A 144,179-nucleotide genomic window follows, 5' to 3' on the forward strand; every position below is an offset into this window, starting at 1 on the left:
GTCCTGGGCCCATTTTCTGTCCTGGGCTCATCGTTCAACATCTTTATAAATGACTCGGATGAAGAAATTGAGGGGATGCTCATCCAATTTGCAGATGACACCAAACTGGTAGGGGTAGCTAATGCTGCAGAAGACAAAACTGGGATTCAAGATGACCTTAACAGATTGGAGAACTGAGCCCAAAGTAATAACATGAATTTCAATAGGGACATGAACAATCTGAAACCAAAGGGACACATTGGTTGCCAGATGTGAAATATATTGCATTATTTTCAGCTCTCCTACCCCACTAGTAAATTTAGTTTATGAACCAGAATTTGCATGCTGGGAAAATCTATTTGTATGTTCCATCTAGTGCTGTGATGGACCCAGAATCATGTTTTCCTCTGGACAAATGTCTAGGTCCTCAGGCCACTGGTGGGTGGGGACAGAAGCAAAAGTGGCTGGAGCAGCATGTGTAACTTCTAACTTTCCACAGGAAAGGTTAGAAGCTTCTACATACACCCACATGCTCTAAACATGTCTCCATCCTCCATTCTGTAGTAGTAGTAGTAGTAATAATAATAATAATAATAATAATAATAATAATAATTTATTTATACCCACCCATCTGGCTGGGCTTCCCCAGCCACTCTGGGTGGCTCCAAATAGAATATTAAAAACATGATAAATACATCAAACATTAAAAACTTCCCTAAACAGGGCTGCCTTCAGATGTTTTCTAAAAGTCAGGTAGTTTATTTCCTTGACATCTGAAGGGAGGGCATTCCACAGGGCAGGTGCCACTACCAAGAAGGCCCTCTGCCTGGTTCCCTGTAACCTCACAATGAGGGAACTGCCAGAAGGCCCTCGGCGCTGGACCTCAGTGTCTGGGCAGAACGATGGGGGTGGAGATGCTCCTTCAGGTATAATGGGCTGAGGTTATTTAGAACTTTAAAGGTCAGCACCAACACTTTGAATTGTGCTCGGAAACATACTGGAAGCCAATGTAGGTCTTTCAAGACCAGTGTTATGTGGTCTTGGTGGCCGCTCCCAGTCACTAGTCTAGCTGCTGCATTCTGGGTTAGTTGTAGTTTCCTAGTCACCTTTAAAGTTAGCCCCATGTAGAGCGCATTGCAGTAGTCCAAGTGGGAGATAACTAGAGCATGCACCACTCTGGCGAGACAGTCCGTGGGCAGGTAGGGCCTCAGCCTGCATACCAGATGGAGCTGGCCCTGGACACAGAATTGACCTGCGCCTCCATGGACAGCTGTGGGTCCAAAATGGCTCCCAGGCTGTGCACCTGGTCCACAGTTACCCCATTCAGGACCAGGGAGTCCTCCACACCCACCCGCCCCCTGTCCCCCCAAAACAAGTACTTCTGTCTTGTCAGGATTCAACCTCAATCTGTTAGCCGCCATCCATCCTCCAACTGCCTCCAGACACTTACACAGGACCTGTACATGGTATGCATGATCACAATTCAAGGACAGATTCCAGCCAGGCAAAAGTACACAAGGAGGGTGCAGAGAAGGGCTACTGAGGGGTATAGCCTGGGAAGGGTCCTGAGCATCACATAGAGAGTCCTGGTTGAGTGGGGTCTCATTTGGCTTCTGGACCTGACATCCCCTATGATCTATCCAAGAACTAGAAGGAAAATATCAGATCTTAAAACAAGAATAGCTACAAATCCCACAATAAACCTTCAACCCTTGGTTAGAGGCTAGTACCTCACTTCAAGTATATTTCCTATGAACTGCATCTCCGTGTTTTACTGTTCTTCCTGTACTTAAGGGAATATGTTATCTCTTTGGCTCAAACAATGCAAAAACACATTTGTTCTTTAGTGCTGACTATAATGCAGAGCAAACAGTTTTTTAAAAAGTCCAGGCGAAGTAAACATTAAAAGGCCAACAGCCAGTAAGGCTCATTAAGGATTCAGGAGCCAAGTTCTTATTTATTTTAAATGAAAAACAAACAAAAAACTTTTTGTAGTGTGTCTCTGCACCAAGAAAAAAAAAGGGGGGGGACCTCAAAGTAGCAATGCCTCTGAGCGCACAGCAAATGAAAGAATGGAGATTGGCGTAAACATCATTTTGGACTTTTGGGCTGCCATTTTCTGTAAAACTAGAGGGAATGTGTGTGAGTGGTAAGAGTCTCACCAATAGATTTTTTGGTCAGTTCTTTGAAATATATAAGATTAGCTTGCATCATTGAGTTCTCGAACAACAAAACTGTGCTGCAGTAGAGCAGTGGCGTCCTGCTAGTATGTAAGGGAAATGGTGGAGACAACCACTCAGAGTGGAGGCATCCATGTAGCTAAGCCATTGAGCAGGGGCACCAACTCCTAGGGGCTGAGGTGACTTCAGCGCCCCCCCTCAAATGTATTTGATGGGTCTGAGCCCCTCCCAAAGTTGATGGCCAGCAGCTTCTGCTGCTACTGCTGCTGCTGCAAGGCGTGCCAGTCCACTGCCAGTGGCATGAGGCCTGCTAGGCCACCATTTTTGTACTTCTGGAAGCTGGCGCAGGAAGTGTGTTTCCAGAAGTACATCAGCAGCTTCCAGAAGTGTGGCCACAGAGACTTGTGGCAGTCACATGAGCCAGGAACACGGTGGCTCCTCCTCCTTCTGCCACAGAGGGGATGTAGCCTATGGTCCATGGTGGCAGCAGCAGCAGGAGCCGACCATGGAAGCTGAGCTGCCGCACGATGCCCAGACATCGCGTGTGACAGTGTTGCAGCCAGGCATCTGTCAGGAGTTAATCCTACTCTCAAGTAGGACCCTGATAGAGACACATGCCCAACTGGCATGTTCCCTCCCTCCTGGTTGATCGTTCGGGAGCTTCAAAAGCTTTCTTCTGCCCAAACATCACAGCAACCAATGCCAACAGACATCGGCACACTTAGGGATCCGCAGAGTCTTCGCAGTTCATGTAACAGACCTCAGCAACTCAGCATTTTGGCTAATCTACTTTATTTACATATAAACACACACGGAGCACTGCAACATGGCTCCCTCTCTCTCTAGCATCAGACAGCAAAGAGAAAGAACAAAGAACAATAGTCCCACTTCAGGGAACACAGTAACACAAACATCCTGTCTCCGTCACTTCCCACTCTGTGGAGTCAAAACATGCACCGTCATGTGATAGACAATAATCCCATGACATCAGTCACGGAGCAGGAATCTCAACAGCATCATGGCTGACGTCCAGGCATTGCACATGACATTGTGATGTCACACATAACACCCAGACACGGCATCGTGACATTGTGCACAATGTCAGCCCCTCAGTCTTTTCCCTGGGTTGGCACACCTGCCATTAGGCAAACTGATGCAGAAATGGCACTGGTATCAGCTGAAATCATGTCGCAAATTGCATAAGATGTTGCGAGCGCACAAGGTCTCATGTTTTCAGCAGGATCTTGCCCAAATCAAATTGACCCCAATTTCTTCACCAGTGGCAGAGGCGGCAGGGTGGGTGGAGAAGCAGCACCCATGGCAACAGGTATGGCAGCAGCAGAAGTGGCAGGGCAGGTCACATCCACACCAGCCATTTAAACCACTCATACCACTTAAAAAGTTATGGCTCCCCCCACCCTAGATTTTGGGAACTGTAGTTTGTTGAGGTTGCTAAGAATGTTGGGCAATTCCTCAGAGAGCTACAGTTCCCAACACTGTTAACAAACTATATGCGGTGGGTGTGACCAACCAAGTGCTTTCCTCTTCCTTGGCCTGAATGAGGAAAGTATCTTCTCAAGCATATGTATCACTAGCAGTGAGTTTGTGCTCTGCTAGGAAATATGTTTTCTGATTACAGATGTATATTGTACCTCCAGCTTTGGTTCCACAAGCCCAGACTGGGACAAATTAATTTCATACATCCATAGATGGCAGTTTCATGGATGGCTGAACAAGGACACGAAGCATAGCTTGCAAAAAGCTCCTCTTCATTGGGCTCTTGTATGTTAAAAATGATACTGGTCTTATTTTATTTTTATGAAAAATATGGAAATCTCCCTCTATCAAGCGACAGACAAACCTCCTGAGCATTTTCTGGAAAAATGGGCTGAAATTTGTAATCTTTCAGTTTAAAAAATGCATTTTGCCAGTGGGAAAAATAAAATTTCATGCTGAATCAAAGCCTATGCAGCCCATTTGATTTTGGGAATTAAATTCCCCTGAAGCATAGAATAGTGGTTTCACATCGCCCAGCTCCCCTTGACAGTTTGCAATAATTTAGGATATGTTCCATTTACTTGTTAGCAGGCAAAATGCCATGGAACATTTGCGGTTTTAAATGCATTTTGAAAATCCCTGCTCGGTATGTTTATTCTCCTTTATTAATGATATTTTCTCCAGACTTCTGCTTCTCCATTCTACAGTTTATGTTCCTCTCCCCCCTTCTACCCCACCATCATTATTATGATTTCTGCACAGAAAGAAGAAAAAAGCTTTTCTAGTGTTAATGGATGCTGGAATTGCATTAGAAGGAGACGGCGTAACCTCAGTTTCCGCTCGCTCATGTCAACTCGCGTATGAGAACCAGGTGCTCAAAGTGAAAAAATAATATCTAAATAAATAAATCTGAGGACTAGAGGGACCCTTGAAAACCACATGAAGGGAAACATAGTTCAAATTCTTGAGGAGGAGAAAGGTGTGTTAGGCCTCCAGTCATCCTGAATTTGGAGTTTACAGAATCAGCTGTGCTGCTTAAAAGCCCTTCTCTGCAGCTAGCAGGTTTGCAAGGACAGGGTCATTTTGCCAGCTGAGGCAAAGGACAAGTTATCCCCAACCCCAACCCCAAATGCATGCAAAACTGACTCTTACTTGGACATGGCCAGTGTCCTCCAGCACAACAAAGGTTAGCAGGTTGGTCTAAGGAGAATCATTCCCTACCCAACAACACCTGCTGCCTTAAATAGGCACCTCACTGTCCTGAATTATAAGAGTGGTATGAGCAAGAATGGTGCTGAAGGAAAACTGAGCAGGATGGCATTCATGCAGTTAGAAACTTCAAATGCATGGTGTAATGTGTATGGGTTGCTCGTGCGTAAGTTTCCGCCTCTCCAGGCTTTGTTGCCTTGCTAAAGCTTTCAGTCTGGGCAGCCCTTCACTTCATGGCTGCCTCAGTCGCTAGCAGAATCCGTCAGTGGGCATTTCTTGAATCTTTTCCAACATAAAAGTTGTTTGACACCCAGTCTCCTCCTACTCTCTCTGCGCGGAAGTCTTCTGTGCAGGGTGGGCGTGGGTAGCGGAGGACCCGTGCTCTCCCCGCTGGTGTCCGGTGAAGAGTCCTGGAGCCCTCTCGCTGATTCCCCCATCAGCCCCTCTATATCCCTGGTGTTGCGCTGATTTGCTCCCCCATCTGCGGAGCTGCCTCTCTCCCTGCTGGGCCCTTCTCCAGCATCATTTGAGAGCCTTCTCTCCGCCTCTAGCTCCGATGTCAGTTCCCTGACATCCGGCATTCAAAAAGTAAACACAAAATTCAGGAGCCATATGGCAAGAGACCTGGAAGGAGACTGTGGTTTTTTGTCTGCTGCTGAGAACCTGTTTGCATTGGAGATAAAGCCCTCGTTTGTACCAATGGGCACTTTCCTTCCAATACAAGCTGCAAGTGTAAGAGCCTGAACTAGATTAGAACCACAGTGAGGGGCAAAGTATTAAAGCTCCTCTAGCCGTATAAGGTCCAAATTAATATTGCCCCCCCCCGACACTCACTATTCCCCTTTTAAAAATTGACAATTGTGAGAATGTTGTTGTCAATGCTTCAAGAGAATCCTATCCCTCCCATGTGGGGTGCCAAGAAGCAGAAAAAACAAGAAGAGTTCTTATCAAGGAGTTTATTCAATATTCACACACACACAGAGAGAGAGAGAGAGAGAGAGAGAGAGAGAGAGAGAGAGAGAGAGAGAGACGCAGACTTGTGTTCTGTCTTAGATACAGTAATGGTGTTACTCCAAGTAAAGTCCGACCCCCGCAGTCCCTCCTAATCTACATCACCCCAGCGCCAGCTGGTCAGTGCTTCTGCCTCTGATATTTCTGCTCTGCTACTCTCATGGCACACCTGGTTCTGGGAGAGGGGGGATCAGGAATGCTTTCATGAGACACTGAGTCTGTTAATTGTCTCTCCCCCAGTGCTTCTCCTTCCTGCTGCTCCCCCAATATTTCCCAGCTTTCCCCCTCAGCAACCTCTGAACTATGCCCTTCTGCAAACCACGGTTCTAAATCAATACTGTCCTCCTCCTCTTCTCCGGAAGGTGCAGAGGCGGCGGCGGGGGGGGGGGGCTCCCACCATTCCTCCTCAGTCCAGCACCACTGCAAAAGCACCTTCAGGGCCCAGAAACAAGTCCACATGGTTCAAGAGATGCATGCTACACATTGCAGAGTCAACAACAGGGCTTTCTCTGCCATGGTGTAGTTAGATAATTTTGGCCACCAGACTTGATGACCTTAGATGCTCATCAGTTCAAAATGTGGGAAGCCTGCCCTGCTGCTCATTCAGGTGGACATCTGCCCCCAAATCTAGCCCTGGTGCCACCGTGGTTTTTCATAATATTTCTCAAAATAAATAAGCCAATTAAACCCAAAGGCAGGAGCATCATTAGGCTGGTGCAAGCAGTTCTCTTGCCCTGGGGTACAACTGAAAGTGAAGAGCAGTCTCATGCAGATCTCCTATTTTCCTCTGGTTGTATTGGAGAAATGGGAGCAGAGGATGAGGTTTAGTGACATCATCGACCCCTTAATGTGTTGCGCTGCAGAGCTTGGAATGGGTGCTGGGAAGCCTAGTGAAGACAGGCATCACACCTGCTTCTTAGTTCAGACCCAGAATCCATCAGAAGTGGATGGATCCCAGTCCTGCCAACCAGAACTGATGTGGAATTTACTTGTGTGTGTGTGTGTTCTGGAATATTGCAAAGAGATTCTTCCTTTGACTTCAGCGGGATTTAAGAGTTGCCAATAAAAAACCAAGGCTTGGAAGTGAGAGCTGGACCATAAAGAAGGCTGATCGCCGAAGAATTGATGCTTTTGAATTATGGTGCTGGAGGAGACTCTTGAGAGTCCCATGGACTGCAAGAAGATCAAACCTCTCCATTCTGACGGAAATCAGCCCTGAGTGCTCACTGGAAGGACAGATTGTGAAGCTGAGGCTCCAATACTTTGGCCACCTCATGAGAAGAGAAGACTCCCTGGAAAAGACCCTGATGTTGGGAAAGACGACAGAGGACGAGATGGTTGGACAGTGTTCTTGAAGCTACCAGTATGAGTTTGACCAAAGTGCGGGAGGCAGTGGAAGACAGGAGTGCCTGGCGTGCTCTGGTCCATGGGGTCACAAAGAGTCAGACACGACTAAACAACAACAACAACAATAAAAAACCCACCACACTGAATGACAGTGAAAGTTGCTTCCTCGTGTATTTCGATACACTTGTCCTCGGGAGAAGCTCATCTAATACAGCGGCAGCTCTTTAGAAAAGAGTTCAGGTTAAGAAAAATACATTTCTTTGCATAAATCAAGGTACATAGCTCAAAGCCTCCCTCTAGTGGAGAAAAGGGGGGACGTGATGCCTACAGGCTCCCCAACGCTGCTGCTTTGCTTGGTTTATGCTAGCTACTAGGTCAAAGAGTACCACTGCAAGAATAAATCTGGTCAAATTTCAACTCCGCTCATTTATATGCTTGAAATTACGAAGTGCTTAGGTTGTGTATCTGCATAAAATACAAGGCTCTTCCACATGACCTGTTCATTGAGCATTCATTGAAGCTCCTGCAGCCAATCGGAAGCTTCGGAAGCCCCGTCTGATATTTGTTTCCCAAAGAACGCTAGAAAACCTGAACACTCACTTCCGGTTTTCAATTGTTCGGGAGCTAGAACATTCAACTCCAAGGTGTTCGGGAGCCGAAGTACGACTGCACTTTTTAAAAGTGGATTTGTTCCACTAGGACGACAGAACCCTTTCATCCGCATTAATTGCATAAAGTTCCAGAATATTCTGGAATCCCTCCTGTGCAATAGTGACAGTCTGGAGGTGCCCAAAAGAGGGCTGCAATGCAAGGGAAAGGGAAAGAGCTTTGCCTCCACCTTAGCAGTCTTCATAAATGGAGCCTTATAAAGCTTTTTCCCTACCAAGGTACATGGAAATAGGGAGCGGTGCCTGGGGCACACCTGAGTTGTCCTCTGTGTCAGAACTGACCCTTAAATCAGAAGAGGGAATAATAAGTTCACCACCACCACCTCAGAAGTCTTCCCAGTTGCAACAGAGGAACATAGGAAGCTGCCTTATATGTGTCCATTTAGCTCAGTATTGCCTAATCCTGGCAGTGGCTGTCCTGGATTTTCAGACAGGGGTTTCTTGCCGCCCACCCTGGAGATGTTGAGGACTGAACCTCTGCATGCCACACCATCGCTCTACCACTGAGCTACAGCTCCTTCCTAAAACCTCATTCACAAAAGTCAACAGCCCGGTTAGTTGGCAAAGCAATAGCATGCTCTAATAATTCTTTATAATAGCAAGATTTTATTTCCTGCTGAAGTTAAGCAGCATAGGTCTGGCTGGGGTGTGCATGGATATATCTCCTAGAGCTCTCTGCAGAAGAGGCGAGCTAACATTATAATAAAATCAATGAAGCATACTATTAAAATCTCAAAAAAAAAATTAAAAATGATTTACTCACTTTTTTACACACACAAATATGCAAGAGCATGTACCAAGGGTAGCAGAGCTGTGGACTTCCAAATGTTGTCAGACTACAGCTCCCATGATCCCTTGCTATTGGCCACACTGGCTGGTGCTGATGTGAGTTGGAGTCCAACAACATCCAGAGGACCACAGGTTCCCTACGACTGACAAAGACCTTCAGGCTTCAGCTTCATCCATCATTTAGCAACTTTCCCGAAAATTCAGCATTTTTCTGGGTTGTTTTGACTATTTCTCCCCATAACACGCCCTCAGTTAGAAAACTCACGGTGGTGAGCTTAGATTATATATTACTAATTAACTTCTTCATTTCGACAAACAGACCATCATTTTAAAAGTGATTGCTGATGCTCACTTTTTAAATGACCCCCCCCCACTGAATCCAGCCCTATATCAATCAATTAACACATTAATAATCAAAATAACATTTTGGCATAAAATGTTCTGTCCGTACACGGCCCCCATATATGTGAATTATGGGGTATTAATTCATAACTGGTTTTCTTAATGGGCCTTGGCCTTTGGCCTCACTCTTAGCAACAGTGAGGTGTGAATTGATTTCCCCCCCCCGTCCATTTCGTCCATTTCACGCACGGTCACTCCTTCTCATTTAAATATTGTGCAGCTTTGGAAAGGTCATAAAGAGATGCAAAGAGGGGGGGGGGATGAAGGGGACAGTCTGGGTGCAAAGATAGCAGCTTATTCCATTACTCTATTCCTTGCCTCTTCCTCTAAAACATCTGGTCCTGGCTAGTGTCACAGATCAGTCACGAAGGATTTGCTGGCTTTCATTTCATTGTGGCAGGCGCCCACTAGACTTGGCGACTACAATCACTCCCTTGCCAAACCTTCACTGCAAAGTCCTGCCATGGACATCTCAGCTGTGCACACCATTGACAAATGCAGCATCACTCTCAGTGAGAGCCTGTGGAAGAGACGACCAGTGGCAGAGACGAGATGCACACCAACAGTTTGCCATGCCAGGGCTGCTGTGACCACTAAACAGAAGGAGCCGACTGCCCCCCAAGCAAGTGGGTGATGTGGGGGCTACCCTCAGCCATTCCCATCCACTGGTGGCCCAGTGGTGGGGATGCTTGTTTGGCAGAACCATGAGTGAGCAGCAGCTAAGAACTGAGGGGCAAAGCTCCCTAAACCAGCCTGCTGTCCTCAAGTATATAATAATAATAATAATTTATTATTTATACCCCGCCCATCTGGCTGAGTTTCCCCAGCCACTCTGGGCAGCTCCCAATCGAGTGTTAAAAACAAGACAGCATTAAATATTTAAAACTTCCCTAAACAGGGCTGCCTTCAGATGTCTTTTAAAAACAAGATAACTGCTTATTTCCTTGACATCTGCTGGGAGGGCGCTCCACAGGGCAGTCACCACTACCGAGAAGGCCCTCTGTCTAGTTCCCTGTAACCTCACTTCTCGCAATGAGGGAACCGCCAGAAGGCCCTCGGCGCTGGACCTCAGCGTCCGGGCAGAGCGATGGAGGTGGAGACGCTCCTTCAGGTATACAGGACCGAGGCCATTTAGGGCTTTAAAGGTCAGCACCAACACTTTGTGTGATGGAGGGTGCTGTGGCATCACTAGTGCATACTCCCCAAGTGCCCCATTTTAAGCGGGAAATCCCAGATCACAGAAGCCAATCTTGGCTTCTGTTTGGATTCCAGAATGTTCCTAATTTTTTACTCCAGTGCTCTGACATGAGTCCTCATGCCAGAGTCCTGGGCCAGAAGCCACTCTGGTGCAACCCTGTGGACGATCGCCAGAGTGTCAGACCAGTAGGCACACCCCTCCTGACACCCCAATTTGGGGGATGAAAATATTGGAGGGTATGCTAGTGTTGAAGTAAACTTCAACTGCCAATCCAGTCGGCATCTGTGTGTGGAAGGGGAAGCATCTTGTTTTTCACCTCAGGCGACAAAATGTGTTGACCTGTTCCAGAGCTATTGTCTTTTAACAAATGATAGCAAAGCTTCAGTCACAAGCTAAAGATGGATGGTGCAAGAATCCCCCATTTCCCTGACAAAAACAATAATCAGGCAAAAAGATGCCAAAGAGATGCCTTCCTGTTTTGCATTAGCCCATTCATATATCAAGGAGTGCCCTTCTGACGTCTGTTATATTTCCTCTGGCCTGTTTCCCCATTCTTTCAAAGGTTAACCTTCCTTGATTCTTGATTATAAGCTAGCACCCACATGCACATTTGGAAATCTAAGTACCCATTTCATAGAAGAGAAACTGATGATGCTCAAAACCTGCCTCTTACATACATACAAGCAAGCAAGCAAGCAAACAAACAAACAAACAAACAAACAGGCAAAGCACCTACACACACCCCAAAACAGAAGACAGGCCTAAAAAGCAGGCAAGCCCCACCGAACAAACAAAAAAAAGCCCAAACATCTCAATTAAAGTTACAAATCGAGATGGACAGGGAGCCTTGGGTAGTGCCACAGTCACCTCATCCAAGACCTCAGGTATAAGCAGTGAGCTTGCTGCATTGCCATTGGTGCATGCCCTCTGAGCGCTCACAGATGAAAGGAGAAGAGGGACACCGCCTGCAACACGTGAACTCACATCAAGCTCCCCTACCGCAATCTTCTTTATGCATTAGATTCTTCTTTTTTTAGAAGATATTTATTAACATTTTCAAGATATTACAAAATGAAAAAAGAAAAAAGAAAGAAAAATAGAAAATAAAAAAACAGTTAAAAACAACTCAATCTTTCCATTACTTATTTTTCATTAGCTTGTTTCCCGGACCTCCTCACGCCTCCCTTTTTTGTATTCCAATTCAATTTGTTAGTTCGGCAAATCCTTCCCCTCTTTATTTATCCTAGTCTTTAATCTTAAAATATTGTAACATTAAATTTTTACCTATTAGTAATCCATTTTTCATATTCCCTTATAGTATTACAGCTAAAAACCACTTAATTTCTATCCAACATCATTCTAACATTCATTGATTTTACAATATTTCCTTAAATAGTCTTTAAACTTTTTCCAGTCTTCTTCCACCGACTCTTCTCCCTGGTCTCGGATTCTGCCAGTCATTTCCGCCAATTCCATATAGTCCATCACCTTCATCTGCCATTCCTTTATGCATTAGATTCATTCATAATAACCTGTTCTGCGCAGGTGTGCTAGCAAAGGGACTGCAGGAGTTTCCCCTTCAAAGCAATTTATGGATGTTTTGGTGGATGTTATTTCTTTATTATTAATTATTATTATTATTATTATTATTATTATTATTATTATTATTATTTGGAATCTCATAGTCTTCCCTAAGTAAATAATAGCTGCAGCTCAAAGACATCCAGCAACGTTTACTTTCTGCACAAGGCGAGGGGAGGGATGACGGGGAAGCACCACAGTCACATTTTGTTTAAGAAGATAAGAACATAAAAAGAGCCTGCTGGATCAAACCAATGGCCCATTTAGTCCAGCATCCTGCTCTCACAGTGGCCAAGCAGATGCCTGAGTGGGAATCCAAGGAACAGAATGTGACCACAAGGTTACTCACCCTTCCCTTGGTTTCCAGCAACTGGTATTTGGAAACATTATTGCCTCCAGCTGTGGAGAGAGAGCCCAGCTGTCATTCCAGGTGAGATTCAGTTGCATATCAGAAAATTCAAGGGGAACACATTTTAGAGAGTGGGGGGCAACCTTGGCTTGATGCAACATCATCTACCCACCTTGCAAACAAAGAAGAGAAAATGTTTGATAAATAGCTGAGTTTCTTAATCTCCCTGCAAAGTATTCAGGATGAATACTCAATAAACAGGTCATCTGGAAGCAACCAGGGTCCCCTTCCATGGGTCAAACAACAGAGGCTGGGGGACCTGGAAGTGGTCCACTCATTGCCCTCAGTAATGTTGCCTAATGGAGTCCAGTGTTTGTTATTCATCCATCCAGGATGCTCTCATTTAAATCCAGCCTGGGCAAGGCCCACTGGCCTGTGTTCACTATGCTGCAAACTGAGCTTTAATTAAGAGGTAAAATTATTAAAGCCACAAATTATTATAGCCTCGGGATGCTCCAGGCCTGGTGATACCAAGCAGATGGTCCGGGGCAAGCAGGAGCCCTTTATAAAGAAGTCTTTGCAATTCATGAGCATTAATTATGTCCACTCCTCTCATTTTCAAGTGTTATGGTTGTCAGGACTGGCATTGTGTGGCAAGGAAGCATGATGAATGAGGCAAACCCCTTCTGGTTCAGGACATAGCCTTTGTGTAGCAAAAATTAAAAGTATTATCTCCCAGAAGAAATAGAGACTGGAATGTTTAGGCCTTTGGCTTTTCCTTCTTCTCTCCCTTAATTTTATTTTTTTTATAATCCAATTCTCTACCTGGCTTATGGTCGTTTCTTTTAGCCTGTGTATATTCATTTTCATTTTACTTTTATTTATTTTTCCTGGATCCAAAGACTTGTTTCTCTATTTCTTTATACTTCAGGGTTTCTTTGGGGTGTGTGAAATAGCAAGACTTAAAAAAATAAAATGAAGTACCCAACAAAAACATCACATCCCCAGTTGACCCCACGTAGTCCTCACTCATTGATTCAGGTTGGTGATGTCTGGTCAGCCACGGGAACAGCAGGAGAGCCCGGCTGGATCAGGCCAGAGCCCAGCATCCACAATGGTCAACCAGATGCCTATGGGGAGCTCATGGGCAGGACTTGAGTACCAGAGCATTCTCCCCATTTGTGATTCCAGGCTACTGGTATTCAGAGGCAAGCTGCTCACAATGGGGAAGGTAGAACATAGCCTAGTTAGGAGGGGATTTCATGCTTTTAGAATGTAAGGGTTCTATCCAACTGAATGCTACACAGTGTAGACTCATTCAAATTCCTGACCCAAAACAAGGCAAGGCCATCAATTGCACTGGATCCATACATGTGCATCTCCTCTGCTAGGTAAAGGTAAAGGGACCCCAGACCATTAGGCCCAGTCATGGCCGACTTTGGGGCTCCGGCACTCATCTCGCTTTATCGGCCGAGGGAACCGGCGTACAGCTTCCGGGTCATGTGGCCAGGATAACTGGTGAACCAGAGCAGCGCATGGAAACACCGTTTACCTTCCCGCCGGAGCGGTACCTATTTATCTACTTGCACTTTTGACGTGCTTTCAAACTGCTAGGTTGGCAGGAGCAGGGACTGAGCAACAGGAGCTCACCCCATCACGGGGATTTGAACCACCGACCTTCTGATCGGCAAGTTCTAGGCTCTGTGGTTTAACCCACAGCGCCACCCACGTCCCTGCTACACAGCGTAGACTCAATCAAATTCCTGACCCTAAACAAGGCAAGGCCATCAATTGCACTGGATCCCCTCTGCCGCTCTCTTGCAAATAGATGACTCCAATGACAATGGCATATTTTGGGACATTCCACTTTGTAGGGGGGAAATCAAGTTCCTTAAGGGGATGATCCTAAATTCCCTTACACCTCTTGGGTGTTGTTCCAGTGAGATCTGCGGCTGGCTCGGAGGGCAGTAGCCGGAAGTCTTAAGAAAGGGTTAACAAACAACCAAACACAACAAGCAAACTCTCCTCTCCCCTATTGTAAATATTAGTTAAGCTGCTTGCTAATCCCCCTAACCTGTTCCCCTACAATTGTATCAGGGAACACGCTGCCCCAGACCTCAAATTGACTTTTATTTCCTATTCACGCTCCCTCCCTTAGGCTCCCAGGTGGCTTCGTTGCACACAAAAGCCCATCGAGTAGCCTGCCCATTGGGGAAATGTAACCTACGGAGCATTAATGATCATCTGCTGATCTGATCTGTATGAAATCCCCAGCCTGTCCCACCTGCTTCTGTGTGGCTGAAGGGTCAGGTGCTGCTCCAGGCCTGCCCTGTGCAGTCAGAGGCACCAGCGCTTGAGGCGTGGGTCATGGCAGGACTCAGGGGGTCTCTCATTAAAGGAGGGGAAGGGCAAGTGTGCACATGCAAAAAAGAAAAAAGATTAGACACAGCATAGCAAACGGAAAGTAATTCATTATCCCGGCTCATTCTCTGGCCCATTAAAGGCTCCCCTCTCCTTGGCAGGGGAATAGGTGTTGTGCCAGGGCAGATGGGATCACGTCCAAATCACCCCCCAGGTGCTTCGCGGTGCATTAGTAGCAATGGCGAAAGGGAGCAAGGTTGTGGATTCCTCAAAGGGCCTGGCTTGGCCACAGCAGGAGGCCCTGAAGTTCATCTGTATCACAGGCACTAATTTAGTTTAATTTACTTCAAAGGCCTCCCTGAATGCTGAGGCTGAATGGATCGCCTCTTTTCTCTTTGGATGAAGGGGCCAGAGGGGCAGGGAGAGAAAGAAGCCCTGTCTCCGAAACTGGAGGAGGATACCGTTCTCTGAACGAAGACTGCTGGGAAAATAACCAGGATTGGAAGCATAATTCCAACATCGTGAGGTCAGTGGTTTCCACAGTAGGTGTTTCAAGAAAAGACGGTGTGAGATCAGGACAGAGATTCCAAGAGGTTTGGAACAGGACAACCGAGAATGATTTTTCCCCTCACCTGACAGTGAATGGCAAATGTTGTCTACCTAAAACCAGAGGTTTTCAACCTTTTTGAGTCCACGGCTCCCTTGACCAACTACATTCTTTCTGCGGCAGCCCTGTGGGGCTCAGGAGCCCAGTTATGTCACCCATTTTCCTGCAGAGCTGGCACCCTCTCACCCCTTTTCAGACATCCTCCTTTGTGAATTGTTCCCTCAGCCTCCTCTCCCATCTCCTAATTCCTCCGGGCAGCCGCCCCTGGTTTCTGAGCCACCCCCACCCCACCCAAAAGATGTGCTTCCTCACACTGCCCCCCCAGGGGCCTGGGAAGAGGATGCCCCCCCGACAGAGCACAAGAAAATTCTGCTGAAAAAATTAGGTTTCTGTGAACTATCCAGCACTTCATCCCAAAACTTAATAAGTACACTTTTCTCAGACCCTGAAACTTTTCCCAAGCCACTGTATAAGGGTTTATACATGCAGGGAGAAGGATAAGAAAGGGTTAGTTTCAGTGTGCTGTCTAATTTGGGTGTGTTTTGTCCTTCACCTGTAGCTAGTTAGGCATGTGAGAATGAGTCAGCAAGCATGTGAGAATGACTCAGCACAATCTACAGTATAAATGTTGTGTTTAAGGCAAGTTTGTCCCTGGTTTCTGCCCTTGGCCAGAGTGTGGTCAGTATCCTGTAAGGAAAGACTGTATCTACAAGTGGCTCTTCCTATAACTGTTTGGTGTTTCTGTGTTCTTTTGGCACACTCTGCTGGCATGAGGAATGGGCACTCTGCACGAGCCCCAAGTATTTTGTGTGGCTGGAAGATGCCCTTGAACTCTGGTAATGCCTCTTGTTTGTTTGGATGGAGGATAGAGATGAGTTTGTGTGTTGAAAACAGCCTACCATAGAAAGGTGAAACCTGCATTTATTGCTCCACCTACTTTTGACTCTAGCATGTGGTGCTTGGAGGATTGCCCAGCAGAGAAGGTGGCCCTTGGGTTGGAAAGGGCTCCCCACTGCTGTCTTAGGAGCTGTTGTATCGTGAGTCAAATCATTGATCCATGTAGCTCATGTAACTGTCAACGCTGACTCGCCAGCTCCAAGCAGGTGTCTTTCCCAGTGCTTTTGGCTTGGAATATCCATCAAAACTGATACCCTTGCAGGGTATTGTTTCCAATAAAGAAGAAAAGAAGTTCATCCCCCCCCCCATACCTCTTTTGAGATTTCTGGTGAAAAATGGGGATATGCATGCAGACAGAGAGTGATAAACTTAATTAGCGTGAACCTCAAAGGAGATGTTTATAAAATAATATATAGCAGGTATTATAGTCCAGATAAATGAAAGTGTATGGAACGGTATCAGATATTTGCTGCAGATGTAGGAAGGTTAGTTAAAGGTACTTTCCTCCCCCCATGTATGATGGGATGGTTGCTTAATTAAATATTCAGCGGGGGTGGATTGAAGAAACAACTGGCTGTCAACTGCAGCTGAATCCAGCAACAATATTTTGGGATATCTAAAACTTCAAGGACAGAGTAACGTCTTTTGATTAGTCACATAACAGTGATGCATATTGATTGCATGGGAAATGGATAGGACACCTTTAATAAAGCAACGGAAGAAGAAAATCTGGGACATAATGCGAAACAAAAAACTACGGGTGGATGCTGTGTTACTAAGTCCTAGTCCTTCCTTGCAGGAGACAATCTGCTAATTCGTAAGCAGCAGGTTGAACACCTTTTATCCTAGGGCTGCTGCTGCAGCAGCATTTGCTCCAAACATTATGCATTTCTCTATGACGTTGCAAAAGATTCTGGGGTGCACCTTCTAGACCATGTGCTTTTTCATTGGTACCATGGGCATGGCCAGGATTTTTGTCAAAGGAGGCAGGCTTTTGTTGGGGGTGGCAGAACATCAGATTTGTATTGATTTTGATTGATTGGGGGGCAGCTACCCCCCTGCCCTCCCTTGGCTCCGCCCATGATTGGCACCCCTAAGCAGTATCGTTGCTCTTCCCCACCACCCCACCCTAAAAGACTGCTTTAGTTTTTTGTTCACCTGGGCCAGACTTGGATAAGTTTCCCTAGATTCTCTGCAGTACAAATATTTTAAAAACAATGTCAATGGACATCCCTTTGCACTTTTGAGAATCAAGACAGGCGTCTGGATTAGGGTGATCGATTACACTCCTAGAAAAGCAACCCCAATTCAACTCTTTTCAGCACCTAGAATAGATTCTGCCGAAAGTGGCTGAGCTATTTCTGATTTATTTTTTAAAAAAGTTTTCCTAAAGACAGCAGTTTTTGATGGGAGAGTTAAAGAAGCAAACAGCACACCAGCAGCAGCAACTGGGGGTGTTGTGTTTTGGGGTGGTCCGAAATCCTATTAAGCTCCCTGAGTTTGTCCCCCCCCCTTTCTCTTTTAACACTGTTTCTAAAGATGAAAAGTCTTCTTTGATGGATGAAGCTGTGAAAATGAGTGAATTTCAAACAGAGGCCATTGGAGGGATGGGAGGTGGGGAGTGGCAGGCAGGGCCTATATGCAACCGAGTTTTCTTCAGATATTATATACCCATGGGATGCTGTAATTAAGCCATCTTTAGGGGCAGGGATTGTCTCCTTTCTTCCACCTGGCCTCCACTCAGCCACTTCTCTGAAATACTGGAATCAGGTCTTTATAGATAAGGTGGGGGGGAATGGAAAAGGGAAAGGGCAAAGGCAGTTATAGATAGCAAGTGACATTGATGGATGCAAAATGGGAAGCAGAGATCAAAGCCAAGAGGGCTGTATGACCTCCTGCTGGTGGGATGCAACAGCTAAAGCAGTGTGGCCTCAGCTCGCTCGCTCTCCCTCCCTCCCTAAGCGATGGCATCCAATCAAATCTCTCTTCATCAGCACTGCAAGCAGAGCTTGTATGGATACCCTGAGCTCCAGCACTTTGGGCTAGACTCAGGGTAGGACACACGACCCCTTTCTATCCCCCACAGTGCATATAGGATATGTGCTCCTCAAAATTTGTTCCCCTCCTGATTACAGCAAGAATGGCTTCTTCCAAGTCCCCCGCTATAATAAATATTAGTGCAGGTCACACAGCACCACGGCCAACCACCTACTAACTAACTTTGCTGTCAGCATGTATCAGGCATCTGGGCTGGGATTGCTGGGTTTTATCTTGCCATCAGCTTTGAAGTGCTGCAATTCCCATGCAGATCAGCGACCAAGAAAATTGTAGGAGGATGAGCAGTGAAGGCAGAAGAGTTAAGGAAATCTGGGTGGGAAAATCCTGACTTGCTGATGACTGTTTTTCTGGCAGCAAGCCACATGATACATGGCTTTTATATCCCAACATTACTACAGGGGAACCTTGGTTCTCAAATGCCTTGGCTCCCAAACTTATTGGCTCCCGATTGCCGCAAACCTGGAAGTAAGTGTTCCGGTTTGCAAACGTTTTTTGGAAGCCGAACATCCGACTCGGCTTCCGCTTGAGTGCAGGAAGCTCCTGCAGCCAATCAGAAGCTGCACCTTGGTTTTAGAACAGTTTCGGGAGTCGAACGTTTAAGTTTGAGAACCAAGGTGCCACTGTATTGTCTTTTTCAACTGCTGTCATTGCTCCCAGTTTCATTTCTCCTATTTATTGCTTTTATTGTTTTGCTTTCCTGTGTTTGACGAATGGTGTAAGCCACCTTGCTTGATTCTTATCAGACAGTGAGGGGTAGACACTATATGAATGCATGCATACTTACACATATAACCATTGCTTTCAAAGCGATTTCAGTGCCAACATTCCCACTCCACCACCCCCCCAAACCCTGGAAATTGTAGTTTGATATCATGCAGAAAATCAAAGCCAGATATAGAGGCCTGTGATTCAAGTAATAATAATAATAATAAATAATAATAATAATAATAATAATAATAATAATAATAATAATAATAACTTTTATTTATACCCCGCCCTCCCCGGCCAGAGCCAGGCTCAGGGCGGCTAACACCAGTAAAATGACAGTAAAAACATTATGGGGGGGACAGGTTAAAATACAGGTTAAAATGCAATTTAAAATGCAGCCTCATTTTAAAAGGAGCCCATAGATGAAAACCATAAGGGGAGGGAAACATAAGGGTCAGACTGAGTCCAAACCAAAGGCCAGGTGGAACAGTTCTGTCTTGCAGGCCCTGCGGCAAGATGTGAAGTCCTGCAGGCTTTAGTCTCTTGTGATAGTGTTCCACCAAGTCAGGGCCAGTACTGAAAAGGCCCTGGCCCTAGTTGTAACCACCTTGGATGATGAGTTTGCTGGCTTGTTTCTTGTACTTGTTAGACCCCTTCCTTTCTCCTACTGGTGCTCAGGGTAGCTAGCAGGATGGCATATTCACTTGTAACGCTGGCAGCAGTGACCTGCCTGACCAGTTGCTTTAACAGTCATGGTTTTATTTAAATGTGAGAAAAATGTGTGCAACAGCAGTGCTGCTTCAAAAAACTGTGTGCACATGAGTGTTCATGATCAGATCTATGTGTGTGCAAATTTATTGTTTTATATGACAGAAATAAACCATGGCATGCAAATCATGTACCAGTGTTGTGAAATTGGTTTCAAATGGTACCCGAAAAAGAAAGCTGAAACAAAATGGCAGAGGGTGCAAAAGATACTTTTCATATAGGGCACCAAATAGTCTAAGGCTGGACCCACTGAGAATTATTTTGCACATCCTGATCCCAACTGCCAGAACTACAGTTCACATGAATATCTAATGAGAGGGAATGATGGTGAAGCCTTAAGGCTGCTGTGTAGATTTTACTTTAGGCATCCTCTAGGAAGAGGATGCTAGCCAATCAGGGCCTGGAAAAGAAACCTATTAAAGGTGTTAAGGAAAGATGTCAAAGCTCTGCTGTTTGGGGGAGCACATTAACAGGCACCTACCTCTGGTGCCCTGGGGTGTGATATTGCAAAACAAGGGTGCCTGGGGAACTTTTTATGAAAACTGAATGCATTCAGCCACTCCATTCCCCCATTTCCCTTTAATTGTCTTTCCTTTATTGATCCTTCATGTAGCTGTTTATTTTTATTTTTATTTTTATTATTTTGAGAAGCCACTTAGATCAAGCCATTGGCCAGAGAAGCAAAATGTTTTCTTACCGAAGGAACGCTATGCTTCCTGCAACGTGGTTGATTTTCAGGGGCAATAAACCCTATTGGTGAGAGTGCCACCATAAAATTTTATGCCACATGAAACAACAAGGGTGAGAAAAACATCCTGCTAAAAGATAGCGATAAAAGCGTGTGTTGTTGTAAGCTCATTTTATTTGCCTAATAAAAACTTGAGTAAGCTTTAACCAACGGAGTCAAGGAATTGCACTGAGTGGTATGCAAGGTGCCGGTGTGGAAAGTGGGGCACTTCGTCTCTCCTGATTTTGTTTGGCTAATTAATTACGTGTGGCTAACAAACTTCGTTGCTTTGCTAATTGAATGCAATAAATCTTGTGCAGTGACTCATTGGCAGCATAAGCTGTGGCAAGGTGTATGCAGAGGACTTTGGACGGTGTACAGAGCAGCCATTGCTGGAGGTGTTTGTCAGGAGTAATGGAGAAATGGCGGCAAGGGCTCCTGAGTGGGCAAGTCAAGCTGAATATGATCAAGGGTCTGGAAAGCAAGCCTTATGTGAAAATGGTTGGATGAAGTAGGGTTTGTTAAGCCTGGGGAAGATAAGACTGAGAGGTCATATGATCACCATCTTTAAATATCCCAAAGGATGTCATGATCACATAGAAGATGGATCAAGCTTGTTTTCTGCTGCTCCAGGGGGTAGGACTCAAACCAATGGCTTCCAGGTACAAGAAAAGGAGATGAAAGTTCTGGTGGTAAAAGCTGTTTGTCAGTGGAATGGGCTACCTCGAAAGCTGGTGGACTCTGCTCTGAAAACAATGTATGTACTTTTGTAACCCAAGAAAATCTTTAATGAAAGCAATTTTTTTAAAAACCAGAGGTTGGATAGCTATCTTTCAGGGATTTAGCTGTGATTCCTGCATTGCAGGATGTTGGAATAGATTATCCTTGGGGACCGTTCCAGCTCTACAGTTCTGTGATCTTATGAAGAACCTTGTCCAGGGAACTGAAAAATGTGTCGGATTCTTAAGCCTTATCAGAGGAAACTGGCCACTCTCCAGGCACTCGGCTTAAGCTCCTTGTTGACCTCCCTGTCTGCGACTCCCGGCAGGATACAGGCTAGGTCACTATCGGCGATCCTCCTCAAGCGTGAGAAGAACACACCACTCTCCCCTCCTCCCTGCCTCCCCCAGGGAGGGGAAAGAGACAGACAGAAATGTATTTACATGTCTTTATTTCTGTCCTTGCAGCAGTACAGAGAAACACGTCTGCACTGTTCAAACTCCAACAGCAGAGAGATAAACTCCACCCCTGTACTTCCAGTACAGGTCAGATGACACTCTGAGCTAACATCCGGTGCTCAGTACAGTGAATAGACTGCCCCTTTGTTCCCATGGTACAGTCCCAAACATCAACATCCTGTTTTGCTTTCCAGCCACCTGCAGCTCGCTCCCGCATTGCTGCTTTTCCGTAACAAAATGCCCATAGGACCAGGATAGGGTGCAAGGAGGGAATTCATGAACATTGTTATTTATATATTATTTTATGGATTCGTTCTGACTCCGAAAAACACTAAAAGACTTGCTACCAAACATTTAACAGTGTGTGTATAGTATTGATAATGAAAACAAGAAATGATTTTCGTCCTCAGTTTGAGGACCTATCTTCCACAGGAGTGTCAGGTTTGGGAAGTGGGCTGTCAGTTTTCTGCACTAAGCCTCCCTCTCCCTCTTCCTCTGCCCCACCAAGATATCAGGAAAAGACTATCTAAGGAAGGAGGACTTTCAATGGAATGAGGCCGTCTGAGCGTAAGACAGGTGGGATCATTAACCTAGAGTTGAGAGGAAGAAAAATGAAAAGGTGAAACTGTGTGCAGATGACAAATTATACTATGCCTAGAAATCAAGGTGCCTTGGCATGTTTGTCAGTGGTCCTCTATGTCAGATTTGGGAAGCGGCTATTGTCAAATTCTGCTTGCACAAAAGCTTTCTTGTGATGGTCCTCCACAATGGACAATGCTTCATCTGCTCACCCAACTTCCTTCTTTGTTCTCAATTGCATGGGAGCCTCTTTATGTACATTTGGGCAACAGGCACACACCTCACTTCTCTGTGCACTGTGAGAGATCCCAGGGGATGTTCCTGTGTTGGTGTGTGATGTTGCCCCCCCCCCCCAAGCACCCTCTTAAGCTGGTGCCTCTGATCCCTGGCATCTCCAGGTAAGGCTGGAAACAGCTGCTATCTGGAATTCTAGAAAGCCACTGCCAGTCAAGGTAGCCAGTGATGAACTGGATGAACCAATCGTTTGATTCAGTACAGGCAGCTTCCTATGTTCCTATCCAATGAAATGATGGGCAACAGAAAGAAGGTGGGGCCACACAAGAAAACCAACAAGACTAACCCAAGGGGAACGCTGGAGCTTCAGTGTACTGCTGAAAATTTGTCCATATAACTCACCTGATACATTTTGGAAATACTGTGATGCACACCAGTTGTTAGAGAGACAGACTCAGACCAGAGTTCATATCCCTCTTCAGCCATGAAACTCATTGGGTGACCTTGGACCTGCCACTGTATCTCCTCCTAACTTACCTCACAACGTATGAGGATAAAAGGGTCTATGTGATAGACAGAGTTGTGTAACCCATCCTGAACTTCCTGAAAGAAGACAGGGATACAAAGGCAATAAATTATACAGCTGATGTTCAGCCACCTTCCTCGGGGACAGTGCAAATGAATAACGTATATGAAATAGACATTAAAATGAAAGCAACATCTTAAAGCAAATCAATGAATGTCCAACTTCAAAAGGAAGATAAATACAAATGTGGTGTGTCGTGTTATATATGTATATTTCACATGTGTTGTTCATTTATACTGTCCCATAGGAAGACGGTTACTGAATGCTTTGGACAATTAACATGCAATAATAAATTACTGTTTTAGAGCACAAGTTTGAGGTTTCACTTCTCCTCATGCGCTTTTTTTGCTTTCTAGCACCACACAGTCTTTTCTTACCCAAGGTGGATGTTGGGAGGAGGTGGCAAATCGGACTGCATAAAAGGAAGTTAAAGAATGGGTTACCTACCACTGGAATACTGTTGCACAAAATGGGTTCTGAGAGATCTTCAAACACATAAGGTACAAGCAATTGTGAGTTTTGATTTTAAAATGCTATTTTATGTAAATGGGTTTACATATCTAATGATATTTATTACCAGTACTTCTAAGGCAACTCACGAGACTTGTGGCTCCTTAAAGACTAAGAAATCAGAAAGTGGACTCTCCTTCCTTGGAGGTTTTTAAACAGATGTTGGGTGGCCAGATGGTCTGGGAATTAGCATGTTTTTACATGAGTAAAATGCATCTCAGGGTTATTTGTGGGGCCTGCCTGGTGTTTTTACATGAGTAGAATGTGTGCTTTTATTTAAAATGCATCTCTGGGTTATTTGCGGGGCATAGGAATTTGTTCATTTTTATTTTATTTTTTCAAAATATAGTCTGGCCCTCCACAAGGTCTGAGGGACAGTGCTGAAAAAGTTTGCTGACCCCTGGTCTAGATAACCTTGGGGCTCCTTCCACCTGTGCAATTCTATGTTTCTGTGAAATGTATTGTGGCATAAAACACCCATGGACTCAAACCCATGACACCAGGTGTGTGAAGGGAAATTGTAGTTGGCAAGCACATAATGGAGAAAATAGTACGGTGGGAGTTGAATGGCAGTGAGGCAAAAAAAAAAATGCAGCCAGTGATTATTAGAGTTGAATGATATGTTAATAATAATAATAATAATAATAATAATAATAATAATAAATAAATAAATAAATAAATAAATTTATTATTTGTACCCCGCCCATCTGGCTGGGTTTCCCCAGCCACTCTGGGCAGCTTCCAACAAAGACAAAAAATACTGTAAAATATCACAGATTAAAAACTACCCTGAACAGGGCTGCCTTAAGATGTCTTCTAAATGTCAGGTAGTTATTTATCGCTTTGACATCTGATGGGAGGGCGTTCCACAGGGTGGGCGCCACTACCGAGAAGGCCCTCTGCCTGGTTCCCTGTAGCTTTGCTTCTCGCAATGAGGGAACCGCCAGAAGGCCCTCGGCGCTGGACCTCAGCGTCCGGGCAGAACGATGGGGGTGGAGACGCTCCTTCAGGTATACTGGGCCGAGGCCGTTTAGGGCTTTAAAGGTCAACACCAGCACTTTGAATTGTGCTCGGAAACGTAGGTGTTTCAAGACCGCTGTTATGTCGTCTCGGCGGCCACCCCCAGTCACCAGTCTAGCTGCCGCATTCTGGATTAGTTGTAGTTTCCGAGTCACCTTCAAAGGTAGCCCCACGTAGAGCACATTGCAGTAGTCCAAGCGGGAGATAACTAGACCATGCACCACTCTGGCGAGACAGTACGCGGGCAGGTAGGGTCTCAGCCTGCGTACCAGGTGGAGTTGGTAGACAGCTGCCCTGGATACAGAATTGACCTGTGCCTCCATGGACAGCTGTGAGTCCAAAATGACTCCCAGGCTGCGCACCTGGTCCTTCAGGGGCACAGTTACCCTATTCAGGACCAGGGAGTCCTCCACACCAGCCCGCCCCCTGTCCCCCAAAAACAGTACTTCTGTCTTGTCAGGATTCAACTTCAATCCATTAGCCGCCATCCATCCTCCAACCGCCTCCAGGCACTAACACAAGACCTTCACCGCCTTCACTGTGTCTGATTTGAAAGAGAGGTAGAGCTGGGTATCATCTGCATATTGATGGACACCCAGTCCAAACCCCCTGATGATCTCTCCCAGCGGCTTCATATAGATGTTAAATAGCATGGGGGAGAGGACGGAACCCTGAGGCACCCCACAAGTGAGGGCCCAGGGGTCTGAACACTCATCCCCCACCACCACTTTCTGGACACGGCCCAGGAGGAAGGAGCGAAACCACTGTATAACAGTGCCCCCAGCTCCCAGCCCCTCTAGACAGTCCAGAAGGATGTTATGGTCAATTGTATCAAAGGCCGCTGAGAGATCCAGCAGAACCAGGAAACAACTCTCACCTTTGTCCCTAGCTCGCCAGAGATCATCAACCAGTGCGACCAAGGCAGTTTCAGTCCCATGGTGAGGCCTGAATACCGATTGGAAGGGATCCAAATGGTCCGCATCCTCCAGGCGTGCCTGGAGTTGTTCAGCGACCACGCGCTCAATCACCTTGCCCAAGAATGGAAAATTTGAGACTGGGCGATAGTTGGCCATACTGGCCGGGTCTAAAGATGGTTTTTTAAGAAGCGGTTTAATGACCGCCTCTTTCAGTGGATCTGGGAATGTTCCCTCACAGAGGGAAGCATTCACCATCCCACAGAGCCCATCGCCCAGCCCTTCCCGGCTTGCTTTTATTAGCCAGGATGGGCAAGGATCAAGGAAACAGGTGGTTGGTTTCACGCGTCCAAGCAGCCTGTCCACATCCTCGGGGGTAATGGTTTGAAATTGATTCCATGCAACTTGACCAGACAGAGCTCTAGCACTCTCCCGTCCCGGCCCTGCTCCCACGGTGGTGTCTAGCTCCTTCCGAATATGAGTGATTTTATCTGCAAAAAACTTAGCAAAATCATTGCAGGAGATCTTGGGGTCTTTACAAGGCCCCGGTGGTAAAGGTGGTTCCGTTAAATTGCGAACCACCTGAAAGAGTCTCCTGCTACTATTTTCTGCAGATGCAATAGAGGCGGTGAAGAAAGTCTTCTTCGCCGTCACTATCACCACTTGGTAGGCTCGACGTTGAGCTCTAACCTGTGTCCGGTCAGATTCGGAGTGAGTTTTCTGCCACCGACGCTCTAGCCGTCTCAGCGATTGTTTCATCGCCCTCAGCTCCGAAGAAAACCACGGGGCTGTCCGGGCTCCATGCAATTGGAGAGGGCGCTGCGGAGCCAGACAGTCGATAGTCCTGGTTAACTCCGCATTCCAGCGGGCCACCAGGGAATCAGCTGAAAGGCCATCAACATGGGCTAAAGCATCCCCTACCACTCTCTGGAAACCATTTGGATCCATTAAGTGGCAGGGGCGGACCATCCGAATTGGTCCCACCTCCCTGCAGAGGGGAAGGGTCATGGAGAAGTCCAGTTGCACCAGGAAGTGATCTGACCATGGCACTTCGTTTGTTTCACTTTTACTTGGTGTCAGATCACCCACGTCACTAGAGGTGAACACCAGGTCTAAGGTTGACTATGAGTTGGGCCAGTTGGAAAAGGCCCTAGAAGGGAGCAGGCCCTGCAGTCCTCACCCAGCCGATGACAAGCCACATGTTAGTATCTTACAACAGTGGATCAGTGATCATTTCTGAGATGATTGTATTAATACCTGGGAGCAGCCAGCATGGTGCCATGGAGTAGGGGCAGACTTTGGTCATCTTTGGTAATATGGTAATATGAGTGAGGCCAACATTTGGCACCCCCAAATGGATCTTCTCAGAGCCAGAGTGGTGTAGTGGTTAAGAGCGGTGGACTCGTAATCTGGTGAATCGGGTTCGATTCCCTGCTCCTCCACATGCAGCTGCTGGGTGACCTTGGGCTAGTCACACTTCTCTGAAGTCTCTCAGCCCCACTTACCTCACAGAGTGTTTGTTGTGGGAGAGGAAGGGAAAGGAGAATGTTAGCCGCTTTGAGACTCCTTCGGGTAGTGATAAAGCGGGATATCAAATCCAAACTCCTCCTCCTCCTCCTCTTCTTCTTCTTCTTCTTCTTCTTCTTCTTCTTCTTCTTCTTCCCTCTTCCATGTGACAGCCCTTGAGATATTTGAAGATGGCCATCATATCTCCTCTCAGTCTCCTCTTTTCCAGGCTAAACATACCCACTGAGTTAGATTGGCCAATGGTTCCACTCTAGATAAGGCTTTTCCCATGTTAAGAACGCAAGAACAACAAAGCCTGATAGTGGGGATCATCTTATAATCTGAGAACTATTCCTAAACACATTTGCTTCTGGATACACTGCTGACAGAAACAGGCCTTCTGTTGCCTCGTTCAGGCTTTTGCTCACCTTATTTCTTTGTGACAGTGTAGTGGAAATGTGGAAGACAATTGTATTTCGAGGAGTTAGGTGGCATGTTGCTTTCCCTTTAACATCCCCAGTTTGAGGTCTGCTGGATTCTTGTGTTTCACACACACCTGTCTGGGGTTTATTGGGTTCTTCTGTGTTGCAAGTGCTGGCTGGATGCCGGTTGCAGGTAGTGGGAGACTCTCGGTCACTCTGTATTAATCATGAGTAATGCCAGGTGCACTTGATTACATCAAGGCAGGCTATAAGAGCCATAGGTGGGAGGGGCCCGGAGAGCTTCTGCCCAGATCAAAGGACCTGTTGCTGGGAGACCTACGGTCGGGGTCTTTCACCTGCTGCTCTACCTGCGGCTCCAGGCAGCTGAAGGGGAGATTGGGTAGCCCCTGTTGGGTATGTTTTATTTTATGTTTTGCATGCCTGCTGTTTGTTAATAAAACTGTTTTGGTTCCCCTTCACCTCCCCATTCCTTTTGTCCTGATATCCTTGGAAAGAACTGCTGTATTTGGCAGCACAGACAGCACAGACAGCACACACACACACACACACACACACACACACACACCAACCAGAGTATTTGTTGCTGTCACTCCTTTCACATCCACTGGGAAGTCTTCAGAGTCAAAGAAGTAGTAATTCAATTACAGTGCCTTCAATATGTGTCTACACCCAGCTAAATCTTGCCACCATGTGGCCAAACAAGGAAGTACTGTTGTTGAGGTACACATGCAACGAAAATGAAATTAAACAAACACAGAGAGAGCATTACAATTATATGTTGGCATTCACAAGGTGTAAGTGAAAGACAAAGGTATTTGCTCAAAACGTTTTGCAAAAGGGGTTATTGTTGAGTGCAAGAAGGAGTTGTTAAACTAATTACTTTTAGGACTCGGCATGCATTAAATATTTTCCCCCAATAGGTGCTCTTTCTTCCTCTGTGGATTGTTTCTCAGCATGTTGATGCTGTTTTCCTATCCAGCTGCTTTCCTAGGCAGTTTTGCTGTAATTTAGCCATCATGGGAGTGCATTGAGATTCTAGAGGTTCCTTGGGTTCTAAACGTAGTTGCCTCAGATCTGCCTGCACATGGCAAGATCTGTTCAAGTGTCTGGTGGCCTCACCAGGAAACTAGGGGAAGAAATTGCAGGGACAGTGCAATGTATGTGAAGGTATATACATATAATTACCCTTATTTTTCATCCCAGAACTGTAGTCAAAAAGGAGAGTTCAGTTAATCTGCACCTGGTATATACAGAGCAACTGTTAATATCTCCACAATCAACTCAATATTCAGAAACCTGGCCACCCTTCTTGCTTACCCAATATTATTCCATATTCATATTTCCTTATTCTGTTTAATTCTAGGTTAGTACCAATCAAAAGCACCAAATACAATCAAGTATATTAAAATGATAGCGTAAATATAATAAAGTGTAATGTAGGCCAAGTTTCTAAATACAATTATTAATCATCATCATAACTCAATACCATTCCAAGTTAGTTGGAATGTATTATCACAGTTGATATCTAATCCATATCTGTTTCCCATAAGGTTTATAAACAATACCCAATTATCATAAAAATTGAGGGCTTTTCCTGCAACTGAATGTACTTTGCAACCTTTCTACGTTATTCCACATTTTAACCAACCACATTTTCACTGTTGGTGTTTCATAGACACTCCACTTCGTAGCAATCTTTTTCCCCCCAGCCAAAAATAGGAGTGGCACACTTTTTTAAAGTAGTGAGGTGAATATGGGATGTGTGTGGAAATGTGGCCATAAAGACTGAGGTACCTCTGGTTACGTACTTAATTCGTTCCAGAGGTCTGTTCTTAACCTGAAACTGGTCTTAACCTGAAGCACCACTTTAGCTAATGGGGCCTCCTGCTGCTGCTGCGCTGCTGGAGCATGATTTCTGTTCTCACCCTGAAGCAAAGTTCTTAACCCGAAGCACTATTTCTGGGTTAGCGGAGTCTGTAACCTGAAGCGTATGTAACCTGAAGTATATGTAACCCGAGGTACCACTGTACACTTAAGTGGACAGCTCTAATGGGGCTTTTCAGTTTTCAGGAGAAAAGGTGATTAAAGAGGGGAGCAGGATAGATGTGCATGCATGATGTGGATAAAGCAGATAGCATCCCGTGAACCCCAATCTCCAAGGGGTGAGAGATTTAAGGGGTGTGAGCACATACCTTGGATTGGGCTTCCTCAGAATGAAGCCCATTGGAGACTCTGGTGTCTTTTGGATATAGAGCTTTATTTACACAGGCTGAGCATAAGACGGAAGTGTCTGCAGTTTTATTGCTCCAACAGATCTTGCTCCCCTATTGATTTCCAGCCCTCCCTCCCTCTCGCAAAGCCATAGCTTTGCTTGCTGCACAAAGAGCGAGTTGGGCCTCTCTGTGTCTTCCCAGCTCCAGAGGAGATCAGAGTTTGAATCCTGCTCAGTCTGGCGGTGCATCCCTGTTCCTTGTTGGGAACAGGTGCACACAGCCAACACAGGGTTTAACCCCACTCTGCTGCCCAGCAGATGATGACATGAGAGATACAAATCAATGTCTATGTGAAGTTAAGGTGAAGTTAAGGTTGTTACATCTTACATCATGAAGACAGGTGCAAAAAGAGTTCATAAAACTTCTCTACAATCTTCTTATCCTTCTATAGCACACCTTTAACTCTCTTGTCCAATCACCTCCCCAGCTGGTTTCCTTTCTCATATGTTTAAATATATTTCTATGGTTGGTCTAAATGTTTTCAGAGATACACTGCTCATATTATTTTCACGTCCCTCGGCATCCGCTTGCTTTTCTTGTGCCAACATTGTGTTCCTTCTAGTTCCCATTTGGGCAAGAGCTCCATTTTCTGAATGAAGCTTACTTGCCTCTAATAGCTTCCTTGACTCTGCTCATTAATCATGCTGCTGTTTTCTTGGACTTCGTAGGACTGCTCTTGCCCTGCTTCTCTTATTTAAATAGCATGTGAGCTTCCCATGGGCATCTGTTGGCAGAAGCAGATTTAGGGCAGTGCAACTGGTTGTGCCACACTGGGTGCCAAGCCTAGGGAGCACTGCAGGGCATTGCAACTATGACACATAGTGAACTGAGCAGAACATAAGGCAAGAGGCAGGGGCCCTGAATATTGGTGTTGTGCAGGGCACTGCGGAAATTTGAAAGACCAAAGTCTGTAAAGGAGTGGATTCCTATTTCCAGAAAGCTTAGACCATTTCCCTGTGGTCTTATAGCTCCCCCCAAAATATGCAATAAAAACAAAATTGTTGTAACGTTTAAAAGCTCAAAAGCAAAACCCATAACTTTTCTTCCCATTTCAAATTACATCAGGAAGAGGAATTGCTGATAGTGCCACCTTTCACCACGAGATGGCAGAGTTTCACCATCTTTCCCATTGATAAATAAAGACTTAAAGAGTTGCTAAATTGCTACAGCCAAGCATAAAGGGGTTTGTTTGCTTTTTGCTCAAGCATAAACATGCTTTTTCTGAGACACCAAACAAAATTTTCTTCAGTGTAGCAATGTCTGTAATCCAGTCTAGTGCCTGCAAAAGGTGTATTGAATATCAGCCAAGCTTTTCCTCTGTGGAAATTCACAGATCAAACATTTCTGAATGAAAAGGGAGCATTTGAAAAGCTTCCCTCAAATGCATGAGGCTCTATAATTTCCAGGAGTGTGCATGTAGGGCAGAGATTATGAGGAAGAAAGATAGAGTTTCAGGAATTCAAGTTCAGCCAAGATTTAAAGAGCAATTTGAGTGCATTGTGGGAAAAATCATTCTTTGCCCAATCCATTATCAGATGTTTCAAAAACCAAATGACATATTGAATCTCCAGTATTTGACTCATAACTTGCCAGGGGCTGACAGGAGTTATAGTTCAGTAATATCTGGAAGGCCAAATGTTCCACATACAACCTGTTAACCTTATTTCTGCCCATGTGATGTTGAGTACACGCTTACTTTTTCTGATTGCCTTATAATAATGCCAACCAGCCACTTGGAACGTCAAAGTTGAAATCCAGCTTTCCCCAACCAATTAACTCTACATATGTTGAGCTCCCATCAGCCCCAGCCAGTAATGCCAATGTTAAAGGCTGATGGGTGTTGTAGTCCAACATATCCGGAGGGAACTAGGTTTCAGCAAGGCTTATCAAATCCATTAGTGTTAACCACTGTGAGGGCAACAGAAAGGCCAAAGGCCAAATGGAGACTCTTCGCCTAAAGGTAAAGGTAAAGGGACCCCTGACCATTAAGTCCAGTCGTGGCCGACTCTGGGGTTGCGGCGCTCATCTCGCTTTATTGGCCGAGGGAGCCGGCGTACAGCTTCTGGGTCATGTGGCCAGCATAACTAAGCTGCTTCTGGCAAACCAGAGAAGTGCACGGAAATGCCGTTTACCTTCCCGCCGGAGTGGTACCTATTTGTCTACTTGCACTTTGATGTGCTTTCGAACTGCTAGGTTGGCAGGAGCAGGGACTGAGCAATGGGAGCTCACCCCGTCATGGGGATTCGAACTGCCGACCTTCAGATCGGCAAGTCCTAGGCTCTGTGGTTTAACCCACAGCGCCACCCGTGTCCCCTAGACTCTTCGCCTAGCACCCCTCCCCCCAAAAAACCCATCTTAAAGTGTTCCATGCTACCTGTACCACAGCAGATTGTAAGAGAGCCTGAGTGGGGAAAGTGCTGGCGTTTTGGTGGAGCAATGTTCTTTCCATTTTGGCCTCTTAAGTCAGCTGCCCCGATTTAAGCACAAAAACAGTGAGTGGAGCATCACCAGTTTTATTGACCAAACTCCAGCCAGGCAGCCTGGTTCACAAAGATGTAGGAGGAGCCCAACCAACCCCATGTGGGATTTAAGTCATGACCTCTTGGCCCCCAACACCCCCCAGAGAGGTAGCCTGCGTCAGCGGCCATATCAATTTCCCATTAAGATCCAGCATCACAAAGCAAAAAGACTACAGTCGTCTTTAGGCCTCTGATGAAGACTCTGGCTCAGAACACAAAGGGTTACAACAGGGGTCAGCAAACTTTTTCAGCACGGGGCTGGTTCACTGTCCCTCAGACCTTGTGGGGGGCTGGACTATATTTTGAAAATAAAAATGAATGAATTCCTATGCCCCACAAATAACCCAGAGATGCACATTCTACTCATGTAAAAACACGCTGATTCCTGGACCATCCGCAGGCTGGATTTAGAAGGCAACTGGGCTGGATCCGGCCTCCAGGCCTTAGTCTGCCTACCCATGGACAAGAGAATCATCCCATAGGGAAGGAAAATAGGTCATACTATAAGCAGCCCTGAAATGTCTACCTTGTGTATCTCTTCTACCTGGCTTGTTTATTGCTTGTCTTCAGTGTTGGGGAATGCAATGGGTGAGAGAGAAAGAGAGAGAGAGAGAGAGAGAGAGAGAGAGAGAGAGAGAGAGATTTCCCTACGGAATGATTCATTGCAGGCAGCTAGTGGATATGCTAGCCCCAAATGGGGGTAACCAACAGGTGCCCTTCAGATTTTGCTAGATGCCCATTTTCATCATTCCTGGTGATTGACCATCATTTGGAGGGTACCACATTGGTTACCCCTGCCTTAAATAAATACATACAGCATCTTATTGTTCTAACCACATATACAACCAAAGGCCAAAGCATGTGAGTTATTCTGACTTTTATTTTGTTGCTTCTTAGTCCACACAAGTTGGTATAAAATCAGAAAAGCAAAGCAAAATAATCATATAATAATGTCTGGAGTCTTAGCATCAAAAGGCACCGCTTACACATCTACACACGGCTGCCAATACAGTTCATTGCCAGACACACTTTTGGGGGGGGGGCACACAGAAAAGGGTTACAGAGGAGCTGGAAGGAGGGAGGGATCCTCAAGGGGCTAGAAGGTTCACTTACTTCCCTCCCGACCATGAAGTAAAAGGAGTGGGGGAGAGAAATACCTTGGTTATAAATGCTTTATTAAAAAATAATAATAGTAATAATAATGATGATAGCAACTTTCCTAAGTACAAAAGCAGTTACAGGCTGTATATATTACACAAGAATTATTTATCATTCCTATTCCTTGGTTTATCTCAAAATCGTTATCTGACTTTCCAGTGAGTAAGGTTAAATGGCTTAGCGATATAAGGAATGGTAAATAGATAGCACCATTTCACAGATTTGGTATTCAATTTTGTAAAAGGGGTTATGGAGAGGGGTGGGGTGGGGGTCTGAAACTTAGAAGGGTTCCTTGCTTTCCCCTACTTTAGCTTATTCTTTCTGCCTATTGTCCCACAACGGGCAAGGTTGGGGGGCGACACACCAGTGGGTAGTTACAAACCAACATGGCGGACTTCTTTTTCGTCCCGTGTCTCCCTCCAGTGTTTCTTCTTAGCATCAGTGCTCATCTTGGCCATCTCAAAGTACGGAGAAACGGACCTGATTTAAAGAGGGATTTATGAAGGACTGGCGACATTTCTGTGCTCCCAGGAGCTCCAGTTGTCATACGAAGAGGGGGGTGGGGAAGGTGGTGATATTATGCAGCTTCTGGTTGCATTGGTGGGACTATCCTTCACATACGACACCACAGCTTGACTAGCATTCCAAGGGGTTCCAAAGCTGGGCTCACCCAGCCATGCGTTCCTCATCGTTGACATTCCCCTCCCCTCTACGTGGCCATTGCAACCCATCTTTTAGTTAACGTGAGCATATGAGGGGCATAAGCAAACATCAGTGCAGTGGGCGGCGTATCACACCTATCTGAGGACCAAGTTTATGGCTCTTGCCTTGTCATGTGGCTTGGGGATTGGAAGTGGAGAGCTATGGAGGAGGGATCCATTTGCTTCCACAGCAAGAGGGGAGGGGGAACGGCACTCTGATTATGCTGTTAGGAGTTAAAGAGTCCTTAGGCACTTTCTTTAGGCTTTAAACATGGCGGCAGGTCAAACAAACAAAAGCAAACAGTACTATGTACATATATGTAAAAAGTGTTATAAATAGGTTTTTTTTAAACCATAGATACTATATACATCTTCAATGAACACAGTAACCCTTCTTTCAGTTTGGTTGTTTTTTTCCTTGTTGATATTGTTTTGGTTAACTTCCTTTTTATTTGTTTGTTTCCATTTCCTAACTCATCAAGGCCCCCTTGTCCTGAGTGCTGTAGTCTCAGCGGCCGCCCTCGACACATCATTCGCGCTTCCTCAGGATGACGTAGATCACCCCACTAATGACGGCCAGCGGGAAGGCCACCCAGGCCAGGATGTACGAGAAGCCAAAGGAGATGCTGTCTACAGGGGGATGCCAATCTGTATGTCTCGCCGTGAAGATGGTGGCCCCGGACATCACGCATAGACCTGCGAAAGAGAAGTCAGCAAAGAATGTAAGCAAGCCAATCCCGGTCCAACATGGAAGATCAAGCTGGGATGTATCTGTTATAATGAACATCTCTCCTTCCCCACCTAACTCCTTCTGGACTTCCCTACCACAATATTTAACAAGATCCATCAGCCTGGGGGCCTTTAAATAAATTCATGGAGGACAAAGCACTCTCAATGTCTGCTCGCCACAGACCTTGACAAGATACGCCTCCGAATGCCAGTGGCTGGAGAAAGAGCTGTTGTGCTCATACCCTGCTTAGGAGCACCTCAAGACACCTGGTTTGCTACTGTGAGAATAGGATACCAGACGAGGCAGGCCTTTGGCCCAATCCGGCAAGGTTCCTCTTACGTCAAGAAATTTCAGGCTGCAAGCAGGTGTGAGCAGCCTTTTTGCCCCCAAGGACCAACTGGGCGAGTGCTTGAGCATGTGCGCATGCGCACACATGCTCTTCTGGCTATCAACGTATCTCCCTGTTGAGGAAGAGAAACCCAATAGGAAAAGAGACTTTGAAAGCAGGATCACACAGGTGCCTGCCAAAAAGAGCCTCACTTTCAAAGGTTCTGCAAACTCCAAGGCATCACTATCTTTTGCAGTTTTGTATTCTTCAATATAAGGACCTTAGTTTTGTTTGTTTTTAATCAGCTTTGAGAAGAGAATTAAATTCATGCAGGATCAGCCTATCCTTCTATCTCCAGAAACACCACATCTTGGATTTACTGTGGTATACAGTACCTAAGTTTTCCTATTACAACTGCCACCTTAAAAGTTCCTCTTAACTGAAAGAAATGGCCACCAATCCTCTTTTTTGAGCTGGGAGGAGTCTGCAATTCCCAATCAAGGAAATTGGATCAGCCCTCTCTTCCTATGAAGGACTGCTCCATTGCATTTCAACAGGTACGCTGGTCTGGCTGAGGCCCTGCTCTATAATGTACTAGGGAATAATTAATCCTGCCTTGCTGCTAATAATTAAAGCAGAAGTTTGTCTTCTTTTTTTCCACTCTGCTGCCTCCAGTGCCCTAAGCCCCTGTGATCAAAGCGTGAGCAGGTCAAACCAGGCCCCCTTCCTGCACTAATGCCTCTAAGTTCAGCATCTTTGTATTGCCACCTCAGCAATACCAGCTCTAGAACTATTTCCTCCCTCCTCCTGAAAAGCTCAGCACCAGCGACTGCCAGGATTACACAATGGCTCTTCTATTCAGTGCCCAGAACAAGGCCTTTTCATTGATCCCAGCAATTCCACAACCTGCTCAATGTGCCACCAGAGTAGTCTCTGTTCCAAAGCCCTGTGACCTCAGGACCACCTACACCTAACCACAGTGATATTTGAGCTGTTCTTTCCCTCCACACTGCCCCCTTTGTTTGCACAAAAGTGCAGGAGTGGGAATGTGTTGAATTCAGAAGCTGCTGATGCAGCTCCCATTCTCTGGGCCATCGAGAGGACACCCACAGCCACAGCCACCAGCCCATGGACTGGGAGCATAAGCAATTGTCTCTCACTTTGGGTGGGATGGGGTGGAAAAAAAGAGCAGAGCAGTCGTGCCACAAATCACCTACTGGCACTAGACAAGAGAGTGTGGATTGTGCATGGGAAGAGCTGGGAAGGAGGAGGAGATGATGGTGGTGATTTTGTTTCTGCTTGAAGTAACCAATTTTTTTTCACTGGACCTCCAACAAGTGTGGAGGGTGGGTGGAGAGAGAAGGCACTTAAAGGGGTAGGGAATTAATACAAATGTCTTCTGTTCCCATCTTGCAAAAGAAAATGGAAAGTCCGTTCCTAGAGACAGTATCTGATGCAATCTCCATGGGAGAACACCCACTGGTGGAACAAAGGCCACCGGGTTCATCTCTGAACCAGAATAGAGTTGAAATTCCAGCACTCATTTGCATCTCTAGCAAAAGGAGGGCACACACAGAAGAAGTTGGAAGCACTATCCTATAGGATAGGAGAGGAAGATGGCACCAGTCAATTGATTTGGGCCTAACATAAAATTTAGCCGTCCCAAATAATTCCCCCGCCCTCCGACTTTGAGGATAGGAAGAAACTTCAAAGCAACATATTTGAGCCACTGGAAACACCAGGATAAGTTTTGTATGACTGAAACCTGGTGCTATGGAACGTTTGCATTCAAAGTCTTGAACTGGGAACCCAAACACAAGTGTTATTTTGAAAGTCAGTATCTGTCATGCACACAAATTGATCTTGTAATCTGATCTACTTCTGCATGTCTCTGCAGGAAAAAAACAAACGCTTCAGATTTGATAAGATTCATAACATGCTGTATTCAAATGTTGATGGAATCAATCGGTCATTATAAAAGTAAAAAAAAATCTGCATGAAAGTTGCTGAATTTGGCATGATAAACCTATTATGAAAGCATATGCTCAAAACTCAGATTTTGTTTTCTAGTTACAATACTGTGTGACCATCATGTACTCTGAGACTGAGTTCAGTTTTAATTGCATTTCCTGGATAGTTCACTTGGTTAGAGCATGGTGTTTATAATGCCAAGGTTGCTAGTTTGATCAGCTGCATATTCCTGCATTGCAGGCGGGTGGACTGGATGAACCTTAGGGTCCCTCTCGCTGAAAGACCCACACAAAGAACAGAAGTACACCTAATATTACCCAGACAGTTCCCTGTGATCAGCACCCTACTCCTTCCAAAGATGCTGGAAAGTTACACATTAAAACCAGGCATATTTAAACTGCAGTTTATAAGCAGCACAGGGCTGAGTCACAGGAAGGAAGGTTGCCTTGGGGGCAAGATCATCTGCAAAGAAAGTGATTGACGGCTTGCAAAATGCTTTCTCATGGACTGGAGAGCAGGGCTGGCTTCCAAATGCTCCACCCAACAGAAACAGAGGTTCCAATTGCTCACACTGAATTGGCCGGAGAGAATCAGGAAAAACACGAACAGGAGCTATCTTTATGCTGGCTGCTGAGGCTCCTAAATCTTCACAGCTACCAGCAACGGTATATACAAGGTATGGATTAATGTCCATAAAGCCCCAGGAATGTTATGAGGAAATGCAACCCTGACTTTGAAAAAGCAAACCTTTTTGGAGGAATGCAAATTAATCTGAGCACAAGCCAAAACAGCTCCCACTCTGGAGGCTCTTAAACAGACTCTCTCTCTCTCTCTTTAGGAGCCAGGGTGTGGAATGCTCACCCAATGCTAGGCTGAAGTGCAGTGAGATGAGGGACAGGAGAAGAAGCTGCTGACACAAGAACTATTCAGAAGCACACAGCAGCTCCCTTTCAAGCCTGGTGCTACAGGAGTCAGAACTGTGGACTGAGTGGGTGAATGGCGGTTGATGGTACTTCAAGCCCTGGGAAAGTGGTTGGCAAGCGTGCCACAAAACAAGTCCAAGAGATGGTGCCATTGCAGAAGGCAGTACATAAGGCAGTCCTGATTATCTTAGGACAGTGATGGTCAGACTTGGCCCTCCAGCTGTTTGGGGACTATTGAAGAGCATTCTTCTCTTCAAGGATCTGTGCCGGCTGGGATTGTGATGAAACATCAATGAGTTGCTTCAGGTTTTCAGTTTCTAAATGATACCTCTTCAGAAGGGCATCCTCATCCATAACTTCATTTATTATTGGGTGGTTTTTCATTTTTTTTGGCTGTACTAGCAAACTGGAGGGTTCTAAGAGTTTCTTCGACGGATGTCAGAGTGACTGTGCTGATTTCCACCCAGTGATTTGTGGAGAATCCATGTTAACGTACTGTCTCTGTAGTTAATGTTGTTAGAGGGTTTTTTTCCTCTGGCGGCAGATGACAGAAACTATGACAAAATGAGACCGGTGTAAAACAAATCAAATAACGGCTTTATTACAAAAACTACAAACAACAAAGCTTGTGGGTGTTTTCTCCCTGCAGGCAAAGTTCAAAGTGCAACTTTTCCTCCTTTTGTAGTCATGACCAGCTGTACCCAATCTGCCCAGAGTTCACAGAAACAGTTCTTAAAGGTACAAACATCTTTACTGTTTCTTTGCAGAATGATTCCCAAGAAATGTAGGCTCCAGTCTGATCTTCACAAAGTTTATTGATAACTTGGCTCAAGATGGAGAGGCTCCGGTTTACAGGTGAAACTCGAAAAATTAGAATATCGTGGAAAAGTTCATTTATTTCGGTAATTCAGCTTAAAAGGTGAAACTAATATGTGAGATAGACTCATGACATGCAGAGTGAGATGTGTCAAGCCTTTATTTGTTATAATTGTGTTTACGGCATACAGCTGAAGTCAGCCTCCCCATAAAGCTCATCTGCGGAAGAAAGCATGAAGTGCTCCAAAATCTCCTGGTAGACAGCTGCATTGACCCTAGACTTAATGAAGCACAGTGGACCAACACCAGCTGATGACATGGCTCCCCAAATCAACACAGACTGTGGAAACTTCACACTGGACTTCAGGCATCTGGCATTGTGTGCCTCCCCATTCTTCCTCCAGACTCTGGGTCCTTGGTTTCCAGATGAGATGCAAAAGTTGCTCTCATCATAAAAGAGGCTTGGGACCACTGAGCCAACAGACCAGTTCTTTTTTTCTTTAGCCCAGGTAAGACACTTCTGGCCTTGTTTCTTGTTCAGGAATGGCTTGACAAGAGGAATACGACATTTGAAGCCCATCTCCAGGATCCGTCTATGTGTGGTGGCTCTTGATGCACTAACTCCAGCCTCAGTCCACTCCTTGTGAAAGTCCCCAACACGTTTGAATGGTCTTTTCCTGACAATCCTCTCCAGGCTGTGGTCATCCCTGCTGCTTGTGCACCTTCTTCTTCCACACTTTCCCCTTCCGCATAACTTTCCATTAATGTGCTTCAATACAGCACTTTGGGAACATCCAACTTCTTCTGCAATTACCTTTTGAGGCTTTTCCCTCCTTATGGAGGGTCTCAATGATGGCTTTCTGCACAACTGTCAGGTCAGCAGCCTTCCCCATGATTGTGCTTCCTACTGAACCAGACTGAGAGACCATTTAAAGGCTCAGGAAGCCATTGCAGGTGTTATGGATTGAATAGCTACTGCACCTTTTCACAATATTCTAATTTTCTGAGATTGTTTATTCCAGACAATGTTCCCTTTCTCAGCAAGGTCTGCATTCTCTCTGGCAGGGAGCAGGTGCACCCGCACGCAGACAGTTACAGCACCTTCCTCACACCATGCATAATGTTGTTCAATACAACCAGAGAATTCTTGTTGCTTACAATAGTAACTGGCCTTTTTCAATAGTAAGCATAATTATTAAATTATTAATAATTTAAATTATTAAAATTTAATTGCTAAATGTGCTGTGCTGTCATCTAAATGATTGTTAACAAATATTAAATATCCTATAGTCTTTTAAGTTGTCTTGCCCTTTCTTTCTTTAGAATGTTGTTTAAGAATGTTATTTAAGAATAATCCTACATACATGCAGAGCACATGACAGGTTAGAAAAAATCATGTTCTGCATCTTAACTTTGCTATTCTGGAGTCTCCCTTGCTTTCCATCATTAACCAATGCTCCATCTTGGACAATTTCCCATGGCAATGTTCCAGGACATGCAATTCCACTCCCCTTTACTTACCAGCAAGGATCTGGAAAATGCCAGTAAGGTAGAACCGTCCGCCCTTAGTGAGAGTGAAGAGCTGGCAGAAGAACAGGAACAAAGACAATACGCTGAAGATGATGGAAAGGATCATCAGAGCTTGGACACCCTGCAGCCATTCTGTTAAAAAAATGAAGACACACACAAAAAAACCATTAGGGCAATGCAGACCAGAGGTAGAGGTTCTACAAATTTATCTGTGCAAGGGCAGAAAATTCCCTTCTCTGGCTGCTGAACATGAGATAGCAAAGCAGTAAAAAAAAGATCCAGTGATTCTCTTTGTATGAAAGCTACAGTACAAATCTATTGACTATCATAAACATATATATCAATCATAGCCAACATGGTGCCTCCAGAGACTGTTGGACTACAGCTCCTCAAATCCCTCACCATTTGCCATGTTGGATAAGGATAATGGGAGTCCAAAAAACATTTGGAGGGCATCAGGATAGCTACCCCTGCTATGTGTTAATAGAAGTCAAGCACTTTCAGACTCGGCTGTTGGAGCACATGTTTTTTCCTAGGAAGGTAACCAAGCAGTTCCAGAATTAAGGCACCAATAGAGTCTCTTGCAAATCTCATCTCAAGCATACAAGGAGGAAATTCAAGGGTGTTTTATAAGTGCTGCTTCTGGGGTGAGCAGGAACTGAGCAATTTTTCTGGCCATTTGTGCCATCTCCAACCAAACCTTCAGTGTTTTTTATCCAATTTTCAGAGGATAAACACGGAAAGTACGACAAGGAGACCACAACTTACTCACTGGCTCACAACTCTCCCAGAACCTAATAACGAAGCAGCTGTTCATAGCCCCCTTTCTATCATTTCCAGAGCTAGCTTGCCTGCAGCTCTTGATATTTTACCCATTTGGCAAGGTTGGAAGTTCCTGGCTGAGTCAAACAAAACTAATTGACACGATTGCCCTTTAGGGATGCGAAGCAGGGCCAGCTAGAGAGAGCTAAAGGACCAGATTCAGCCTGCATTCCAGAGGTTCCCCACCCCAATTTTGTCACATTCCACAGTCATTTGCTAGGCGCTATGCCCATGACCCAAGATCGCCAACCACAGCACTTCATCTGAATGACCTGCAGTTGCTGGGAGAAGAATTGCAGTTTCCAAACCACTGATCTTATCAGTGGCTTGAGGAACTGAACATTTGCAATTTCTCCATGGCAGCAGTGCTTGCAGCAATATGCTGGCAAGAGGGTTTAGAGAAGCAGCTGTGCAATCTCCAGAGGAGGTAGAACTGCAGCTATTTAGAAAGGCCCCGACATGGCTGCTGCTTCGACCGGGGTGCTAAGAAAGCTGCAAAAGTCTGAAATAACCAAGCATCGTTAAGTGACAGTCCTGTCCCCATTTGGAACCTTAGGCAAGCCACTTGCAGCCCAGCTGTCAAAAGTCAGGAGACTTACAACATGAGCTCAGTCAAAAGGCCATCCTTGATGTCTGAGTCAGAGCTGAACTATTTGCATGCCTTGTGGGTGGGTAAGTGTCCTTGCAAAACAAACACTACAATGAGCACTTCGAATACCACAACAGCGCACTGCTTCACCCCAGGAACCTTTAAGTTTCTCTATAACACAGTTTACTCCTGCAGGCGTAAAAGGGAGACGGCAGGGTTGGCTTAACCCAGTGGAACAGCTCCACCTATTTATAGCCTCCTGGAAGTTAGCAGACCAAGCAAAAAGATTGCTCGACTTGCACATGCAACAGACGGCCTTTCAATGGCTAGGGCTCTTACTGCTGCTGCTTTGTCTAGGAGGCATAGAAACCTGCAAACTGGTGGTCTGGCTGTTCTAAGGCAGGCTCTGAGAATTTCATCAGAGCCCTAAGCTTTGCATATTTTGGAAGCAAGAGGGGCTTCAATGGAGCATCCTTTGGATGAGAGGCTTGTGTGTTGTCAAGTTTGTACCATCTGCTGTTTCTGTTTATGATTCCCAGGTCCTCTCTGCCTTAGAAGAGTTCCATCCTGACCCACAATGTATCCCATCTTCCTTAGCAAAACATGAAAGATTTGGGCATTGGGAATCTGGGTACATATTTTATCTAATATTGCCATAGTTCTTTTGAAATCACAGCTTTTAAAAGAGGTTTTGGCCGTAGCACTTGATTTCTTAAGCAGAAATTTACAATATCCTGATTATTCCCATGCAAACACCATATTAACTTTCATTTTAATTTACTGTAATCATCTCTCTCTCCCAGCCCCCATTTCAGCTACAACATAAACTTCTGCAAACAGAAGTCCTGAATATCCCCAAAGCTCAGGTTTTTAAAATTCTTTTCAATAAATGAATTGTTTATTAAGAAGGAACATAGTAATATTTACTCAGTATATTTAGGCCATAATCCCAAGAGCATTTACTTGGAGGCAAATTCCAGTGTTTCAGCATTGAAACTTTTGTATGTTTTCAAGAAGGCTTGTAATTTTTTCTTGATTTTACTGTTTTATCATTTGTGAACTGCTTTGAGAGTTTTTGTTTTTTTTACAATCAAGCAGTGTATAAATTTTATGAAATAAATCCATAAATATTTCCATTTCACCACTAGAGATACTGCTATGGAAAGAAGTTAGCCAGCAGCTCAGAAGACTGACTTCAATTATGTAGCAGTGGGAAAAGTAGGGCTTGTACTACTAGATAAGTCCATTAATAGGGTCAGATAAAAATGGTGAATATTGGGCATTCACTGTTCTTGGTGAGTCACTCACGTTCCCATCCTATGCACGCTTATTTGGTTTCAATGAGTCTTATTTCCAACCTAAGTGTGCTTAGGATTTTGCCCCAATCATGTTAGATATTTTACAGAAGCAAGGGCCAGCTGTCATTCCAGTATCCCAAATAAATCTCAACTCCCACACGTACATCCTGCTCCCTTAGAACTTCATCTGGAGTCATTCATCCAAGCAGACTGTCTATCACAGGAGAACGGCCCACACCAAAATTAATGGAAGCCAATTCAAACACTACCAAGCACAAATATAATTCGCTCTTCCAACAATACCCACTTTTCCAAAACTGTGTACAAACCACAGGGATGTTTCCTATGAGATTTCACATATGATTGTATATCTGAGGCTTCTGAAACTCTTGGAGCTATTTCACCATAAAATAGAGGATAGAAATATATGAAGTAGTTTCATACTGAGCAAGCACATTGGTCCATTAAGCTCAGCTTTGTCTAGACTTAGTGTCAGTGGCTTCCAAGGACTGAACCTGGGGCCTTCAGCATGCAAGGCATGTGATCTACCACTGAGCTTCATCCCTTCTCCCAAAAGATGTGGCACAACGCTACCTCTGATGGAATCCCAAGTCTTCCCACGGGGTCCCTTTTTATTGAACAGGAGCAGTCACTCTGCTGCTATTGTACAGCCAAATGCTGGCGGGTGGGTGCCTCGGCTGGTGAAAGAGAAGTTCTGGAAGGATTACAAAGTGCTGAAATGCAGAGTTTCCAGAAGGGATTGTGACTCGATTCATGCACACCACTTTTCCATGATGTGATGGGGCAAGGGGAGTGTGAGAGAATGATGCAACAGGGTGGGTGGAGCGGATTGTGTGGGGCTTTCCTACAACTTTGATGCCTGAAGGCTGGGTGCCCATTTTATGAGAAAGTCCTACATGATCTGCCCCACCCACAAGTTGCAACTGAACCCCACAGCAGTCAGGGGGAGAGCTTTTACTCTTCACACACAGACACACACACCCTTTGAATAAAACTATCTGAGAGGAAGATAACATTTTGGAGATCATTTAGGTGGTCTAATGAGAAACCCACATGAAGGGTTTCAAATGCCTAATTACTTTATTTTTTTTAGATTAAAAAGAAAGAAAAAGGAGGAGGAATAAGAATGATATGCACTGTGCAGGTTCTTTCAAGCCCTTTATCACTGTAGGAGTTTTCAAGAATGTAGCCCCAGGCAGATAAGAGCTATTACAAGTGTCACTAGTGTAAGCAACTAATAAATAAATGCAGCCGTCTCCAGATTGCAGGCTCTCAGAGGAAGAGAGCTGCAGTTGGAGGACTTTACAAGTGGCCCAGTTCATTTACTGACATGGTGTGCTTATTTTCCCCCGGGCACCAAGGGTCAAACACAGAGTGGAGCAGCAGCAATAGCCTAGTGGGAGCCAGTGTGGTGTAGTGGTTAGAGCAGGGGTCAGCAACCTTTTTCAGCCAGCCATCCCTCAGACCATATGGTGGGCCAGACTATATATATTTGGGGGGGGGGATGAACGAATTCCTGTGCCCCACAAATAACCCAGAGATGCATTTTAAATAAAAGCACACATTCTACTCATATAAAAACATGATTCCCGGACCATCCGTGGGCCGGATTGAGAAGGCGATTGGGCTACATCCGGCCCCTGGGCCTTAGGTTGCCTACCCCTGGGTTAGAGTGTGACCTTGGTCCAGTCACTGCCTCCCAGCCTAACCCCCTTTGCAGGGTTATTGTGAGGGATAACTGGAGAGGGGGAGAAATGTCTATGCCACCTTGAGCTCCTTGGACAAAAAGGTGGGGTGTAAGTGCAAGAACTGAACTAAATGCTTTGAAAGCATGAAGGCACATGAAAGATAGACTCATCCCTTATATACCCAATTGATCACTGAACTCTGCAAGTGGGGGTGTTGCTCCTGCAGGCATCATCTTATCAGGAGGCCCACCTACCCTATGTAATCCCCCCAACCTTTGAACAGTAGACAGTTGGCGACTGTGTTGCCTTTTCACAGCCCCTGCTGAAGACCTTCCTCTTCCAAAAAGCCTCTTAAATAGAGATATTCCCCAGTCTGGCTCTGCATGGAATTGTTTTTCTAAAATATGGGTAGGCAAACTAAGGCCCAGGGGCTGGATCCAGCCCAATCGCCTTCTAAATTCAGCCCGTGGACGGTCTGGGAATCAGCGTGTTTTTACATGAGTAGAATGTGTCCTTTTATTTAAAATGCATCTCTGGGTTATTTGTGGGGCATAGGAATTCGTTCATCCCCCCCACCCCAAATATAGTCCAGCCCCCCACAAGGTCTGAGGGACAGTGGACCGGCTCCCTGCTGAAAAAGTTTGCTGACCGCTGTTCTAAAAGATGTTTTTTTTCCTGGTTTTATCGCTTGTTGCTTGCTACCCTTGGCTCCCTTTTGGAGGAAGGGCAGAATGTAAGTCAAATAAATGAAGTACAATGGTCTTGATTTCATTCCCTAGCAAATCTGATCCAAGCAAGACCTGAAGTGGGAGAAGGTCTGGGGGGGAAACCTCTGCCCGAGAGCTCAGAAAGCCTAAACTAACTAAAGTCAACAATACTGAAATGGTAAAGTGCAGCTAATTCAGAGCGTGACCCGCAGAGCGAGCAGCTTCAGTTGATGTACACCAGTGTGCCAGCTGACTGCAGCAAATGACAGCGAAAGAAAAACTCCTCTAAATCTTGAGGGGCAGAATAATAAGACTGTCAGAGCCAAAGAACTGGCCTCGGAAGATATAAGAGGCATGTTGATAAGATAAACACAGTACAGCGGTGAGGCAACGGTAGGTGGAAAGAATGTGGCATGCTTGGACTGATGGGGATGTCAGAGCAGCCCACTAACAATGGATAGAATGTGACATATGAATGGAAAATACATAGTAAAAATTGGCATAGACTACATCTGGTAGCCCAAACAGGCTTTTTTTGGGGGGGGGGGGGTAATAATATTAACACAAATGTGACAATATGCAGAAAAGAAGTCAACACAATTCCACAGCTAAGCTATTCAGAATGAGATAAGTAAGGATGCAGTGAATTCTCTCCAGGGCTGGATGATCTGAGAGGGTTTGGGACATTACTCTGCCTGAGCATCTAAGCCATCACAAGAAGGCTTCAAGAGGAGTTATGAAAGGAGACCATTTTGATGTTGTACGGTCTCCATGTATATGCTTTATAAATAAAAATTGTGCACCGCACAGGCCCCCAACAACACGTGCCCCTGTGTGGTGTGGAAATTCTTAACCTGAAGCACTATTTCTGGGTTAGCGGAGTCTGTAACCTGAAGCGTATGTAACCCAAGGTACCACTGTATATTTAAAAAGAAAAGAAAGTCAGACCGATAGACAGAAAGCTTGCAGTGAAGATTTTCCTCACCTTTGCATTAAGAGGACTGCTTTTTCACCACTTTTAACCACACATTGTTAAGGTTGCTAGTCCTGTACACATTTCCCCCATTCGTGGAACACTGAGAGAAGTGTTGTCAGCAGCATGTTTTGCATACAAGGTACCAGGTTCACTCCCCAGCATCTCCAATTAAGACTGGCCAGAAAACCTTGGAGAGCAGCTACCAGGCAGCATCAACCATACTGGGATAGAGGGAGCATTGGTTTGGCAGCCTTACATGTTCTTGACTGAACTTGCAGCCTTGCGGAGGCAAATGAAAATGCACCGTTTGATGAGTGGGCTCATACATGTTATTTGCCCCCCAGCAATCCAGTTTTGAGATTAGCACTTTCAAGATTGCCAAGCAAAAAGATCACTCTCACACACAGCCCATATTCACAATGTAACATGTACTGTAATGACGCTAAGTACATGTGTTAACTGAAATACTATTTTCCTGTTTTCTAGGGGTGTGTAGCAGCTTCAAATGAATCCCAAGCCAAACCCAAAGTCTTTGGTGGAGTTCTGAGCTTGGCAAACATAAAGATAAAGTACCCCAAGTTGAGGTGAGAACCCCACCCCTAAAGCACCTTGTGATGAGCCAGTAACTTGGGCACCACCATCACCCAAGAAATAGAGCCAGCCACATTAAGGAAATCGCAGGGAGGGAAGAGGGAGGAGACAGAGTTCTGTGGTCAAGCAAGGAATAATCCAAGGAAACAATTTTACCCAGACCCTCCAATCCCAGTATTTTGGCAGAGGAAACCAAATCCATTTTAGTTTTCCCTCAAATCAATTTTAAAGATGGAGCACAAAAACCAGTGGGCTAATTTGTCGGCAATTAGGCAGCTTTCTTATTTAGGGGCACCCTCTCTCCTGCCTGTTCTTTTCAGACCAACTGTCCACAAAACACTAGAGAAGCAATTTAGACCAAGGCAGGTTGTTTTCCAAAGCAGCACATTAGTGCTCCAGTTCCCTTGCTTGTCTCCCCTGCATTATAAGCCCGCTGGACAAAACCTGGCTCTCTTGCACTTGCAAAACAAAAGAAAATGGCAAGTTGCAGGAATCTGTCATAACTAACTGGTGTGGTCTAACCTTGTGGATTTGTGTAACCCAATCTCACAATGGTGCCACTGAGCTAATCTTGCACAGGGCAGCATCTGACTATAGTTGGGCGGCTGGATGGGGGTGAGATGAATTGAGAGGAGGCTGCAACAATAACAGCTGGGAGGTCTTTTGCCATGGAGGGACCGAGTCACGGACAGGGGTCCCATTTGTCCTGGACTGTGCCATTTTGACAGCAGGTAGGGCATCACATATTTCAGGGATGGGGAAGCTTTGGCCGTCCAGACATTGCTGAACTACAATTCCCATCAGTTCCAGCAAGCATGGCCAATGGCCAGAAATGATGGGAGTTGCATTGTGTGTTCTTTTATATTCTGTTGAAGCTGCCCAGAGTGACTGGGGCAACCCAGTCAGATGGGCAGGGTACAAGTAATAAATTGCTGCTGTTGTTCAGCAACATTTGGGGAACCAAAACTTTTCCCCACCTGAATATTTGAATGCCTCCACCAGTATAAATCCCACCCAAAGAGTGTCTGCATGCTAAGGAAGAGGACCCATGGTCGGAGCTTTAACTTAAAGCACTACATTACCAGGATCATATCATGCCCTCACAATGCACCACTGTATCCACTGCAGTCTCCCAACGATGCCTTCATGCCCCTAAATGCCATCAGCAAGAGGCTCAGACTCCCATCTAGGTATATTCCAAGACTGATGTAAGACTTTTGCTATCTAAGCAGGCGGAGAGAATTAGATGTGGGAGGCCTTTCAGTTGCCTGTTTTGATCTGTAATTTTAGCTGCGTTTTATTTTTCCTAGATGTATTTATATATTACGGTCATGAGGTCCAAGCCAAAAGGGCAACCGTGCCATTTAAAAAGAAAGAAAAATAAGGGCACTATCTTTTTGTTCTGTTTGCTATCTTGCAGTACCAGGCTCTCAAGCAGATTTCACTGAGAACTGAAATTAACAGACTAGAATTCTTTACTAGTGAGGAGGGGGCAGAGAAGCCATAAATTGAGATTCTTCTAACGAAAGAATGACAAGAATGCACTTGGGCCCTCTTCATGCAGAGGCTGCTTGCATTTGCAAATACACAAGATTTCTAGTTGATTGCAAAGCATTTTGAAGTTTTTTGGGGGGAGAGGTGCCTTCGCCTGCATGTCTATATGAGTCACTTATCTGCTCCCTGCCTGGTGGCTTCTCCAACAAGCAAGGTAAGCATTTCCAAAGATGAGAACATCCCAAGGAGATGTTTGGCATGCCTTACATTTTTCTCCTGCCTAATTCTAATGCCCCTTAGGCACCGTTGCAATGCTTCAGGGTATTTGCAGAATACTTCATGGTACTCCTAGGAGACAATAATCCTTGGCTGAGAAAGCATTCCACCCTAAATATCACCACACCCTAATTTATAGTGCTGCCACTGACTTTTCCTTACCAGGCCGGACATGCAGCTGATGCTTTGCCTAGAACAGGGATATTGTGATGGGAGAATCTGCAAACAAAGCAAGGCTGCTTTGTTTCTTGAGGCCATGGGTGTGAGAATCATAGAATCATAGAGTTGGAAGAGACCACAAGGGCCATCGAGTCCAACCCCCAAACCTGTGGCCCTCCAGATATTCCTAAACCACAACTCCCATCCATCCCAGAAAGCACAGCCAATGGCCAGGAATTGTGCGAGTTGTAGTTCAGAAACACCTGGTGGGCCAAAGGTTCCTCAACTCTGGTTCAAGGGCTCCAGGGAACTAGGCAACAGGGCACTGATAGGTCAAGCAGAAGAATCCTGCTTCCCACAGCGGCCAACCAATGCTTCTGGGGAAACCACAAACAGGACGTGAAGGCAATAACCAGCACTGAGATGCTGAATACATCCCTCATGCAGCTAATAGCCATTGACAAGACTTTTCCTCCATGCATTTGCCTGGTCTTCCTTGAAAGCCATCTAAGCTAGTGACTGGCACCCAACCTTGTGGCATCAAACTCCAGAAATTCATCATACATCGTGTAAAGAGGTGTCTCCATCTGTCTGTATTAGGCACTGAAGCAGTCAGCTGTTTCCTTATATTCCACTCTCAGTTCTGTGATGTATAGGACTCCAGTTCTGCACAGCAGCAGAGTGGCTAGATTACCAGGGCCGTATGCTTGCCAAATTTGTGGCAGTGCTCCTCTGCCTTTAAACAGCTACAGAACAAACAGATTCAACAGGTGCTGTTTCACCATCCCCACATTTGGGGGGGAGGGCACAAGAACCTTGTCAGGAAAAATATGATCATCCTATGCACCGGTAGAAGCTAGCCTAATCCTGTCCTGTTTGCATCCAGAGTACAAACTAAAGCAGATTCAGGAGCTGAGATATTTCTATTTAGGGCTATGTACCATCATCACAACAAATTCCATTCTAAACAGGTTCTGTATTCACAGCAGCAGCCTGTCATGAAGAAATTCAAATAGATGCAATGACCTGCAATGAAATTGCGCCTGATGGATTTCCGCTTGTTATGCAAACTATTAAAGGCATAGCATGTTTAGCAGGGGGGAAATATGGCAAAAAAGCTTCATTCAGTCCTGTGCTCACAGTGCAGAAACAGGGTTGATGAGAAGAGGTAGCACACCTAGCTCCATGGTCTTGTCAAGGCTTTGAAGACCTCAACAATCCCAAGACTCTGGATTCTGCAACCATGTTGAGAAAGTAAGAACATTGAGAAGACAAGGGTGGGGGGTGGGGTGTCCCTAGAAATGTAATTTGAAAAATGCTATATGGGCTTAATCGAGAGGCTATACTTCACCAACTTCAGCGGCATCACTTCAACAGAGAATCTGACAGATATTCATTTTGGTACGAGTGGGATTCAGTCCTGAATTCCTTAGATAAGTCCGCATGAGGAATGTCTGGCAGAACAAAGTAAACTATGACCAGAACATTTGAACATGCAATGACCGCATACTGATCAGCTAATTGAGGAGTTATCCTTACTGGGGGAAATGTGCTCAGATCAAACAAGCTTGTCCCAGACATGAAAGGCTAAGGAAGGAGGGCATTCTGCTTAATTCTGTAACTCCCCCTCCCAGTGTAGAATTCAGTCTTCTGGCAATGTTCTGCCAGAAGCAAGGATACTAATTGTGTTAGATGAGGAAAGGCAGGTGTAGACTTTTGAAAGACCACGGTCAGCAACTATTTCTCGACCTGGGACTTTTACATTGCTACAGCAGTCCTGCTGGGTGTTGGCAACTGCCTCAGCTTCCCCCTCTTATAGAATACGTACAATGCTGCCACTGGTGATGTTTTGCGGGGAAGGGTGGTTTCAAAAAAGAAAAAGAAAGAAAAGGTGTGTGAATGAAAAGCACAACTGGTAAAATCCATTACCTATAGGGCTCAATAGCAAAAAATCCTACAGGCCACAGAACCGGAGACAAGAAGGCGATATTATTATTAATGCACACACACAAACTACTCATGGCACATTTGTGGTTGACAAGGGAAACCAAGACGACATATCTGCAGACAAATCACTTGAAACAGTTCCAGGTTCACAGCAGCTTCTTGAAAAGGGGTGCTCTTGATTCCCTCAGGAGCTTACCAGAACATATATGGATCCCAGAATTGCCCCTGGGAATTCTGCCAGCTTTGCATTGGGGAATGGGCTGTGGTGTCGTCAATACCAGATCTATATCAGCTTACACCACATATGAGCTGGCAAATGGTACAGGTACTTCTCACAGAATGAACTGCAATCCTACCCCCCTTAGTGTTGGCCATGAACTGAGCATACTAAAACACACCTAACCATTCCTCGAGGCCTTTCTGCACCACACCTATAAGTATCTAGAGGCCTGCTCTTCTCCAAGCCTCCAAATGAGAGGCTATGCTTGGTAAGCATGGAACCACATCCCAGGATGTGAGGACTGACTGGTCACTGATACCCATTAAGTGAAGTAGGGGTGATCACCTCCCTCTGTGGTCCGTGCAATATGTACACACACACACACACAAAATGGCTGGGTGCACTGCCATGTGTCCCGCATGCATTGGTAAGGAGATGCTATATGTCTCGGCAGCAACCAGCTCTCAGGGTCCAGGTGGGGTTTGGGTTTATTACAGGGCGGAGCAGAAAACACGCAGCATTCTGAGGGACTTGTGACATTCTAGCCTTCAATGCAATTGCAGCCTTAGCATCAGTGCAAGATTGTGAGCCACACTGTTGCAGCTGAGAGCGTAACAGTGTCAAAGTGAAGCTGACGAAGTAACAGAAGTAAGGAGGCAGAGAAAAAGAATCCAAGTTTTGTTATGGGCCATCCCCCCTGTTCTCACAATTTACTTATCCAAAACAAAAGCCAAGTGATAGCTCAGTCAGTAGGGCATGAGACTCTTAATCTCAGAGTTGTGGGTTCGAGCCCCATGTTGGGCAAAAGATTCCTGCATTGCAGTGAACTAGTTGACCCTTGCAGCCCAACTCTATACTTCTTTATTATTTAATTGTGGTTATACCTTGGGATAAGAAATGTACAGTGGTACCTCAGGTTAAGTACTTAATTTGTTCCGGAGGTCCGTACTTAACCTGAAACTGTTCTTAACCTGAAGTACCACTTTAGCTAATGGGGCCTCCAGCTGCTGCTGCACCACTGCCATGCGATTTCTGTTCTCATCCTGAAGCAAAGTTCTTAACCTGAGGTACTATTTCTGGGTTAGCGGAGTCTGTAACCTGAAGTGTATGAAACCTGAAGCGTATGTAACCCGAGGTACCTCTGTACTTCTTTCCCATAAGTTAGTAAAATCTGGAACATCCACCACTATAAATTTACATGGCTAATAATAGTTTGGCCTTTCCCTGCTGTGCTAACAGGCACCCCCAATTTGCAGGACATAATTAAGAAGGACATCTTTTATTGGAAACACAAACACAGCCAAATTCCGCCATGCATGAGCGACTCTGAAACGGCTTGCCTACCCTGCACATATAGCTATGCCGAAACTAATGCCACCGAATGCTGATTAAGGATATCGCTGCAGCCGTGTAAATCTGCCACATTGTTACACAGATGTACCCAGGCGCTTGCATATGGAGCTGGCACCACTAGGGGCCAGCAGAGAGGCACAAAACAGCACCATCCACACACACCCATTTTGCGGAGTTTTCTCTTCTGGAGGAAAGAGCAGCCATGGGCCCTGAAGCTTTCAGGATAGTTTAACATTCCGGCAGAAGCCTCCACTACTACTGGGCTAGTACTGGGCACCTAGGGATCTTTTAAACCCAGGGTATCACAGAGCTCCAGCATTTAATATACTGCAGCGATTTAGAAGGTCACACCAGTTCCTTCATAAACTTTCCACAGAGCAAAAGCAGCTCATTGTTTGCAACACACAACATGCTCCCATTCACTGAAGTCAAGGATTCTAGAGAGGAAATGCTGCCAGAAGTATGTTCATATGGGCATGCCACACGAGTGAGAGAAGAATAAAGGTCCATATTTAAAAACAAAAATGAAAAACAAGCAACCAGTCACTGTCCCAAACTATGCAAGTAGGCAACCATGTCTCCCCTTCCCAAGCCTCAGGTCTCCAACTCATCTTGTATGTCAGGTATGGGAAACTCTGACGCCCTCCAGACATTGCGGGACCCCAGCTCCCATCAGGCTCAGTGAACATGTCAAATGGTCAGGGATGATAGGAGTCAGAGTTCAACTACACCTGGCAGTCCATAGGTTGTATGGAAATACCAACCAGTTTTTAAATTCTGCTTCTATCCTTTCCCCCTTATTCTTCATATTTTATATACCAGTTAATACTGTCATTTCCAATACAAGAGGCATCTATGAAGGATACAACATAAAAGCAATTAAAAACCGGGGGGGGGGGGGAGAATCTCACTTAAAATGCCCACTGATGTGTTTTTAGAAGTCTTCAATAAGTGCCAGAAGTTGACATCAAACAGGCACCTTCCCTGTTCAACTGGCAGGGAGTTCCACAGAATTGAACTCACAATACTGAACACTCCTGGTGTTCATGTTAGTGATTCTCTGAACCATGGAGAATCACTAACACTGACTCCCCTGAAAACCTCAACAATCACACTGGATATAAGGTACTGAGCAGTCTTCAAGGTATCCTGGACCAAGTTGTTAAGGAACTTATAAATGAATACAAGAAGTGTGACCTTCCACAACACTGCCACATCACAATTATTATTTAATTCCCTACCTGGGTGATGTGTGGAGTGACTGAACTCCAGTTCCTATCAGGCATCAATTCCTAGATTTGCTTCACCATTAATGTTGACTGGCCAGTCCCACCGATTGTCACAAAGCTCTCCTTCAACCCATGAGATTTCCAGCTCCCATGGAAACACCAACTATCATCCTACCGGAGTGAGCTGTTCTAAACTATGATGGCCCACTGCACAACCACAATTTTAATATTAACTCTTAATCATTACATAAATAAATGCCCAATTTCAAGGCACTGATTTGAGAACATTTCAACTCTATTCGGCTTTTGAAAAAATGTGCCTGGAGGGGATACAGAAGTGGAGCAATTCACATTGCATGACTATGCCTAAAGAAATGCTTTGGGACTCCTAGTGTCTCATTGAGAAGATACTCAAAGTGGCCAAGTTATGACTGGAGGAAATCTGCTCTTCAGTAACTATGATGGAATAAGCAACATCTGTAATCACTAAGTGCCCTCAAAGCCCCATGACCTTAGGAGACAATGTGATGCAGGAGGCAACAACAACTATGATATGGATTTGGCACTTGGTGCCATTTCCTTAGGGGGCATCCTCAGAACAGAAGCAAACCACAAGTAGAATGGTGGTTGATAGCAGATGCACAATATCTTAGGAAACGCCATCTTTGCCACACCCTAAGAACAAACTGGAGAGGTCACTGCAATTTTGAAACACTATCAGCAACTAAGGCGTCAAACAGCCCAATCCTATGCATGTCTCCTCAGATTAGTTCTCAGATTAGAGTGTATAGGACTGTAGCCTACAGCAGCTCCCACAGCTGCTAAGAAATTCCAGGACTTGAGCTGAGAAGAACAATCTTAGGAGAGTGATTATTTACAAACTGAAATGGAAAAGGGCTCAGTTTGGGTCATAACTCCAAAACGGTTTCTCCCTCTCCACCTTCTTCCATGGGCAAAATTCAGCTTCTGCTTACATCATCTAGGTTTAAGATTTTAACTCTGGAGAATGGGAGGAGATGCTTTGCTCCCACACAGTGCAGCTGCAAATCTACAAGTACGTAAGGATAGTCCTGCTGTATCATACCAAACATTCATCTACTCCAGTGGCCAACAAAAGCTTTTAGAGGCCTTATAAGCAAGGCATGATTATGATCCCAATGGGAGAGCTCTCCCCCACTGATTGTTCCAAGCACTTAATATTCCTCCAGTGAACTCAGAGGTTCCATTTTTAGCTACCATGTCTAACATAATAGCAAACTCAGGTGGTTGTGTGCCACTGCCTATTGCTTATGGGGTGCAACAAATGTAAGGGAGTGGCTTCTACATACTCAGAGGACTCCCCAGATATTCAGAAGGTTGTGAATCAAAGTTTAATAGTCAATTAATTCATTTAATAGAAAGCAAGTGACACTCCCTCCACATCTTCCTTAAGGGAGAAGAGCCCTGTTGAATCAGACTAAAGCAGTGGTGACCAAACTCGGCCCTTCAGCTGTTTGGGGACTACATTTCCATTGGTCCTGTTAGCTAGGGATGATGGGAGTTGTAGTCCCAAAACAGCTGGAGGGCCAAGTTTAGCCACCATGGGACTAAAGGATTCCTAGTCCAGCATCTGTGGTGGCTGGTGCCCATTGGGACTGGTGGGGTGGAAGGCAGGGAGTCCAACAGTAGGTGGAGCCAGAGCCAATGAGAGGCAGCGCCGACTAGTTCTGCCCCCATCCTCCTCCCCACTGTGTTCTACAATGGCAACATTGAAACTAAGGAAGAGGAAACTGACAGCCAGTGCCATCCTCTGGGCTGGATGTAAGAAAGAAGGCAAAGAGGAGGGAGCTGGCTGAAGGGAGGTGAAAGTTGATGGGGTAACACCCCACTTGATAGACCAGCCTCCACTGTTGAGCATTCTGTAGGTCATCAGTGGGCCTGACTACTCACAAGTAGGGCAGGAGCAAAACAGAACTTTCCTGCTCATGAGCCCCGGCAACTGGTATTCAGAGGAATATTCATACTCATATTCAAAACAATGGGCTGCAGCCATTATTAGTTTTATCCTCCATTAACTGGTCTAATCCCCTTTTAAAGCCATCCAAGTTAGTGACCATCTTTTGGATGCAATGCCCCACCCTCAAATTCTTAAACATTTATTCAGATGAAAAGATAGTCCATCCCCTCATCATTTTAATTGGGGAGGTTTTTGTTGTACCCTCTCTAGCTCCATAATTTATTTATTTATTTAAAAAATTATATGGCATGAAGAAAACAGTGATACAAACTTGCTCCAAAATCTAAGCTGCCATCTTTTCGTCCTGTCAACTGGATTCAAAAGAGTCTTTGATACCTGCATGGTATTTTGCTGTCATAAATTTGAGTAGATCATCAGTGGGCCTGACTACTTCCTTGTTTGCCTCTAGTTCCAGACAATTCATGAAACAAGTATAATAGCTATGGTGTCAATATATCTGTTGCATCCATCTGTCCATTGAGAAAACTTGATATTTATGCATGTTCCCAGACTCCTGCCTTAACTAGTTACTGGCCTCTTAGCAAAGGATTCCTTTTTGTAGGAAGAATAAAATGCTGCAAAAGAATCATGGTTGCCTTACAATAAGCCTTTCTCCATAGCATTCACATCTAATTAGTTAATAATAATGTCAGTGGTTTAAATTGTCTTGCGTGCAGAAGATTTATGATTCACCAACTTCTGAATTATCCAACTCCTGAGTTGTGGAAACAAGATACCTCTAGCCATTAAGCCATGGAAGTATTTTGCTACAAGCCAACATGAGATGTGTGAACAAGCTGTATGCAGTGATAGTAACAAATACAAATCAACTGCAAGCAATAAAGCAAGCAGAAATGTTTGGATACTTAGAGATGAAACAAAAACCAGCAGCAACTCTGTGGCAAGTTAGGAAAGTTGCCAACTTACATTGCCACTGGGACTTTCTTGAACATGAATCCTCGTTTTACCTGCTATTAACAGCTTCTACAGCTTAAGCCAATGCATGTTCACTGACCAGTTAAGACCTACTGTGTACAATAGGGCTTCCTCAAAGGTAAGTGTGCACAGGACTGCAGCCTTAATGTGCCAAATATATTACAGTTCTTTCTAGCTTATCTTCAAAACACAACTGTGATCCAGCCTGTAGAATATTCTGACCCACAGAGCTGTCCATTATGCCACTAAGAGTGTGCCACCTATACAGGTTTTATTCACAACCAAGACTCAAAACACAGCATGTGAGGCTAGATTTTATATGTTGACATAAGCTTATGTCAAGTAGTGAGCGGGTGAGTAGGCAGAAGTGGGTGGGTAGGTAGCCAGAGTACATCATACACAAGATTATGTTTTAAGCAGCCATCTCTGTATTAACTATTCATGGATAATATTTTCTTCTCTATCAGAAAGCCAGGCAACAGAAGGGGAAGAGCCATAGCTCAGTGGTTGACCACATAATTTGCATTCAAAAGATCTCGGGTTCAACCCCCTGGCATCTCCAGGTAGAGCAGAACCCATGAAGCCCTGAAGATGTGCTCCAAGGGTAGACAATACCAAGCCAGATGGACGAATGGACAGACTCGGTAGTTTCACACATTCCTGTAAGTTCACATGATCTTAAGAACGGTGGGCCAATTCTTTCTTTCTCTTTTAAAAGAATCTTACAGATCGGACTCTAGGTTTTCTGAAAGGTTTGGCAAGAAGTCAGAAGATGTAGGTCCTTAGAATCATAGAGCTGGAAGAGATCCCATGGGGCATCCATCTCAGCAAAAGCATCCATGGCAGATGGCCATCCCTTGAGCAACATGGAGGAGAACATTGCAACACACACACACACACACACACACACACACACACACACACACACACACTGATGGGACTGGGGTGCAGGATTTCACCCAAACTGCACTCAGAGCAGGCCCTGAGGACTAGCTCATTGTCCAATCTATTTCTAAAAAGGTATCATAGGAGGCAAAGTGAAGAAAATGTGACAGAATCCTTACCATCTGCGGACGTTTTGGCGCACTGAAACGAACTCAGGGACCCCTGGAGGGTGCAGTTCTGCCAAAGGGCTGATGTGTGCCCATCCCAAATGAGCCATTGCTGAAAGAGAAGGACAGAACACAGTGAGAGGAGGGGAAGTTTAAAAGGAGCAGGGTCACATACAAACTAAGCACTGAGAGAAACCATGTACTAAAAGTGATCCATTTCCTGGTGCAAGTTCATCTACATGTCTGTTCTTGCTTAAGGACTGAATTGAATCCCTGAGCAGTAAAGAGGCACTTTAAGCTTTCTTTAAAAAACAACAACAAACTTTTGTGCATAACTAAAAGCTTATTTCCGGGGGGGGGCACACACAAAAACAAACACAATCCTATTTAAATTGACTGAAATAAAGAAAAAGTGCTTTGTACTTTCATTCTTTGCATCCATTGCAAAAGGAGAGAGAGAGTTCAACGAAAGAAAACACCTCTCTCTTTAAGCTTTTGCCAAATCGACAGGGAAAGGGAAATCCAGTTCCCCAAGCCTCACCTCCCTCTCCCAACACATCCATTGGCTGTTTTTTTCTTCTTTTTATTCTTCTTCTTTTTTTGTAAGACCTTACTGAAAAGCATGCAAATGAAACAAGCTGCTCACACAATTGATTACAATCAGGAATTCATTGACACACCTCTGCCTAAGGTAACAGATTAGCTAACAGATAGATATGGAAATGTGACTGCATCCAGCAGCATAGTAATTCGTTCTCCTGAATGCTGAATATGTAGTGGAATATGTATAGGCAAGTCACTTGATGGAGAGGGAAATGTGCTCTGTAGATTTTCAGGCTCTCTCTCTTCCCTAGAACTTAAAACTAGTTCTGGGACAGAGTCCTGGCTCAGATTTAACAAAGCTTTGTGACTCTCCTAGTTTGGCTTTTCTTTTTAACTAGCAAAGACTAACATTATTTATAAAGGTTTCATATGCTTCAAGATGCTCACACGCTCCAGAAACCTGATCTCCGAAAAAACAAACGGTTCTTCAGCTATTCTTGCGACGCAAACAATGAAGTCATTTGGGAGACATTTTGGCTGCAACAGCTTCCTTTTTCATGAGAAGCTATTGGATCTCCATCGTGATCAGTTCCATAAAGAAGCATTGGGGTTGCAAACAAAAACAGCCTAACCTTAACATGCTTGCTCAGACCTTTCACTGAGTTCAATGGAGAAAGTGCAGTTTCAAATGCAAAGTAAACTTCTACAGATTCCAATGGAATCGCATCTACAGGCAGAGAGCATTAGGACCAGAGTTCAAAAGCTCTGGTTCACCCTCCTGCCCTTTAGCAGCTTGGAAGGGAATTGGAAAACAAATGAGGGGTGTTCGTACTTACACTGACAATTGTTGAGACGAAGAGAAGGACAAGCACTGAAACATGGAGCACAATGATTCCCAACAACAAAAGGAGCATTTTGGCAAAAGTGTTGGATAGATCTGGAAGGGAAAAAGAAAACACACACACATTTAAGTAAAGGGAGAAAGGTTACCAGTGAACAGCCTTCTGCACGATACTGGGATGATGAGGCAAGTCTAATTTTGAGACACGAACAGCAGAGGGTGCCTCTGAGACAGAAAATATACACCATATGGTTTGACGAAGCTAAATAAATGCATGAAAAAATAATATACATCATATATGTGTGTGTGTGTGTGTGTGTGTGTGTGTGTGTATCTATATATATATATATGTATATGGAGGAGGGGGCAGAGAATGTGCACTGATGGTGGAGGCAGATGGGAAGTTTTCAAATTTCTTGACTAGGAGATCTAGCCAAAAGGGGCAGGGCAGGGAGTAATTAATCTTGCATGTCTGAAGAAATCCAACCAATTTGGCAGGTTTGGAAAGTAAAGGGTGAGATTTGAAATAAACCAGACCCAGAGCCTGGTGCAGTGAACATACCCATCAAAAGGCAAACAGAGCTGAGGGGGTCAGAATAAATGATCTGAAACTCCCCTCCAAGCTCTCCCTAAAATATCACATCTTTTAGATTATTTCCCTTTTCAGGGCTGGATTCCTTCCCCTCCCTGCCCCCACCCCCAAGATTTGGAAAACTTATGGTGACTATTGGCATATGGAAAATCTCAAACGACATCACATTCCTCAAAGTTTCCATTTTATTGCGCGGGGGGGGGGGGGGGTTGCACTCTGCTCCCAAACAGCCAGCAGATGATGAGGTGATATATACATATATCAAGTATCTGTTTTCTAAATGAGTGCTTAAGAAAGCGCTCCAAAGCAGAAAAGAGTCTAAAATAAAGCAGGAAAACAGCCACCCCACTTGGACTAGACCTCCACTAGCTCAGGAGGCGGGAAATGGAAACCGTTATGCCACAAAGCCACCATTCTGCCTTGAATAATCAACATTTGGAGCCCATTAAACCACCAGCCCCACAAACGCAGCCCGCCAGCTATCTCCCCCACAGCTTCTAAATAGAATGGAAACTGTACAAAAATACAGATATTGCATGAAATTCACACAAAAACCATGGGTTTCCCTCTTTTTTGGGTGTATGGGGGGTGAGATTCCTAGGCGGCAATTGTAGGAGAGATGGGCTTTGGGGAGCAGGCACAACGATCAAGTCCTGCGGATTCGGAGGGACTAGGGGATCAGTTATTAGAAATACTGTTGTAAAAAGTTTGGGTGGGGGGATCTTTATAATCAAATGGGAGAAATCTCTCTAGGCAAGTTTTCTTTCACAGAAGAGCGCCATGCACTCTCCTCGCGCTCCCCTTTACGCACACTTCAAAATCTGCCAAGCGACTGTTATGAGGAATGGAATTCTTCCAGGGCCGGCGGAGTGGGGGGAGAGGAGGGGGAAAGATCTACGTGCTAAAATGTTTCAACCCGTTTCTAATTATATCAGCCCCAGCCTGGAGTAGCGGACTTTCTCAGCGGCGCGAAGCCTTGGGGAGAGCTCTCCACCCCGTTCTCACAGCTAGACACAATAGTCCTACAAAGTGGGGTTCAGTGCAACAGGCATCAACACGCAGCGAGCCCCCGATAAACTTTCTGGGGAGCTGGGTCCAGTAGGGTCCCGCATCCAGGGGTCGAAGGCTGGGTGGGGCTGCTGCTGACGTTATTATCCAAATCTAGAGTGCGCGCACGGGCCGGAAAGGGGCCATGGGGCCGGTTGCGAAGAGAGGTCCCAGGGGGCGCTTCAGTGGAAAAATCTCTTGCTCCCCTCCACCCCAAATATCTATCTGTAAAAGAATGAGCTGGGAAGACAGGCGGGTTACTTACTGGTCTGCAAAAAAATAAAATAAAAGCTCGCGCTCCCTCTGGCAGGCGACCTGGCCACTCGCTCTCTCCGACGAAGACTGCGCGCTGAGTGCGGGCGCCCGCGTGCCTCCCCGTCCGAAGATCGAGTGAGCCCTCGAATGGGCGGGACCCCAAGAACAACGCCCAATGGTGGCCGGGCGCCAAGCAGGGCGGGTCCAGGGCGCCGGCGTAAACCGACGGGCAGGAGAAACGGGCGGGCGTCTATAAATACTTTCCCGGACGGGAAAGGAAAAGGGAGAGCGCGCGGACGATCGCTTTACCAACGGAGCGGCCGCCTTGGATCGTGGGCCCCAGAAATGCAAGCCCGGATAGCTACAGTTCCTCTTCTGGGCTTTTCTTTCTTTGCTTCCTTCCTTTCTTTCTCATTCCCAGTGGAAAAGCGGAATGCAGGGGTGCCAACTTGAATAAAATATTGGGGGCCCAGGTAAGCCCCGCCCCAGATAATTGATTACAAAATGAGGGGCACCCACACCATAGGGAATAGCAATGCCCACCAACTCAAATATTTTAGGGGGGGGAAAAGGCCCCTACGAGTTGGCTGCTATGGCGGAGGGCATGGGAAAGATCTTGGCCCCGCGGTACAAGTACTCTCCCCTCTCTGGTCCTGGGAAAGCGATGTTCCTTGCTGAAACGCAAGGCGGGTCAAGAGGCTGCGGCGGTGGAGATCTTCGCGTCCGGTCGTCCTCGGATGGCTGCGGATGCAAATCCCTCGAAGAGAGGGGCGCAGGACGGGGGCGCGATGGCCAGGTAGGCGCAGCTACGATAGAGCCGCTGGTGGGCTCCGGGGATCCAGAGGAAGAAGAGGCCGACGGCCTGACGTGCCTAGGGAGCTCAGCTAGGCACAACGGATTCAGCACAGTCCATCCACGCCAAAGTCCATTAAGCGCCTCCTTATCCACACTGGGCTCGTCTCACTGGGGTGGGATGCGGTGCGTGGCACACAACACACGCGCAAGGCGTTCCATCGGTAACCACGAGAAGATACCGCTACCCTACACTCTCCTTATAGCTGCTCTTGATTCGATTTCTGGCGTGTTCCCGGTGGGTTTTTTAACCGCTCTGTGCCCCCCCCCCAGCTGATGCGTGCAAGAGCAAGCTGCGTCCGATCGCTCCTGGGCCAGAAGGCTCAGGTAACAGGTTTGTCCCGGCCACGCTCACCCCAAAACCTGTTGTTGCCTATGTTGCGCGCGCTCTCTCAAGCCGATCACATCCGTTCCTCTCTCGATTTTATTTTTCTACATTTGTGTACTGCTCACCCGACACCCAGAGAGGAATCCGACGGTGGGGGTAGCATACCTCACCCTTTAAATTGATTGCATTACTAGGATTTCACACCTGACAGACCTCTGCCACCTGTCTTCCTACCACCACCACCTCCCGCCCATAGTAACCGGAGCAGTGGAAATCCAGCATCAGTTCTAGAGTGTTGTATCGGTGGCAATCCGAATTAAGAGAACAGCCACCGCATTTCTCGAAGTTGTGCTCCGCGTGAATCTTTGGCACCCCCAAGCCTGTAAGAGGAAAGCCTGTCCCAATACTGATGTCTGCTAGATCTGAGCGTTTATTAATTAATAAATAATAAAAACAATAAACAACTTACCAAGGCCAAAGAGCTTGCTCTTTTTCCCAAGCAGTATTCCCTAGAAAGCGAGAGCCAGGTGGGATTAAACTCCAGTTGCTGGATCTCGGACAGAAGCAGATCTGTCTCTAAACTCCTGTGCGCGCCGAGTGAGCCCTCGCTGGTTGCAAACCCTTTACTGCATCCGCAGGTCTCGTGCTCGCCCCGTTTATTCAGCCCCCGTTCCAACGCCCAGATATGTCATGGTGGCCTGAGAGAGAACACCCTTTACTATTTAAAGGGGCAGCGCCTCTCTATCTTTATCCTCCGGCAGGGAACACCGCCAGCACGCAGGGCCTATTTAGGGTGAGCAAAGGATTACTCCGCCGCGAGGGAGTGGCCGGCTTGACATCTCCGTGGTCGGAAGGCTGGGTGAAAAGTCCGGAACGATGTCAATCATTCCGTTGGCAGCTGTCGTTCAAAGACCGAAGCAAAAGGAGACCGGACAAGGTGCTAAAGGTGATGGAACCAGGGGCTCTGATTTTTTCCCGTGCCATACAATAAGTGGCTTCACTGAATAGATTTGCAACATCAGTTTAGCCCACCTGGTTGTAAGAATGGGAGATGCATAGCCTTTAGGGACTTTCCCCGCTTTGCATTTCGATCGCACAAGGGTTTCTCCTCCAAGCCACAGTGCCATCATCCCCAAAGACTGGCTGATTATGTCCTTGGTGGAGGTGGGGCAGATGTGTGTTCCTTGGGTACTCATCCTTAACACCTGTAAGTTTAGTTACAGGAGATGCCTTCAGTCAAACAGGAGAGAAGAGGGGAAAGTCACATTTACAGGGATGCTCATTCTCCCCCTCCTCCAAAGAACCATCAAAATGCAGGCCATGCCTGCTGCCATGTGAAAATCACAGATCTGTCCCTGCCATGGAGCATCATGTATCCACTGGATTTGATAATGGAACTTGCAGGTTCTGTTTGGAGGGTGTTAATTCGGAATTTGTTAATTCCACTCTACTGACTGCATCACGTTTATTTATCCTAGGAACAACTTATTGAAGCAGGCTTGTTTCTTCGCTGCTGAGGAAGATGGACAGAAGATAGCCAACGCTTCCAAAGCTAGGATCTGAACCCAGGTCCCAGCCCACTGTTCAGTCCATTCGTGACCAATTTAAGGTCTGATACTGAAAAGTCCTTTTAGATAGCTAGCTTGTTCACTTAACTTCAGAAGATGAAATCTGGTCTGGTTCATCTGTCCCTACCTGCATCTTTTACAAGGGAGGTTTGTTTTGCTAAATGTGCTTTCTGTCCAGCTTGTAGGCAAGGGGAACTATTTATTTTTAATACTGCTCTTTTGTGCAAATGCATTTCTGTCTAAAAGAGGTGTTTTAATTGTAAAAATAGAAATACCATAAATTGTCCCTTCAGCACCTGGTTGTGGGAAAAGGTAGACTGCAGCCTTTACTTTGGGTGGATGCAAACAAAATGGAAGTAGAGGGCATGGAGGGAGGCAGCATCCAGCAAAATAACACCATGGGCAAGGCTTTTTTCCAGCCAGAACTCACAGAACCGCAGTTCCAGCACCTCTCAGGTGGGGACCAATGGCATTCTAGGAGAACAAGGAAGGTGTTTCTGTTGATTTCCGGTACATCTTTTTCTATAAAAATAGCATTGACCACAGGTATATATATTTTAAAAAACCCATCACCAACAAACAGGCAGTATCCCAATCAACCCCACCCCCAAACACCACATTTCACAACATAGGACTACTGTGAGTAGAGGCTGGGCACACCACATTGGAGATCCCATGTGGGCAAACTCATCCTTTCTTTCCACACTGTGGCTCCAGTCCAAATCGCTGGCCTGGCCAGAACGGCTTTCATTTTATACCTTCTGAGCTTGATGAGGCATGTGAGCCTCACCTGTCCTGAGCCTACTCCAGCTGAGGAATCACACACCTCCTCCCCGAACTAGAGAGCCCCACTTGGGCTGACAGCTGTAAGTTCTGGAATCCTGGGGTACGTCCCATTTTGAGGCAAAACAAGAAGTGCCACCCAGCTCTGCTGCACCACCACCCGTGGGATGCTCACCACCACTGCGCCACCTGTCGGTGGCACTGCAGCTGTACCACTAGCTGTGTCACCTCCGCCACTTGTTGAGAAGCAGTGCTGGCATGGGTGCCGATTCCGTGAAAGAGCTTTCAATATCTCACCCAAATCTCATGAGATCATTTGCTTTCCTTGACATCTTGCAAGACCTTGCAGGAGATCAGCACCTATACTGGCACCGCTTCTCTGGCAGAGGTGGGGGCTTGGCAGGAGGTGCCTATGAGGGTGCTGACTTGGGGGCTTCTAATTCACACCACTTCATGGGTGGGCTGACCTTCCCTGAGGTCATTATGGGCGTCCACACTGGTAACTGTTTACCTGTAAGCACAAACCTTTATTTCTTTTTTTTAATACAAGTTTCTCAATATAGCAGATTTGCACAAAACATCAGCTCTGTGTGTGGGTGTTGCTCCAAGCCCAGGAAACCTGAGATCCATGGCTATTTGTTTACATGTGCAGGTACACCTTTTGTGATCTACCATGCTTGCAAAAAAAGAGCAGTCCAAAAATGAAAATAAGTCATGCCTCATTCCAAACTAGGCATGGATTTGGAGTTGTTCACATGAAAGGCTTCCTGTCACTTCATTTCCTCCCCCTTTCCTCCCCATCTCCTGTACCCATGGGTGTAGCCGGGGGGGGAGGGCAGCGGGATCCACAAATATTATTCAAAAGCGTTGAAAGTACTCAATTATCTGAGATTGCCCCCTGCCCCTGGCAGAAGCCTGTCCCGTGCAATGTCCTATTTATGGGGTATTTTTATCCATGTTTTCCTAAGAAAAGCTCAACAACTGGATTTCCAAAAAACCACAAAAACCCCTAACAAAAATCTTGGCTATGCCCATGCTTTTTGTTGCCATCCAGAACATGATGGATAATACAGTACCAACAAATCATGTAGGAGAAGCCAGAAATGGGGAATCATGCTGAACAAATGGTATGGTGGCCTTCACATTTGTTCCAGCTCAGCAATTTTATGATGTTGTGCAATAGTCTGGAAGACTGCAGTGCTATGCATGCTTACGTGGGTGGGAGTAAGTTTCACTGAGCTTACTTATAAGTAAGCATCAGCAGAGTTGAATGACATATACTCAGGGATAGATACTCATGGGGTATGCCCCAATGCAATGAGTGACACTAGGAAAGCAGGTGTTTTTGGATTTTGCCCCCCCTTACCTTGGAAACCTAACCATTTTTTTGGTCAATGGGAGTCCTCAGTAATATTTTCTTATGTCCTTTCTGATCATACATTTCAGGTCACAATTTGTTAGGATCTTTGGTTTAAGTAAAGTGCTAGAGAGACAAATGAGGAGACATCCAAGTGCCGTGGAAAATCCAGCAACCTCAGTGTTGCTTTTAGTGAATTATTATACAAATCAGAGTTTTCTTAGGGTGTGCATTTGAATCACGTGTTCATCAGGGTAGAAGCAGGTTCTGATCTGAATTTTTATTATTATTACTACTATTCATATTTATTAAATTTGTATACTGCCCTTCATCCTTAGATCTCAGAGCGGTTCACAACATAAAAATGCAAGATTAATGAATCCAAAAACTCCCCCAAAAGTTTATCAGCACTACTATCTGAGATCTATTTGAATAAGAAGCTGCCTCTCTCCTCCTCCTTTCCCTTCACACACACACACACACACACACACACACACACACCCTTTCACTTCAAGTATTCCATCCATAAGGCATTCCAAACATGGGCATGTGCTCTCCAGGGGGAAGAACTCAAGCACTCTTAGTTTCTAATGATGTGCAGATAAAGTGAAGTTTGTTTCGAAGACTGAGTAGGCACTTTGTTCCTTATGCACAATGCCCACTTTCTTGGCGTTAGTGTTGTGCAGAGTAATTGGCCTCTAACTAAGAGTCCCGAGCAGCTGCTTGAAAGGGAGGGAAGAGGGACTGCTGGAGGGCAGCCTCCCCCAACCTGGTGCCCTCCAGCTGTTGCTAGACTACAACTGCCAACAACCCTGTCCCCCTTGACTGCGCTGAGTGGGACGTCCAGTAAGATACCAGACTGCTGCTGCTGTAGGGGGAAATCAGCTGAGATTGTTTCGTATGCAGCATTAAGACATGTGAGGAAGGCATTGCACAGACTTACTAGAATTTAATTCCTGGTTGGATATCAACATTGAATGTTTAAAATAAGCGCGCACACAAACACACCCATGTAGCTATTTAGGGCACAATCCAATCCCCAGGCACTGTCTGATAGGACTTAGTGAAATGCCACACTACCACTGTATTGACAGCCCTGCCACTCACACTGTCCAGGACAGACAGTAGAGAGGCAAGTCAATGTCCTAGGTTGGAGCTGGTGCAGCAATCACACCCAAACTAGGCCCGTAATTCAGCCCCTCCCCATCCTGATATGATACTTCTGGAGTGTGATTTGCCAATTCTTTATTTGTTGCTTTTGTATAAGGTGCTCAACAACATGCATTTTCTAGAACAGGGGTGTCCAACAGGTCAATTGCGATCTACTGGTTGATTGTGGGGTGTCCCTTGTTGATCCTGGTTAATCGCAGGACCCCAATCAGCCCCCCCATTTAAAAAACTCAACAACTTCGACTGATGCTCCCACCAAAAGCTCAACAACTTTGGCTCAGCCTCCCCAAGAAAAGCTCAACAGCTTTGATGGGTAGATCACTGCCAGTTTTTTTATAGTGGGAGTACCATAGATTGCAGTCTCATGGAAATTGGATGTGCCTGTTCTAGAATGTGTGTGTGTGAATTTTAAAACTAGCAAATGAAAAAAGAGGGTATAGATATACAACATAACAGACCAGGAATTGATAGACTAGATAACTAGATCGCAAGTTATTTATTGGGTCGGTGTGGCTGGCTGTTAACCAGAAGGTTGGTGGTTCAAGCCTACCCAGGGGCAGCTGTGGGCAGGATTCCTGCATTGCAGGGAGTTGGACTAGATGACCCTGTGGGGTCCCTTCCAACTCTACAATACTATGATTCTTTGAAAAGGGTGAATAAAAAGGTCTGGCAACGAAAAGACCATAAAGAAGGCGCCAGCTGAGCCTGTCCGAGAGACTGTTCCATGGTCTGGGTGTGTCCTCCTGCCTCTGAAAAGGCCTCAGGCTACTTGGTGAAGACACTTGGAGCAGCATCTTAATCCGTGTCTCTAGGATCACTTCAAGGCTGCATGACTCAGTGACCAGGAAGAACCAATGGCAGGTGTCTATCTATACCTCCAAGTCACTGATCCACCTGATATATTCAGTCTTGTTTGGATTCAGTCTCAGTCAGTTCACAGAACTGCTCCTTACACCAGGGGTAGCCAACATGGTGATATTGTGGGACTCCACTTCTCACCATCTCTGGCCAGCATGGCCATTGGTTCAGGAGATGGAAGCTGTAGACCAGGTTTGCCATCCGTGGCTTGCAGTCCTTGAGCAAGCATCAGAGTGAAATGACTCCCCCCACCATCACCACCCCTGATGTTAAGGATAAATAGTTGGTGGTGTCAGCGTTATACTGTCCTGTCAGAATCCATATCACTCTATGATCTCAACTTGGAACTTGAAAAACACTTGGAACAGGAGACAAGGCTAGGTGAGCTCCCTGAAGGACTGAAAAGGGGCAGTTTAGGGAAAATAATGGACAATATTGACTTATTGAATCTAGGCATAGTTACGAAGACGGGGAAGAGCCAAAACTCAGTGGTTCCAGGTTCAATCCCTGGCATCGCTGCATAGGAGTAGGAACGCCTTTGTCTGAAACCCTGGAGAGCCACTACCACTCAACACCAACAATATTGAACTAGATCAGAGTTCCCCAAACTTGGTTCTCCAGCTGTTTTTGGACTACAGTTCCCATCATCCCTGACCTTTGGTCCCGCTAGCTAGGGATGATGGGAGTTGTAGTCCAAAAAGAGCTGAAGACCCAAGTTTGGGAAACCCTGAATTAGATGAACTAATGGTCTAACTTAGCATAAGACAATTTCCTACGTTCCTACGAGGGTGGAAAAACTTTTTTTTATTTAAAAAAACCAAACTGCTTCCAGTCTTTAAAAATGATGTGTGTTGCAACAATGTGCTTTGACACACGTTGAAGATTGCCAGCATTTGGTTTCCTTCACCTCCCACTTCATGCACTTCAGGCCTTCCATGAGGGAGCTGATTCAGCAAGTCGCAGTGAGAAAGCACCCCAGTTACCACGTTTCAATAGCCTTCGATCCCATTTTGCATGTTACCTTTGACCATTCCCCCCCCCCTTCCCTCCATTCACAAGAAAAAGCCTATGTACACAAGCTATTTAATCTGTGAGCTGACATCTCACAGCTGCAGCAACTTCTATGGCCAAGCCAATGCTGGCCTCATCACGAGGCAGTCTGAAATCTTCACCTCATCAGGCAGCTAATTTGGGGCACAGTTTAAAGACAGCCAAATTCTGGACCAAAATATGTTGTTCTTGGCCTGATGCCTAAAACCCTGAGTTCAGCCTTGTTCCAGGGTTATTCCTGGGTTAAGGAAGCTCCAAAATACATTGCAGATTATTTTTTAGCTGGATAAACTGAGTTGCTAGCTCATATATTACCAGTGTACTTCTGGGCATAGTTATGCAGAGGTGGGCCTCATGTTATTCAGTGGGTAAGTGTGTTTAAGAGTGCCTCAGTTTTGTTCTGATGAAGCACCACATTTTGAACTCTGAATACTTGCTCCTCAAATAAAAACACCAATAATGAATGTCCCAAACTGTGAAACATTTAGATCCTAACGGAGGAACTACACATATGGCATGTGTGCTGCAAAGAGAGGCTACGTCTTGTCCTTTATCCAGAAGAAATTGGCCAGGGTTAGCTTCCTTTCTTCCCCTTATGCCAAACACAGCTTTTAAAGTGAGAAATATGCAAAACCTAAACACAAGTTCAGCGTAGCCTGGGGCTAAGGAAGACTCTTCTGGCACAATCTTCTAGATTAGGAAATGAGAAGGAAATGCATACATGAGATCCCATCCCACCCGCTAGCCTGTCTCAGACAAAAGGTTTCTCTCTCTTTTTCTGCCTTGAAAAGCAAAGTGATCCAATCAGACTGGGGCCCCTGGACATATTTATTACGCATGTGGTTTCCATTATAGCACCAGGGATTTTAATACTGTGCTGCCTCCAAATATTTTTAATCATGTGAACAAGCCACAAGGAAAGCTATTCTGCCTGCCTTCAGCAGTGAGAATGCATTAGGGGGCATGGCTGTTCCGATTTTACACTGGCAACAGAGACATGCTTACATACCCAGACACATGGAAGAACCAATTTCTCTGAAATATGCATGCACTTTTCTAGAGGTTTTCCTTTTCTTTTGCTTTTCATAAAGGAATTGGCATCACAACCCCAGCCCATATATGTCGCAGATGGGAGTTTGCTGGGGAAGCAGTCCTGTTCATGCACACAGGTTTTTCGCAGGACGTCATTGGCATCGCAATGTCAGTCTGTACTTTCTCTTTGCATTTCATCCACATTTCCCCTCAGTGTGGAAAAATAACCTGTTATATAGTCACAGTTGCTTCGGGTGCAGAACTTGGTGAAAGGTTGCATGTGTGTTTTTGGTGGGCAGTATGCCATGTGTATGGTGACGTTTTTAGTGGGTGGCAGATGCACCCACCAGCAACTAGGCATGGAGGAACTTTCTCCACACAGTCCACCGGAGGGATTATCTCAGAGACTGCAATTGCGGCACATATATTGATCCTTAGGAATAAATAAATGAATATATGCAGAGGCCTAGTACAAAACCGCTTTGTCACTCTTGCAAAGGGACACGGGTGGCACTGTGGTTTGCCAATCAGAAGGTTGACAGTTTGAATCCCCACGACGGGGTGAACTCCCGTTGCTCCGTCCCAGCTCCTGCCAACCTAGCAGTTTGAAAGCATGCCAGCGCAAGTAGATAAATATGTACCACTGCGACAGGAAGGTAAACGGTGTTTCCGTGCGCTCTGGTTTCTGTCATGGTTGCACCAGAAGCAGTTTAGTCATGCTGGCCACATGACCCAGAAAGTTGTCTGTCGACAAATGCTGGCTCCCTCAGCCTGAAAGCGAGATGAGCGCCACACCCCATAGTCGCCTTTGACTGGACTTAACCATCCAGGAGTCCTTTACCTTTACCTTTTTACATCACTCTTGCACAAGCCTTATACAAGTCAGATAAACATCTCCCTTGCACAATACCTCAGTTTATTATTATTTTTTTGAAAACCAAATGGAAATAAATATCGCCTCCCTCACACACACACACACACAAAATCAGAAGCCTCAGTTTTGCCCATTGAGAATATGATAGCTATCCAATGAAATTGCCATATAATGGTTAGTGCAAGGGCTTCCATCTGTGCAATGGGACTTTTGCTCTGTCTCCTCTGCCTGTCTTCCATCTGCTCCAGAAGGTTGGGGAAATCCCCAAAACAGATGTGGGGGACACAGAGAAAAAGGAGACAAAGATGAAGTCTCATTGTACAAGTGGAAGTTTTTGCACTAACCGGACAATTTTGTTGGACACAACTCAAGGTTTGTTCTTGTGCTCTTGCACATTTCCTGCATGCCCCTATGATCTATTCATAGACCCAGTTTCAGGACACCTGAATGACCTGAACTTGTGCAGTGGTGGAAGAAGACTTAGCACAGACCAGGGGCTGTACAGATAATCTAAAAGCAGGGTCCTTCCCATCCTACACCCCACCTTCATTAAGAAATATTATGTGTAGGCTGGTTTACCCCATAGGGTTTTCTTTCTGCTTACATGAAGAGTCCTGGCCATCCTTCAGTAAATGCCAAGGAGGAAGAATGCAAAGTGATCACCGATTGCTGCCTCTGTTATTCTAGTTGCTGCTATCCAGGGAATTGCCATAGGCTCTGTAATCTTACCCAGCTCACATGCCATTCTTCTCTGAATGACAGAGCTTGTGCACCAAGAAGGTGGGGCTTGTATACACTATATAAAGACGGAAACATTATCTCCTGAACACCCAGCTTGGATGCAAGGAAGGTGCTGGCTGAGGGCTATGGGAATATCCCACACAGAAGCACTTGCATACATCTTCAAGGTGTGCGGAATGAATGCATCTGACCCCTAAATGTAGCCCAGAGGATTGGGTTTCATGCGTTGTGTGGAAAAATAAGTTTTAATGTAACAGCCTTGTTCTGCCACCAGTAACTTTGGAATGGTTTTCTCATTTCCTCTGCTGAGGATTAAAACCATACAAAGCAGGGGGATGGGGAGGGGGGATGGAATGTGCTTGAGGAAGGGGGGAGGGGGGAGGGGGGAGGCAGAAGTCTAGATTGAGGTCAGAAAACATGGAATTCATAAAGGGCTTGGAAAATGGGTGGATGTGAGTGGAGATGGAGAGGCTGCGGAAGTAGCTTTTGTTTAGATAGCTGGACAGGCAGAAATGTATATTGCTGTACTGTGCTTTCGGATGCGAAATCCAAATGTTGATTAGCCTGTACTCTGGATTGTTGCAAAGTCTGTTTGGGAACTGGCTCAATATCCCTGCGTGAGCTCCCCTCCCCTCTGTCTGAGATGGGATGCCTCCCTCAGTCTCACCAGAGCTGAGGTGAGTCAGTTGCTCAGCACTGAGAGCTTCATAAAGTTTGCATATTGTTACGGAGATTTAGAAACTGTTAACACAAATCACATATTTTTTTGTTATTGGGCAGCATAGAAATGCAGTCTATGAAATGCAATATGAAAAGAAAAGCATTCATATCCAACTGAGAAATTGTATACTCCCTCCCCCCCCAAAGAAAAATAGAATCCTACGTTCAGATAATTCACTTCTTATGCAAGCCTCATAAATTAGTACATGTGTTGTTGATTTTACATCTTTGAAATGTAAAGACAACTAAGAAGTACTGCAAAGCTATGGCCATCATTGTCTGCTATCTAGTTGCTGAAAGAAAACTGGAGCTTAAGAAGATGGAAATAAGATCGTATGAATATTTAAACAAGGATCCCAAAAAGATCCATAAAGTGGGACAGTAAGAAATTCATTTGAAATGGTTTTGATATCTAAAGGTCTTGGAAAAGCAATTTCCTCAATAGCTAAGTACAGTGGTACCTTGGGTTACAGATGCTTCAGGTTACAGATGCTTTAGGTTACAGACTCCGCTAACCCAGAAATAGTACCCCGGATTAAGAACTTTGCTTCCGGATGAGAACAGAAATCGTGCTCCAGCAGCAGGGCGGCAGCAGGAGGCCCCATTAGCTAAAGTGGTGTTTCAAGTTAAGAACAGTTTCAGGTTAAGAACAGACCTCCAGAACGAATTAAGTTCTTAACCAGAGGTACCACTGTAACACAATTACTGAAGAGGAAATTCATTGCAGTCACTGACCTAATCTTAACTAGGTGCCCACAGAGTAAGGGCAGCTCCAAATGATGCTATCTATCGTTTGACTGAAATGTCTCCCAGGTTCTGCCCTTTCCTTGAAGGGCGAAACCTCTGGTTGGAATCCTAGCAGTCATCGTCCTCCTCTCCAACAAGCCCCTGCAGGTGAGTTGCCAGGCCAACACAGGGATGTGGGTCCCTTGTCAGGTTTTTTTGGGGTGGTGTAGGCTCTGAGGGCATGAATTCGTGAGGCCCTTATTCTCAGGTCTTTCGTTCAAGAACCCCCAAACTGATGGGCTTGGGCTCAAAGTTTGATCATGATTCTGCGGCCTGAGTAGGTTACCAGTTACTTTGCCACTAGTACTGTTCTGATTGGCTCCTTTCAGACAGAGACAGAGCCCAAGCTGCTGCTCAGTTTGGGGGGCCTGAAAACCACCTTGCATGTTATATCTTACGCTTGACCAGCACAAAACTAATCATAATCTATTGAGTAGTCTGCTGAAATACCAGTGAAGTAAACTGGATAGCTCAGTCAGTACATATGCTGCAACATTTTTCTGATGAAAATTGGGATGTCGTATTATTATTACTGCAATGCGCTCTATGTGGGGCTACCTTTGAAAGTGACTCAGAAACTACAACTAATCCAGAATGTGGCAGCTAGACTGGTGACTGGGGGCGGCCGCCGAGACCACATAACACCGGTCTTGAAAGACCTACATTGGCTCCCAGTATGTTTCCAAGCACAATTCAAAGTGTTGGTGCTGACCTTTAAAGCCCTAAACGGCCTCGGCCCAGTATACCTGAAGGAGCGTCTCCACCCTCAACATTCAGCCTGGACACTGAGGTCCTGCTCCGAGGGCCTTCTGGCAGTTCCCTCACTGCGAGAAGCAAAGCTACAGGGAACCAGGCAGAGGGCCTTCTCAGTAGTGGCGCCCGCCCTGTGGAACGCCCTCCCATCAGATCTCAAAACGATAAACAACTACCTGACATTCAGAAGACATCTTAAGGCAGCCCTGTTCAGGGAAGTTTTTAATGTGTGACATTTTAGTGTATTTTTGGTCTCTGTGGAAGCCGCCCAGAGTGGCTGGGGAAACCCAGCCAGATGGGCGGGGTACAAATAAATTATTATTATTATTATTATTATTATTATTATTATTATTATTATTATTATTATTATTATTACCACCTTCTCCTTCTGATTGGGTTGCCCCAGCCACTCTGTGCAGCTTCCAACTTACATGAAAACACAATAAAACATTAAACATTAAACCTTCCATATACAGGGCTGCCTTCAGATGTCTTCTAAAGGTTTTATAGTTACTTATTTCCTTATCTCAGGGGTCACAGAACTCTATACCCTCCAGCATTTCTCAGATGAAAATAGGGATCTCCTACAGAAATGCAGGACATTCCAGGATCAAATTAGAAAGTGGGATAGCTTCTGCAAATCTTGGACTGTCCCTGGAAAAGAGGGACACCTGGAGGTCTGTCAGTAGAGCATGAGAATAATAATATCATAGTTGCGGGTTTGAACCCACGTTGGGCAAAAGACCCTCACAATCCCTTCCAATTCTATAATTCTATGATTCTAATGGAGATCACTGGCTCGTTCTCTCCCTCCTCTGACATCTTGGATGCACTGTTTGAGTTTTACAAGTGGTTTGGAATTGTTTGAGTCAAACAGGAAATTCTGTGCAATTTGGAAGGCCATGGAAATATACTGTGGCAAGATTATCTATTGTTGGTATGAAAGTGGGCTGGGTATTTTGGTTGCAGCTAGGATAATGAGGGTGATAATGACTCAGAATAATTTCTAATGTGGGTAGTCTTGCTATATATAGATATGACAGGCTGCTGTACAAAGTGGGATTGCAGCAGCAGGAGTGGATATCCTACAGTCTTGCGTGGTTTTTTAAAATGCCAGATTCAAGGGATGGAGATGGAATTCATTCAGTCTGCTTTCTGTCACTCTCATGGGGATGTAAACACAACCAGGTCACCTGCTGCTCTAGATTTTGCGATTTAGAACTTTGAGATTAAAGTCATAGAATCATACAATTGTAGAGAGGAAAGGGAACATGAGAGTCATCTAGTCCAGCCCCTTGCAACGCAGGAATCTTTTACCCAACATGGGGCTCAAACTCACAACCTTGAGGTTAAGAGTCTCTTACTCTACTGACTGAGCTATCTTTTGACGTTGGCGTGCAGAAAGTGTGCATAAAACTGCACATTTTATAAATGGGGAAAAATGCATATTTTCTTGAAAACAGTGTACTTTATAGTAAAAAATGCCTACAAAAATGTGCGCAAAATGCATGTCATTTAAAATGCAGAAAAAACCCCAAATCCCTGCACAAAACAAGATAGAATGGACCTATGACTGATTGCCATCAAAACTGAAACATGACAGAATCAGGCTGCTCAGTTCATCCCCACCAGAATCCCCCATGGTCCTCTGTTGTGTTTTAAAGTTATAAACACACCGTGATCAACTCCCACCCAGGAACCAATGTCCCCACTGTGGAAGGACGTGTGGGTCCAGAACTGGCCTCCACAGTCACTTATGGACTCATTGTTAAAATCTGTGTTTATGAAACACAATCTTACTCGGCTACGAGTGATCGCCAAAGAGGAGGAGGAAGAAGAAAGTTATAAAGCAAAGTTATAAATCAGGATGATGATGATGATGATTTTTATAACCTTCAATTTACAATGGTTTTGTGGCTTTGGGATTCTAGCCTGATTGTGCTTATGCACAAGCCTGACAACTTTCAAATAGTTACATTATCACAGGAATTTTCTTTACTCAAGTTACTATAATAACAAAAAAGAAAACAGCACAAGAATATACCCAAATGACAGACAAAATAAGCCAGCAGGAAGGGTGGGGATATGGTTCTGGGATAAATGGGAATTTCCACAAACTAATTATATCAGCCTGGCTGGCTGTTGAGAAAGTTTGCTGTCCTGGTGGCAATAAAAACAGCCTGGGAATTCCAGGAATTGTGACAAGAAGCAGAACAGGAAAGCTTAAAGAAAGGAATTCTGAATGGAGAGGGAATGCAGAAGATTTGGAAAACTGAGCTAGATGTGCACAAGGATTTTTTTAAAAAAGAGTTATTTGGGAACTAATCACAATAAGGAAATGGTGGCCAAAGAAACATGGCAGTAACTACTGAGAGGCTGGCACAGCTAGGCCCCCCGAGTGATAGGCTATAAGATCCCCATCTTTTCCCATTTTCCGCTCTTTCTTTATTCATTTATTTCACTTATAGTCCATATTTTCCCTCCAGGGAGCTCAAGGCAGCATACATGACCCCCCCCCCCTCTTCATTTTATCCCCACAACGTCCTTGGGAGTTAGGCTGGTGTAAGGTAGCTACCACACCTAAACATCTCTATTTTTTTCCTTTTTATAAAATGAATGAATCACCTGTAATAAACATAATTTAAATTACAATAAACACCAACAATATCAGTTAGTCTGTCATTTTTTGGAAAATGGCTTTACAACAGCCTAACAGCTCTTAATAGTGCAGGAGCCCCTGTCCTTTTTTTGACTTACCTAACCTACAGCATAGATTAATCAGATTTAGCTGGCTTCTTGGAAAGTGGGCTGCTGTTGCTTACTGAGAGGTAGAGGGGCAAGGTGATGGAGAGGCTGGTGTGGTGCAAACTGACTGGCAGGAGCACTGGATATTTGTTGGGTTCCCAACCTCCATCAGCCCCAGACAGCATGGTCAGTGGTCAGGGATGATGGGAGTTGGAGCTGAGTACCTTCTGGAGAACCCACCCCTGTTTTGCAACACCATAGCTTTGACAGGACAGATGGTTATGTACATATTGACAACAACTTCCTGAGGGGTGGCTATGTTATTATGTTGCAGCAAAAGCAACAAAAGGTCTTAGGGTCATATAATCATAGAGTTGTAGAGCTGGAAGGAACTCCACAGTCATCTGGTCCAATGCAACAATCTCTGGTCTGGAGGGGCCAATGCAACAATCTCAACTAAAGCATTCATGACTGACGACTGTCCAACTTCTGCTTAAGAACCTCCCAAGAAAGTTCTTCCTGATGTTTATTTGGAATCTCCTTTTTTGTAACTTGAATCCATTGGCTCAGGTCCCACCCTCTAGGACAGGAGAAAACAATCTTTCTCCATCTTCCACGTGACAGCCCGCAAGATACTTGAAGATGACTATCATATCTCCTCTCAGTCTCCTTTTTTCAAGGCTAAACATACTCAACTCCCTCAACCTCTTCTCATAAGGCTTGGTTTCCTTTATCATCTTGGTTGCTGAAATATACTTGGAGTCCTGTAGTGATTTCATGTTCTTTATTGCAGCTTGTAAAACAGTGATTGAATTGCCCCCCAAACCTCAGTCTTTTATATACATTATTTACACAATGAGTCCCCGTCTGATTGGCTGATTCTGCTTTCCTTCTGGAGCCTGATTGGTCTTTTCCTGCAAGCCAATCAGTTGTTGCATTCTAGGATCCTACTTGCCTATTGTTCTAGGATCCAAGTACATAACAGTTGCCCTCCTCTGCACATCTTCCAGCTTATCAGTATCCTTCTTAAACTGTGGTGCCCAGAACTGGACACAGTCCTTGAGTTTTAGGGACAGAGGCAGGGGACCAGAAGAGTGACCCAGGAGATGGGACCTGTGATTTGTGGGATGCTACAACACCTGCAAGGCAAGAGCCAGAGGGAGAGGAAAAGACAGGGCAATCTGAGGCATAGGAAGGCATGCAGGACATGACGGAAGATGAAGGGAAAGTTCAGGCAGAGGATGAGTTCATAGATTCCCTACTTTGCCCTGCCCCACTGTCTCCTAAACAAGGAGGGCCTTGAAGTGGGAAGTGTATATAAGATGACGGGGGGGGGTCTCCCAGTTGCTGTAACTGTTTCAAAGGGTCTAGACCTGTGGACAGCAGCCTAGAGGCTGTAAGTGTGCGTGTATGTATCTGGAGCACCATGGAAGCAGCTGCTGTATTTCTCTTGACTATAGTTATGTGTGCCTTCCTTATCTGGGATGTGACTGCTGCTGTCAAAAAATGCTAGTGGCTTGGATTCAAAATTCCCATTAGTAGAAAATCCCCACTGAAAACTCAGTTTCCTCCTTCCCCCAGAAGCCTGTTGTGCCCATAAAAAATCTCCTCAGGAGTGTTGTAGGGGAGCCTTCAAAACAATGTGGAAGATATCCCTGGGGGGTTGTGGTCAGTGGCGTAGCATGGGTTGTCAGCACCCGGGGCAAGGCAAGTAATTTGCGCCCCCTAACCCGTGGATTTGTGCCCCTAACCCTAACCCCCAGATGTTGCGCCCGGTGTGGCCGGCCCCCCCTGCACCCCCCACGCTACGCCACTGGTTGTGGTGGGAGGACTGCCTTAGAAGGTGGCAGAGGACTTTCCATTGGATCCGAATTACTTCCATGAATGGAAGGAGCACTCTTGTTCACAGAAGGTCAGCTCAGGAGCCTAGCCTGGAAATCAACTGATCATTCACAATGTGAACTGTAGTCAGTTGCTCCTGCAATCATACCACTGTTTGATCACACAACCCACTTGAAACTTTGCAGTAATTCAGTAAATGGGCATGGCATGTTGAAGCAAGACTGATGCCAGCTCATGGCAAGGTTAGCCTGAAGTTTCACTGAAAGTATGAATGCAAGGAAAAAGTAAAGACTAGACGGTTATGATTTATTCTTTAAGGGAATGGCTAGTGCTAGAGGAAGAGACTCTGGTTGGAAAGAATGTGGAATTCCCCAAGGAATAGGTGGATTTTTATAATGGATTAAGCATCTGCTGGAGAAAGGAGGCAGGGCATACTTTGCTGAAGCATCGGAGAGGTTGCAAAAAAAAAAGCAGAAGTGAATTTGAAAGCAGTGCAATGCAGAATGTTTAAACAAGCATGGTGGACAAATGCTGCCTTATTGAAAATGCCAAACAGGCTGACATTCCAAGCTGAGAACAGGGACAGGGCATTCTGGTAGTAGTACCATCAAATTTTTAACTACCTCTCCATCCCATCCCCATCTACATCTAGCTCAGTATTGCTACAATCAGTGCTTTTTTTCAGGGGGTACTTGTTATGTACTAAGCTTGGATCCTAGAACACTAGGCTGGTAAGGATCGTAGAATGCAACAACTGATTGGCCTGCAGGAAAAGACCAATCAGGCTCCAGGAGGGAAGCAGAATCAGCCAATCAGATGGGACTCATTGTGTAAATAATGTACCGTATATAAAAGCCTGAGGTTTGGGGGGCAATTCAATCACTGTTTTACAAGCTGCAATAAGGAGCATGAAATCACTACAGGACTCTGAGTATATTTTAGTACTGCAGAGTACACAGCACCGGAACCTCTTTTTCTTTTTGTTAAAAAGCTTTGGCACTTACTGTAACAACTTCATGGTGAGTTCCAGAACCTATTTTTCTAGAAAAAAGCACTGGCTAAAATGAATGCCTAGCAGCTCTCCCTTCAAAAAAAACAAAAAATAAATCCTGGGTACTGAAGTTTACCTGTCATGGGACCACAATTCCTAGCACCCTTAAACACCAGAGTTTCCCAGGATTCATTGTGGGTAAGGGGAGAGAAGTGCACTTTAAATGTGTTTTAAATGTACCGTGTGTATGTAGACAAAGAAATAGTAGGAAGATCTTAATCCAAAGGAGGACATGGAATATTGGGCCAGACAGCCTTAAAGAGAAAAATCTGCCTTCAATATGAATAAGCCCTGAAGTTATGTATAAAACAGAGGGAGGCTATATTTAGTCGACAGGAGATCCAACTGCTGGTGCAAAAGGTCGCCAAGAATAATTACTTCCTGTTTGGACCTGCTGTCCCAATAGGACACTCTGCCAAAATGCAAAAATTGTGGGACAGGATTTTGCCAAGGGCAGTGCTTTGGCATAGCGCCAGAGGGACAACAAGAGGCAATAAACAACAGAGGCGTCTTCAGACTAGACAACTAAATAAACATTTGTGGCTGTTCTAGGGTTGGAGCTTGGTAATCCAATTGAAAAGAAAAACCACCTGAGATTTCAGCCAAGAAGTAGAAAAGCAGAAATGTGTACATGGAAATGTGTTTACTCAATGCAGTGGGCAATGGGAACCCACCTGCTCCATCCTTGGCCCCAAGTCACTTGTAGATAGCTAAGACAGATACAGGACTTTTTATTCCAGTCAGAACTCACTGGAACTCAGTTCCAGCACCTCTCAGGTGGTCATCATGGTCATTATAAGAGAACATGGGAGGCATTCATAGTGAGCTCTGGCACCCCTTTTTCTAGAAAAATAGCACTAGATAGACATGTTGTTGGACATATTGTGGCAAGTGGTGCCCACAGAATAGAGCCCAGTATATGCAGGTGTAACAACATGTGAGCTGTTTGAATTGTCTCAGCAAGGAAGAACTGACTTATTGAGAACCCAACAGAACCTAGCTACTTTGCATGACAGCAGCCTTCAGAATGCTATACTCATTATAGGCCCATTTGGGAATCAAGGGATTTGTTGGCGATTTCTAATTACAGAGGGTGGATTTATAAGTGGAAGCCTTTAAGTTTCAAATGTATCTATCCAAATCCACCAAAATAACTCTGGCTGCACTCTCCAAACGAGCTGGGCTTGTAAGCTCATATGGAAAGGGCTTACTGTTTTTAAAATAGGATGGGTCAGTCTGTTATATCTTCAGCTCCCTTCTGAGATGCCTCATTGTTTATGCCAACATAGAAAGTGCAAAATGTTTCCATGAGGAACCAAGCTGATGTTTTGCTAAATTTACCTTGGTGCCCGTGCTGATGAGCTGCCAGGTATCATCAGTCACTGAAGCACATGCTTCTGCTGTGTGGTGGTGCACAGACAGTGTTATAACAATATTATACCAGACATGCAGAAATTTCCTTAGAGTGAGGAAAATGATGAAGATAAACATAGACATAAAAGTCTGATAGCTTAGGACGGTATATATTGGGAAGTTTCTTTATTTGATGTCACATCATTCATGCTTATCTTTCCATGTACCTAAAAATACAAAATGAATATCAGCACCGAATGACACTAATTGCTAAAAAAATTCAGACACCTTTGTCCCATCTACCCCATTCAAATAAAACAAAGGAATGTTGCAATTTGAGATGCCTAAAATTTTAGGCTGAGATGACAAGAATAAGATCTGGCTCTGTCTGGTCTAGGAGCTTGTGCTGCACAAACACAAAAAATAATCAGATAAACGGTGTTCAGAATCCATCATTTGCTTGGGTGGAGGGAAGGGGGCACATAAGGCTGGATTCAGTCTCCCTTCCTCAGTCCACTCCATGAACAGACAATTGGCAGTTCTGAATACTAACAGACTAGCTTCAGAATCAAGCTCTCAACTCAAGGAAAGAGGCACACAGTTGCCCTTCTGCACACACTTTTCTTTGTATTCGATCAGGGCATAAGGCACAATCCAATGCTCACTTACTTGGGAGTAAGCTTCATCGAACTCATTGGGGCTTACTGCCAAGTAAAAACATGCATTGGATTGGACTGCATGACATAGGCCGCCCACAATAAACATTGTGTGCATGCAGATCCCATAAGGAAAGAACATCAGTATAGAAAACAGGGAAGACACATCAAATAGAAGATAGCTAAATTCGTGTGCAGAGCATGCTTTAATAAATGAAAATATAGTCATATCTTCAAAAATAAACACCTCAAAATTTCATAAAAGTGCAACAGAGCAAACCTCCCCTAGACATACTTCTTTAGTAATTTCCCATCCCCCCGTGCAATGTCTTGAGGGTTAGCTCCAGCCTATGTATATCCCACCAGCCTCAGTGTGTTGGGGAAGGTCTTCCTCATCCCCATGCATTTCTCCTGGTCAATGAAGAGTGTATTTGCTTTGACAGCCAGGTCATGTTCTAGATTGGCTTTGGTGTGAACCAGTGCCTGGAGCGTATCTTCTGCATCTCTTAGCCTCTGCTGAAGGTCCTGGATGGTGTCATCAATTTCATACACTTCGTTCACAAGGCTGCATGGAACATAAGAAAGAATGTTAGCAAGTGCTCTGCTTTCCATTTTTCTAGGGAGTCCTCCTTCCATGTTTCTAGCCACACTGGTACCCTCCAGATGTTGTTGGACTCCAAATCCCCAATCAGCATGGCCAGTGGTCAGGGGTGATGGGAGCTGTAATTCAACAACCCCTGGAGGGGTTGGCTAGTGAATCTTCCGTCTGCTTCTTGGTGGCATTCAATACAAAATAAAATAGTTGTGATCTCCTTGCTCAGGATAGAGCTCAGCAGGCTCTCTTTCCATTAGGGAGCGAGCACAGTACTTTTTAGCAAAGTCGTAAATAGTCCTTTCCCCCATGAAATGAGCAAGACAAAACTTTAGAGTGAATTACGGAATAAGTCCATGCGACAGGCTGTACCACTTAGGGGGGAAAGAGAGAAAAAAGAAAGAATGGAAAGCTGTGGTTTCCTGTTCTCATTTTGGCATTCTGGTTTCCCAGTGTGTGTTTTTTATGGGGTTCACATTCCTCTGACAACTAATGTGAGTAGGCAAAACCCAGCAGAATTCACAAATTAAAGAGTGGTGAATAAATGAAAGGTAAATAAAAGCACTCAGTGTGCCAAGGGGGCACTCTAAGGTGAGGCCCATTTGTTTCCAGTTAGTGAACCTTAGAATACCAATGTTGGTTTAGACGAACAATCCATTTAGCCCTGTTTCCTGTCTCCAGCTGTGGCCGGTCCAAGGAGGTCAGAGGAAATGTGCAAGAAGAAACAGTCGTTCTTTGTTACTGCTATATAAGATGGAACCAGCTGATCTAGAATTCATTCACAATACCTAACCAGTCAGAAAGTCAGGATAACCTGAATATGCGCTTGCATCTTCTGGCTGTGGGTTAGATCCAGAATAAGTTAGATGCTCACAGGCCTCACTTAAATCCACTAAGGAAGTTAACATAAATCTTTGCAACTAGAAGAGCAACTCTAGGAAGGGTTAGGAAAGTGCAGAAATGTTAAGGTGGGGCATCCCCCCCCCTCTTTTTGCTGCGTTAGCTCCAGCAAGTGTTGTTCCATTTGGAGTTGTGCTTTTATCTAGCTGGTAGAGGGGTAACTGCACTGCATCCTAACTACCATCACTTAGCCATCAAAATAAGGGAAAGAAGGTGGATGTGCAGCCTTAGACAGGATCTAACCCTATGTGTCTCCCTACATCAATTGCAGAGTTTGGGTCCGATTAATATCTTCCTAGTCTGTGCACACACACACACACAAAATGTGATGAAGTAGACCAGGCATAGGCAAACTCAGCCCTCCATATGTTTTGGGACTCCAACTCCCATCATCCCTGACCACCGGTCCTGTTAGCTAGGGGTCATGGGAGCTGCAGTTCCAAAACATCTGGAGGGCCAAGTTTGCCTATGCCTGAAATAGACAATTAAGTTCAGAGGACTAGTCGGCTTTGCTGGCTGAATTAATGGCAAGTGGAGATATAAGGGTTAATTTAGAGGTGACATACAAGTGCATATAACAAAAAGAAAAGCTGCAAAGCCACTGGTGTGGAAAAGCCTAAGCACCCCTCTCAGTCTCTACCATTGATCCAGTCCCAGTCATGTCTCTCCCCCGAAGCAGCATTTACTGTTTAAAGCAAGTGCTGTTGGGGTAACACTGCATGGAATTACGTGCATTACATCTTGTTTGGCCCAGGACCAAACTGGACTTCTGCAGGAAAATACTGTATTTTTCGCCCTATAGGACGCACCGTCCCATAAGGCGCACCTAGTTTTTTGGGAGGGAAATAAAGGGGGAAAAATTGTTTCCCCCCCAGGCGCGGGGCTGGGGCGGGGGAGGCCCAAGCTTCCCCCGACCCCAGCCCCCAAACAGGCAGCTCTCTGCAAGCCGTGGGAGCCCAGCGCTGGCTCCTGCTGCTTGCGGAGAGGTCCGCGAAGCCTGGACGCGCTGATCTCAGCGCACGCAGGCTTCGGCATGCAGGCAACTCTCCGCAAGCAGTGGGAGTGCTCTCGCTGCTTGCGGGGAGGTCCGCAAAGCCTGGAGAGTGAGAGGGGTCGGTGCGCACCGGCCCTCTCGCTCTCCAGGCTTCAGCGAAAGCCTGCATTCACCCCATAGGACGCACACACATTTCCCCTTCATTTTTGGAGGGGAAAAAGTGCGTCCTATAGGGCGAAAAATATGGTAAGCTGGCTTTCACAGATGAAGAGAGTAAATACACTCCATCATCTGTCCAAGAGGATTCATTGTTTCCAGAAAACAAACACAAAACAATCTAGCATTTTAATTCTTAGCAATAGGACCCATCTCATGAGAAGAGATGTGTGATTGAAGTTCCTGTTGATATTGGTGAGCACTGATGACACCTTCAACATTGCATGGCAGAGGACAGTCATAAGGGCCCAAGACCACACCAGAACAGATGGAGAATTTGTTTCAGTGCTTTGTTTCCAGCAGAGGAAGAAGGAAACTATTCCAACAAGTTTCCTGAGAAGGTACAAAGGCCTTGTGGAAGGTCATTGCACTATTACCATAAGCCCAGGGAGCTAATTCATCTGCGGATGATTTATGAATGCACTTCATCCAAATGTGTGGCTGGACCCTTGATGCCTCTAGGCATAAAAGACTGTAGACATCAAAGGAGAGCTAGTAGGGCTGGTTACTCAAGGGAGGGATTGTAGCTCAGTGGCAGAGCACATGTTCTGCATGCAGGATGCCACAAGTTTAGTCTCTGGTGCCTGCAGTTAAAAGGATGAAGTGATGGGAAAGGTCTCTTGGAGTGCCACTGTCTGTCAGAAGACACAATACTGGGTAAGATGAACAATTTTCCTGTACTGTAGTATGTGGCTGATTCCTATGTTCCTATTTTCAAAGGGCATGGAAGGCTGTAGCAATTTATGAGACTCATCAAACAGCATCACATTCCCGCCTTCCCCACAATAAAGCAAGATGGCTGCCTTTGCTTACCGTAATTGGGCAGAGTCCCGGCAGAGTTCTATGTTGGGTCTACGCAAGCGCTCATCCAGACGTGTTTGGGCAACCTTCAAGGAACACCCTTTGTCCTTGATGGCCTTACGAAGTGCTTCTATAGTCATCTCTGTCTCAAAGATTTCTTGTAGAGTCTGCAAGTTGGAGGAATAAGGGGGTTGAAAACCCAACAACAAATGTCTTCCTGTCTTAAATACAGAATGTACATTAGAAGAGATTTTCCCCACTGCATGTTTTTTTTATTATTGCACTTCTGTAATAAAACCTGAATCCATCCAGAAGCTGGTATGTTGACTCAATAGAGTTCCCCAGACTTAGTGCAGTGACTCATTGACTCAAGGTCTTCCATCTGAAAGCCCCTTGAATAACTCTCTAAAAGCAGTGGATCCCCAAGAATAATGAGGATACTCATCTCAAGAAATATACAGCATGGAACAGTCTGCCCCAGTCTGTTGTCCTCAATACAAATCTGAGGTTCTGCACCCACTAACAAAAATCCTGGCTATGCCCATAACTTGGAGATGAGTTCTTTTGAGGACAGAGTGAAAGAATATGGCATGTTTAGCTGACCAGAAAGAAGACTGGGGAACAAGAAAAAACAAATATTGTGCTTCTCAGGAAAGGATGAAAGAGAAGATTTATGTTGAACATTCAAGAAGAACTTTTTAATTGCAATAACAGATTTACTATGGAAAAAGCTGCCTGGAGAGACTATGGATTCTTCAACACTGGAGGCTTAAAAATACATGTTTTTTTCTCTTCTTCCACTCTCCCACAACCCCCATGTTGTGGGGGAGGAGTCCCTCTTGAAGGCATGAACTCTCTATGGACTCTTTCCAGCTCTATGTTTCTGAGATTAAACAATCTAATTACTGTAGAAAAGCCACATCAATTCATTATCTCACTTTGCTCACCCAGGGGGAAAAGGGAGGACCTTCACCAAGTGTTGCTGTCTCCCTTTAAATAAATTTTCAGCATGTAGCTGTCAAAGTCCATCTGGATCAGGCCAATGGCCCATCTAGTCCAGGATCCTGTGCTTACAGTAGCCAAAACCATGCATGTGGGAAGCCCACAAGCAAGACACAAGCATAAGAGTCCTCTCCTGCTGTTGTTAATCAGCAACTGGGATACTGCTTCCAATAGTGGAGATAAACCATAGCCATAATGACTATCAGCCATTGATAGCCTTATCCTCCCGCAATTTGTCCAAGGCCCTTTCAAAGCCATTTAAGTTGGTGGTCGTCCCTCTTTATTGTGGGAGCAAGATCCATAATTTAACTATAAGAATGTACCATTAGGCTGCCCCTGTTAATACAGAGAACCAGAAGATTACAGACCTCCTCAAAAGACTGGACAGTACTCCTTTCTGTTCCAGAAAATGTTGTTTTTTATAGTGAAATTCAAGGAATAAAAAATGCAATCCTGTGCATGTCTAAGCCCCACTGAGTTTAATGGGACTTGCTTCCAGGTAAGTGTACATTTAACCAAGCAGCACACATCCCCCCCTCCTCCACACAACAAGTTTATTCCCAGAACAACCCTGTGAGATAGGTTAGTCTGACAATTAGGGAATGACTAAACAGCACCCATTGAGTTTCATGGCTGAGTTCGGATTTTAACCCAGATCATCCCAATTCTACACTCTAACGACAACGCCACACTCAAATGCTGCCTTAATCCATAAAATAGGACACAAAACATAAATCCATTTGAAACATGCCTTGTAAAATAAGCAGGAATCATGTTGATGTTTTGGAGGGCTGGTGGAGCAAAGGTTGGATTTAGGCTTCTTACTCCCCACCCAAAATTGCTCAGTACAATTATAGCTTATTGTTCAGGGCTACAGAACTGCAGCCCTAGCTGTATATACTGCTGCACAGGTGTGTGGGATGCCTCGTGAAGGCATCATGCATTTCTTATGCAATTTATTGTGCTTTCAGTGCTGGGCACATAGAATCAAGGATTTGTAGCAGATCTGCAGTAGGCTGGAGAAGGCTGTGGTGTGTGCCACAAGCTGATAGCAGGCACAAGGAAGAGCAACAGTAGCCAATCACGTGCAGTCCTGCAATCATGTGCAGACTCCCACCAACCCCAGCCAGCCTAGCCGACAGTTTTGGATGCCTTGAGCTGTAGTCCAGCCACATCTGGGGGGCACAACATTGGCTTAGCTCCAGACAATTCATGCAAGCAGGCAGGGGAAGGCAGTTAACCCCAAACCGAAAGTTTGGAAATGAATCCCACCTTAGCCAGATGGGCCTGGATCTTGTTTTTGGCATCAGCCGTTTCAGAGATGCGGTTGGTAAAGGCGACATTCACTTTGTTGAATTGATTCCACATCTCATTGGCAGTCGTCACGAGCAGCGTTTCAATATCATCCCGGAGTTTGCCGGAGGCAGCCCGCTCGCTCTGGGAGCGCATAATGTTATCATCAGTAAACTTGGCCCAGGATTCTGGCACAGAAATCCTGGGAAAGCACAAAAAGAGACAAACAAAAGAGTTTGTACACATCGTTTGCATGGGACTTCCTGAAATAATAAAGCCTGGAGGATACAGAAGGAATACCAGCTACATTTGCAATATATTGCATGTTTTAACATTTCCACGAGTACTAGTTGGACTTTTGTTTTGTTTTTTAAACAAGTGTAACTGCTTTAAAGTAGATTTTCTGGATGCTAATTCTGGAGCATCTTTTTAGATTACTTGTGGAATTCGGGATGGGAAATAGGGAGGGAAAGGGGTTTAAATGAAGAAGAAAAAACAGAAACCAGAAACACTAACGTTGCATTTGTGTCTCCATTCCATTTCCCATCCCACCCACATTTTGCCTCCACACCCACAACAGCCAGCCAGCATTCTGTGGCTACTGAGCAGGCTACTGTGGCTACTGAGCAACCCACCCTTCTGCAAACCTGGGGCTATCCCAAGCCTACTGATACCTCCTCTCTTGTGCATGGATTGTGCCATGCGCAACAGCACTTACAGCCTGATCTTTGGAAATAGAGTGAATAACAGATGGTTGCTTAGGACAGCTCAGATGGTTAGAGCATGGTTGCTGATAACACCAAGGTTGCAGGTTCGATCCCTGTAAGGGACAGCTGCATATTCCTGCGTTGAACCAGATGATCTTCAGGGTCCCTTCCAACTCTACAGTTCTATGCTCCCAAACTAGTTTGGGGCTCAAACACACATGTGTTATCATCTGTATCAGGCGATGGTCTTCATGGATGAGGTATCAGAGGAAACCTGACATCGCCCAGTGTCAGCTGTAGCACAATACTTGTTTCTGTTGACATGCCTTCTACAGCTAGACCTGGTGCTTGTACACCAAGCTCCAGGTGATACTTACGTGGCATCAACTCGCTCGACGCCTCGATAAAAGGAAATGCCATCAGATGTGTTCCTGAGATGGTGGCACTTGTCATCGATTCGTTGAGCTGCTTGCTTGTCACTCAGGTCCTTCTCCAGTTCATGTTGCGCTGCTCTATTGGCTCTGTAATAAAATGGGTCAAAAGATGCTCAAGGGAAAAGAACCTGAGTGGTTACAACATAAATAGCCACACACACCCCAAGACCACCTTCTCAACCTTCTATGTCCCCTTCATGACAATGGTAAGATGTTCAGTTTTAAATCCTTACTTCATGTTTATGGCATTCCTATGATAAAGAACTCCAGTATTGTATTGGCAGATCTGACTGCATACATCATCATCATGTGTACTAGGGCACAAGCCAGAGGTTATATTCCTGGCCTTACACCATGCATTCATCTCCTGTAGAGACAGCACATTTTGCACTTGGAACATAGATATGGTTTCTCTATAGACAGTAAATCTTCTGTAAAGAAGTTAACATCTCATGCAGTGTCTGAATGGTTAGACACTGACTATTCACGCAGAAGAACTTAAGATGATTCCGTACATTATTACTAGGGCTGAGCCAAAGAAGCACATTGCTCGCTTTGAAGTGGCTTTATGGCAAGGGTGTGGAACTTTCTTAAGATTGAGGACCACTTTCCCTTCTGGGGGCCACATACCTGTGGGTGGGTGGGGCCAAAGGTTGACAGAGCAATGAGTGTAAATGTTAGCTTTGTGCAGTAGGCTGGTATCTTTACATTCGGCCTTATCTGTCCTCCATCCAGGGAAGCATTATCAGAGAGCAAGGATACATACAAGCCAGGAAGAAGTGCTCCAGGTGGGTGCAAAAGTTGGTCAGTAGGGGTGGGCGGCTGAGGAGTGGGGGGGGGGGGGACTCCAGAAGGCAAGATAGAGAGGCTTGGAGGTCTGCATTCACCCTCATAGACCCGAGGCTCCCCTCTCCCCCTGTTTTACACCATCATATAGCCAAACATTTCAATTCCACCAAAGTGCCAATTCCATACCAAAGTTACATGTAGGTGGATATTTGGCACAAATGAAATTGCAAATGTTGCAGCAAGCACAAGCACAAGCACAAGCACACATGTGATGTGCATACACACATGTACCCACTGTGTACCCACATCTAACCACTAATCCAACACTCCAGAACATGATTTTTTGAATTAGAAAATGTTGTACTTTGTAGGATAGATAGTTAAAACTTGCTGACTAATTTTATGGTATCTATATCATTTTTTAAAATGTGGGTCTGATGAAGGAGAACATCAGCTGCTTTATATTGAACTAAAACAAGCTTCAATAATCTGGATGGGAGACCACTGGGAGTCCCACCTAGGAGCAGGATATGAATATTTTTTAAAAAAATCTGTATTTTTGCACTTCACTTTTTTCAACAGTAACCATAATTGGGAATGTTGAAAAGCAGTTCACTTTAGCAACGAGAGGCAGATGTCTCTTGTAAAACTTAACAAGTTCAGTATATGTGCAGAGACATCTGGATCAAATCTGTGCACTGCTATCAGGGTAGCTCTTTGGGCTGCTGGAGATTATTTATTGTCCTGATTGTCCTTGCCTTTCTCTCTGCTATATCTATCCCTTCTGATTGGCTGGATTCAGACATCATGCAAAACTAAGTTTAGTGTGATGAGTACAAGCCCGTGAGCCCTGGGTTTATGCATCCCCCCTTCCCCTCTGGCACGGCTACATGGAAGAGATTAAAAGCTTCTGCTTCCATTAAACAGTTAAGTGTTATGTCTGAACCCTAAAACTGTGGTTAATCTTCACTATGGTTAGTGGAACCAAGCCAGCTTTGTAAACCATAGTTTCACATTCTTTTAGTTCCCTGTTCCTATAAGGTGGCATGCACACTTGATTTGGCAAGCTGTTCTCCCATAGGGAATTTCCATTATCCCCCTAGGTAAAAAGCTAACTTCCAGGGTCCTCTTTAATCTTGCACATCTGCCTTTTAGTATGTATGTTTAGAAGGCAATTTTGTAACTCTCCCAGACATTTGGTTTCTTTCTGGTCTTGTTGAAGGCCAAGAAGCATATTGGAGACTTTTCTCCCCCTCAAGTTGCACTACAGGGAAAACGGATGAGGTGCTTGCATCAAAATTTGTTTTTAAAGATCTTTTGAGAAAGGTGGAGATTAAAATTTTCCTTACGCAAGTTGGGCCGCTGTCTTACCCAGGTATCTTCTCATTCTCTCTTGGCATGATAGGATGACGTCAACCTCCTGATCAAGTTACAATAGCAAAAAATCCTGTCAACATTTCCCTTGATTAATGAAGGATAATGTGAATTACAGTTTTAAAATCCACTCCTTTATGGCCTCCTCAAGCATCGGAAGAAAAATGCAATTCAAGATGGTTAGTAGTTTGCCATTCTATTAGCATGGGAGTAATCAATGTTGCGCTCTCCTGTTGTTGCTGGAAACTGTATCATCACTGACCATTGGACATACTGGCTGAGCAACTGGGAGCTGAAGTCCAGCAACATCTGCAGGGCATCACATTGGCTATCCCTGTTCCAGTAAAAGAGTAAGTGTCCTCTCTTTTAAGATTGTTTGGAAAGGACAAACGAAAATTGCTTTCTATTTGTTGGGTCAGATTGGTAGGTGGGCACTGCAGGGATTCACATTTTGGAATTCCCTTCCACAAGAGCCTCAATTTGCAGACTGGTAATACAAGGTCTTCTTAAGACCACTGCATGCTCAGAATAACTTGAGTCACCAGAAGTATTCTTTTGGACTAGAGAGCCGTTCCCCCCTTGATATTTGCAATAACTGACTAGGTAAAGGTAAAGGTACCCCTGACAGTTAAGTCCAGTTGTGAACAACGCTGAGGTTGCGGCGCTCATCTCGCTTTACAGGCCAAGGGAGCCGGCGTTTGTCTGCTCCACAGTTTTTCCGGGTCATGTGGCCAGCATGACTAAGCCACTTCTGGTGAAACTAGAGCAGCACACAGAAATGCAGTTTATCTTCCCGCCGGAGTGGTACCTATTAATCTACTTGCACTTTTTGGTGTGCTTTCGAACTGCTAGGTTGGCAGGATGGGAGCTCACTCCATCGTTGGGATTCGAACCACTGACCTTTTGATCGGCAAGCCTAAGGCTCAGTGGTTTAGACCACAGTACCACCCGCGTCCCTTATAATAACTGACTAGAGCTTTCTAATTTTAACTCTTGCCATGTTTAATTCTTTTCACCCTTTACATTGTATAATAATTGCATTTCATGATATATTATATCTCTGAGCATACATGTTGTAAGTTCCTTTGAGAAGCTTGCCAGAAATTCAACATATAAATTAAGGCTAGTAATTTTAATGCTAATGTGACAAGACAGATGGGCCATTTTTCATACAGAAGGCTTGGTCCCCAAAACAGGAGTGATGAAAGTGATTCTGCTTCTCATTTTCAATACTTTGGGCATAGCCAATTTCTTGACTGTGCAAAGAAATCCAAACTGTAACCAATCCAGTGTTTGTTACAAAAGGTGAATGAGCAAACTAGCCTATAGATCTGTCCTGAGCAGTGGTGGTTAGTACAGGGAGAGAACCTTGCACTCATGCTTCTTCCTTTACTATCCACTTAAGAACACAAGAACAGTCCTTATGTAGGATCAGGCTATTGGCCCTCTAGTCCAGCATCCTATTTTTACAGCAGTCAACCAGATGCTCCCAGGAAACCTGCAAGCAGGACCTGAGTGCAGCAGTACTCTTCCCTTCTGTGGTTTCTAGCACCTGGTATTTAGAAGCATACTGCTTGCAACATTGGGAGTAGAACCATCATCATGGTTAGTAGCCTTTGGTAACCTTATTGTCTATGGATTTGTCTAATTGTCTGTGATACATTCTCAGCAAACCAGAGTCAATTTTGCTTGACTTTGGTTTCCAGAAACACATTTAATGTCTGAAGCTCTCCTGATACCCACATGCCTTGGCTCTGGCAAATGAAGAAACAGGCAGCTCCCAAGGACTGGATTTTTCCATGTGGCGCTCCCTATTGGAAACTCCTTATTTCCTTTGGATGACAGCATCCTCCAGATAGCTTGTGGCATCCAGCTGTGCTGTAGGTTGCTTGCTTTCATGAGCTAATAAGCACCTTGGAACAAATGACAGTAGGGCTTGGCCGGTGCTATTTCTAAGGGAACAAAATTTGTGCTCTGGACAGAGTGGCAGGAACATTGATGGCTTGGAAATGGGCTGGTGCTGCTGTTATTGACGTCAGTGTGAAATCTTCCATCGATGATCATGGGAGGTGACGCAGGATTTTAAAATAACATTGTGAGAAGGGACTCTGCATTGCCCAATTACCTTTCTTGCCGGGAAATGTTGTGATGAAGGAAACACCATGCAGAAGACCTGAAGCACCTCAATAGTCAGCAAGGGTGGGCCAGAACTGAGCTACATTGAGAAGTTCCTGATCCAGAATCTGAGCTCAATGCTCTTCAGCAGGACTAGCACTGTATGCATGTACCATATGTTTGAGGGGAATCAGTAATTATAGGACAAATCTTTATCAGAGATCACAGGGAAAAGATGTCACAGGAAGAAAATGAAAGATAAGCAGACAGTTCATGTGGCAAGGAACACTAGTGGTGGTGGATGAAGAAGTAAACACTGGAGATAAGGCAGTGCAAATACAGGAAGACTAAGAGGCAGGATGTACCATGGAAAGCAAGGCTGGGAGGCACATCCAGGTTAGCACTGATAAATACAAAATTGTTCTTCCTGCCTGATTGGGCTCCAGCGAGGTTCCTAAATACTGTCCAGGAACTACTGGAAGAACAAAAATAAATCACAGACAGGCTGCTGCTGAACTGATTCAGATGGTGGACTGCCTAGTCAGTACTTTGCTATCCTCCATTTCCATACTAGTTGCCTCTCTACTAAAAATATATTTCAACATGCAGCACTATAGCAATATACTCGCTGGTCATTTATCCCTTGTAATAGGATGCTACACTTATTTCCATGCTTATTTCTCATATGCCTCCACTCCTCAACTTTCAATGGCTGAGGTTAATGTGTATCAGTTTGAAGTTACCTCTGCGTAGCCAGCAAAGGCTTGATGTGGATATTCCTGACTTTTTTTATTCTGTACCTGCTCTTGACCCTGAAGACAAGCATTTAAGTGAAGTACACTGAAATGCTCCTCCTCTCTGCCACAGTATTGTTAACAGCTGGAGAAAGAGATGACAAGAACAGCACCGTTCAGACCCAGTGCCAGATTTACGTATAAGCTAAACAAGCTATAGCTTAGGGCCCCACTCTCTTGGGGGCACCAAAAAAATTAAAGAAAAAAACTGGATGTGCATTTCCAAAATATAAGATAAAAAAACAAATAAAATGGCTTTATATACCTATTAGGTCCATAAATTACCATATAGCATGTATTCAACAACAAAAAACACTGACAATTAGTTGTTGGCAAAGGACAGCTGGACATATAAAGGGCCCCATTACCTTCAGTAGCTTAGGTCCTCATCAAACCTAAATCTGGCCTTGTGCAGACCACATTTAAGACTCCGAGACCTCCCCTGTTTTAAAGGTCAGGATACAAACTGGGAGTGGGGAACCTGCAGTTCTCTAGAGATGCTGCTGGACCACAACTCTCATCATATGTGACCACTAGCCATGGTGGCCGGAGCTGATGGGAATTGGAGGTCCAACGGCATCTCACAGAACAAAGGCTTCCCAAGCCTGCTATAAACAAACACTTGCATATATGTTCAAAGCTACTTACTATACAACATACCACTAGCCCACAGTTAAAAACTACAAATTTCATGTTATGTACTAAACGGGCAACTCACTGTCATTAGTTGTTTTTCCACATCATCATGAACAAGGTCAATGCCCATCCTCTTCTCTCGGTGAAGCAGACATTCCTGGGCTACCTGTTCGACATTACAGGGGGAAATGGTGAAAGTTATCTTTCTCTGTTTTTAACATGTAAAGTGGTATAAAGTAGTATATTATGGAATAAAACAAGAACAGTAACTTATCACTGTTACAAGAACACCATGCCCATCTGGCTAGGTTGCCCCAGCCTCTCTGGACGGCTTCCAACAAAATATAAAGGAAAAATACATAAAACATTAAAAGCTTCCAGAAACAGGGCTGCCTTCAGATGTCTATGAAATGCACGGCTTGAACTTCAGCTGCGAAGCCGAGCCATAGATGCAGTAGGAGTACCAGTGTTTGAAAGGCAGGCTTCTTAAGCCTAACACAGCTCTGGTGTGCTCATTTGCCAAAAGAGAGAGCATATATTGATGATTTGGATCGTTGCCTAATAACCTCAAATGGGTTCAGGTGAACCCTAAGCAGAGTTTTGCATGGCTGTGTTTGCATGGCCCCTAGTAGTCTGAAGGTAAAGGTAAAGGGACCCCTGACCATTAGGTTCAGTCACGGACGACTCTGGGGTTGCGGCGCTCATCTCACTTTACTGGCCGAGGGAGCAGGCATACAGCTTCCAGGTCATGTGGCTAGCATGACTAAGCCACTTCTGGTGAACCAGAGCAGCGCACGGAAACGCCATTTACCTTCCTGCCGGAGCAGTACCTATTTATCTACTTGCACTTTGATGTGCTTTCAAACTGCTAGGTTGGCAGGAGCTCACCCTGTTGCGGGGATTTGAACCGCTGACCTTCTGATCGGCAAGCCCTAGGCTCTGTGGTTTAACCCACAGCACCACCCGCGCATTACTGCAACCCAGCCAGATGGGTGGGGTATTAATACAATAATCATCACCATCTGCCTGTTTACCTGGAGTTGCCCTTCTGTTTCTAATATGGCTCTTTCAAGTCGTTTCTTCATATCTGAAAGAGCATTTGTCTCCCCAATCATTCCATCAATCTCGTGGTTGATCTCTGATTTCCAAAATATGATGTCATTGACTCGTTCTCCTAGATTTCTTGTTGATTCCGTTTGGGTTTTCCTTATCTGCTGGTCCTTGTCTTGAATCATCCGGGAAGTGTCCACCCTCAACCTCTCGGCATTGTGGCGTGATGCCTCTGATTCCTTGAAATTTGTTAGGTTAGCTCTATACCAGTCTTCGGGAGTGTACCTAGTGAAGAGTGCTGTTCTGTTGGAAACATAGGGGAGCATGTTGCATGGCGTGAGCCCTTGAGAACTCTTGGAGAAGGGGGCCAAAGTTGGAGTGATAGCAGCGACTTTGTAATAGGCACTAGGTCTCCAAGGAAGGCTCAAGCTGTGGGTCAGGGCATAGTGAGGGAATCTGTTCTTATAGCTCGATGCCATGGTGCTGATGGCCGGCAGAAAATTTGAGGGCGTTGGTCTTGGATGGGCATATGTTGCCGTCAAGGTGGAGCCTACAAGCTCCATGATTGAAAATGTCTATCCAATCAAGTTTCCTATATCAAAGAAGAGCTAGAAAAATAAAACACATTTAATGAACACTTGTGCAGGTAGTCTAGAGAGGGTTCATGTCTATGAGTGTCTAAGCAACCATGACCCCCATATATTGCTTTTCTTACCACTATGCACCCCAGAAAGTGGTACATTTCATACAAACAACTTCTCCAAAGAGGACAAACACACCTCTGGTCCAGTTCCATTGCAGCTCTCATGGCAACAAGGTGGTCAGTCCCATGATGAACCCAATTTTAATGCAAATTCATAGAAAAACAATGGGTTAATCTGGAGATAGAGCACCTCTTTTGCTTTAGGACACTGAATTAACAAGCCTATTCTACTAGTCTCATTAGTGGGGTTTACACCTGCCATCTTACAGACCCCACTGTAGCATGTTATTAGACTTGTTTGTGGGAAACCCAGGTTCAAATCCCCGTTCAGCTATGAAGTTCACAAGGTGTCATTGAATGAGTCACTTTCTTACCTAGTTATCTCACTGTATCAATGGCAGTGACAATAGATGCAGCAATGACAAAGTGTAAGTATTGCAGATGAGGGAATTGTGGGCAATGGGGTGGGATAAGAGATAGCAGTTGTCAGGGACTAGGCAGAGAAGGAATGGTGGAGACCACCTCCCCATCCTGACCCTTTCAGGGGGGAGGAAGAGGAAGACATTATAGATTTACAACTGGGGCTTGAGGGAAGTTGCAGCTCAGAGGGAGATGAGAGGGGAGGTTGGGAAATCATGGGAGAGCCAGAGCAACACCTGGCTGACACGTTGTCATTAGAAAGCATTCCAGACCCTCCATCTTCCAGAACCCGGAGAGCCTTAAAAGTAGGAGAGCAGAGAGCTCAAAGACAGAGGGCACTTAGCAGCACCCATAGAGGAGATGATGAGGATGACGAATGAGGAAATGGGAGAGGTGGTAGGTGGGGATTCACTCATGCCAACGCCATTATCCAAGAGGCTGGGTTCTATAGCCTCTCTCTGTAAAGATTGAAATAAAAAAGGACTGTAAGGAACTTTTCCTTGTCTTTATACTTTCCTGGGCAACCAGCTGGGAGCTGCTGACAGCAGCCTAACAGCAATATAAGTAAGGGGAGATGGGGAAGTTTCAGGCATGTGGGATTTTCTTTATTTCCCACCCTGGAATGCTGAGGTGCAGCAACTGGAGCCAGAGCTGCTTCTCAATTCAGAATGCTGAAGGAGATGGACCTTGTTCTTAAGGATGTCCACACATAGTTTGCTGTATTTTGGGCTAATTCCGAGGGCTAATTGGTACAAAATGGATTCCCTCTCCCACATCTACTTTGCACAATCCATGTCCTAGAATCATAATAGAAAAGAAGAGTTGGAAGGGATCCTGAGGGTCATCTGGTCCCACCACCTGCAATGAAGGAATCCAGCCCACAGCCATCCCTGGGTGAGCTCAAACCACCAACCTTCCAGTTAACAGCCAGTTGCACTGGCCCATTGTGTCAAAGTGCATGTGTAGTTGTTTTCACAATCCCAGAAGTTAGACGTTTGCAAGCAAATCCCAATACAGGGGCTCTTTCTGAGTAGTTTGCCTATATATCTAGCAGGGGAAACCCACTATTTATATACATATAAATCATATGTACACCACAAATATAAATCAAGCTCTGCAATGTTGGCCCTGACTGATGGTGATGACATAGTAAAGGAAAGTCAACATAGCATAGCCAACTGTAATCTTGACCAGGTGGGGGGAGATATATATATATATATATGAGAAATTATATGGAAGTCACTGGTTTGCAACAAATATACTTAGCAAAAGAGAACACCCAAGGAGAGCTCTTTGACAGTGTCTTTTGAAAAAAACATAATAACATTTCTGAAGTTATCTTCAAAGCTCACCTTGGAGAATGTAACCACACAGAGAGATTATTGGCTCAAGTGACCGCAAGCTGACTTGCAGTCTATTGTCCTTTTCACTTACCTAATTGTATGCTAGTGGAAATCTAATATGCATTGCTATCTAATGTAAATACTTCAACGTACATAATACACAATCCAGTAACAAACACAGAATAATCCATTCAGCGGAGGTAACCTTCACTTTGGTTACAAGAGTGGATTGTGGATATAGCAATGCCTCTCTAAGTTCATCTGGCAGGGTGATGGTTATTTAAAAACACCTTCATTTTCAACCTAAATATTTCCTTCATCAGCTTTTTCTTGGTTGTCTTCCAAGCCCATAGAGGACAAATGGTTCTAACGTACTCATAGTGCATGAGTTCTTTATGAGAACTCTTATCACATTCCATTCTGTGCTGGCTCCTTACTGCTTCACAAAACTTATTGTGCAGTTGTGGCCCCTTTGCATTTTTCTCACGTTTACTTGAGGGCTTTCCACCAGACAGTTCCCTCTGCAATAGCCCTCTCATACCACCTGCTAATAAGCTAACTCCATCCTTTAAACTGGGAATGTGGAACCTGTGGTCCTTCAGTTGTTGCTGGACTCCAACACACATCAGCCTCAGCCAACATGACCAATGGTCAGAAATGATGAAAATTGGAGACTCTCCCAATACATTTCATCCACTGTAATTTTCCTGTTGTACCTGTTCTGTGTTATCTGCTGCCCTTTAACCTTTATCTAGTTCATTAATATTACTTCTCTTTCTCCAACATGCATTTTTCTTCCACTGGGCACGGACTGAGGATGTGTTCTTACACTGATAAAGAGTTTGTCTTTTATTTTTTACATTATTATTTTATTACAGTATTTGGGAACAGAATGGGCTTAAGACATCTAAATAACAATAACTATACTGCTACAACTACAACTATTATTACTAAGCATGAGAGCACAATCCTACCCACTGTGCAATGGATTAATGTCTGCACTTATATTGTGCTTTTGCTGAGGCGTGATTCTTCTTTAAAAAATGAACTCTGCTACTCTGTTGCAGGCACACTACTAAGATCTATTCATTGTCACATCCAGCGCATATTTAGGTCTTGAAAACAGAATAACGTGGAGAAAGTGGTGAAGATGTTCACATGGCAGCAAATCCTCCTCCCACCTAAGCAAATTATATTCCTTCTGTTACTAAAATCCCACACCTCTACATTTCTTCATGACCTAAACTTGACAATAAAGGTAATGAAAAGCTGTTTTCCAGCACCCCCTGCTCCCAATTAATATTACATATGTCTATATCCTATTTTCCCTCCCATAACTTTCCACACCTCTGCCCTCCCCTTTTTACAGCATCCTTACCACCTATTGACAGTAAGTGGCTCTTTTGTGGTCTGTGCAGTGGATTATTATTAATTTGGGGGTGGCTCAAGAACACATTCTTTTGACTGCTTCTCCTGACCAGTTTCTCCATCCCTTTGCCTCATTTCCCACAGGCAGATGCATCCCCCTGTCTCCAAGGAAGCCATCCTTCCTTGGAGGATAACTGGCCCTGCACCTAAAGTGAGGTAAGCATCTTCCGACTACTTCTTTGCTCAGTGTGCAACAGCCAGGGAGCAGTGGGGCAAAGTGTCCTGCCCAGGCAGTTTGTGTGTTCTGGGAAGCTGGTGGCTCCTTAGTAGACTTCGTCTTCTTCTTCTTCGCCCTACTGCTGCCAGACCTGCTACTCACCTGTCTGCAGGTTAGCTCTGAGGAAGAGAAGAGGACGGGCTGGAGGGGAGGGAGCCTCCAGTATACCCAGGCTGCTGCTCCCCAATGCCCGGGAGAAACATCTTCCTGCTCTTCCCTCCCACACAAGGCTTCTATCCCGCCCTCGCCCTTTGTGACACGCATCCTTCCAACACTTCCCATTGGTCCAAACGAGGGTGGAAGGGAAAGGAGGGGGAGAAGCGGGGACGGGCGTCGCTAAGGACTCGATAGCTGCCTAGTAACTCTATTCCCCTTCGGGGCGGGGCAGGGGGGCAAGGTGGAAAGGGAAGAGAGAAAGGAAGGAGGGAGGGTTTTTCTTGAACCTGCAGCTCTTGTCACCCGCGCATGGGGGCTCGTCTCGTCCCGCAGCAACCAGGCTCTGTGAACAACAGCCGCGCCCCGTTGGCCATCCCTACTGCCCATTTTAAATGGGGAAAGAAAAGATCGTGTGTTACCTATGCCAACAGTGTCGTCCTCCAGATATGATAGAGATCTGAGGATATAAAGCGGGGGGCGGGGCAGAGGTTAGAACATCGGCAAGTTAAAAGCGCCTGTTGTATCTTGCTGTGTTCTGCCACGGTGTATACCGACAAAGTCCTAAAAGTGTGCAGAAGGACGCCCCGCAAGCGTGTATTGTGAGTGCCTGTTGTTGTTGTTGTTGTTTTATGCGCTGTCTTTACGCTAACAGCGACTCAAAGCAGTTTACAGATAAAATAACAGCTAAAAACATGTGCGCCGGGGAGGGGGGGGGGAACCAATCATTAAACAATCAATTGAACATCTATATAAGATCTATTGAAAATGTGCAGACAATCACAACAAAAACAGCACGGCACTAGCCCCCTCATTCAAAGCAGTTAGTTCAGCAAAGCTGAAGTTCAGCAAAGCAGGTTGGAACCTGCCAGCAGAAGAACAATAAGGAGGGAGGCCAGTCTGACTTCTCTAGGGAAGGAGTTCCAAAATGTGGGAGCAGCAGCCACCGAGTTTGACACTAAATAATAATAATAGTTGTTTCCTATGACTGCTATGATTTTATTGTGTTTTGATTCTGTTTGTAAGCTTTAAGCCTTTACAAAAGCAGGGCTATTGATTCCTGTCCAAAGTTCCAATACCTTAGAGAAGGAGTGTAATTTCATATGCAGGGTTGGGGAGAAACTCCTTCCTCCTTTAAATGCGCAACCAATAATCCATCCATTTTAATGTCCTGGTCCTACACATGTTTAGGGAAAGGGAAAGAGATACATTGAAATCCCAGAGAGGCTAGTCCAAGGGTCAGCAAACTTTTTCAGCAGGGGGCTGGTCCACTGTCCCTCAGACTTTGTGGGGGGCCGGATTATATTTTGGGGAGAGATGAACGAATTCCTATGCCCCACAAATAACCCAGAGATGCATTTTAAATAAAAGCACACATTCTACTCATGTAAAAACATCAGGAAGGCCCCATAAATAACCCAGAGATGCATTTTAAATAAAAGGACAGATACAAATGTAAAAACATGCTGATTCCTGGACTGTCTGCAGGCCGGATTTAGAAGGTGATTGGGCCGGATCCGGTCCCTGGGCCTTAGTTTGCCTACCCATGGGCTAGTCCATTAGGGCAAATGTGGCACCACCCCACCAACCTCAACCTGCCCTCAGCCAGCCGCTACTTGCTTGCCTTCTTAGTTAGAACCACAGCAGGGGCTGTTGCTGCCTGCCCGTTTCCTCCTCTAGTCTTGCTGTTGCCCCTTGGGAAACTCAGCAGGGAAGGGGCATAACATAGAATTAGCCAGCTCTGCCTGCCATTGGCATTGACTCCACTTGCCGTTGGTTCCTCTGCCTTACACCCTACCAGCCCAAACGGTCGCCAGTTGCCAGCAAGGTAATTGAAGTGACCACCCATACCTCTGGGTTTGGTCAGTGCTCAGATGGGGGACCACACGTACACTACTTTGGGCCCCATGATGGCGGGATCTAAATATAAGAAAACCAATAAAATCAATTTATTTATCAGTCTCCCTCGGGAGGTGGTGGACTCTCCTTCGTTGGAGGTGTTTAAGCAGAGGTTAGATGGCCATCTGTCATGGATGCTTTAGTTGAGATTCTTGCATTGCAGGGGGTTGGACTAGATGACCCTTGGGGTCCCCTCTAACGCTACAATTCTATGATTCCTTGAAGGCTTACGAAAAAGTAAGCCCCGTTGTATTCAATAGGACTTACTCCCTAGCAAGCAGGTTTAGGATTGCATCCTAAATGTATCCATGTGGTACCCCAGGAATATAAGAGAGGCAGTGTGGCGTAGTGGTCAAAGTGTCCAACCAGAGAGACCAGGGTTCAAATCCCCACTTGGCCATGAAGCACACTGGGCGAGCTTAGCCTAGTAAGCGCCTAACCTACCTCACAGGGCTCTTGTGAGGATTAAATGAGGAAGGGGAGAACCAGGTACATCACCTTGAGAAAAATGGTGGGGTATAATAGTGTGTTTTTAATATTCGATTGAGAGCTGCTCAGAGTGGCTGGGGAAACCCAGCCAGATGGGCAGGGTATAAATAAATTATTATTATTATTATTATTATTATTATTATTATTATTATTATTATTATTATTATGTGATACAGATTTGGGGCTTTGCTCATAAGAGCTGAATGTATGGGGTATACATTTAAAACATATCAAGGTTATTTCATCCCCAAAGTGCAAACAGAAACTAAACTAAACAAAAAATGTCACCCAAATTTGAGGTCAAACTTCAAAGCGTTGCCAGGCAGCATTCCTTCTCGCTCGAGGCCTACCTCTGTGGTCTTGGCACACAAACAGATGGGAGCAACAGCATTTTGAACTCCTGCTGCTGCTGCTGCTGCTGTGCAAGAACTTTGAGAGAGCAGAGATGTGCAGCTCCTTGTTTCAGGACTGCTCTATTATTAATAATGAGCTTCAGGGTTTTTATTTATTTATGTTATTCAGGGATGAAATCAAAGCTAACGTTCAGGGACGAGCCAGACGTGCAGCCCCAGCACACAGAGAGTGTCCCAGACAAGGCTTTGACTGGCAGATCTACGAGACTTTTCCTAAGGTTTACTTTGCTTAAGTGAGATTTTATTGAGAGATTATAAAACTTCTATGGCTGGGCCTCTTAAACATGTGTGCTTGGGGAGACACTTGCTCTGATATGAGACTTCCGGGTATGGGGGGGTGCATAAATTCAAATAATAATAATAATAATAATAATAATAATAATAATAATAATAGACTTGAGAGCTGATTTGCCCACTGCTACCCATGCATCCACTGTCATTAGAATCCCCTTGCAAATTTTGTGCACAACATTGTAATGGGTAGGTAGCCGTGTTGGTCTGCCGTAGTCGAAACAAAATAAAAAAAATCCTTCCAGACAAAGTCTCTAAGGTGCTACTGGAAGGAATTTTAAAAAAATTGTTTCAGCATTGTAATGGTGTGTTAATAGGGCTTCAGATTCAGCAGAGAGCTGCTCTGTCACATGGTAGGATCCGTTATCTTCACTGGACCACCACTGCACTAAAGCAAAGGATACAGCTGTAGATAACTCATCAGGATAACTTTTTGGTATATAGATCAACCTACCAGTGACTAAGCATCTTATCTGAAGTCAGGTCTTGAAGCCAAAGGGTCAAAGGACTATTCTATAATCTCTGACTGACTAGAGTACACACCTGAATGCATCGAGGGAGATGGGAGTAAAGTAACTTGCACATCCTTTGCTAGTTTTACCCATTTACATTTACTGTATTTTTCGCCCCATAGGACGCACTTTTTCCCCTCCAAAAATGAAGGGGAAATCTGGGTGCGTCCTATGGGGCGAATGCAGGCTTTCGCTGAAGCCTGGAAAGCGAGAGGGGTTGGTGCGCACCGACCCCTCTCGCTCTCCAGGCTTCAGGAAGCTCTGCGCAACCCTCGGGAGACCAGCTCCAAGGGTTGCACAGAGCTGCCTGCAGTCCCCGGCTCAGCACAGCTCTGCGCGGCCATCGGGAGCCGGGCGCGAAGTCCCGCCCCCCTCCCGATGGCCGCGCAGAGCTGCCTGCAGTCCCGGGATCAGCGCACTTCTTCCCATCGCCAGCCCCACAAGCTTGGGGGACAGCGGGGAGGCAGAGCGTGCCTTCCCACTGTTCCCCGACCTGGTTCTTCCAGCCCCGCACCTGGGGGGGAAATAATTTTTTCCCCCTTTATTTCCCCCCCAAAAAACTAGGTGCGTCCTATGGGCCGGAGCGTCCTATGGGGCGCAAAATATCCCGCCTTTCCTCCAAAGAGCTCAAGGTGGCTTACAGGGTTCTGCTCCTCCCCATTTTTATCCTCACAACAACCATGTGAAGTAGGTTGGCTAAAAGTTAGTAGGTTGGCTGGAAGGTCACCCAGTGAGCTTCATGGCTGGGTGGAGATTCAAACCCTGGTCTCCCAGGTCTTGGTCCAGCACTCTAACCACAACACCACACTGGCTCTGTTCACTGGGGTAGTTCAGTCTCAGATACAGCTCCCTGTTATTGGCAACTTTCCAGGGAACCAGATAGCGGCCTCCTTTCTATACCACCCTGCAGAGCCTCTCCTGTCTCCGGTGTAGCAGCAGCACAGCAGCAAATCTCACTGTGCTGCATCTGAGCATTAAAAACCATCATTTCCTCACATTAATTCACCACTGGATAAAAACCAGCAAGCTGCTCAGTTTCATCCGCAGAACAGAAACCACCCAGGCAGCTGCTGCAGGAGACAAAGCAAATACCTATGTCTCATTATTGCACTCAGTGTAACTCTGCTATAGGTTTTGCCACATGATCCATCAAAAGCTGATCGCACTCCAGCCAGGGCTGTAGAGGAGGTGGGAGGGCAGCTGTCTCTTTTCAGTAACCCACATGCACTGTAGATTTGTACAGCTCACTCCTTTGGTGGTAAATCCCATTGAGTTTGATGAGGCTTACTTCCCTCGTTTGCTTGCATAGGATCACAGCTGCTGGCTCCCTGGGTGCCCTAGCACCCACAAGATTCCCCATGAAGAGGCCAGGCACCCACAAATTTCAGCACCAGGGGCATGCACACTGCATGGCACCCACGACCCCAGGCACCCACAGTCGCAGAACCAAGCTGGCACTTCTGCATAGGACTGAGGCTTAGATTGGGCAAACAACAACAACAACAATTTATTATTTATACCCCGCTCATCTGACTGGGCTTCCCCAGCCACTCTGGACGGCTTCCAACAAAATATTAAAATACAGTAATGCATCAAACATTAAAAGCTTCCCTAAACAGGACTGCCTTCAGATGTCTTCTAAAAGTCTGGTTGTTGTTGTTCTCTTTGACATCTGGTGGGAGGGTGTTCCACAGGGCGGGTGCCACTACTGAGAAGGCCCTCTGCCTGCTTCCCTGTAAATTGGCTTCTCGCAGTGAGGGAACCACCAGAAGGCCCTCGGAGCTGGACCTCAGTGTCCAGGCAGAACAATGGGGGTGGAGATGCTCCTTCAAATTCTACCCCCCCCCCCCAGTATCATTATTGTTGGTATTATATTGCAGGTGACAGTCTTTGATAAGAGGCTTCCTGCTTCATGCAATTAAGTCCGCCCATGATGCCCCACCCCTTAGTGGCCCCACCCATCACAATCAGGATTCTAAATCACTCAGTGAGCTTTCCGGCATAGATCAGGCTCCCTCCTTCAGATTTTCCCCTGAATGTGCAAACCGTGTGTGGGGTGACTTGAGCAGCACTGGTAGAGGAAGGGGCGTGTGGTGGGTGCAGCCCACCCTGGGTGTCATCCCTGAGGGGGGTGACATCACTGCGGTGCCCCCCAGGAAGCTCACCCCACTCCCACAGGTGGCTAGCCCCATGCCTCCTGGTGCATAGCATGTGTGTCACTCCAGGTGCCAGAGCAGCTAGCTCTGCCTCTGTTGAACAGGGCTGGGTAATATCTGCTTTTCAGCATATTGATATATCGCCAGCTAAACATTGCTGGTAGCACATGATATATTGCCAGGCCGAGAATTATGAAATCAATATCACAATATGGACTTCAGACTGGTTTTGGACAATATATCACCCAGCCCTTTACTTGAGCGGGGCATTGAGACATAATGCAGCACTGCCTGCCTCTGGCGTGGATCATGGCCAGAGGGTAGGCCCCTGCTCTCCTGCATTGCATGATGTTAACTCAGGCATAGGCAAACTCGGCCCTCCAGATGTTTTGGGACTACAACTCCCATGATCCCTAGCTAACAGGACCAGTGGTCAGGGATGATAGGAATTGTAGTCCCAAAACATCTGGAGGGCTGAGTTTGCCTATGCCTGTGTTAACTGCATGGAGCAAAGTGTCCAAAGAGGTTTCCTATGAGGCTTACACTAGGACAGGGTTAGCCCATGTAATGCCCTCCACATCACTCCAGCTCCCACCAGCCCCAGCCAGCACGGCTCACAGTGGTGGATGGTGGGAAGCCCAACACTCTTTGGTGGCCACCCTGCAGCATAGGGGGGCTGGGTTTGTTTGTTTGTACCAAAAGCATCGAAGAAAAGGTATGCTAAGATGCACAGGCCTTGATTGTCTGGTAGACTTGAGTCCTAGCATGTTTTGTGTTAGAAAACAGATCGCAAGGAGCAGGACAGGAAGCAAGTGGAACAAAAGAAATCCAGATGGCCCAAGTCAGTAGCAGTGTTAAGGTGGTGATGGGGGCTTAGGGTTACATTTGGGGGCACTGTGGGTCAGTGCAAAACAACAAAAACCTAAATCAAATCTGTTAAAAGTTATATGATTTAATTGTTTTATTAAAATAAAACTATAACAACATAAAAAATAAGTGCCAGATGCTTGTGCTTATCAGTTGTCCAGAAGCGTTGCACTCTTTGGCCAGAATACAGGAAAGCAGGAGCTAATTTATTTCTTGCTGAGCTACTGAACTATCTGAATATATTCCCCTTAGCATAACTGAATATTGGCTTGAAATTGTGTCCTTTCCAGAAAACACAATACAGGGGCCTTCATTTCAACTAGCCTTGTATTGTAATCTCCATTGCAACTAGTAATTCAGAGCCAATCAATCATCAATCAAATAATTTAGTATTGTTTTTGTAGATTGGATAATAATGTATTCATTCATTCATTATTATAAAATGCATTCGTTCCCCACCCTTCCACAACTATCATAGCGCTCAGGGCAAGCATGAATCAATCCTTTCTTGGTGAACCAACTTTGATAGCACACAAGCTTTTAATTCACACAGAGCTGTTCAGCAGATTGAATGAAATGGTAGCAATAATATGTAACCTATAAAGAGATCAGATACAAACATACAACCAGATGTCTAGTAAATGAAGCAAAAAGTAAGAACTGGAATCTCAAAATGCAGGCTTGTTGATGGCCAATGTTTGTATGTATAAATGTATTTATTTTTAGAAACCTGAAACACACACACACACACACACACACATCAAAAGCAGGCAAAAATGATTACACTGTATTCAATTTCATTTTTGTCTATGACATCTTCATTGGGAAATGGTTGAAACCTTAAAATCCACATATCCTTCTGGTGATGGTGAGCCCTAGAGAGCAGGGAGGCGGGCAGAGATGAAGGGAGAAGGGGAGGAGGTTTATAGCATACAAATGCCTCCCAAAAAAATCACAAAATAAACAGATTTTTTGAAACATGTATCTGCTTCTAATAGGTGAATGAAAGATATTTCTCCATTAACAGTCACCTCGATTAGCACAAGTCAGCCCCCACCATCCTTCTGCACTGGGCTGTAACTCTTTTCAGGAACTAAGCACGTTAGCTAGCCAAAGGCGCAGCCGCAAGCTCGCCCCAGCAGTGTAGAATTTTACAGCGGATTTTATGAAAGACACTTTGCTTTGCATAAACATTTCCATTTTCCAGCATCAGCCCCTTTTGCTTCTTGCATATGTTTCCACTAAAAACACTTCTATAGCTCAAACCCTCAACTGGATTTCTCCAGCATAACATCTGCATGTTCCAACCAGCCCTCCTGTGGGATGCTCAGTGGATTCAAAGGTTACTTTCTGCCTTGGGGCCTCTTCCTTTCACCTCTCCTCTCCTCCAACAAGCTCAGGGAAAGTGTTAGTGTGGGCAGGCCAGGCTAGCCTCCCACAAAACTGAGACCAATGTCTCTCGCTCTGTTTCCTGCCACCTTGGATAAGAAAGAGTCAACAGACACAGGGCCCTAATTAGAAAAAAAGCACAGCTGTGTTGCATTTTCAAACATGTACATTAATAACACACTCGGAAAGAGCTCTTGAACTGAGGCACTCTTAAAAAGTTCTGGTTTCCACAGAGCTGGATGCTATGCGCTTGCTTTTTTGTTTAAATCTTAATGAGCCAAAGAAACCCTACTTTCCAGGAAAGCCAGACGGTTGAAAGTAAATTAGCTGGGGACCTACAGCCACCCGCTGTACCAAACGGTTTGACATTCCGACTGACTGGTGTGGCAGGAAGTAGGAAACTGTCTGCAGAAATTGCCGCAGGATTCCAATGCCCCTCAAAGGGTGTCATGCACTCTCTCTGAGGAAGCCAGTGCTGATGCGGATATGCCCCATGTCTGCAGTGGCCAATATGCCATGGCAAGTCCAAAATATGAGACAGTGGAAGCTACTGTATATATGGCACTAATAGGGCTGGCTAGGTGAGGCAGGTTCTGGACAGCTGCATTCCAGCAGTAGATCCGACCTCTGTGAAGCACACCCTGCACTTGTTAGCCACTTTCCTCCTCCTCTGATGTGGGCCCACCGGGACCCACCATTGGTCACTGCCTCGGGGTTGTGATGGGCAAGCTATGGGTGCACAGCAGAGGGGGAGGCAGGCTGCAGTATCTTCTGTATTGCCTCTAGTGGCAAAAACATCCTGGACTGGCCCTGGGAGCCAAAATATGTTCTATTTCTTTCACCAGGTGTTGTGTCTGTTCTACCCAGTGGTGGCTGGTTTGTCTTCCCCACTCAGCCCCTCTAAGCGCTATGGCTTACCTAGCGAAAATGACCTCTCATTTCTCTCACAGAACCTGTGCTGTTTGTCAGCGTTCCGCTATGTGCAGCCTCCCTCATAGCGTCTCATGACAACACAAAAACTCAGCCAGCAGCTGGCGGGTGGGGAGGTGGGTTTGACTTCAATGCCTTCAATACATTGTCTTATTGAAGTGTGCATGCCTATCTATAATATCCACAGAGAGAGTTTGATTCTGTTAAGACCAGTGTCCTCAATGCAGTGCTATGGTCACCATGGCAACCTCAGACACTTCATTTGATACCCCTGACCCACACCTTTCCTCCCAGGAATGCCTATTTTGGGGAGGGGGTAATCCTGCCTTTTTCTGTTTTGTTTGTTTGGAGGTTTTGTTTATATAGGTGTTGTGCCCTGGAGTGGGGGCAGGTTCTCAGCATCTCCAGTATTTTGTAGTGTCCACAACCATTTCTTAGATTTCCCCAAAGAACCCCCTGCTTGAAGGAATTGTGGGGTGACTTCTCATGGTTTCTCAATGAGAAGCAGACAGTGCCAAGATGTGATTGTACATTTCACTTATTTATTTTATATATGTTGCAAATGTATATCTTTCCTTTCAAACAAATACTCAAGGCACCTTATGTTCAAGTAATGAAGACAAAGTCCAAAAATAAAACAAACAGCACAGAACTCCAAAGGAGTCATAACTGCATTGAAACAAACAGCAACAGAGGGCAAAAGCAAGATCTCTGTATACAAACACTAGAGCATCAGTCAGCACCAAGAGCCATATTATGACCATATGCCTTGCAAAATAAATATGCTCTTCAGCACTCTCCTAAACCAGAAAGTGGTGGCCTCCGACAGATTTCTCTTGGTAAAGCAATTCATAATTTAGGGAGACAACAACAGGCATAAGAATGTCAGATCGTAACACAGATGGGACTGTGCTGCACATATGGACAAACTCACTATTCAGTGAATAATACAGCTAGGGATTGTGGAGAAGAATATCTGCCATTGTAATTCACAGAGAAGGATTTGAGTGGTGGGACAAACTTGTTTGGATCTCCACTGTGATAGTGTGGGGTAAGAACTCCTTGCAGTGAGGATCTGACGATTCCACATTCACATAGTGGAATTCATCATAGCAATGGGAATGAAATGCCATTTTTGTTGCAGTGAGAGTATGTGCAATTGACTATGGGAGAGAGAGAGAAGATGCTTAAATTCTCCTGTGGGTGCTGTGGAGGAGGGCCACTGGCAAAATGTGGAAATGACACTGCATTTGGCTTATGGTACTGCTCCATAACTTCCAAAGCCATCCTTAATCCCCAGTTTCAAAGACCTCTCTCAGGCTTATCCTCACTTCCTCCTGTCTTACTGTCTTCCCCTGGGGAAAATCGCTCTTTAGCACTCAATTGGAGCAAATGGCAATTCAAGTTTTCTCTAGATTGAGGTTTGCTCCGATTTAGAGTGAAAGAGCAGGCTTTCCCTGGGAAAGGAGTTGGGCAAGTGGAAACTGCAGAAAACTGCTCTGACACCTGCTTTCTAGGCATGGGACAAGCAGAAATATGGATGAGCCCTCATTGAGAAATGCCAAGTATGATGCTTACCAGAGCCAGGGTTCCATGTTGTCCTCAGTGCATCTCTATTTTGTGAGGGGCAAAGACCTACCCACGGCACCAACCTGTAAGTAGTGCTGCCCCAACCTGCTTATAGATGCTTCAAAGTTAGTGGGCTGCAGAGACACACACTTGGCCCAGATGCTTATCTTGGAAATGGGGAAACTACCAGAAGACTCTCACAAGTTGCTGCTGGAAGTCAGCCCATCCTTTCCCAGCTTCCTTGTTATCCCAAACTTTGGAGCATGATGCTGGAGGCCCGTGGAAGATAAACAGTCATGATCTAAAACAACCAGGACTCCAAAATGATGAAGAGATTCTTTTAATAAGTAGGGAAGTGGGGGGGGGGGGAGAGATAAGTGGAGTACTAGATAAAATAAAACATAAACTTGGCATCAAGTTAGCTTAGAGCAAGTTATGAGGTTCAGTTTACATGCCTGGAGGATGGATGGTTCTCAAAGATGTTCCAGTGAAGTGAAAGAGTAATAAAACAAACCACGTTACCTAGATCAACAAAACTGAAGAACTTGGGCCAGTGATACCAGCTTTTCAAAGTCATTTACACCTCCAGCAACCTTCTGCCAATCCTTCGCCTCTTAGCGTCCCTCTAGGTACCCACCACTCCTTTTGGGAACCACTGTCTTAAGATATCTGGAGCCCTGTGTAGTTATTTCTTTGATTCTGAGGGGTGGCTAAGTTCTCTCTTTTATATGGCAGTTCTTTCCACTTCTATCTCTCTTTGTGCTGAGAAATGGGTGAAGCATGGGGAGTGGACCAGTTAAGGAAGTGGAAACATAAATATGCCATCTCCTTCACAATTCAGTGGAGATGCTCCATTTCTCCCCTCCATGTGAACCTGTTTTTAGTCAAAGGTGCCATGCTAATTCAGCACAGAAGAGAAGAGTGGAAGAAAAGTGCAAGTGGTTGTCGCAAATCAGAATTCCCTGTCTACAAGCCAATGCATGAAACCACAGTGCCACATCACACTTCATGTGCAAGAAGGAGAGGAGAAGCATGTGTACACTCATCTAACAGGCCAAAACGTATTACCTCCTGGGTAAGTGCCTGATGGTGCCAGACTACTACTGTGTGACAGGACCTGCTCTTACCAATTGCAACCATTGATAGGAGCAATTTGTGAGGATCCCAACATCTCATTTTTGAAGCAAGCATCTTTCTTACTGGCCCAAGACATTTTGTTGCCTGAGGTAACAGCCACCTACTGCATCCCACGTAACAGAAACCAACTGAACTGGCAATTGCAGGGCTCAGTCTTGGGCTGGCATATCTGAGCAACTGCTGAGGGTCCACATCCTAAGTGGGGACCCATTGGAACCGGCTCCTCCTCATCCCTATTGCAACCTTCTTGTTTGGGAATAGGGGGTTGAGCAAGGAAACATCTACAGTGGTGCTACAAATGAGGAAGAGCTTCCACTGCCTGCTTGCTCATTGGCTTTGGCAAGCAAGAAGGTGGTAGCAATGTTAATGAGGCAGAGGAGTGGGAACAGTTGCCAACAATAGAAGTGAGGTGGTAGGCTCACTGAGTGAAGGGAACCCATTGAAGGTGTCTTGCTCAAGTTCTCCTGCCTCCCCTACCCCTGCCAAATCCCTGGAGCCTCCATAGGGCAGTTGAATCTTACTTCAACACTGGTAATAGTGGGGAAGCATCTTCTACCACACCCAAGAACAGAAGGGTGTTTAGGTGGTGCTGGCTAGGCCACATGACACACACAGTCCTGACTTCCAAGACCTTGCCTCCAAGTATCTGCCACCTGAGGCAGTTTCCTCGCTCTGCCTGATGGTAGGACCGGCCATGTTGGTTTGTTAAGAAAATCACTGACTCTAGCTTAGGCTAGCAGGAGCCTGAGTGATTACACACATGTGCTTGGATAACAGCCAGCGCCAAAGTTGTCCCCTCTTCAGAGCTGATGTTTCCCTGATAAAGGGAGAAGCTTTTCAAAGGCTAGAGAAAGCTCTTGGAGACAGGGCAACTCTTACTACTCCCGCTGGGACTATGAACTCTCAATAAATTACCCTCAGAATGTTTTTTGATGTCAGCTTTACCTCAAGGCCCTACCACGGCTGTGGCTAGCTTATAATAAAGTAACTTTGTAAGGAGTTGGATCTCCAGAGATACTGCTGGGGGGGGGGGGTCTACTGAAACCATGCAGTACGATGGACAGGAAGCAGGGCCTATTTTGCTGACTGTGCAAGTCCCTGGTTCTTAGGGAATTATGGTTGAAACAAACATGTTTCATTATTATTATTACTGTTATTAAATTAAATTTCTATACCGCCCTTCATCTGAAGATCACAGGTCAGTTTACAATATAAAAACACAAAAATACATACAGGCAACTCCCCATTTACACAGGGGTGATGTTCTGAGGTACCACACATTTAAGTGAAATCATGTATGTTGGGAACAGCATTGAAAAAGCCTGCAAACACCCTCTAAACATCTGGAAAGCCTTGAGAAACCCTAAAAAAATCCATCAAACTCCACCACAATCACTCCCTCAAAACCTCCATGTTCAAACTCCCAATGAAGGAATAAACTTCAATAAGACTACACCAACTCTCCACAGGCCTCAAAGGTCAGTGCAAAGGCCCCTAGGTTTGCGCTTGCAAAGGCTCATGGGACAGCTAGACGCTAATTTTGCATCATTTTTGCTATTTTCATGCTCTTTTAGGGCCATTTTTGCCCCTTTTTGTGCCACTTCCAGGTTCGTGGCAATACATGCGCCATTGTGTGTGCCTTGAACGTGCATAAATGGGGAATTTCCTGTACCATAATAACAAATATAAACAATAACCCCATCCACAGTTTAAAAGGACATAGATTGTTTAAGTTGTTAAAGGCCTGGGAGAAGGGAAATGTTTTTGTCTGGTGACTAAAGATATGTATTGAGGGCATCAGGCAAGTATCTGCGGGGACTCTACAATCATCTTTAACTTGTGCTATTTTATAATTATACAAAAAGCTCATTATAATTTCTGGCTAGTCTCTATTCTATAAACATAATGGGCAATAATATCCTATCTTCGATGACTTTTTAAAAAACACACAAAAAACACAATTAGTGTGTGCATGCATGTGTACACCTTTGCCTGTTTTAGAAGCTGGCTATGAAAATAATGGAGCAAGCCTTTCATTACCTAACTGAAATTTCAGACATTTGTTAAAAGCCAGACATCCCCTAGACTTTCCTGGAGCGTGCCACAGTCACCAAGTGTAGCTGAGGTGTTCATGAAATAAAGTCTCCCCAGTGCATTGCCCTTGGTTTTGTGTATCCCCAAACATGATGAAACAATACTGACAGCTTACCGATTTATTTAGGGTTTGTAGATCCAACTATTTTATTGCTTTCTTCCTTATCTCTCTGGAAGCTCTGTATTAACAGCAGAACAAGCTAACAAATGGCTCAGTGCTTCCAGCTGTGATGATCATATTCTCTGCCCAGTCAGCACACAGAGACCTTGGAAAGAGCCAAGGACCAACCCCAGTTCTTTTTAAAACCACCAAATGTGCTTTTAAACTTGATGGATCTTAGAGACGCCTGCATTATTAGCCCCTTGTTAGTACACACAGAGTGGTGGGAAACCCAGGACTCAGGAGTTTTTTTGCCAAGGGTCATATAAACCTTTGTTTCACTTTTGGTTCATGTAACTTTGCTCTGCGTGCCCACCTCGAATTTTGCTAGAGTGGATCCCAACATGCAACATAAAATGAGAAATCTAAACTCAGCCAGATTTGCCTGGCTTTGGGCCAGACGTCTTATAAACGGCAACATTGTAAGAAAGGAGGAGAGAGTTGAAACATATTTTTAAGGTCTACAATGGAAGGAGACTGCATAGATTTGTAGATTTTCACCCACTAGGGTCCAGAAGACAGTCCAATGTGATGCCTAATTCTGACATAAACTCAGAACTCTGTATCTAAGGGTCAGGTCTAGACAAATGTCTTTTTTCAGAGCTATTAGAATGAGCACATTTGCAATGTACCAAACCATAATCAAAGTTGCAGTGTTTTTAAAATTCGCAACTACTTTGTGAAGTTATACAAACCTATTACATATGAATATCAGGCCTAGGAGACTACTGAAGAAAGAACTAAAAGTAACAGTTCTGTGAATTCATTTATCATCTCACTATCCCATGGCCCTGTGGAAAACTATTGCCAGCTCTCAGCAGTACTTTGTGATGCAAAGGGTTAACTTCAGCAAAAAGACTTTCAGCAAGGGGCATTGCTTATTGCCATCACACAGTCCCTTGACTAAAATTAGGCAGGCGTCATCCTGTAAGGTGTTGGCCTCATGGTGAGAGGCACAGCAAGCCAACAACTACCACACACAGAGAGAATTGGGTAGGTAAAAGGGAAGAGTTCAAGTCTCCCTTTCTCCAACAGGTGAGTAAGGCAACCAGCAAAACATATATATTTATTTAAAAAACAGAGGCCATCAATGCTAAGAATAAAGTATGACACCAATATCAAATATTAAAACAAAGCATGAAATTGAAAGAGATGAGATGAGTTGGCTCTCAGATGTTGTAATGTCCGAAGCTAGATTTCTACAAGCCCAGACTCCCAGGCTAGTCCCCATCAGGAATGCAGTGTGGCTTTTGCCTCCTTCAGGATGCCAAATTTATTGGAAGAGGATGTGGGTTCTGTCTCAAAGGTAGACGTGCCTTGTTCAGGCTATAGGAGAGAGAAGAGCTCCCTGTTTCTCTTGTGGAACCAGGCACCTGGTTAGATTTACATAGGGCTCATTAAACATTCAAAATATGTGACCAGCTCCTGGCCACCCCGATTGTTGATGACAGGTGTTTCCCTGGAGACAGTTTTATTCTTCTTGGACACAAGCTCGGTGTGTGTAGCTGGAAGAGATCAGCGAACAAGAAGAACAAGTCACATGCTTATCAGGCTTTTCATTTCTCAACGCTTTTCATTGTTGCATTGCTTTACTAAATCTTCATTCCCTGTGCACATGGAAATGTTCCCCTTTCCTCCAGTGGGAATTGGAGGAGCTCAGAAAATGCTGGGAATTTGCAAGAAGCGAGGATAAGATAAGAATTCCTCACAGAGGTTGCATAGAGGCTGAGGAATGTGATGTACGGCATAAGTGTTTATGTTAAGTCAACTGTATAAACCAACCTTTATAGAGGCATCTGCCCAGGAGAGGAAAGATTATACAATAGAGTAAGTTTAGTATAATATTCAAACCTTCTCCTCCCAAGCAGCCTGCTGGTCAATTTCATGGTGGTTCTGCATCTCCTGACTGGCTTGCTGTTGCCTCTGCTCCTGTAGTTGTGGGGAAGATGAGAAGGGCTCTGAAAGCCAACCAGGAACTCAGGTAGGATCCAGTCCCAGAGTAGAGACATCTACATACAGTTGGGTCTTCAGAGTAATTGTCACTGTGGAGTTCTACTGGATGGTCCTGTTCCCTTTGCTCTACCTCCTTCAGATTCAAGATCTGGGGAGGGCTAAATGCTGACACCACTCACTTGTGACCAGTGCTGGATTTATGTATAGGCTAAGTAGGCGGAAGCCTAGGGCCTCTAATTCTAGGGGGCCTCACCAGCCTGTCCGCTCCCCGGCAGGCAACCTCCCCTCTCCCAAAATTGCAAACCCAAGACTTCATGCGAGGGCAGGGCAACTCAGGCCTCTAAATCTAGGGGGCCGCACCAGCCTGCCATCTCCCCAGTGAGGCAGTCTCCTATCTCCCAAAACATGTTGATCCAAGACTTCATGCAAGGGCAGGGCAACTCAGGCCCAGCAACTATGAGACTCAGAGCTAGCCAGTGGAGCCCAATTTGAAGAAGTGGGGCCAAACTTGAGGGTTTGGGGTTTTTGTTGTTGTTGTTGTTTTGTAGGGCCCCAGTTCACAGCCAAATTCTGCAAAATCTTATAGATATAAATAAAATCCATCTAGATTGCCCTGGTGGGAGGGGCCCCTTAGGAGCGGCCCATGGGGTCCAATTTATAACAAACTATAATGCCCAGTATTCTGGAGGAAAAGCCATGACTGTTGAAAGAGGTATGATACTGCTTTAAATGTATAGTGCAGAATTCCATGGCATGTTCAAACATGCCTTAAAACAGGGCTGGGGAACCTGTACCCATCCAACAGCCAAGGATAGTGGTAGTCCATTAACACTGGAAGGGCCACAGGTTCCCCAATCCCTGCCTTAAAAGGACCATGGGAACTGGTTCTGTGTAACTCTTTTTCTGACTGAGAAACTGAGGAAGGAGTTTGGTTACTCATAGCCCCAAACCTTGACTGGTTCTCTACTCTCCAGTGTGCAAGCCATCAACTCACACACCATATAGATAGGCTCCCTTACACTGGATATTGGCGCTTGGAGGCCCCTTGTTGGAGGATTAGGGTTAAAACCATCTATAAATTAGCCACTGGCTAATGGAGCTCATACTTGTGGCTTTCCTGAACTCTTTTTTTCTCCAGGCAACATCCTGAACCAGGTTATAACCTATATTTAGAGCCGATTTTGGTCAGGAGATTGGAATTAATAACTTTCCTTCCTGTAAAGAAAACAATCATGGGGATATTTAGAAATTTTCCCTGTTCCGTGGCCTCCGCTAGAAAGGCATTTATTCTGACCATGAAATAATACAAATTAACTTGTTAGCACAATATTTACCAAACAGGCCCTACACCCTGTGAGGTCTGACAAGAGGTTCAAACAAGTTCCCCTAAAATTTACGAAACTCAAGGGACATTTATTTTAATGCTTTGAGTAAGTGCCTGCAATTGGCATGTGTGCCTGCCTTCCATAATGTCCGTGTCTCCTGGTTCCATTCACCAATTTTCAAAGACTAAGAGCAGCTCTCAAGTATTGTTCATTTTCTTTCCTCCTCCACAGAAGAAGTGGAGTCATCATCTTGAAGATACAGTGAAGCTAACAGGCCACATGTCTTGATGTGCAAGAGCAAAATAATTTCTTTCCTGCTGTCAGCTGTTGGATACATTCATTATTCCCCCACCCAACCCTGAATATGCTTGTTTAAATGTGGAACCACAAACATCAGTCCTCCCCACCCACCTACCAGTAGTCTCTTAAAGCAATATGCAGTCTGAGAGATAAGGGGCTTCATATATATAGACTGCCCTTTCTGACTTGTCCCTGGTCCATCAACAAACAACCACTTCCTCCTTGGGATACCGCTTCCTGCCATTATAGGGCAGGGTGTGCCCTTCCATCCACCTGCCTGACTCCTGCTCCCAGACCAAACACAAACATCTGACTAGAGACTGGACAATGGAAGGCATTTTCCAGGAACAGCTTTGCAAAGACATGCATTTAATGTCTTCCATCCTCCCCTTTTGAGGGCTGCGCTGCACCGTTCTCTTCAGAACCTTTTGCTCATCTGACATTCTCCCTTTGATCTACAGCAGCCTTTCTCAAGCTGTGGGTCCCCAGATGTTGCTGGACTACAACTCTCATCACTCCTAGCTAGCAAGGCCAGAGCTCAGAGATGATAGGAGTTGTAGTCCAACAACATCTGGGGACCCACAGCTTGAGAACTGCTGATCTACAGTGATTCTGCCAAGACTCCATGACCTGGTTCAGTGTGCGTATGTGGACATCTTGTAACACATGCATGTACAGTATTAGAAACTGAATGTATTTGCCCCAGAAGTTCTTTGGCTCACAATGTTAAAGGAGATTGTGAATGTGCATGATCAGCCTTCATTAGACCAGATATCCCAACACCAGCTTGTTCTCAATGACATTCTTATTGATAACTGTGGAGCTACGGGAACTATATAGACAGTCACTTGGTAGTTTCCATTATTTTAAATGGAAACACATATTGATTGCTGTAACCTGCATGATTAGACCTTTTGTTTTCTGTTTGGGTCAATGATTCCTTGAAAGAGTTTACATTGCTGTAACTTCCCCATCTATATTTAAAACCCACTCTAGTTTCCAGGTGTGTTTTTTTGTTTGTTTAGTTGACAGGGAGGACATTGAAATTCAAAATAGTTCTTCACCCTGGGTGGTTGGGTGCAGGTCAAGTGAAACAAAAGTACATTTCCCAGGAGGCAATACGATGCACACACAAAGCCCATCAAGACACACACAATTAGATCTGACTGGATAGGGCTGCTGATGTTTATAAAGAAAGGTTGACAGCAGTGTATCTGTGAGTGTTAACATTCAGGGAGGCCCCCTGTAAACAAGCAAGACTGAACTGCACTGTAGCTGTTAAGAATCCCCTAATTTTCTGCAGATGTACATTAACAGTACCCATTATGTTCATCTTCTGTCTACACAGCATTCCCTGAATGAACAGCTCAAGAGATGAGACAGATGTTACTGTAAACGGGGAGGGAAGAGAATATATTGAGTGTGATTATGTCAGGCCTGTGGGGGGGGGGAGAGAACATGCTGAATGTTCTTTGAACTATGGGTTCCTTCTGCTACTGACCTTAGATCTGTCCAAAAAAGGCACTCAAAGTCCATATTTATTCTAAGAGGGTTTCATTTGTTACAATACACAAGCCCTAGAGACTGCTGCCCTCTATGTCTTAGATCAGGATCACAGAAAGTTCAGGTTAAGTCAAAAAGTCCACCACTGTCAAGCTGTCCCATTCCCCCACCCACCTGGTTGCTGTTAAGATGCTTAATGCTTTTTCAGTCAGTTCAGATTTTGCCTTTTTCCCTATTGCATCAGCACCCTATTGCAAGTCCCTATTGCATCAGCACCCTGGCTGGAGGTATCTAGTTAGGGGTTGACAAACAGGAGCTCAGGTTCTCATAGGCTGGATCCCTCCGGCAGTGAAAATGAGACTCCTTGGTAGGTAAAAGCACTGGTGGAGGAACAGGGGGTGGGGGGTGGGCAGGGGAGCACACCGCCCCCAGCACCATTGGGGAAGAGGGTACCACTGCGGTGCATCCCAGACACGCGCTGCGCACCCCCCCATGCCGGGCACCATGCCCCCGCAGGTGGCACACCACGTCCCCAGGGTGCCATGTCCCCGGGATACACACCAGTCTCCCGGGATGTGCGCCAGCCACGCCCCCACCTGCTCTCCACCCCCGGTGCCAGAGCATGCAGCTTCACCACTGGGTAAAAGGTAACGGTAAAGGACCCCTGGATGGTTAAGTCCAGTCAAAGGTGACTATGGGTTTACAGAGCTCATCTCACTTTCAGGCCGAGGGAGCCAGTGTTTGTCCACAAACTGCTTTCCGGGTCATGTGGCCAGCATGACTAACCGCTTCTGGCACAGCAGAACACTGTGACAAAAGCCAGTGTGCACGGAAATGCTGTTTACCTTCTCGCCACAGTGGTACCTATTTATCTGCTCACACTGGCGTGCTTTCGAACTGCTAGGTTGGCAGAAGCTGGGGTAGAACAACAGGAGCCCACCCCGTCACAGGGATTTGAACTGCTGACCTTCCAATTGGCAAGCCCAAGAGGCTCAGTGTTTTAGACCACAGAGCCACTCACGTCTCCTTGGTATTCACCCCCTCTGGTATTTGTGGAGCCCTGTCTCCATAGGTTTACAGGATTTGGCCACAGATGACTCTTGTGGTAAAGGTTGATAGACAACTATGGTTGTTGTTTTTTTGGGGGGGGAGGAGGCTGAATTAATTGGCCAGTGCTCCTGGGTACCCAGCACAAACCTCTCCCAATGAGCTAGTCCATAAGAAAGACTGGCAACTCTTCTTGTTGGGTGGGGTCTCTTGCCCATATCCCAAGGATGTAGCTATGTGTGAAGCCCATTTCCCATAATCCAGTTTTCTACCAAATCCTTAATATCATCCAAAGAAACCCAGCTTCCTCATAATTTTCCACAGGTCTAACCTTCTACAGGACAAGTCCAGACACAAAGTCTTCAGCCACATAAGGTAAATAGGAACCTACAAGAGAAGCCAATATTAATGCAGGCAATAAATATGCTGCCACATGCCCACTGGCAGAGTCTGGTAGGTGAAAAATAACTTCTTTATACCCCAAAGCAAAAAGGCTTGATTGGACAAAAATGGGGAAACCAAGCTATTTCTGTGATCGATGTTATTTAAAGGCGCAAACGAGTGAAAATGCCCAGTGTTTTCCACGCAGTGGCATGGGGCCATGTGGCTCCAGAGGAGCACAAGCAGCCTGTTTTGTTCCAGGAACAATTAGTGCATTCCATCTGAGCCACTGGGCAGGGTGCAGAAGGAGAGAAGAGGCTTCCTCATAATAGCTTTGGTCAGAAAGCTCCAAGTTGGTGGGAGTTCCTCCAGACACTGTCCAGAAAGCAGGCTGCTAAGCTGAGAAGTCCTGGATTTCCCTCCCCCCCCCCCAATGCCAGCAAAACTATGCTGAGAATGCATAGGCTTCAGATGAAGCTGAAGCAGATACTTCACAACCAAGGGGGAGTAATGTCCCCAGCGGAGGACAAGGAACACTCAAGAAGGGAGGGCTGTCTGGAGCTCAGGGAACAATCCCTATGTGTGAAGCTGAGAGATATTTGGAATGGATTAGATAGAAAGGGGGAGGGATGCTACACACGAGGAAGGAGGGGAAGGGGTGGCTGTGTGTGCTGCAAGCTTATTTATTGCTGCTGTCTAATAATAAAGTATGGCATAACAGCTAGAGTGTTGGTTGGAGAAGGAGAAGCCAGGTTCAGATCTTGCTCCCTGGGTGGTTTTGAGCAAGAGACTATCTCCATGGTTAACGTATCTCACTTCTTGTGACCTGAGTTCTGTCAGCATCGCCCTAGAGCCAGTGCGCCAACTGGACTCATGTACCTCAACCCCGACTGGGCTAGGCGAGCTGGAAAGCACCGCCAGAGACCTCCTTCTCACAGGAACAGGTCACAGTGCTGTGGACTCACAGCTCAGAGCTGAGAGCACCGGATTCACTGTCTCAATAATACAGTCGTTGCGCAGCAGAGTTTTGCAGACTCTTGCAGAGTATAAACCACTCAGAGAGCAGCTCTGTAGAATATCTTCCTTTTATTCTGTAACTACAACTATGATACAAAACTATATACAGAGCTGAATATTCTAAGCATAAATCAAAGCTACACTGAGAGTCTGCAGCTGCACTTAGAAGCAATCTTATCTCTAGAATCTCTAACACTCTCACTTTCTCCGATACACTGACTGACTGTCTCTCACTCACACACACACTGATATGTTGCTGGGCAGAATAAGTAGATAGGCAGGACACGCCTCCTCCTCTCTGGAGAGTCAGCAGAGACCATCAGGAGATCATCAGGAGATTCTTGGTTATGGGAGGGGTGAAATCTCCTCAAGTTCTCCCCGTAGGAAGGGCACAGAATACCAATAAAATAATAAGGGTACTTAGGATTGCAATTCTTCAAGACATTTATTAGCAAGTAAGGATAGGGAAACGGCGTTTCCGTGCGCTGCTCTGGTTTACCAGAAGTGGCTTAGTCATGCTGGCCACATGACCCGGAAGCTGTATGCCGGCTCCCTCGGCCAATAAAGTGAGATGAGCCCCGCAACCCCAGAGTTGGTCATGACTGGACCTAATGGTCAGGGGTCCCTTTACCTTTACCTTTGAGGATAGGGGAGACATTTTGTACAGTACACAAAGCTACCTAATCCACCCCTCCCAAAATATACAGATAAAAAATGCAGCTAAGCTTCAAAATTCACACCTCTAGGAATTTTGCAATACAGTGCAACCATAAAATGGGCACAAAACTTGTATATTAGAGGAATGTGTGCATGGAAAAGGTACATGTTAATAAAAACAACCAAGATGCATTATATTATAGAAAGTTGTATACAAAGTGTGTGTAATAGGCAGAACTACATGAAAATGTGTACATAAGGAGAAAAGCACACTAAAGTGTTGGCAAACTTGCATGAAAACTTTTTTCTTAACTCACAAACAGATGCAGAAATGTGGCAGGATGGTAAAATGAGAAAGGGAGAGAAACTAAAATTGATAGATTTGTCTATGACTACTAGGGAGTAGTCAGGGACGCGGGTGGCTCTGTGGGTTAAACCACAGAGCCTAGGACTTGCCGATCAGAAGGTCGGCGGTACGAATCCCTGTGACGGGGTGAGCTCCCATTGCTCGGTCCCTGCTCCTGCCAACCTAGCAGTTCAAAAGCACGTCAAAGTACCTTCGGCGGGAAGGTAAACGGCATTTCTGTGCACTGCTCTGGTTCGCCAGAAGCGGCTTAGTCATGCTAGCCACATGACCCAGAAGCTGTACGCCGGCTCCCTCGGCCAATAAAGTGAGATGAGTGCTGCAACCCCAGAGTCTGTCACGACTGGGCCTAATGGTCAGGGGTCCCTTTACCTTTACCTTACTAGGGAGTAAGCCTCATTGAATCTACCTGAGCTTGCTTCTGAGTAAAGCTGTGTAAATGTGCATTCCCTTTGCTACCTTTGTTCCATCCATAGGATTCTTTGGCAAAATGGCCATGATTTACTTGGCTGGAATCTATTCAAATGTATTTGGATATGGAAAAGCCTCATCATTCTAGGCAACAGATATGCATCTTAGTTTTAATAGCTTTTTCCAGTTGTCCAACAGCTGTGCAAATCAGAGGTTAATTGGCAGATTTTATTGTAGTGTTTTGCTGGCTGCTACCCAGTCAAGCATTAGCTGCTTTCACAGGACAAATGCATGGGCACCGAATGAGTGGACAGAGGAGCAGGAATATATCCACTTTCTCTGCCCTCTGCATCTAGTGAACTGTGAACATCTTGCAGGAATATACAAGTATGAACATAACCCACAGAGAATAAGCAGTGATCCTGCTTCTCCATGCATGTGTGAAAAGAACAATTGATACTTTGCTAGCAGAAATGCACACACTATGCTGTGCTTGTGCATTAATAGGAGGTTGAATTAGCGGTTCTTTGAGATCCCTTCCAACTCTCTTTCTTTAAATAGGTTAATTTTGTGAAGCTGAAATACATACTGCATTCCCATGGCATCTATGCCATCTATACTGCTCAATATTAATTATCTTACATCTCAACTTTCAAATACTATTTAACATTGACTACTACTGCATTATCACCACGAAATACAGCTAAACAGGATACAACCTATGGTATATTGTCTGGGGAGTTTTGGGTTGTTTGGAAGCTTAGCAGGTTCCATAGGAAGAACAACTGAGAGACTATTATTCGTCCACCAGTTCCCATTTTCCTTTGCTAAGTGATGTACCATTGCACACTAGATGTTAGTACTGCATTGCATGCCAACAGTCAAACTAAGCCAAAATATTAACTGTCAGATATCAGATTCTGAACCTGCATATCTGTGGGTGTCAAACGCAAACATCCGGAGAATATCCAGAAAGAATATCCAGTTCAAAATATCTTTGCCAAGTTGGCTTGAAAGTGAACTGGCTTCACATCCAGATACTGGACACTTACAGGCTGGAGCAATAAAATAAAAACAGTGGCAATTATGTTATTTGGTGGTTGTGAAACTTTACCTGTTGATTACTCCCCAGAACTCAGTTCATGAGAGCAAAGAACCACTTGTCAGTTAATTTATGAATGACAAAGAGAATGGACACTGTACTTTCTTCCCTTAAGTATGGTCCAGTCTCTTCCCTTAGACGAGGGGCAACCCTGCTGTAGCACTGTATTTAGATTTCCTACTTGGGAGCTTACATAGATCCTGAGTCACATGTCAACTTAGGCTCTCTGTTGCACACTTCATCATGGGTATGTGGCCTGGACTGGAGTCATTAGACACCAGTATCCTTGAAGCCTGGGGGGATTTGCTTGACTTTTTCCCTTGAGTCTACTGGGGCTCATCCACTGGCACTCAGACTGGAACCCATTCCAAAGGCCCCTCTAGAAGATTGTTCAAAAGCAGCTCTGAAGAGGCTGCTCCTGAGTTTTAGGAATCCCCAAGGTGGGCAAAGGGAATCCTTACCTCTGCTCAGTTATCAGTCCATGGAAGGTCAGTTCTTCATTCAGGAGGTCAGTGTCTGGCTCTGAGTCAGATTATGGCAGTTACCAACACCTGTGTGAAGCCCAAATTCAGTAGTCATGGTTCAATAGACAACACAGCTATTCCCCACTGTCTCCCCAGTTCCCCAACTAAATCAAATGGTTGATTTCTGGATCATTAAAAAAAATGAAAAATTCCAAAGTCCCACCCCTTATAGTGCATCTCTGTGTTTCTCCCACTGAGATCAGGGCTTCTTGTTCTCCAGGCCCCAGAACTCAAATATGTTTCGTAATTTGTGGAGCGAGGCCATTTCAAAACCATAATGAGGAGCTGCTGCTTGTAGTCCTCCGTCTCAGAACTGCAGGCCTGAATCCAAAGTCTTGAATGTAATGGGAATCTAATTGTGCCTTCCACTTGATTAGATTATGCTGCTGCATTTCCTAACTCATTTATGTTCAGTTTGCAATCCATCATGAACCCAGTGCCTCCACTGATATACTGCCAATTGCTAGCATGAGGGCCATTAATGTCTGAAATGTTGTTTTTGAGAGGCCGGTTGTGGGTAAATGCATCAGGGGTTGTTCACCAATTAGTGGGTTTTCAGGAACCAAGCTCTAAGCTGAGTGATGAAACACTAGCTTGTGCTAGAATGGATTTAGGAGCTGGGACATGGGCCTGTTTAAATCGCTCCTGTAACTACCATCATTCTAAGAACAGAATATCACTAGCTTTAAGGCCATAGTTTAAAGATAAGAGACAATGCTCTCATTCCTAATAAAGAGAATGACGGATTGCTACAATTCTAGTGATTTAATCTTATGGAAAAGACTGTTGCTAGGAGAGATGCTTCTTCATCCTAAACAAAATAGCTGTGTTCAGAGAGGGAACTCATACTTTTTCAAGGATAGGGCACTCTGTCTCCATTAATACCTGGCCAAGATGCCTCCTATAGAGCTACCAGAACTTTAAGCTCACCTGGCCAGCCTTTTATAGAGCTAGCCTTGAGAAGCAGATGCCAATGTGATTGCTGTCTACTCTCTGCTATACCAACAGGTCTACTCCACATTGTGCATGCAAGGCAGCCTCCTCACATCTACATTAATGTCTGGGGGGAACTTCATCTGCACACCAAAACCTCTACATGTATCACTTGCAATGCCCAATGAATCTAAACATTATGAGTTTGAACTAAAATAAGCAAGTTTGGGGCTCAAATTTGCTTGCTATTGTGCTTTTGATTTCATTAGGATCTGAAATACGTGGGCTAGTGAGAATCTCATCAATGTAATTATTTCTAAATTTTGAACCAATTAGAAATAAGTCTTGAAAGAACAAGTTAATTTGTCTGAAGTTGAATAAGCTTGGAGTCCTTATATCCAGCCATTTATGTATGTGTTAAAACATGACTAGCTTGCAATGAGAAAGAAATTGTTTCTTCTAGCAACATTGAAACTTATTGCCATTATCTTTCAAAGCTACACCAGCATTGGATAAAGTTCTGTTATCTCTGTAGCCGGGCAACTGACTCTGGCCTGCACATTGGCCATGTATAATCTTCTTGTATTTTTCCGGATTAAAGTGAGCATTCATGCCAGGTTGACTAAAGGGGTTAGCAAGCATGAAACGACCCAAAGTGCAGAGACCTAAGATTTGGGTGTAGACTGTTTAATCATGGCCCATTACACATTTAACCTCCATCTGAGTCACTGTAGTGGGATAACCAAAGTCTGGATTCTCTGGCAAATTAACTCTGACTCTTCAAGCCCACAGGTCTCAGATATACTTTCCGTAGATACTGGACTTTCAAGTGCTTGTATCAAAACTTCCATGCCTACGATGGAGCTGTTTGTGCCTCTGATTTATGAATACCTGGGTGACTCTCAGAAGAAACCTACCTTGGTGAGATGTATATATGTTGCAAAATGTGGAGAGAAAGCAATTCTGCTCACAGGCCTGGCTTCCCCGGAGAAAGACTTGTTTGCATTAGAGGGAGATTGCTCTGATCCACTGTGTGGAAAGAAAATACTGTAAACACGAGGCTGGGATATAATGTGCTGAAGCAGAAGGCTCAATGGCGGTGCTTGAGCACTATGCTCTTTGCGACTGGGTGGGTCTTGAGCCAATGGACTTGTGCTGTGATCAGAAATGAAAGCGTTCAGACTACTCCCCACCCACCGCCCAGGAAGGGGCCCATCATTATCTAAAAAAAGAAACCGGATATAAATATTCACCCTGCAGGGGGCTTGTGATGTCATCGCAGGGATACCTGAAATTCATGTTAGTGATTTTGTTTTACCTGTGAAAATATTCTTTGTAACTCCCCGTATTGTAGCGTTGAGGTCGAAGAGCAGACTAAATGTAAAAAGGCATTGAAAGTAAACAAGAGCCTCTTTTCTTCTACAGTATGAGGCTGACACATAGCCAAAACAGAAAGAAGTAAAGCAGAGGGGATCTAATGGATGCATAATGACATCGTGGTGCAGAGAAGGAGGATACCACATCAAATAATTATACATTCTGCCTTTATAGTATTTGAGTGACTGCAGTAAATGCTGTAGGACGGAGCACTTAGCGTAAATGCATAATATGGGTACCAGATTTCTCAGGGTAACACAGCCTGGAATGCTTGCAAATTCTATTTTGAAAAAGCAATTATCAGCTGTGGAGTTGTGAATAGTCACAGATGCCATTACCATTAGTAGCACAGCACCCCCTAGCAAAAAGCCAGAGAACTTGCTCTGCTAATGACTCAAAGGCAGACAACCATGTGCCACAAGGGCTTCCCAAAGTGTGAAATGGGGCTTCTAGGGTGGCTTGTTCTCCTTTTCTGAATTCTTCCAGACCTTTTTCACAGGCAGCTTAATTGGGCCTGGTGTCGTTGTATAATTCCCCCCTCCCTGTTTTAACCTCTTGTGTTTGTAGGTTTCTGGGGAGGCAGGAGTTTTGCAAATGGCTGCACGACTCCCAGTTTGTATGCGCCTGTCCTGGAAACATAATGCGTGCAACCTGCTCTCTCTGTTTTTTTAATCCGCCTGACTCGAAGATGAGAACATTGCGCCCCTGACTGAGTCTGGCTTCTGTCAGGTTAATTATATGTAAGAAAGGCTGAACAACTACTCATTGACACTCGTCCCAGGACAAAGATTAAGCATTCTGAGCACTGGGAAGGGTCTGTTGATTTCTGAAGTATGTTGAGATATCTTGGGGAAATCCCACATGTGCGTCTGTACGCAAAGCTCAGCATCGCTCATGGCAGCAGCTAATATTTCAAGAGAAGACATCAGCACTTTCCCTTCGCTTGCCCTGGAAACATAAAAAAGGGTGGGGGTGAAAGGGAGCAGCCCAATTTCAACAGCGTGGTAGCAGGAAGTCAACTCCCCCCCCCCCCCGTTAGTTCACCAAGGAAACGGGCGGCAAGGTTGCTCTTGAGTTTTAACGGCTTTTGCGGTTCCCCTCTCAATTTCCCAGCCCTTCTTTTTCATAACCTGAAAAGCATTAAAAAGGGGCTGTTTTCATTGGTCCTGGCCCCAGAAGAGTATAAAATGTGTCTGAGGCCCAAGTGGGGGAGAAATGTAAATGCAGGAAGCATGAAGCTGCCGAGATATATTCCTTCAGGACCAGCGGCATTTTTATCTGCTGATTCATTGCTTCCTTTTTTTGCATCTGGCTTCCTCTCCAGCCCTATACCTTAATTTCTTGACTAATTAATTTGCTATTTACAGCTCTGTTTGCTTGTGAAAACCGCCAGCCCACCTCCGTTTGCTCTATGTCTCAGAATTGCACTCTGTCGCCATTGATAGTACGGTGCGTCCTTTTCCCATTCTTATTTCTGTGTCAGATCTGGAACAGCCCACTCCCCAAGACTATTGCTGTTGCAAGTAATGTGTATAACACGCTCTGCATTTTACAGTTTTTTGGGTTTTTTTAGCTGTCCAAGGGTTGGGAAGGTATGTCTGTCTGCATGACTGGCCTCTGCAGAAGAAAGAAGGTCTCCCTTCAGATAGATTTTTATCTGAACTTGGTGCAGAGTTAAGCTCAGAAATGCTGTTCATGTGGTATTCTCCTCCAGTCCCATATAGCCTCAAATGTGTACCTGCTGATGTGTACTACCAAGCCCAGTGCTTTCTTTCTGGGGGGAATGCAGGGGTATGCATACCCCTAAACATTTTGTGAATCTATCAGGGGAAGAAACTAAAAATTGTTTTAAAAAAGTTTCTTCTCTAGCATAGTGAATTGTCAGTTCTGTTCCTTATCCCTGATGGCAGCCTCATTTCCTGTCACGGTGTATCCTGAATATCAAATGGAAGTGAGCATTTAATGTGTCAAGTTGGAGTTGGAATTTAGCACAGTGATTGGTCAGTTTCGTTGTTACCACCTCCGATGGTGGCTTCATTTCCTTCCCCGGTGTAATGCATGTTCTGTGTACTTTTGTCCATTTACTATATTTATTTTTCCTGATTTGAACTATAAAATGATGGTTTTCTTGAATCAAAATGAGAGTACCCCTAAACATTTTTTTTTGGGGGGGGAGCACTGACCAAGCCCATTTCAAAGTTTTAGTGTTGTTCTACAAAGCCCTGAGCACAAGACTCGTCATTGTTTTTAGGGCAGGGGAAGACTTGACTGCATGACACAGGAAACATGAAAGCATGCAAAGTCCACCCAAAATGAAAAACCTCCAAAATATTAAGCAGAATGCCAAGATCTGGAGATGTTGCATTGGTGGGTGGAGGAAAGGATGCTCAGCAGCAGCTCTGAAAGGCACTTTTGAGGGTGTGCTTTCTGCTGCTGTGCAGTGCAGCAAGGCAATCTGAAATATACTCAGAGTTGAGAGTGGATTTCATGCTCTTTATTCAGCTCATAGTGGTGAGGAGGAATGGAAGTTCCCCCAGAATGTCTGCTTTATATACATTATTTACACAATGGGCCCCATGTGATTGGCTAACTCCGGGATTCTCATGTAGGCCAATCAGGTTGCAGATTCACTTCCACCTGGAGATGGATTGGGTGGCTCCTGTGGACCAATCAGACTGCTGCATTCTGGGTCGTATTGTTCTAAGACCAATCAGACTGCTGCATTTTGGATCCTATTCAACTCAGTACATAACACAATCCATAGGAAATCTGCCAAGGGAAGGGCGAGAGCTGAACACATACATTGCAGGCCACAGTGGCATGAAACTATAGAGAGCCACTGCCAGTCAATGCAAATACAAAACTGAGCTACATGGGTCAATGATCTGCTTCTGCTGCATAAAGCGGCTTCTATGGAATCTCTTCCTCCAGACCCTGCTCTCACATAGCACAATATGGAGGCAATATCATTTCTGCAGGGACTTGTGTGGTCTTTCTATTTAATATATTGAACCAGTTGTCTGAGTGGGTGGGGGCTGGGCTGGCTTTCGGCTCCGTTGATGGGTGGGGAAAGACTCCTCAGATCTGGCATTGATCAGTCGGTGGGATGTTTGTTTAATTGTTAGGCTGTGTAAATAAAGACAGGATAACATTCCCCGTAGGGCGGAGGCCCGCAAGAAGGCCAGACAACACTTATACTATCCCCAATGGGATAAGGGTGGAGTAGAAGTTGAGATGAAATAAACTAAACAGAGGTTTCCAGATGGCCAGGGCTGTCCTGGACAGTGGAACCATGCTGCTTACAATCGCATTAGATTTAATGCATGAGCAAGTTTATCACAGTTGTCTGACTGTTATAATGTGCTCCTGTTGTGGAATTTAGGGTTTTTAGTTTAGGATTCCGGAGCCTGCAGTCCTGATCCAGCTTCACATAGTAACACATAACGACAATCGGGCTGAGATGCCAACACACAGGATAGCCCCATTGGCACTCAAACCAGTTCCATAGGGTTCAAATGAGAACCACAGGACAGGTGTGGATGTGCCTTGGAATGAAGATGTGTACCTGCAACATTCACAGAAGTGGCCCAGAATTCTCTCCTGCTGGATCAGGGTCATTGACATAAAGAATATAATGGCAATATTAGGTGAAAGTCCAGCACCTCTCTCCTTCCTAGAGGAAACAGGCACCCAAGGAGGCTGTGTCCATGCAAGCAAATAATGTCTGTGCCCATGCAAGCTGCTAGATATTCCTACACTGGGGCTGGGTTCAAAAAGAGTGAATCCAGTGCTTCCACTTCCTTGCTTGGCCTCCCTTTAGTGCTGGCAGGGAACAAGTGTGATCCTGAAACTAAGGAACAATCAGTGCCCAGCCCTTGGAAATGAAAAGCCCTGCTTCAGGCTATCCATAAGCTAGCAATGACAACCGTTTTGCGACATTTATTTCTGAGTCACCCACATGTGGCTTCAAGAAGCAGTTGTGCTGACTCACACTTTGTCGAGAGATGCTGCCAATCTGTTGCCAAGGAACTGTGGGGTAATTCATATCTCATGATGTCTCGTGATATTTCTGTCCCCTACACATCTCCCCAGAGACGTCAACAAAATGGGCAAACCTTAGGATGCTTGGGGTACCTCTCCCTCATCTCCCCACCCAAAACTCTGAAGCAGGATATAGTCTTCCGCTTTTCTTTCAGACTCTGGCCACCAACTGCTACCACTAGGGTCAATGTAGGCACTGGAGCTTCACCTCACCTTCACCTCACCTTACATAAAAGGCTAATTCCCATGCTCAAACCTTTTCTCAAGTCTTCTCGTTCCTTTGTTAGATATAGACAGTGCCAGATTTACGTATAAGCTAAACAAGCTATAGCTTAGGGCCCCACTCTCTTGGGGGCCCCCAAAAAATTTAAAGGAAAAAAAACCTTGGATGTACATTTCCAAAATATAAGATAAAAAACAAATAAAATAAAACCTACATACAGCAACAGTGTTTTGTGTTGTGTAGGCTCCTATGATGTAAGTAATGGGCCCCACCTGCTAGCCTGCTCCCTAAAATATCACATATTTTGTTATGTGCAAATGACTTTGGATACCTATTAGGTCCATAAATTATCATATAGCATATATTCAACACAAAAAACAGTGACAATTTGTTGTTGACAAAGGACAGCTGGACATATAAGGGGCCCCATAACCTTCAGTAACTTAGGGCCTCGTCAAACCTAAATCCGCCCCTGGATGCAGACATAGCATTTCCAAAGTGAATCTGCCCGTGCACTTCCACTAGCAACAGCAGCAGCCCTGGGACCCACAGCAGCAAATTCCTTAAACAGGAGCTGTGTCTCATGGGAGAAAGGGATATCTCAACCCTTGGCGATAGCTGCTCTCTGCAGCCGATGACATATTTTTTTTTTAGCTTTTCTATCCCTTAATCAGAGAAAATGGTAGGAAGCAATAACTCCACAGGCCTATGTATTCCTCCTTCAATATAAAGTGCTACAGGAGAGCAGCATTAGAATATTGTGATTACATTCTAGTCTTCTTGCAACCACCAGCACACATTTGTACTGCCAAAATGCATATACCTCTTGGAGATGCAAATGGTGATATCTTCTCCAGGAGATGATTTGGCTATGGATGTCTGCGGTACCCATACCTTATGTATCCATTAGCGAGTGACTCAGCAAATGTCCAACTCACTTATGATGTATCGGCTTCCTTTTGAAAACCAAAGTCTACAATTACGCTCACTGTGTGTTGTCAATTGGGAGGGAAACAGCAAAGGGCCAAAGAGGGCTGTTTGGACAGCTCTTTCCAGCCACAGAAAGGTTGGACCTTTTGGGTGTGTGTTTTCTGCCCGGCCAGCTGTAACTTACAATGGTGATATGTGCATCAACAGAGGCGTGGAGGAAGCATCCTTTTCAGGCTATCAATAGTAATTGGATTCATTAAGGTGCCAGGAAAGGGCACATGCACCTGCAGAGCAGCTTCAGCCACTCCTGAACTAGTTCCCGGGGGGGGGGGGGGAGTACAAAGTGGCATGAAATAGCCCTTTGCTGTTTCCCAGAAAATAAATGCATTCATCCTTCCTACATTTCTTATGTCACATTGCATCTCAGATGGATTATATCTGAAATAAACGTTTAGTACTCTACCCATTACTACTTCCATAATGTTGTAACCATTGAAGAACCACCACCCCCAACATATTTAATGTCTCCTCTTTAATCATTCTTAATTGACATGAGACTCTTAATCTCAGGGTTGTGTGTTAAAGTCGCAGGTTGAGCAAAAGATTCCTGCATTGCAGGGGGTTGGACTAAATGACCCCCGTGATCCCTTTCAACTCCAGAATTCTTCAGTTCTTTGACACGTGATTCCTCCTTGTTTCTTAAGGGCATGTACATCAGTGGGTAGGCTGTTTCTCTCTCTCTCTCTCTCTCTCTCTCTCTCTCTCTCTCTCACACACACACACACACACACACACACACACAGAGAGAGAGAGAGAGAGAGAGAGACAGAGAGAGAGTGCTCCTGTTAAAATTGACATATTTAGGTACAAACTTTGTCAGTTTCACAGAGGTCAGAATCTGGATTCCAGTGAAACTAGCAAGCTTGGTCTGAAACCTTTTGCATCCTCTTTTAAAAAAAAAAAATTATTAACAGGCCAATCACATCACATTATCCATATCACATTGATTCCAAATTATACAGCCAAATTTTAAATTTTGTTGGGGGTACCCATACATCAAGCTCAGCTCGAGTCCAAAACAGCATCACTTTTCTTACTGCATTAATTAGACAGTTCTGTCCAGTTTGATCCGGATAGTCCTTTATTACTTCATTTCTCTTCTTGTTGTTATCATAAATTCCTTTCTTTGTGATCTCTGATGATTTTCACAAGCAGGTTAAAAGCTGGCATTCTATGTGGATTTTGTACTCTTCCAAAAATCATATCGATCCAGGACAGCCTCTGTACAACGCTTCCATAAACAAAATTAATCTCCGATCTGTCCTTTATTTTTCTCAGGCTTGCCAAATAAATCAAATGAGTCTGGGGGTTCTGTCAGGTCAAACTTAAATTCCAGCATTCCTTCTCATTCAAACAATCCTGATTCTCCTCCCCCAGTCCTTCTTCCTCCGGTAAACCTGTCATGGCGAGACACCATTTTTTAACTGCGTCATAAAAAAATTTCCTCTTTTCTCACCGTTCTCCAGTCTTCTTTCCTGTTATACTCCGTCCCACATAGTTCTTAAAATCCTGCCTGTGATTCATAGAAACGCGACGATCTTGTTTCTATCTGGGGTGGAGGGTTATTAATGTCACATCATGCAGAGAAAAAGTTTTTTCCTCCACCCCCCCTTTGTTCCAAACATAGGGTCTCCTTATGGTCATTCATCAGAAGATTTACTTATCCGTCCGTCACTCCTGGTCGCAGAGATCCATTAATCAGCAGTCTTATCGTCGAGCTTTACTTGATATATGTGCTTTCAGCTTCATTTCCAATCGTATGTTTCCAATTATAATTTCAAGCTGCAGCAACCAGCACGCGCTAATTGGAATCGGCATCAGGAAGATCTGACTTCACCGAGGGCCTGTGCCAAGTGTTCAGCACCCCCATCACTCGTTTCAGGGGGTGCATTGTGAACACCGCTGGCAGGACAGTACTCCCCCACATCCTGGGGGAGTTTAGGAAGGCTGCATACTTCCCATAGCAGCCCCTTAGTACCTCGTATGGGTCAGAGAGATGTTATTGTCGGCCATCTTCCAACGCGCCACCTGGTGGCCCCCCGAAACCTTTTACAACCTCATAGGAAAAAAATAAACATTCAGAAAGGACTTCAATCAAAACACCCTCTTCAGATCCAGTTCATATGGGGAGCCTTCAGTGGTATCATGGGAAATCTTGAAGTGCAGCCTCTAATGACGATAGACTTCACAGCTACACACCCAAGGAGACTCGAAAAATGCAGGCAGCTGTGTTACTTCTACACACATAAACACCAAAGAGCTTCAGTGCATGGCACAATATCAGCACCAGCAGGATGTAAACACTACTGAGTTTGGTGGTGCTTACTTCTGAGTGCATGGGGTTCAATTGGTAAAATTATATAATAATTGTTATAAAAATACCGTAATTTTTAAAAAGAGGACAGCTCAAATGCAACCCTTAGCTTTCCATGAGAAATGCAAAGAAGTGTTACCATTTAAATGGCAAGTGTAAATTAGAAACTCCAACAAAGAAGAAAAGAGCAGTATCTGCTTGATTATTTCCCTCATTCTATTAGTACCTCTATGTGAATATGTCACAAACAAACTCAGAAGTCTCATTATGACCTCATTCATTTGCCAGAGCAAGTTGAGTCCATCAATTGTCCTAGTGCTCAGTCCATAGCTCCTGCTCTGAAAAGAAGCCCCAGAGTTCCATTGCCGATCATCCCCCCCCCCCCGCCACTACTGGGAGATCCTCATGTGATATACAGCCTTTTTGCCCAATTGTGTTGCCTAAGAAGGTGCACAAGGGACTCCTTGTCTGACTGCACCTTCATATAAAGCTCTCCATCTGGAAAACTTGCACATTTGGGGAACAGACTAAGGAAGAGAAGAGCCAAGATAGAGAACACAATCATTCCAAACACAGAGATTTCCTCTCTCTCTCTCTTTTTACAATCCTGCAAAATTTCCCCACAAGCTGAGGATAATTTGAACGTGAGGGCAGCTCCACACAAGCAACTGTGCATTCCTGTGATTTAAGCCCTGAGCTTTAAAACCGAGTTGTCAGTAAATTGAATCTGGGGCCTAATACAATCTCCTTAACTAAGCAGAAAACAAATAGAAACAAACAAACAAACAACAAGCATTTGCTTTCATTCCTTGGAAATGACAGAGAACAAATAAGGTTCTGCTTTTTTTTACAGAGACTGAAAAATGAATGTCCAACAGAAGGAAGACCATTTCTCCATCCACTTGGATTGTCTTCAGAATCCAATAATTGTGTCCATTTTCTGTTAACTGTGGGTTAGGGCAGCTCATCTGACTTGATAAAAAAAAAAAATGCCAGCGCTTCTGGTGGATTGTTCTACAAGACAGAGCCATATGCACCAATGTAACATGCAGCATTTTATGGCCGAGAGTGTAGGATGCAATAGCATCTAGTATAGAATTTATTTATTCACTGCCCAAGCTGTTTTTAGCTGGTGGATTAGCTAAATGTGGGATGCTGGTATGCCATCCATCTCCTGACATTGCTAAAATCCAACCCAGGTTTCCAGCCTAGAGGGTGGCATTCTTTGGATGGCAGCAGAAGCTTAGATCAGCTTGGCATTCCATTCCCTTTGCTTAAGAGACCAGCATGAGCTTTTGGGTGACAGAACTTGGGTACCACTCAAGCCTTCTCCCCTGCATGCTATACAAACACATACATGCCCCTCTCAGGGTTACAGTTCCCAGCAACCCTTAGCAAATTACAGGGCCCAGAAATCTTTGAGAGGAAGAGCAGGCTTCAAATGTATGTTAACGGTATAGTATGCACACAGCATACCTAATGTGGGTTGCTTGTCTCAATTGTCTTAGCTGGTAAACAGGTTTTGTGGAAGTTTGCAACGCTTCAGAAACCTGCGCGCCTGGTCTGGCTACACCTAACAACAGGGCAGGAGAAACAAGCATGTCCCAAATGGGCAATGATGTCCATCATCAAATTCTCTTTTCCAGTTCCAGATGCAGCTTATGGCTACATTGAAGTACATGTGGTTTCCTTCTTTGACTAGATACCATAGGAGAAGCACAGGAAATAGGGAACTGGTATCTGTTCCATGACAGATCATGGGTGGAGGGAGACCCAGGATGTGTGATGGCATGAAATAATTCTCACAAATGTAACTTGTACTCATGCCTTCCTTTCTTTCTTTCCTTCTTTCTTTCTTTCTTTCTTTCTTTCTTTCTTTCTTTTTCAAAATAAATTTTATTTCTATATTTTTCATAATCCTATAAACAAAATAAAGCATTACATTGAACATCAACCTCCCTTCCCCTCTTCCACGTATTACCCCTTACTGCTGCATATACTAATTACTCCATATTTCCCTTTCTCATTTTTTCTCAACATAATTTTTACTGCTGAATTTACTCTCATCCAGCTAACATTTTTACCTGTTTGCAATGATTCTTCAGATGTTCTACAAACATTTCCCAATCTTCCTTAAATGACCTTTCTTCTTGATCTCTTCTTCTGCTGGTTAGGCTCGCCAGTACTGTGTATTCCATCGTTTTCATCTGTCACTCCTCCTTTGTTTGTACTGTTCCCTCCCTCCATATCTGTGCATAGTACCATTCGGGCTGCCGCCGTTGCGTAGAGAAACAGATTCTTTTGATCTCTGTACTCATGTCTTTCTTTTCTCCAAGATGGTGGTGAAAAGGCAGAATGAAACCGATATGATTTCTAAGGAGCCTTCTTGCCCCTCCCAAATGTTGGTGGCTTTCAAAATATTTGTTTGAAATATTTATATTTCAAGGCTCAGCTGGCCTTAGCTCGAGGCTCCGGTGGCCTCAGTGGCCCGGAATGCCTTCCATCAGCTTCGGCTACACCCCTATCTGGATAGGTATAGCCTAACTACTCTTGTCTATGCTCTGGTAACCTCAAGGTTAGATTACTGCAATGCGTTATACATAGGGCTGCCTCTGAAGACGGTTCAGAAACTTCAGCTGGTGCAGAATTCAGTGGCCAGGTTGCTCACCGGAGCAAGATGGTTTGAGCCTATCACACCAATCCTGATCCAACTGCACTGGCTACCAGTTAGTTTCCAGGCCCAATTCAAAGTGCTGGTTTTGTCCTATAAAGCCTTTAACGGCTCAGGACTGCAATACCCCAAGGACCGCCTCTTTCCATATGGACCTACCCAGACCCTGAGATCATCCTCTGAGGCCCTTCTTTGTGTATCTCCTCCTCGAGAGGTCAGGAGGGTGGCAACATGAGAACAGGCCTTCTCTGCAGTGGCTCTCCATCTGTGGAATGTGCCAGGCAAAACTGTTCCTTTTTAACCAGGTCTTTGGTTTATTTGATTGACAACCTATGGTCTTTTAAAATGTGGGTTTGGGGGGAGGCAGGTTATTGGGTTGTTGTTTTTATTTCAATTACATATTTTGTGGTTTTATATTTTGATTTTGTTCTGCGAACCGCCCTGAGACCTCCGGGTATAGGACAGTATGTAAATAATAATAATAATAATAATAATAATAATAATAATAATAATACATCCCACTAAGCAAGTTGTAGAAGATTTGATGTGGGTGACCTAAGGACATCTGCATGCTTGATTGGTTGTGCATTGCACAGTTGCCGGATTTTGTGCATGAAGGCAACTCTTTGTTTGCAATCCTAGCTCCATTGGTCTGCTTCCTCTGACTCTTCCCTATATATACTGGTACTGAGAGGCACCTAAGGGAACTTCCACTTGGTGTGGTTTGTTGTGCAGATGGTGGCCATGCAGATTGCTCACAATTAGCACAACTAAGTCCCTAAGACACACATCTGCTAAAAGGGGGACCGCAGCAGTCCCCTGCCAATTTGCACAATACATGGGGGAGAGGATGCTGTCCACGTGAGCCATGGTACATTGTCAGTATAGTGTGCCCCTGTGCAATTCCTCAGTGGGGGGTGATGGACAGGAAATGTTTTGGATCAGTTCGTTTGCAAAAGGGTCCTTGCAGCAGTACTCTGCGAGTGGTGTGTGTGATGCTGAAAGAGAGAGTTATGAATTTGGGAAGAGACAGAGTAAGGTAGCTGTGAGTTCAGCTGTACCAGGAGCATCTCATCTGAGCTTTAGGAGGCTAGGACCCCAACAATGAGCCCATCCTGATTTATCCCCCCTCAGTGCTCCTCCTCAGTGCTGCTGCTGACTGCCAGAATGACCACCTGCTGCCACCAGCCACCTCCTCTTACTCTCCAGGCTGCCTCAGGCAGAATTCATGCATGTGTGTCTGTGGCATTTTCAGTATTGCTAAGGGCAGAAAATGTCCTGGGCTGGCCCTGACAGGCTACAATCACACAAGAGGTTGGGTTGAGCTGGGGTTTGAATTCTGCACTTTAGTTGTACAGGTGGTGGACAGGGCTTTGTTAGTGGTTGCCCCTTATCTCTGGAACTCTTCCCTGCAGGAAGCATGTATGATTTCCTCTTTGTTAACTTGAATAGGGCCTTAAAAACCTTTTAATTTCTGTCTGTGGAGTCTTGTGCTGCACTTGTAAGCAGCTGCTGTTTTCAGGTTTGTAAGTAAATGTTTTGGTATGTCTTTTTTATTAAATTGTTTTAAATTATGTTTGTACAGCTCCTTGGAAGGGTTTTGCCCTGAACAGCAGCACACAAATTGCTTAAAGAAATGGAGGGGGGAGCTGTAAGCAAGCCATGCATCGCCATGCCATGGCCAGCAAGCTGGCCCAAAACATTTTCCTGTCTGATTCCATGTACAGAAGCCAACTGGACTGGCTGTTGAATCACTGGTGAGATAATAGGATTCTCTGTTGCACCTGAGGCAGCAGGCCAGTTGCCTTGCTTTACCCAATGATAGGGACGGCCCTGCTTCCAGAGACCACCTGCACCTCTGAGTGCCGCATTGCCGCAGCACTTGAAGGGAAGGGAGAAAAACCAGACACCTGGGAGATGGCCTTGCTAGAATCTGTAGAGAAAGAAACAGAACACGAGAGCACCAAAGAGGCAGGCGCAATTTGAAAACCATGAACCTTAAGCCAGTTCACAAAGCACCTCACTGCTGGCAGGCTGGAGAAACCCTCAAGACCGCAAACTCTGCAAAATTCCACGGCACCTCTTAACTTTCAGGAGCTGCCACTTTGCTGGGCTCCTGCTATTGTTTTGCACAGCTCCCAGCCACAGCCCTGATTCCATGCAGCTCGCCTCTATTCCTCTCCCTCTGTGGGATGCTGCCAATCCCAAATTCCTGCAGCCCGAGAACAGAGTTCGGCTGCAGGACAGGACAGCACGTGCGGCTTCTCCTCTCTCTCCCCTGTTCAGGAGGCCAAGGCATGCCAGGCATCTCCCTGTCTGCCTCTTCTTCTTCTTCCCCCCTCCTCTTCCCCCCTGCTACTGTGTCTGCTGTAATGGAAGCTTTGACATTCAGGCAATCTGCAGAAGCCCTGGCCGGGCAGCCGCAGCCGCCTTTATTTGGGCGTGCAGCGCTTTGACCTCAGAGCGACACACATCTTTTGACCAAAACAGTCTTGTCATTCCAGCTTTGCCACTACAGAGGATCCTCTGGGTGGATCAGATGATACAACCATAGTAAACAGAGGAGAGGGAGGGAGGAGGGAGCAGGCCGGTCAGCCCTTTTTTAGCTGTGCCTTGGGAAGCGGCATCGAAAGGACTCATCCAAACAAGGCAAGGCTTACCTCCCGGTGCTGGCCAAGCCTGCCCAGGGATCTGCAGCCCACTTCCCCTGTAGGCCACTCAGATCTTGCAGGTTTGTCTCTGAACTCTGCCCACAGGTTGCTCAGTGGGACTTGTTGCCTTCTCAGAGCACCAGCAGCAAAATTCTCCTGCAGGCAAATCCAGGCCTGCACAATGACTTCTGTGTCTGCTGCATGGATCTCCTCAGCACGTCAGTGCACTTCTGGGGCCCCTCTCCATGAGCTCATATTTCAGAAACGGGCAGGCAGCTTTTTCCAGGGATACGATGCAAAGTCTTGAGGTTTAACAATGGAGTTGTGTGCAGTATTGTCAGTCGCCCTGGTAAAAGAATTGTCACCAGCCAGGTGGGAAAACAGTAAAAGGAGAAGTCCCACCCCAGCCCAAAACGTGGCCAGGTTGTTCTTTTTCTCGGTTCAGATTGAATCTGGTTTGGGGGGAAAACACATTGAACGGCAGCATTTCACAAGAATAGATACGGATTGTGTGGGATGTTGTGTGTACACTGCTTTGCAAACCAGTGGTGGGAGCACCCTGGATGCAGAGTAAGCTGGGAGTGTGCACACAGCCTGAATGTGAAACATGAAGCTAAGCCATGAAGCATCGAAGCTAAGGGAAGTTCTACCGCATCAGAATTATCATGTTGTGTTGTGGAGGTAATGTCATAAAAAACAAAGCATAGTGTAAAGGCCAAATGACTTTTCCCAGGATTGTTCCCTTGTACATGTTTGTACAAATACCAGACTATCACAGTAGTCTGTTTGTAGTCATTGGTCTATTGGCAGGTAAAGGGACCCCTGACCATTATGTCCAGTCGTGAACAACTCTGGGGTTGCAGCGCTCATCTCACTTTACTGGCTGAGGGAGCCGGTGTTTGACCACAGACAGCTTCCAGGTCATGTGGCCAGCATGACTAAGCCGCTTCTGGTGAAACCAGAGCAGCACACGGAAACACTGTTTACCTTCCTGCCGGAGCGGTACCTATTTATCTACTTGCACTTTGACGTGCTTTTGAACTGCTAGGTTGGCAGGAACAGGGACCGAGCAACAATAGTGCACTCCATCACGGGGATTCGAACCGCTGACCTTCTGATTGGCAAGCACTAGGCTCTGTGGTTTAACCCACAGCGCCACCCGCATCCCAGGTCTATTGGTAAAAAAAAGGTAAAGGGACCCCTGACCATTAGGTCCAGTCGTGGCCGACTCTGGGGTTGCGGCGCTCATCTCGCTTTATTGACCGAGGGAGCCGGCGTACAGCTTCTGGGTCATGTGGCCAGCATGACTAAGCCACTTCTGGCGAACCAGAGCTGCGCACAGAAACGTGGTTTACCTTCCTTAGCGCCACCCGCATCCCTTAGTCTATTGGTACTTTGTAATAAAAGAAGTTCCTCCCCTTTATCCATTTTGAATTGAACTTGGGAGTTGGGTTGCCCAGTATTCCAATCTTATGCAGCGATGAGGACCTGGTTTCATTAGTTTTTAGGACAAGTGACTAAGCTATCGGAGGCCAGAGTGGTGTTTAAAGTCATGGTAGCAGAACATACACATGGCTATGGAAGAAATAATTGGTCTCTTGGTTCCTGTGACAAGAGGAGTAAATGTTTCAGAGGAAGAAAGACAGTGAATGATCCACCTGTTGGCCTGTGGTGTGCTCATGGGCTCGCTTTGAGAGCCTTCTTGAACAATTCACAAGAATGGTTACAAACGATGGAGAACAAGCTCTTTCCTCAATCAGTTGAACGCAAATGCAACCCCATGGAGTGTAAGTGCCACGGAATGTCCCATTTGGGATCTCATAATCTACAGTCTAAGATTTTTGTTTGGGTGGGAGTAGGGTTGCCAGGTTTCAAAAAGTGAAAATCCAGACACAAAAGTTGTTGAGCTTTTTGTAAAATCTAAAAAAAAGTGAAATTTTTGAACTATTTTTAAGGGAATTTGTAAAAAAAAAAGCTACACTTCCAACATGGGTTGCCATATGTCTTGTTTTTTTCTGGACATTTCAGCATTTCCTGCCCAAACAATGTTTCCGATGGCCGAATCCCAGCGATGTCTGGGAATTTCCAGATGTATGCCCCCCCCCCCAGGTGGGAGGAAGGTTGGTGGAAATGCTTTACTACAGAAAGTGAAGTGCACCAAAATGGTAACCACAAGCTGCATATGGCAATGACTACAGCTCTTGAAGAGGCTGCTTCCTAATATGAGAGATGGATAAAGTACTAGCAATAGCTTGGGCAGCCTAAGCGTATGGTGTAAGAGAAATGTGTTGTTCTTTGAAGCCCCAGTTTTTCCTGGGCTGAAAATTCAGAGTGCTTTGAGGTTTGTTTGAGATAGGGAGCAACATTAAAATAACAATGCTGCATTAAAAGTATAGTTGTTGAAGTCAGCACCATTTGACAGGCTAACATTCTAAAGTGGGGTAGACAAAAGATGTTGTTCAGCTACAACTCCCATCATCCCTGGCTGCTGGCTGGGGCTGATGGGAGTTGTCATTCAACATCTGGAGGGCACCACATTGGCTACCCTTGTCCTAAAGGAACATTGACTCCACTTCCTAAGGACTGTTCTCTTTTTTTTTTTTTTTTTATTATTATTATATGCTTTTATTAAATCCAACTCATTATACATTAACCATTCTACAACAAATCATATGCATTTTCGACTTCCTTCAACGTCGCTGACATTCTTTCATAGCTATTATTTTAGTACACATTCCATTCTTCCATATTGCCATTTACACCTCCTTTCCTCCTATATTTCTATTAAACAATATTCATTAGTTCTTTACAAAGCCTCTTTAAACCCCACCAGCGTTGTATTTACACCATAATTATTTTCCAGATAACACACAAATTTCTCCCAGTCTTTTATAAATTTTTGATCTTTTGTATATCTGATCTTCCCTGTTAATTTGTCCAATTCTGCATATTCTATTAACTTTGCTCTCCATTCTTCTACCCTTGGAATATCCTCCTGCTTCCACCTCTGAGCCAGTACTATTCTGGCAGCTGTTACGGCATACTGGAAAAATTTACGGTCTTCCCTTCTGATGTCCTTTCTTATAATACCTAATAAAAAAGCCTCTGGCCTTTTCACAAAAGTATACCTCAATATCTTTTTCATCTCGTTATAAATCTCTTCCCAGAAGCTTTTAACTTTCTTACACTCCCACCACTGGTGGAAGAATGTACCTTCTTTGAGTTTACATTTCCAGCATTTGTTATCTATTTTGTACATCTTTGCCAGTCTCACAGGTGACAGGTACCATCTGTAAAACATTTTCATCATGTTTTCCTTCAATGTCATACAAGCTGTAAATTTTATATTCTCTTTCCACAACCCTTCCCAATCCTCCAATTGAATATTGTATCCCAAATCCTTTGCCCATTGCACCATCACTGACTTCACCTCCTCATCCTTCGTATACCACTCTAACATTATTTTATACATTTTTGATAGGTTTTTAGATTCACTATTTATTATCTCTTTCTGAAAAATTGATTCCTTTTCTACATATCCCCTTTCCTTCAACTCTTTTTTAAACATTTCGTTTACTTGGAAGTAGTGTAACCAGTCATATGTTAATGCTTTAACTTGGTCATATGATTTCATTTTCCACTTCCCTCCTTCGTTGGTGACCATTTCTCCATATGTTCCCCACTTTCCTCTCATATTAATTTTCTTAACAGACATTATTTCTAACGGCGATATCCAATGTGGGACTTTGGGTTCTAATATGTTCTTATATCTGTCCCAAACCTCTATTAATGCTCCCTTAAAAATATGATTTCCAAATCCCTTGTGTAACCTCTTTTTATCACACCATAAGTATGCGTGCCACCCAAATTTATTATTAAACCCTTCCAAATCCAATAGTTCTTTATCTTCCAATTTCACCCAGTCTTTCACCCAACACAGGCACGCTGCCTCATAGTACAATCTCATGTCTGGGAGGCCGAAGCCTCCTCTCTCCTTTGCTTCTGTCAATAACTTGAATCTAATTCTGGGTTTCTTTCCTTCCCAGACATATCTTGATATTATCTTTTGCCATTCCCCAAAGATTTTTGTGCCTTTTAGTATGGGTAAAGCTTGGAATAAAAATAACAACTTAGGGAGCACCATCATTTTTACCATTGATATTCTTCCCCATAGTGATAGTTTCAGTCTATTCCAGACCTCCAAATCCTTCTTTATATCTTTCCACATAGGGATGTAATTGTATTGGTATAAATCTATATTCTTATCCGAAAGCCAAATTCCCAAGTATTTGATCTTCTTGACTACCTCGATTTCCGTTTGTTGTTTTAAAACTTCAATTTTGTCTTGGTCCAAATTTTTCACTATCATTTTAGTCTTCCTCTTATTCAATCTAAATCCTGATAGTTTCCCAAATTGTTCCATCTCTTCCAATATTTCTTTTGTACTTTCTATCGGTTCTTCCGCAGTTATAACCACATCATCCGCAAAGGCCTTTACCTTATATTCATTAACACCTAATGTCACCCCTTTAATTTGCTTATTTTGTCTTATTGCATTTAATAAAACTTCCAAGACCACTATGAATAGTAATGGCGAAAGCGGGCACCCCTGCCTTGTTCCTTTAAATATTTTTATATCTTCCGTGATGATGTTATTTATAATCAACCTTGCCTTCTGTTCCGTATATATTGCCTCAATGCCATTATAAAATTCTTGACCCACCTCCATAGCCTCCAAATTTCTCAACATAAATTCCCAGATCACATTATCGAAGGCTTTCTCCGCATCAACGAATATTAAACTTGCTGGTTTGTCACACCTATCGGACAGGTATTCTATAACATTAACTATATTTCTTATATTATTCCTTAGTTGCCTGCCCGGTAGGAAACCTTCTTGATCTCTATGTATGATTTTTACTAATATTTTTTTTAATCTCTTTGCTAGAATTCCTGTGAAAATTTTGTAGTCTGTGTTTAATAGCGATATGGGTCTATAGTTCTTAATTTGGGTCAAGTCCGAATCCTGTTTTGGTATTATTGTAATAAATGCCTCTTTCCATGTTCCTGGGATGTCCTTTTCTTTTAAGATGTTATTCATTACTTTGATCAGCGGGGCCAT

At 45.0% G+C, this 144,179-nt stretch overlaps 2 protein-coding genes and 2 long non-coding RNA genes across 6 annotated transcripts; 1 reads left to right on the forward strand and 3 right to left on the reverse strand.

Annotated features, from left to right (window-relative positions):
* Nucleotides 1-32,958: 32,958 nt before the first annotated feature.
* On the reverse strand, nt 32,959-62,861 carry PMP22 (peripheral myelin protein 22). Of its 2 annotated transcripts, none has more exons than XM_083487741.1 (5): nt 62,537-62,861; nt 58,989-59,089; nt 57,622-57,721; nt 40,247-40,387; nt 32,959-34,653 (listed from the first exon to the last, which is right to left on the reverse strand). In XM_083487741.1, the coding sequence occupies exons 2-5, from the start codon at nt 59,064-59,066 to the stop codon at nt 34,487-34,489; spliced, it is 486 nt and encodes a 161-aa protein (XP_083343867.1). In that variant the 5' UTR covers nt 59,067-59,089; nt 62,537-62,861; the 3' UTR covers nt 32,959-34,486. The 2 variants fall into 2 exon arrangements, with proteins under 2 accessions (XP_083343867.1, XP_083343868.1); XM_083487742.1 differs by lacking the exon at nt 62,537-62,861 and adding an exon at nt 60,898-61,041.
* On the forward strand, nt 34,661-38,519 carry LOC310699611. The gene is made up of 2 exons (XR_014522154.1): nt 34,661-37,662; nt 37,825-38,519. It is a non-coding gene; the product is annotated as an uncharacterized lncRNA (long non-coding RNA).
* Nucleotides 62,862-81,593: 18,732 nt separating the features above from the next.
* TEKT3 (tektin 3) lies at nt 81,594-99,922 on the reverse strand. Of its 2 annotated transcripts, none has more exons than XM_083487597.1 (8): nt 99,790-99,922; nt 95,088-95,711; nt 94,136-94,219; nt 90,484-90,554; nt 88,289-88,432; nt 87,184-87,406; nt 84,922-85,076; nt 81,594-81,971 (listed from the first exon to the last, which is right to left on the reverse strand). In XM_083487597.1, exons 2-8 carry the CDS (start codon nt 95,664-95,666, stop codon nt 81,755-81,757), a joined length of 1,473 nt encoding a protein of 490 aa, XP_083343723.1. In that variant the 5' UTR covers nt 95,667-95,711; nt 99,790-99,922; the 3' UTR covers nt 81,594-81,754. The 2 variants fall into 2 exon arrangements, with proteins under 2 accessions (XP_083343723.1, XP_083343722.1); XM_083487596.1 differs by lacking the exon at nt 99,790-99,922 and adding an exon at nt 99,317-99,475.
* Nucleotides 99,923-123,798: 23,876 nt separating this feature from the next.
* Nucleotides 123,799-126,982, reverse strand: LOC310699629. The gene is made up of 3 exons (XR_014522172.1): nt 126,938-126,982; nt 125,708-125,811; nt 123,799-123,884 (listed from the first exon to the last, which is right to left on the reverse strand). It is a non-coding gene; the product is annotated as an uncharacterized lncRNA (long non-coding RNA).
* Nucleotides 126,983-144,179: the final 17,197 nt, after the last annotated feature.

This window comes from Podarcis liolepis (assembly GCF_965112155.1).
Source record: "Podarcis liolepis genome assembly, chromosome: 2".
NCBI lineage: Eukaryota > Metazoa > Chordata > Lepidosauria > Squamata > Lacertidae > Podarcis > Podarcis liolepis.

What these genes read in the sequence shown, in the direction of transcription:
- PMP22 (XM_083487741.1), bottom strand. Translation starts at nt 59,066, where the DNA reads ATGCTCCTTTTGTTGTTGGGAATCATTGTGCTCCATGTTTCAGTGCTT. An exon ending in TCGTCTCAACAATTGTCAGT is followed by an intron (nt 57,722 to 58,988) that starts GTAAGTACGAAC and finishes CTTCTCTTTCAG; the next exon opens with CAATGGCTCATTTGGGATGG. An exon ending in CGCCAAAACGTCCGCAGATG is followed by an intron (nt 40,388 to 57,621) that starts GTAAGGATTCTG and finishes TTTTTTTAACAG; the next exon opens with AATGGCTGCAGGGTGTCCAA.
- TEKT3 (XM_083487597.1), bottom strand. Translation starts at nt 95,666, where the DNA reads ATGGAGCTTGTAGGCTCCACCTTGACGGCAACATATGCCCATCCAAGA. An exon ending in GTCGAGCGAGTTGATGCCAC is followed by an intron (nt 87,407 to 88,288) that starts GTAAGTATCACC and finishes GTGCTTTCCCAG; the next exon opens with GATTTCTGTGCCAGAATCCT. An exon ending in TCCAGGCCCATCTGGCTAAG is followed by an intron (nt 85,077 to 87,183) that starts GTGGGATTCATT and finishes TCCAACTTGCAG; the next exon opens with ACTCTACAAGAAATCTTTGA.